The sequence below is a fragment of the Platalea leucorodia genome, assembly GCF_965183815.1.
Source record: "Platalea leucorodia genome assembly, chromosome: 2".
NCBI lineage: Eukaryota > Metazoa > Chordata > Aves > Pelecaniformes > Threskiornithidae > Platalea > Platalea leucorodia.
Genome location: NC_138824.1, coordinates 119,108,249 through 119,250,870, shown reverse-complemented (window position 1 = coordinate 119,250,870; position 142,622 = coordinate 119,108,249). Strand labels below are relative to the sequence as shown.

Sequence of the window (142,622 nt, the reverse complement as noted above, 5' to 3'; positions counted from 1 at the left end):
TCAGATTTCTGTAATACTAATGTTATCGCTGTTCATGCTGCCTCTGTTTTGACTCCAAGCACCACCCACGTTCTCAGAGCATGGAGATGGTTTGCGAGGCTTTCTCCGCACCGGCTGGCTGTGCCCACGTACCGAGGTACGCTGGGACAAGGCTGGGATTCATGCCTGAAATGCCTGGTGCATACCGACAAACCCACTCCCACTGCCCGTCTGCTTGGAGGAGGCACCGGCAGACCAAAGGGCCCTCACAGCCTCTGATAAGTTAATTACTGGTGGCTTAAGTGTTTATGAGGTGGAATGTGCCTCCCATTCAGCATCTGACCTGTGCTGAGAAGCTGCCTTTGATGCGTTGTTTTCATGGGTGAATGATTTAAACTGTCTGTGCAAAGTCAAGAGTTGTTTGAATGATGGTCAGTGCTCCTTTGTAACACTGAGGCTTCTTTACTGTCTGTTTTAAAATATTAATAAGCACAGTGCATCGGAGGTGGGCTTATCAAGCATAAGGGTTCCTATGAGGCAGCCATGTAGCCCCCTCAAAATGAGTATTCTGTGTGTGTAATTGTAGGGCTGCTAATTACAAGGTAGTCATTGTTTATAACCTCATCTACCCTTCCAGCTTCGTCTTGGAAGGATGGGCACGGCTCCATCTCCCCGAGGCAACCGGAGGCAACGTGCCGTGGCTGATGATGGTTGGCTGCACCAGCCAAAACAGGATACTTGAGAGGGGAATATCTGAGTTGGGACCCAACACTTGCCCTTCAGATAGTCCTAACTGAGAGTAGGACAGGGGAGGAACAGCCCTTCATGTGGGAGGGGAGCCTTGCAGGGTGAGAAGGAGACTGCGGGAATGGGATCTTGCCCAACATACCAAAAAACAAATATTATTCTGTAGTAGAACATGAACTCTAAGTAGAATAGTTAATTTGAAACAACTCCACGGATAAATGAGTGTTAGATTCTTGAATCAGGGAATAGGTTTTTTTTTTCCAGGAAATGAGAAGAAAGAAGGGAAGCATGCTTTTCCTTTGGAAACAATAATGCAGGATTTGGATTATCGGATAGCAGCTGTATTGATGCAGACACAATAGCTGTCTGCCAAGAGCATGCAGACAGCTTAAGGACAAAATTGCAATGCTCCCAGCTCCCAGCAAACACTGGTATCCACTGTGGGAGGCATCGCTGATGGCCCTTCCCAAGAGGAAGGTTTCTCCAGCATTACAGCTCGACATGCTTGGGAAAGTTTTGATGAAAAGGTTTTCTGTAGGACAGAGAATGCAGTTTTATCAAAATTAGAACAATTCCTATGAAATTGTGGAGCTTGAAAAAAAAAATTATTTGGCAAAAATCGGAGTAATTAGTTTCCTCTATTTGACTTCAGCTGAATAAAATCAGAATATCTCATTTTGAAATTAAATGTCTACACCAAATCAATCATGTTTTGGGAAAGTGGTATGTTTCATTTGGTTTGTCAGAGACTATACTTAACCCGAACTGTATTTGATATTTTAAGATGCATTTGAAAGTGAAGAAAGAATGTTTGACACGATGTTTCCCTTGACTAAAATCAGAAATTTGCATCTAAAAGATTTTTATTGGTCTAACTTAAAATTGGGACTTTTTCAAGCCTTTCATTCTTGTTAAGACTGAATTATTCTTAAACATCGTGATGTTTTTCGAGAACAGAAACTGATTCTTGACTAGCTTATCTACAATAAAGTATTTAATTCAAATGTCTACCTAACTGCTAAAGAGCCTTCAGGACACTAGTCTCTTAATTATTTCATTTAGGCTGCTAACCTCCTAAACTTTGAACAGTATCCCCCTCTCCAGTCACAGCATTTCGCCAGGAGCTTATCGTACCATGTGGGAAGAAGGAACAGGCAGAGGAGACGTAACCAGCCCAGCGTCACCCAGCACATCTGAGCTTGACTTGGTTTAGACTCCCAGGAAGGAAAAAAAAAAAAAACCCAACTGGTGCAGCACTGGTAAGCTGTGCAGGATCAAAACCCACACCCGTGTTCGTGATGGCAGACAGCGGACAGGGGTAGCTTTTTGTCAGTGTGACTGTACCAGTGCTCGGGTGTCCTGGGCCCCTCGTCTGCCGTTGCTCGCTGGTGGATCCCCCCCTGCTCTGCAGTGTCTCTTAGGGCTGATCGATATGGTAGGCACAAAAGAGGGGAAGAGGGAAGGAGGTGGCTGTAAGCACTGAACCACCACCCGCGGGAGACCCTGCGGGTCCGTGACCTGCCTTCTCCGCTATTCTGAGAAAAATGACATTTGGAATGGTTGGTAGTTATATTGTTACTGTGGGGCACCTGTGTACAGACCTGATGGTGCAGCTCATGCTGGGTGGAGCTGTTACTTTGGGCTTTGTGCACACCTTGCTGCTGAGAGCAGAGGGAGCACCAGCCTTAATGGAGAGCAGAGCTGAACCTTGGGGGAGCCATGCAAGCATCTGCTAGAGGTGTTGCTGGGGAAGAGGGAGGAGCATGAATAGGACTCTCCTTACTAGCTTCCTGCAACATAAGGGAACATACTTAAAAATTATCACATTTGTGGACACCTCTTTGTCTACTTGGTATGCTCATTGTCCTCAGAAATATAGGAAGGACAATGAGGACGCTCGTCTTCTGTTATGCTGTAGTGGTCCAGGAGGATACCACGGTCGGATGGAAAAACCACGAGATTAAAAGATTCAAAGTATGTTTTTGATGGGAAAATGAAGTGTGAGACACAAAGCGAGAGTGGAAATGAGAAATCCCTGACCGGCATACCTTGAGTCAGGAGTCAGCGGAGGCCCCTGTCCCCGGCAGCAGGGCCACTGGCCTCCAGCAGACTGGAAAATGATTATGGACTGAGCGTTAAGCAAAACACAGGGCCTGGGAAAGGGCATGTTCTTCGGTGGGGTTTGAGAGCTATTTCCCTCTGTCTATTCTTGTCTTGCATAAATATGCTAAACTGGCACCAGTCTGTAGCCAGTTGCAGCCAATGTTGCATATTTTACATGTACCAGCTTCTTGTAAATGTGACTTAGAACTGCTTAGATCTGAAATTTAGGTTTAATTTTAAAATGGGAGGGATGGCCTATAAGCCTTCTTGTAAAAAGAAATGGTTTAGTACCTGGTTATTTTTAAACATGTTTTGGCATTGCAAAGTGATGCGAATCAAGCCTTGATTCTCATGCTGTACCTAGAAATAGGAGAGGCTGTATGGAAGAGTCAAATAACACTGAAATTTAAAAGGTTAAACGAGCAGCAAAAAGAGGGTTAATGCAAGTGAAAAATAACATGATTTCTAAGGACGCAGCGCTGTTTGATCAGACCTGCTACTATGTCTGCATGTCTCTCTCTGCCTGAAAACTCTTTGCATCTGTTGTCCAAGTTTGGTTAAGTGCGACAGAGGGAGGAAGGTACTCAACGTAATTAAATTTTGCCAAGCTTTATGAAAGCCAATGAAAGGGTGGAGAAGCCATTGCTGTCCCCCAGAGAGAGCCTGGAGGTGACTGCAGCCTTTCACAGGCACCAGAGAACCCGTGCCGGGGAGCCCTTGTGAACGCCTCCGCTGCAGGGGAAGCCACTTTGGGAGGCTGCTATCCCCCCCTCGGGCTGCATCAGCCCCTGCTGCCTCGGGAACTGCTAAGGGATCCCCGGGTAGTAAGACAGGAGCACAGGCAGTGTTCGAAGATATGTGGAGATGCCATAAGGCTTTGTAAAAAGCAATTAAAAAAAATTAAACAGAAGCAATAAAAAGCAAATAAAAAGAAGCAATTAAAAAGCAAGCAGCTATGTGCGTAGTCAGAGTCTGTGGCTACCCCTGCCTGCCTCCCTTGTGTCCGTGGCTGATGGCTCCGTGCACTTGCCACCACCACTTTTCTGCCCCACCGGCTGGCGGGGAGAGACACAGCCAGTTACTTCCACCTTTGTAGTGGGGGTAGGCTCTACTCCTTTAGCATATTCATGGAAAATATTGTAGTAGGGATGGTCACACAATGATGTGCTGAGCAGAGCCCTGTTTGTTGGAGAATGGAGATGGTAGAGTGTGGCAATGGTGATGGGCACTGTCCCCTCCATGGAAGCCTAAAGGTAACGCATACCCAAACTACTACGAACACAGGGCTAAAATTGCTCAGTTGTCTGAGTCCCTATCAGCAACATGGGGGGGGCGGGGGGGGGGGGATTGTGCCTCTAGCAACAAATGTGAAGTCAAGATGTGCAAATTCCCACCCTGGGGATTGTTTCATTAGGGTACGAAGCGGTTATTAAATTGCAGAGAACCTGCTGGACTCTCCACTGCTTGCTGTCTGCAATTACAGACACGCATTACTAAGTTACTGAATATTATTAATAGTAATTCTACGGCGCACGTTCTGGGGAACAGGATAGATTAAGGCTACCTCTGTCTTTAAAAATTATGTAAATGTATAAAAAAAAAGATTGGAAAGGAGGAGGGAAAAGAGAATGTGCCTTTTACAAGGTTGCGTTTCAGAAATGCAAACTGTAACACGTTTCTGCACGCTTTTCCAAGTACTGCTTCCCCAGTACGAGATGGTGGAGTTGTTCACCAGACCTGCTAATGAGAGGTGCAACTTAGAGGTCCCATGTAACTTGGCTCTCCAGCATCTCGTTGCAGTGCTCTGTTTCGGAGCACTCATTTCTTCTTGCCATGGGGACTGGCCGTGGCTGCTTTCAGGTGGCGTGTGTGACCGCTGATTTTTAGTGGGAGAGGGCAACTCTTTGGGAGGGGTGAAAAATAACTCCTGCACGCTTATGGTGGTTTGTGTGGAGCAGGCTCAGTGTTGGATGATGAGCCTGGTGTTGGTACTTAGTCTTCCTTACGGCTGATCTAAGTCTCATCTTTGTGCTTACAGGGAAGAAACGTGCTCCAAAGTGTCCTGTAGCCTGTGTGAAGGTGGGATGTGACAGTGCTGGGATGATGCCCAACAAGAGTGAACTTAAAGTATCCCACACCATGGTGGCTGAGTTATGAAATGGCGTAAAGCCTGTGCTTTAGCAAGCGGAGCTTGCATATTCCTTATGATGGCCAAAATAGGAATATTTTGCTGTGGTAGGAAATCCTGCTAAAGCAGCAGTATGGTGTAAATGGCAGTTTTTGCTGCTGACGGTTTTTACTGTGAAAAAGCTGTGCTCTCTTAAAAGATTCTCGTAAAGACCAAGTTACTGCTTTATGGTTTGTTTCCTAGACTGTGGAAGTGATGTGCTAGCCATATTATTTTATGGAGTAATACGTAATAGTGTTAAACTTTTGGCTTTAGCAAAACAGTAAGATTTATGAAACACTGAAGTTTATAAGTGAAGGAAAAAATCACAGGGAATTGCAGTGGGCAGTTTTTAAATCTCTCTGAAACTGTAATGTTCTAGAGGTTTTCATTATGACAATATGCCTCTTGATTTCCAGCTTTAAATGCCTTTTGAAGGCAAAGATAACTTTTTCATGCAAATCAAATGACCATGCTCACTTTGGTCTTCAAAGTGAAAGATCCACTGACCAGTGTTAATGAGAAATGGTGCTGTTAGAGTCAACAAGGAATCGTTTCTGCAATGCTGTACTTGACTGAAGAAGAGAATAGTACAACTGTGAGCAGTAAAACAGGATTTTGCTGCAAAAGGTTTTAATTTAGCCATTTTGAAAATCCAGATTTTGAGTTTCTCTAAGATTTAGGTGATGGATTTCTGTGTGTGTGTCAAATAATAATTTTAGATCCAGGCCTCTTAGATCTCTGGTTTCATTGTGCTGTTGTATTCCCCTTGGAAATCAATGGGAAATAACACCGAGCATGTGCAGACCATGTTGATCATTGATGCTATCAGCTGATGTTTTTCAAATTAAGCTGCATTGTATTTTTGGCACTGTTCCTATTCTTTTTATGTTCTTTTTGGATCTTAGCTTTGTTGAAACTGGTTGGACCCTAAGCCTTTACACTTATGGGTGCAATTCTTCTTTCACTCTGCCTTCTGCAGGGCACAGCAAGCAAAAAATATGTTTTTGTTCCATCCAGCACAAACACCAGACATAGCCTGGCCGTGCGTGTGCAAAGGGGAGCGGGATCTGGCATGCAAAGGAGCGGTGGCTGCCTGTGAGGCTGGCTTGCTCCTTGCGAGCACTGCAGGCATGTCCTTGGTCTGCAGTTAGCATGGGCTTTGCTGTCAACCAAAATCCCTTGAACTGGGGAAAAAAGGAGGTTTTTGTTTGATGCAGCAGCAAAACAAACCTTTTTGGTCCTCTTGAAAGATAATGATTATGATGAGGGTGGTGAGACACAGGAACAGGTTGCCCAGAGAAGTTGTGGATGCCTTATCATTGGAAGTGTTCAAGATCAGGTTGGATGGGGCTTTGAGCAACCTGATCTAGCAAAAGTCCCTGCCCGTGGCAGGGGGGTTGACTAGATGACCTCCAAAGGTCCCTTCCAACCCAAATCATTCTGTGATTCTATAAGAACATCTTAGGGCTTGTTCTTCAAGGGCGTGGTGGAAATAGCTGAGCAACAGCTAACCCAATTTGCTTCAGAGGGAGATCAGGGACAGATATTAGGAGATCAGCTTTTGGAAGAGAGGGCAAAAGGTGACTGCATCTTCAGAAAGGGAACATGGGACACTTGTCACTCTCCTTTTTCTGCTAGGTAAATCCGTGCTTGCTGAAGGTGTCTTAATCTGCCTGTTTTCTGCCAGTCCTCTGCTGAGGGAAGCATTTTGACTGTCCCTTTTCAACATCAGGATAGTTTACATCAGTCTTTAAAAGATGATAAAGCCAGTGTGAATGTGTCCTTTATTAATTAAACCTTCTAACTAAACATTGGTATTGTCTTGCTTGATAAGTCTAGGGAAATATATAATAAAACAGTGTATCAGAAAAGTGCTCTTCAAGTAGTAGTTGGGATCATTATCCAAATGAAGGAATGCATCAGAGAGGCCTGAAGTCAGCTGGTGTTTTCCCTGATGACTTGGACGATGGAACAGTGATTCATGATTAAATATATTTGATAATGGAAAATTCAGGCTAGGGGGTGGGGTTCAGGAGTTTTAGGCAACAGGCTTCTAATTCAAAATAACTGAGAGAAGTTGGAAAAATGATTTGAAAATAGATTGTAGTCGAGGGAAGACAAATGTGAATTTCTGCATTGTAACAAGCAATAATCAGTCAGTTGGTTACAAGGTGGGAAACAAATGGGTAGGTTGCAGTTCTGCAGAAAAAGATCCAAAAATGACAGTGAGTGAGACAATATATCATAGCAAAAAAAAGTAATTTATTCCACAAGGTTAGACAGACAGAGGTGACAGGACACGCAAAAGGATCCTACTCCATGGGGAGATAATAGTGATAATTCTTTGGCAAGACCAACTGGAGGGGCTTGAAAGGAATAAGAAGAAAGACCAGGGCCCTACACAGTGAAGAGAAAGACATGGGGTTGTGTAATTTAGGGAAGGTAAGGTTGAAAGAGACCAAAGTTTTCAAATAAATGAATTGTTTGCAAAGACAAAAGCCATAATCTGTTCTCTGGTCCAGCGTGGCCGGAACAGGCATTAAGATGATTTTGCTGAGAGTGACAGTAGTTGGGATAGGCAACCTTCATAATGTCTTTTCAGACCATGTAGATCAGGTGTGTCAGGGATGGCGTGGGTGCAGCTGATCCTGCCTGGGGGCATGGCTATGTGGTGTGAATTCATGAGGTCTCACTCGGTCTTGTGCTTCTGTGGTCAAATGAAGGGGGGGAACCCTTAACCTGTGGTGACGCAACACTTTGGCCAGTGCTTTCTTCTGCCTTTCTTCAACCCCATGCTTCCACTTCCCAAACTCGGACTCCTCGCATTTGCTCTGCCTGCTTGTTGACATAAATCATGCAGCAAGTCCTTTCAGGCAGGGGCTGTGTTTACCTGCCTATTTATCTGACATCAGTGGGGCTCCAGTTTTGACTGGAGCTTCAAGCATAAACAATAACCATTGTCAGAGTAGATTATTCAGAGCAGAGCAATCTGAAGTCATTTGGTTATGAAAGGTTCCCCAGAGCACGAGTGCTTGCTGTGACCCAGAAATGTTGGCATGAAAATCGATTACATGGTAGGATTTATGTGGCAAACTTGCAGCTCTTCCTTGTGCAGACAGCACACGGTGTCATGGAGATGGCGCCTATTGTGTGAAATGTATGTGCAGCCTTCCTAAAGGGAGCACAAACTCGAGCCATGGGAAAGAGGGCTGAAGGAGCCCATTTGTGGGAAAAGGGGCAATGAAGCTGGAGAGAGAGTCTGTAGAGTTTCTGAAGTGAGATGACATGAACAATAATTGCTGGGGAGGGAGGGAGTTATAGGGGCCAAAGATGCAGGGTATGAAGTCGAGTGACTCCCTTCGGACATGTTCTCCGAAGGGATGGCAGCTCTGTTTGAGCGCCGGTTAGACGAAGCACTGAAGAATACACAGCTGCTTTAAATGGGCCAAAAGCCCTCTTCCATTGCTCTGCTCTGCTGCTGTGTGCCTCTGATGAATGTTCCTACAAAATCCTGCTTTCTTTTTGGTTGGCGGGGAGAAACCGGGCATAATTATTCATATCTGCCCTGTTTCAGACAGCTTTGCTGCTGTTACTGCTGCAGCCTGGCAGCAGCTGAAGGTACAGCATCTCCTGAATGGGGATTCAGGCCCTGGACACTGCGGTTATGTTCCCCATCAAAATTTTGGGAATTATTGAGAAGGTCGCCAGCTGTTTTACCTTACCTACCTTAACAGCCTCTCAGAGCTGTTAAGGACAGCCACCTGGGCAGACACACTGTGGGGGCACTATGCAAAAAAATCTTAAAACAAAATTTTGCATTTCTCAAATAGTTTTAAAATGCAAAATTTGTGCTTCAAAAAAAAAAAAAAAGCCAACCAAACCCCCCAAAATGGCTAAAGGTCTTAATGGGGACTGTGTTAAGTCTTAATCTGAAATGATAGATCTGCCCCAAAGACTAAATGCAGGAGAATAGCTCTGAAGATGATCAAAGCCACTCTTCCAGTGCATTTTAACTAGCACAGCAAGGGAATTTCCTAGCAAGTCATTATTAGTATGTGAAAGTGCAATGTGTTAAATATCTACAAAGTACGCTCAGCTCAGAGCAGCAAAACAGTCATCTTGATTTCTGCTCTGGACAAGTTTCAAAAATACGGAGCTAGCGAAATAAAGCAGCAAGCAGAAGATGTGCGTGTCCAGCATCCATGTCTCCAGCTGTGGCAAACACCCAATTCTTGAGACTATGGCAAAGTAACTGCTAAGAGAGCTATGAACTTGTGTGATGGTTTCATATGCAGTGAGACACAGTTTCTTTCCTAATCCATATGGTGATCAGTTTAAACCATGAAGTGTGAAACGTGATTACCCTTGTCCAGTGTTTGAATTGGGAGGCTGTAAGGAAAGGCTCATTGCTCCAGCTTGCATGAGGGAGGGGAAAACAGGCACAAAGACCAAGAGCTGCTGCTGCATGTCTCTGTGAGGCAGGGCAGAAATGGAGTCGTCTTCCATTTACTCACTGAGATTTCAGTATGATGAAATAGAAGCATTAAAATTCTCTCAGGAGGGATTTAATATGGATCTGCCGTATGGACAACAGCTGCTATGGGGACAAATGAATGACATGTTAGTCTTTCCCCCACAAATCGGAAATTAATTCTTGGGAAAAGCAAGACACTTGGAAAGGAACATTTAGCTAGTGCCAGGCTTTGTGCAGATCATAACCGCTTATGCCATAGATGTGGTCACAGTCTTACCTTAGCTTTACCTGAACATCTGTTAGTTGGCACAAAAGCCAGAGTGCAGCTGCCTGTGAATTAACCTGTGTTTGCAGATTATTTTTTTCCCCTAGTAACCTAATCCCTCTTGAGGGGGCCTGCGGGTTATGTTAGGAGAGAAGCTGATGGGAACCTTTGTTTCATTTTTCAACAGTTGACAAGATACTGTGTCTGCTTTGGCATGTTTGTGGTGCTGCTCTATCTGAGTAGGAGCAGTGATGTGGAAAGACTACTGCTTCTTCTGTCTGCTGTAGAACAGAATTGGAGATGCCTTATGGTATTGCTTTGAACTGACAAATAGGTGTCAGTTTTGCCCAAAAAAGCGTTTTACACCACGTCTAAATGAAACAGCTACAGGCGCATCTACAGAAGTACAGGAAACAGTACTGACAGTGGGCTTCGCTTTGCAATGCAGTGACTTGGAGCCCCTTCCCCTACCCTGCCCCGAAATGTTTCTAGTGCTAATTAATAGAAAACCCAGTGTGCTTTGCTGTTGATCTAACACTGGTACTTCTCACACCATCAGGCTGGGAAATTCACTTTGGGGTTGGATAACCTTTCTTTTGAGTCTGTGCTGCCATTTGAGCTGTTAGCTTCATAGAGAAGCTACGGTGTTCACTAAACTGGGTATGTCAGGCTAGGTGGTGTAAATGAGAACAGCTGAAAACTAGTGGGGGTTGTCATTGAAATACCAAGTGAAATTTCCTGTTGCTTCTTCACTTGCTTTGTTTTTCTAGACTGAATTTCCACGGTTATCCTAACCCGTTATGGTAGCTCTTTAGAGTCAGAAGAGTGGCTGCCCTGGTCTGGAAGCAGCTGTGTGAAATGTTTTGATTTTAGCATAGTGGTTTCATCTTAGTGCACTGACATCCTGTGATTGCCTTTAGAGAGACAAATCCCATAAATACCAATATTCATAGCTCTGCTGTAACTGATTGCTTGCAAGCACTTGACTCTGCTTGCAGTTGCTTGGGCTTGGACACGTTATCATATTCATGAGATATCGATGGTCTGTATCAAAGGAAAAAAAATCCATTTTTGCTAGCCAAGCCTGGAAGCTAGACTTAAAGAAATCCACACAGTACAAAAAACCCCCTTAGCTTTAGTTTGGTGGGCTGCTAATTTGTGGTTGGTCTGAGGACAGAATGGTGTCCTCCACCTGCCTATAAAATGCTACGCAACAAATACGTTGGAGAAGTAAAGACTAATAGTCTTATTCTTTTTCAGAGACTTTCCACTGGCCTTTGAAAGCAAACTTATTTTTATCTTTTTAATATTCACTTCACGCAAGCTATTGTGTAGACTATTGGCAAGCTACCTACAAAGAGATTCCATTCTGGTTGCCTGTCGCCCTTTTCTGTCACATTATTGACATATTAATATCTCTTCAAGCATAAGTCTGTGTACTGAGATGTTTCAGGGCTTTTCTTCGCAGTCTGCTGTGTCCTTGAGGAAATTCTGGAGAGCTGTTGTCGTGCTGGGCAAGTCTCACTGCTGAGCGCAGGGATTTTCACTTGTGAGCTGAAGACTTCAACCTGCCTCCTTGACCCAATTCAGTGGCTTTGCTGCTCAAAAAGAAAAGGCAGTGGAAGAAATAGGGTGGCTTCAGGCTGGAAGCCAGGAGAGGTGGAGCGATCCCTGCGTTTGGCCCACTGTGGATTCGGCTGGGGTTCTGGGGTGCCTTTAGCGAACCCCCCTATTCAGCAGCAACAGCTTTTTTCATTCATGCCCTGTCCTAGGCTTGAACTGCCAGCATGTAACTGCAAGGCTGTGGATCCCATGCCAGTTAGGCAGTATTTAAAAGTCCACATTATTTATTATAAAATAAGCAAGTACAGATAGGAATGACATAGCTTGAGCTGTGAATCACGTCTGACTCACATTAAAGGTTACAAGTCCAATTCTACTTTCACCTGTATCAAGTGCCGTTCTGCTCTTGGTGCTAATACATGCAAAAACAGGCGTTAGTACAAAAAGCTTTTAATACGAAGTATTCATCTTATCTTGTTTCAGACTAGGTATTTCAAGTGTGTCATCACTTGTATTTAACAGTTGTCAAAACAGTTGAATATGGTAGAGGGGTTGTTTCTCATCAGCAAACTTTGCAGCCTGCCTGACTTCAGATAATAAATCCCTTCGTAGCACAAAATGTTTTCCTATGGAGAAACCCGTTATTAACTTTTGCCTTCGTCGAAGTTTTAGTAATATGCTGCATACAGGAGATATGTGTGGTTTGGATGGGAGAGAGACAAGGAGAAATGTAGCAATTTATATTTACATATTAGGCAATATGTCTGGATGATGGGGGATGTGATAGAATTAATTATGTAGAGCTGCCGTGACAGCTAAAAAATGGAGCATACAAATATGGACATAACTTTTGACTGTTGCTAGTGCTGGCCACCACAAATAATAGCGACTATAAAGTTGGCCCTGCTTGGTTAGTTCATTATTTCAAATTAACTCTAATTTCCTCCAGATGTATGTGACATTAGTCATTTTTGTATGCTATATATAGTTTGCTTAATATTTTTTGGATTATTGGCTATTATTACTCCAGGCATGGTTTAGTAATCCTGATGATGCTATTTCTATTCCCCCACTACATGACTGAAACACGCTGGAGAGAGCATTAGGGCAAGAAAGGAAATGCATTTGGGCATTCTAAATTTCATAATCTTCTTAATATCAATCAATGTTTTGGGAGCCACAAACACTTTTACAAATACTTGGCAATCTCCAAATACTTGCGAGCAATTAATATTCTAGTCTGGTAAATGAACACAAAGTTATGGGTTTAATTTTTTTTTTAAAGTTGTGCTTTATTTTCAGCTCTTTTCTGCTCCCATGCTACTCTATGTGATGGACTTGCCGCTAGCCACAGGGGCTCGTGTTTGTCGCAGGCTATCATTTTCCACAGGAAGTTAAGAGCCTTTGGGTTCACGAGGCAGGGAGCTCTCTTACTGCATCGCTGTACAGCACTTGGCTCTAGTGGTCTCTGCCATAAGCAAGGCCGTGCTCACAATTGCTTCGCTGGCTTCTTTTTGGGTTTTGTTGCTATTACATGAATTCAACTTAGTGCAAGAAATGCATTTTTTTTGGCATTGGCAGTCGGTCTTGTGGTCCTCGTGCCTACTGGCTGGTGCGCAAAGCATGGGAAGCTCCTGATCAGTGCCTCCTGGCAGCTCTCACGCCTAGTGTCAGCAAGCACCGCCTTCCCACATAAATACTTCATCTTCCTGCTGGAACTCCCTCTGCCCTCCACCATCTCCTAATTCTTCATCGCTGATGCTAGATCATCACTTAGAAGCACGGTTCCCAAAATCAGTTTACACCAGTATTGCCACTGGTAACAGCAGCAGCTGGCAGCAGCTCTGGGCTCTGCGCTTTGTGCGTGAGCAAAAAGAGATGCTTGTCAGTTCAGGCAGTGTTTCGGTAACATGTGAAGTATCTGGCATGCAACTTGTCTGGGAAACCCTAATTAAGACCATTCAGGTCCTGCAGCATTGGTCATCTGTGGCTGGTTGTAGAGAGTTGAGGAGATGTCATGGACCTACCCCTAAAGCCTCAGCTGTGAGCTCTCGCTCTTGGTGCCAGAGCTCAAAATACTCTCTGCTTTTCTTGAATCCTTGACAAAGTTAAGAAACAAGTGACATCTGTCTTGCACATCCCTTCTTGGCATGCAAATAATGGATCTAATGACTACCAAAGGAGACTTTAAGAGTGGAACAGGCAACAGAGAGGCACAGGCTCAAAACTTTGCAAGAATTCTAACTGTGTATCTTCTTAGGATATGTTTCATTTGTGTGGTTTTTAAAATTTAGGGTTAATTATTTGAAATACAAGCTAAGTAGAATATATAATTATATAAGTCCCTTAGTAGTCTTCGGAAATGAAAACTGTTTTGCTGTTAGGTCCTGCTAACCTTGGGAGGAAAATACAGCTATTCTGATCCGAGGAGGAAAATACAGCTTTAGAATATCAGGCAATAAAATGAAACTTTACCCTAGCTGAGACCTCCTTGAATATTTGTACAACTTTGCACGAAGTTTTGGAAATGTCTGAAGCACACGAGCGTAATAAATCTCCTGCTGTGTCTCAGCTGTAGGCAAATGGCTCCATCTCTGAATGGTCCATGCAAATGGTTTGCTATACTTGAGGGGCAAATTGCACGACTAGGCAATTAATAGTAAAAACTTGGTTCTTCCTCACTGGAGTGCAACAATATTCAGCTGAATGTATTGCTCATTTGCTCCTTGAAGTTCTTTTTTGCTTCTTAAACAGTCAGCACTGGTTGAGTAATCTTTTTTTCATATAAGATAAACAGCTCTGATTGCAGAGTCACTGCTTTCTGTAGTCCCGTACTGAATACATCTCTTCTCCTTTTGGGCCTACGTGTAGAGGAGTCATCAACACAAGATACTTTGCAATTACCTCTGCTTATTCAGAGAAGGCAATTAAGCATGTGATTCTTCATCTTGTAAAGTGATGCTTTGCCTTAATGGATCATTTTGCAAACAAATTCTGATGATCCATTGAGCACATGGGTTAAAGTGCTGCAGTCTCATGCTGAACACTGTTGCAGCCACAGATGGTAAATAAGGCAAAGGGATATATAGGCGGCAGCAGTCTTTCCGTGAGGGTATATGATGTATGAGAAAATTATTAGCACAGGGGGGAAAAAAGTAATCTTCCATCCCTCACAGAGTCACTCGAATCCAGAAGTAATTACATCACTGTCTCAATCTTTCCAATGTCATCAGTTTTGATAATTATGTATGTGCCTGTCTCTAAAAGCAGTAGAACTTACCTAAACCAGAGTATGTCTTTTTGGCAAGCCATTACTTGGAAACGACTGTGTGTTTGCGGACTCATTTGGCACAGGTACGTGATTATTTTACGTTGTTAGATAGTATTTGAAGATGGTTTTCTGAGACGATTTGGTTTGTGAGCTTAAACAGCCCTGTGACTGGCACAGGGAGTAAATAGACCAGAGGAGGATGTTTAATCTCTCATCATTCATCATGAATAAAGCAAAATCTAAAGAAAAGAGTGAGGACGGACTCTAGTATGGCTGAATTTGGTCCGGTACTGCGAGGTATTGCCTGTCCACGCTGTCTAGCTTGGGCTTCTCTGGTACCTATCAAAAGTTGAGATCCCCAGTGCGTGCGAGCAGGACCTCTGCCCAGTGCCTCCCAGCCTGTAGGGATGGCTGCTTCTGATCAGTTAAAAAATACATGTATTAGTCGTGATTAAAGAGTCAGTCAGAAAAGCAGTCTTTTCAACTTTATAAGGACTTTAGATACATCTGCATAAAGCCTGTAGCGGATTTAGGGTTTGAATCAATAGGAACATTCCTTAGGCTATTTCTGCTGACAGATGATTTTTGCATAGGAACAGTTCTTAAGCTTATACAAGATCTGTTTTCAATTTTAAATCTCATTCATTATTTTAGCTAGCTTTAAACACTGACACTTCTAATATATTTATCTTCTCCATCCAAATCGTCTCATTCTGCATCCTTACCTTGTCTCCACCTCCAGCAGATAATCCTGATTTTTTTTTTAATGTGTCTGACCATATTACTTGGACTCCTGGTTGATGTCAGTGAACACGGGCAGCCCTGTTATACTGGGGGAAAAGAAAGGGAGGTGGCTGAGTGCCCCCTGCCACCCTGGCTTACAGCAGGGATGGCCTAGGGGCCTGGAACTGGGAGAAGACACCGCCGGCATGCTCACAGCCATGCCCGTGCCTGGCTTCTCTGCATTTTGAAGGATGTGGGCATGCAAGAGATGTCTGCCTCTCTTGGATGGGACAGGAAGGTAGAACAGACATGAGGGGTGGTGGGAGAGGCCGAGACACCCAGTAAATCCTTGCGCACATTGGATGCTGTGAAGGTCAATGACTACATTCCTGAAGGCTAATGTCAGCTGGCCAGAAAATCCAGGTCTCAGGCTGGATGTCTGCAGGGGTTTTATACTGTCCAACTGAGTGCCTAGGGCACTCGGCCCACTTAAATAGTTGGACAAGGCAGGGAAAGCTTTTCCTCAGGCAGGCAGCTTGGAGCAGGAGCATTGCTTTAGTGAAGGAGAGGGCTGTTCCCTTCATCTTAGATGCGATGGGCAGTCAGCAGCTGTTGCAGCAGCTGGTTAGGGGTGAGTACTGTCACGGCAGCCAGCGGTCCCACGGGGCTCACACGTAGGGTTCAGGCCATTGCTGTCCCAGGCAACCTGTGCCATGAATAATCTGCAGAGGAGGCCACCTCATGCTGTTGTTTCCCCCAGGGAATTAAAAGTTCCCTTGGACCAGAGCTGCCCCTGCCCTGTGGCACGGGGCAGTCGGACAGGTAGCTGGCAGCTCACAAAGGAAGCAAAAAAGGATTCTTGTGACATGGCTCCCAGATTCTCTGTTGTCCCTTCTCCCAAGGTTTATTGCTGAATTCAGAGAAAATTCTAGCCTTTGCCTTTGTGTGGTTTGGGTATCAAAATCAGAAGTTTGGTTAAATGGTGACTTTTTGCAATCTTTTTCTGCAAACCTAGATTGTTTCTTGCATATCACAAACCAAAACCTAAGTGCAGCAAGACTTTAAAATATTAGCTTTTCCAGATGTGACACTTGAGCACAAAATGTTCAAAGAAAAGGCTTTTGGCTTTCTACCAAGATGACAAAGACATTCGCGATGAGTTAAAATAAATTTTGTTAATTGCCAAAGACTAAATCATAGAATCATAGAATGTCCCGAGTTGGAAGGAATGGAAAAAGAAAACATTTTATATAGAGATAGAAAATTATTCTGACTCTTTTCCATTATGCTGGTGACAAGGGTTAAGTTCCCCACTCAGACTGATACAGATCCATAATAATTCTTCTGAAATCAATACCTAACCTGTGTATACACCGCTGTTCAGGCAAGTCAGATGAATATTGCTCAGCTACTTTCTGCAATTCTGATAAAACACTGCAGTTCTCTTAGACAAATCACCTTAGATTAAGCTTTTAAAAGGATTACATTAGTCTTAATGTATGCTTATTGGTTCATCATTTCAAATTCCAGGAAAGTACAGACTAGTCTGTGGAAAATAAAGCTATGTTTTAACTGATACTGGCTACATCCTGCTAAATATTTTCTGAAACTTAACAGTAAGTGGAAACCTATGTTTAAAAAAAGCAAAAAGCTGTTTGTTGGAGAAGCATGGATGCATCATATACCATTAATTAAATTTGTTTTAACAGCCTAGTTGCAGGCATGGAGCATTGGAACAAGTAATCAATGAAAAGACTTTAAATAAAAATGGTAATGGCAAAGTCTTACTTTAGATTAATCTCTAAAAGGACAACCTGCTAGTTAAAACCAAATAGAAAAAACTGTTATTCTTTTAATGCCCTGCCCCCCAAAAAACCAAAAAAACCCCAAAACAAAACAAAAAACCTAAACAAACAAAAACAAACAAACAAAATGCCAAACCCAAACAACAACAACAACAAAAATCTGGTAAAATACTGCGTGATTCTCCCATTACAGTCCTTACAATGGTTCCTAGAAAATGCGAGTTATGCTTCAAATAAGTCCCTGATTGCACATATTATCACTTTACCACATTTCCCAGTCCCAGCAGGATACACCTTGAGCTCATGTGCTGAGAAGAAAGATAACATTTAAAATTCACCTAAACCACACGGAACGTCCACTCTTGCAGACTGAAGGTACCCTGTCGATGTTAACACTTCTCTGAGGCCGGTCCGTCATGGCCAAGCCCTGCTTGGTCGTTTGCTCCTTTCTGAGCAGCAGCACAGCTGCTTGGGAGGAGTGCATCAATGCTGCTTGTCTGAATGGCTCCTGCTTAAATATAATAAATATCAGAAAGGTTTGCTGCTGGAGATACTAATATGGAACTGCATCCTTCTGAAATGTGACTCTAATGGACTCTGAATGAGCTAGGCAGTGTTAAAATGTCATTAATTTGCCTTCTGGAAAGTGAGTCTAAAAAAATTCCATGGTTTGCTTTTCTTTCTAATAGCATGCCTTCAGAGTCCATCAAGAGGAGCACACAAAACTAATTTGTTGGTCCTTGTGCTCTTTTGTATTTGGCCTAAAATGGTTTATCAAATTTGATCTGAATTAGTGCTTTTAGTTCCCACAAACCTGTGTATTTCTGCAAATAAATTTGTCACTATATTACATTAATACTCATTTCTATTGCTAATACTGAGTAAGAAAATAATTTTCTTTGTGCATCAAATTTCATGAAGCAGGAGTGCAGAGTATGCTCTGGGGTTAAATTATTAAATACACTGTATAATTCAAATGACAGAAATAACAGGGTAAAGCAATTTATACATAGTATTTGTTGTACGTTAAACAAGAAAAAGAATTCAGTAATGGCTAACACAGGAGAGAGAATAAAATCAAGAATCAGAGGAAAAAAGAACACAAGATTCGATTGTTAAATATTAGCTTAATGTTAAAGGAATATTAAATTCTTGAAACGTAAATGCTGTCTCTTAAATCGCCCCTCTCCCCCCCAAATCAAAGGGACAAATTTAAATTAAAACCTTATATTGCAAGGCAGAAGGTTTAGAGCTCTTCTCACCGGGCCCCCAGTTGTGTTCCTGCAACAACATAGCTATATGTCTACCTTTGCATGGGTGCTTTGAAGGCGGCAGAAAATGCATCGCAGACTACTTCAGCTTCTGAAGAAATAATTTAATCATGCAGAAGAAATGACAGTACTGAGTAAAGAGAGAGAAAAGCGTTTATTGGCCAGTGAAGCTCATTATACTTTCATTTCAAAATCACAGTACTTCTGTGATTTTGTGTTTTTACCTCTTTTTGTGGCACTGGGTATGGGAACGTGCGAAGTGGAGAGCTTCTGTGAGCCTGGTTTGCTATAAGTGTTCCCGCCTTTGGCAGAGGCTCTGGTGCTTGCTGTTTTCTGCAGCAAAAATAATGGGGCATTTGTTAAAACTGTGATCTGAAAGCAAAAAGCTGACAGGACTTGTCCTGGTCACTGGCTGTCATTGGATCTTCAGAAGCCAAAATATGCTGCTTAAAATTGTAAATATGCATGCTGTAAATTAAATTCTACAATTATGATGAAATACTCTGGTATGGGGAAGAAATACATCTTACTCTTCCCCATTAAGGTCCAGGTAACTATTTGCAGCAAGATGAGCAGAGCGCCTGGTATCTTGTAAGGTGAACTGTAAGACATGCTGATGCCATTTTAATTTTGGTATAATTTCACCTGGGTGCAATATATAATATGTTGATAATGTGGTGATTCATAACAACTTTCAGAAGGGGGAATGCACGTTTATTGGCATGTTCACGTTGCATTGTGAATAGATGGCTGGCTTTTTTGAATGACTGAGGTAACAGCACCTTCTTAGGATGTGCTGAGCAAAGGTTGCTCTATTTTTTCATTATTATCACCTCACTGCTATTGTGTTACTGTTGAATCTGATTAGAAGTTTAAAAGAAAAAAAAAAGTTGTCTGTGGAATAGGTCATGGCAGGAGCAGAAACCAAATGACTGACAAATCAGCGGCTGGCGTAGTCTTAAGCCTTCAACCTATGGCTTCTGGTGCCCCAAAACTCATCTTTGGAAGGAACGAGTGAGGTCTTTCAGTGTGGCTGTGCTGGTTTCCCTGGGTCCTACAGACTTGAGAGCTTCTGGAAGGGTTTCTTGCCTTGGTGCTGTTTGGGCGCCTGTTACTGATGATTAGGTTTCCAGACCACTTTGTCATCATTCATGTTTCTGAGAAATCTGAGAATAAAAAACCAAATACCTCATCTTTTGTTTTTTACTTGAAATGTTTTTATAGAAACGAAATGAGCCTGCTTTTCATTTTTAGCTATGGAAGAAGCTGGACTTCTCTGAGGGACAAAACAGGATGGCATGAGAAATGGCATATTTTAGTATTTGCTTGTTTTACATGAGATAACGATGACAGATATCACTTGTTTTCATTTAGAGGCCTCCTTCAGTTAGAGCCACCCTTGTTTCAGTGTGGACTTTACTTTTACACAGCAACTTACTGTGTGAAATTAATTCATTTAAAATACATGGTTTGTATTAAGCCTGCACAGAATTTACAGTTTCAGGTAGATTTTCCTGTCTTAACAGTTTTTAATCTGAATATTCAAGGATTCTTTGACCTGGGCTGTCTATCTCTTTCTTCTCCTGTTCTTTATATTTAGTCCAGTTTTCATTCCATTTACCTCACTGCCTCATGCAGATACTAAAACACATACTATTCTTATTTACCTTGGGCTGTAATTTCTGTATCTCTGTGGTTTGTTTTTTTTTTCCCCACCCCCAGTCAGGAAACAAAAAACAGGGTGTGCTTTTAAAGGCAGGAAAGTAGCTTTAAATATCCTGATGGCAGAGATGTGAGTTGTTTTTTTTTTCTTAAGACTTTTTTCTTGAAGACTCTCCAGATTTGTAGCTTTGTGAAACGTTTATTTTAGAGTCCCTTTCTGAGTCCAGAAGTGAAGCTTCTTCTAACAACACAAGCAGGACTTCCTTTTCTCTTTTCTTCCCCCTGCCTTCCCGGGGCCTTACCCATAGCATTTTTCCTGTAGAATAAATAACTTCACCGAAATAGATATATAAACCCACTGTAAAACTCAGTCTGTTTATAGCTGAAATCCAACTGATATTTTGCAGCTGGTCTCTGTAGTTTATGCTGAACCTCACAGAAGGTTGTTAGCTTCTCCGAGATCTTTGTTTTGCACATTAGTTCCTTTTGAATGAGAACTCAGCCTTGTTCCTGGCCTTTCTTAATGCTCATTTCTGCAAGCAACAGGTACAGGAAGGCTCAATAAAAACAGCTGGGGCTTTGTTAAGCCTTGCAAACCATTCACCACGTACACTTTCCTAACTGGCCGCTGCACCAGAGACAGGAGCTGGTGTCAGGGCTGGATGCAGCTCTGGCAGCCATCAAGGGGAGCAGAGGAAGGTGATGCATCCCTCTGCTGCTTCCCTGCCCTTGGACAGCAAAGGAAGCAATCAAAATTGGGGTGAGCCAGAGGCTGGAAATCAGGTCAGACGAGAGAGATGCGTGTGGCAGTTGTCCATGGTGTGACACCCATGAGGCGCACATGTCCCTAGGCTGCGTCTCAGGCGGTGAAGGTTGTTAATCATGTGCTTGGTAATGGAGTCCATGAAGAGTATGAGTAGCTCAGTACCAGACTTCCTCTGTGGCCTATTACTTAACTCATTGGAGACAGGTAGCTTAAGCCCATACAACGATGCTTGTGTTGCATGGTCTCATTTTGCTATGGAGCATGCAGAAGCGTGCAGCCAAACAGAGCTGGGCCCGTGAAGAGTCCTAACCTGTGAACAGAGCTGGGGCCTTGCAGTGCTCAGATAATACAAACCAAGCAAAAGCTCCACGTAATTATCACTGTTCCTCCTCTACTATGCTATGTTGCTTTGCTTTTTGTGTTTTTGAGGTGAGGGAAGAGAGACAGAGACAAGATTTAATGAAGTAATCTGTGCAGGACCTTTTGTGGGTGAGTTCAGGACAGAGCTAGCATCTTCATTTCATAATAAACTGTAATTTCCAAGCTATAGGTCATGGTCATAAAAGGTTCATGATCCTGGAGGTGATGTTATGTACCTAGAAGCACAAATAAGAAATGTATTTACAAAGCAAAAATTTTGGGAAGCAGCCCTCTCTTTTTGCCAGAGCTACTCTTAGGTTCTGACCACAAGAAAGCAAAGTGTGGAGACAATTGGAAGATTAAGTTGCTGTTCCAGTTCAGGTGGTGTTGTCAGAATATGCAAGACCTAACAAGATTAGAACAGTTTTGCCCTTTAATTTGCACAGATGCAAGTTGGAGTCACTAGCAGATTTGCATCATAACTCTGGTTCAACCCTGAGTCATGGGATTATTTCATTCTGCTATATTCATTTTTAATAAACCACTTTGCTCCTTTTTTTGTGAGGGTGGGTTAAACAAATGCTAATTCCTCAATGAAATACTTCTCCCTTGTTGAAACTTGAATGGGATCTTTTCCAGAATGCAAGATCAGAAACCACCCTTCGCATAATAGCTGTGCCAGAAATGGCTTACCAGGAAAGCAGACTGCCTAGGGGCGGGTAGCATTAATGAAATGGGCAAGGGGGGGCTTTCCAAGGAGGATGTCTATTTTGATGTTTCTTGTCTTGTGACGTTAATCTAATTTCTTTGCACCAAATCAAGTTGGACGTCACACATTTCTTTGATCCAAGTTGTTAAAATTCCCAGCTCTTGCTCAAGCAGACGGTCATTCCTGCTTTTCATTAAGGTTGTTGGACTATTTCATGTCATAGAATAAGTGGTTATTCAGATCATGACTCTCCTAGCTGTGAACAGCAGATGGGATCGTATCTACCTGACTGCTAAGGCACGTCCAGGACCAGGTAGTGACTTTGTGGATTTTTACGGGAGCCCATGTGTTCAGATGCCTACAAGGCGAAAGGGGCAGGAGCGCAGCACCTACCTCACCCCAGCTGAGCAGCAGGCCCGGGGCATTTGCAAAGAATGAGTCATCTGTGCAGTTCCAGATTGCAGCTGTGACAGCATCATAGGGAAGCACTAAACTGCAGCTTAAAAATGAGGGGAAGGGACAAACGCAGTGCACAAAGAAACTAGAAGCTAGCCGAAGGATGCAAAGAGGTTTTTAAGAGAGACCTGTAAGATTTTCATGTAACTCCAAGTCTAAAGACTTGGAAGAGAAGCATTTGTCCTAGGATGGAAAACAAGATACAGCTATATGTATAGTCAAGCTGGCTTGACTGTAGTTGCTAATGTGAATGGAGCATGGATTTTTTTTTTTTTAAAGTCAGTGTATTTAAACCAGAGTTAACATGTCTGAAGAAAAAAGACCATCCTAGCCTAGCACTGGTTTTCCTTTTACATTTTACCTACATTTAAATCTGTTTTTCTTTTTCCCTAGAAATTCGATCCTCCCCAAAGTAGACTCTGTAGCTATAGGAGCAAGACTGCGCTGCTCTTGGAAAAATCTGCATGCCTTTGTGCTTAGATTTCCTTGCTTTCGCCTCTCATCTGAGCCCCTGACAATTGAAAATATTTAAAGAAGGAAAAATAAACCCTAATAAATGTGAAAGGCATTTGTACAAAAACACAAGCCTTCTTCCCTCTCTCTTGATTGAAATACCTTAAAAGGCTTGCAGAGGCTATACAAATAAATACAACTAGTCGTTCCCTCTGTGCTCTCATGCGCCGGTTTTGAATGTCTTTGTTTCTATTTTTGCCTCCTTATTCTTTACCCTAATAAAGATCCATAAGTAAAATTTCTGTCTGTGTCTAAGCTCAGCAGCTACGTGGTCGCATCTCCTCTGTATCATTTTTCCTGTGAACTTTCAGTTCCTTTTCTTTTGCTTGGAATAAAATCAAGCACGCTGTTAATGGCCAGAAGCCTGCAATGGGCGGGCTGTACCACAGCTCATCTGGGCCTGCGGATGCAATAGGTGAAATGCTGTCAGTCTACTGGAACAGTGATGAGTATCTTTAAAGTCACTTTCCTATAATAGCAACTTAGTTTAAGAGCAGAAAAAGTGCTGGTCTGCTTCACGACTTCTCAAGACCTGTTTTCACCATGTAAAGTCAATTGGCTATAAGCTGTGGACCCAGCTTGGCTTCAAAGTCCGCCTGGCTCTTCATTCACAAATGAAATGCTCTAGAGAGCTGCCAAATTGGGGAGATTATTCTGTCTCGTTTTCTGGCAAGCTGCGACTGTGTGTATCACTTCATTTATATGCTAATTGAGGCCAAGCCTCCAAATAGACATACAATATCAGTGTGACTTGGCTCCATCTGTATGGTTATTCTGCCTTCCAGCAGCCTCGGCGTGTGTGCTCTGAGCCGAACAGGGTTTAGTATGTCTTCATCAACGAAGTCCTGCGTCCTGACCCCAGCTTTCAGAAAGTGATGATTAAACTCGAGGAGCACGCGTCACTCGCACCAAGGATTACCACGTCCCTGTGAAGGTGAGCTCGTGCCATTTCTTGACTGGGAGTCTCCGCCTTTCTGCTCTGAGGAGATGCTGGTATTTCTTAGGACAGCTGGCCTAATAAGAGGTTGCAGAGGGCATGGCTAATTATGGGGACAACGTGTTGATGAGCCAGCGAGGTAGAACAGCCGGTTTTGGTACCTCCTCTCTTCTGCCAGCTCGTGCATAACTGACTGGCAAAAGCTCGCTCTCCTCTAGATTGCCCGTTTTTAAAGCGTAGTAAGGATCCATGCTTTGCCAGCCATTCCTTGAGGAGCACCATGTTATAGAAAGAGCAGGTACAAATGTATGCATTCAGGGCTACTTTAAAATATATACATTAAGGGCTCCATTTGATTGTTGAGGATGTTATGAATTTCAAAAGCCAAGGATGAACTATTCAGTAAATGGAGGCATGCCTCACGGTGAATTTTATGGGAGGTTTCACTGAAGGCTACTGAACTCAGGCTGGGAAATGCATATGCTTGTGATACGAATTCTTGGAGTCTTTTCAGAGGGAAATATTAGTACCTCATGCTTTAAAGCAGAGATGTGACATTGGCTCACGAGTGTATTTTACCATTAACCCCAGGGATTAGAGGTCCGTACTAAGTTCTGAAGCTTCTATGTGATATCATTTCCATACTTTTTTAAACTTTCTTTTAGAAACATATCAAGGTGTATTTTTAAAATCTTGTTAAAAGAGAACTAGGCACTTGAAGTTAGGAAATCCCCAGCTGGCAGTCACCTGTGCCAAACCTTTGCGGGTCTGCACTGCAGCGCAAGCTGTTACAGACAACAGCAGCTCAGGCAAGGGAGCGCTGAGTTGCAACATGCCTAACTTAAAAACCCAGGGCTGGTACTGCAATTCCCAGTCCTGGTCCAGGTGCCCAAAAAGAGGCTTCGTAGCCTACTGGAGAGAGCAAATGGCCAAGGAAAGGCTGTTGACAAGAACAAAAATGCGTCAAAAATTCCTGTGCTCTCCCAGGCTGAGTGCATGCTCACAACATCAAAATAAGGCATTATTTGATAATCAGGATTCATGGCTTGGGCTCAGGCACCTGCGCTGTCTCTTTACACATGGGAGATTTGCTGCTCTCTTTTGAGTTGTGGCAGTGCCCCCCTCTCATCTGGGAAGCAAGGAGTATCAGTTCAGCATGAGCTTCTTCCCCTGCCTGAGGCAGCTCAAATTTACACCTGCTGTACAGGAAAATTGGCTTATCCAGTGAACGAACTGGCACAGAGACACTCCCCACCTCACCTGTGGAGTCATGATCTGGCCAGGAAAGGAAGGAAGACTCATCAAGCCACAGAGAAAAAAAGCAAGAGGTAGCAGGGCTGTTTTGCCTAATGATGAGGCAATTTCCTGGGATGGAGCAGTTACGGGATCTGGTACTTCCCAGAAGTACTTAAGCGTTTTTGCAATCTGCTCATCACTCATCAGATAAAACTTCCATGGGATTTCCAAAGCCTGCCCATGCATTCAGTTTTCTTTGTTCCTGTGAACAGCTTGTGTCTGTTCTCAACAGTGTGTTGCCTCTGGGTTATGACCTGTTGGTTGACAAAAATAGGTGCCAGGTGGGGTTCCTGCCAGAGCATGACCGCCGGGCTGAAGGATACCACCGCGCTTGTGCAAGGAAGCGCCTCATTTATTTCCATGACACTGTGCTCCTTTGTGTGCTCCGTGGAGCAGGTCTTGGCAAGCGGCGTTCACGCAAGTCCCTCTGTTTTAAGTGGAAAAGCTCCAAAGCTGATAAATTTCCTGTGTCAAATGGGTCAGAGAAAGGACATCCCTGTTCTAGGCCAGGATGGTGTCGTTAGGTAAACGAGGGTTGTTCCTTGGCCTGGGAACTGGCCCAGTTGAGAGGTGAGCATTGGGAAGCCGTGCTAATGATGATTGCAAAGGGCAGGATGGCGGTGGGGGACCAGCCGTGCCAGAAGGGCATGTGGCCCGGGGAGGAGAGCTTGCTGCCACGCTCAGAGCACCATCCTGCGCTTTGCGAAGCTCTGCAAGGGGCAGCAGTCCTCGTGCCATCACCCGTCAGCCTCTGCTCAGGAAGCAATGGCAGTAAAAAAACCTGAACAAGCCGGGGACCGACAAGTTGGCACAAACCAGTTCCTAGGAGGCTCATATCTGAGGCACCATCCAAAAGTCTGGAAATACCATATGAGCAGCGGAAGCCTAAAGGTTTCTGCCTGAATGCCATTGCTATCAGCGCTGCAGTTCTGTTACTGCTGGAGTACGATGCTCGCTCCTCAGCGGTGCTGGAGGTTTGCAATGTGTTTATTCCGTGCTGGAGTGAAAGGAGAACTGTTTGAAATGTTATTCTTTTTTACATATATATTTTCTTGTTAACTCAGTTGCATTCATGTCTGCTTTTGGATGCTAATGGGATGTTTTAGTTTGTGAACGTTTGTTTTGTAGTATCAGATACTGCCCTGCCACAGGATTCATCCCACTTTAAAGTGGTCACTCTGCCTAACTTGGAGCAGAGGTTTTTAACTCCAGACCTTCTCAGATGAACACAGCCAGAACTTGAACGTGGGTGTCCCATTGTCAAGAGCTCTCCAGAGTACGAAAACAGCTTCTACTCGTCGCCAAAAATACCAGCTTTGACCAAAAGGTAAACATTTCTTCCCCCCCCCCCCCCCCCCCCCCCCAAGATATTCTGGCTATGCTGTGTCTTACCACATTGAGGCTAGCTGACAATACAGGTTAATTTTGAAATGTGTAGAGTTGTGTTTCATAAAGTTATGAATCTACAGTAAGGGAAAATCCAGCTCTTGCAGCAAAGAGAACAGCCCATTGGCAGATTTAATTGGAAAAGGGTATTAGCTGGGGAGAGGAGAGTGATTTAAAGGGCAGGAGGAAGAGTAGAACAGGCCGTTTTCCTGTAGTACTGAGATTCTACCTTTGTCAAGGACAAGGGAGCCGCTGCATTTAAGTACAAGGCTTCTTTACTGTAGGAAGGTAGAAGAAGGTGGTCTGCAGCTCCAGAAGTTTTATGGGAAGAGATTTGTGTGTCTGAGAAAACTGGTCAGTGGTTAGTGTCCTGTTGAGTAGTTCTGAGGGACATAAATGCAATGGCTTGCCTGGGTACTAAAAATGGACATCATCTGATGCTGGCAGTTGCATGAAGTCTTGCTGAAGGTAGTGGGTGTAACAACCACCCTTCATTTGAGTCAACTGTAAAGTGCAATTAAGCTTTACGGAATAGATAGCTGAAACAATAGGAGCCACCACCCCCAAAATGAGGGTACGTACAAAACTGTTCAAGAATGTGTTGTGTAGGTGGAGGGTTTGATAACAGGCTGGGTTAACATGCAGGTGGCTGAATATTGTTCATGTGGAAGAGATACCAGAAAGACATCAGAGCAGCACACAGAGAAGGCATCAAGAAAGTCCCAGCAAAACAAATAATTGCTGCCTGACTGAATAAAAGCTGAGTTTTCCGAAGTCAGGCACCTGGGGCTGCAAGCAAGCAAGGTGTTACCTGCTCTGAAGTTCTTACTGATATGTGAGAACTTGGGTTTAAGGAGTTGCTCTGAAATCAGAAGGCTTTGTATAAGAAAAATGCAGTACCAGGTTCCAACATCTGTCCATCTGCCAGAGAGAAATGATGCAGAAGTATTGACCAGCTCAGAACGTGGTAATGCTCTGATGGATCTCTTCTCCTCATTGCAGTGACAAAGAAGCAGGTATCTCTGCTTCTAGCTGTAGTTAAGCAAGTGAATCTTTTATAGGGAATGCAACTTCAGATTTCAGTGTGGAAAATATAAATGAACATCAATTAGAAGGGAAAGGCCAGGTCAGAAAAAAACACAAACCAGGCCCACCTGGCCTAAGTAGACTCTACTGGAGCTTTCCATACAGGAATATTTACTTGCTACAGAGCTGAATTTGGCAAAGTGAGACTTGCACTTGGTTTTGGAGGTTTGTTTTTTCTCTTTATTGTACGGTCAGCTTGATCACAGTTAACCTTTACTCATCTTTCTGATTAATACAGTGTCCCCCACGGTCTCTCTCTTGAATGAGCTTTATTTCATTATTCACTTATCTCATCGCTTAGAAGAAACCAGATTTTTTGCACAATGTTTGCTTTGTTGACTAGATGTAGCATGTGAATGGGTTGTCTGGCTGTGACAGAAAGGTTGTCCCTTATGTCTTTATTTGAAAAAGACTTTTGACAGTCTATTTATAAGCATGACCTTAAGAGATTTCTAACATTATGAGTTTGGGCTGCAACTGAGACAAAGTTCAAGACCATCTAAACAGTGCCTTCCACAGATAGTTCCTCTGGTTTTAGTGTCTGCAGGCTCCATGTAATTTCCCATACAACTGAGTCTGACTTTTATTAAAGCACTGTCTGCATCTGACTTTCATTAGTCCCATGAATGATCACTAAGTGTAGAGTTAGATTCTTCTTATGCTTACAATGCAGAAAACGCAAAGCAAATGGGCTTAAGGTAAAACAGAAGCAAGGCTGTACATAATTCTGCTGCATTCTTCTGAACCCCAGCTAGCTCTCTGGCGATGCCCTGGCCAGAGTACTGGCTTTTCTGAGCTTTCCAGAGTGCATTACCCAGAGTTCAACCTCTAGACTTTACGCAAAAATCCTTTCATATGTAATAAAGACGTTTTTAGTCAACTTTCAAAGTGAGAATACAACGAAGGCAATTATTTATTTCTCACAAAGTAGTGAGCAGTGTGAGATACCACACACTGTACATGGAATAAGCCACCAGAGTCATCCAACCCAGTGCCTCACAAGCACAGGGGTAATAGCCGGTTAGACCCAAAAGGTCTACAAATCACCCATCCGGCATATACCACAAGCCACAAAACACTCCCCAATGCTCTATAACAGCTTGAAGATATATAGTACAACCCATCCAAAGCCACAGACTGTTGTTTGCCACAGTCAGGCTGTTGGAATCATGGCGATCTAGCATCTCTTATAACCTACCACAAGAGGATAGCAAAGAGATCTAAGGCATTTTCAACATCCTAAGCACCAAACACCCTGAAGACCTCTAAATGAAAATGCACTAAGCCACATATCCTACCACATTCTTTAGCCAGGCTTTTGCACTCTGCTGGTATTACGTATGCTCAGTACAGCATGCACACCTTGTACTTGAACATGCATGTGTATAAACGCATTCCCCGGTGATCTTCCAGAAGTGACTTTTCTGTCTTTATGGCACAATTGTGTTGTGCTTTCTGGCCTCTGCAGAGCCAGAGAAGAGAGGTGGCACCTTGGTCCCTCCCAAGCTCTTCCAAAGCCTGTCAGCAGCTGCCGGGGGGCTCGGCAGCTTTGACCATGATCCAGCCCAGAGGGTAAAGGTTTACTGGTCTCTTTGGGCGCTGGGGAAAGACAAAAGCTCTAATCCGTGTTTGAGGCGAAGCAAGTTCTGGGTCCCGACCATCTGAGCAGACACATCTCCTGGGACTTTTGCTGCTCAGATGCAGAGCTTTTCCTCCTCCCATGTCCTGCTGGTGGCTTTCGTTTCCATGAATAATTAGGTGTGAATTGCCAGGAAGATTTCCCCTGTCATGAAAAAACACCTTCTGTAATTTCAGTAACAGCTGCATATGTTTAATATGACCATACCTGGATGCTGCTGGCAGAGTCGCTGTGCCCTGCTCTCTGTATGTGTTAGAAGAGATACAGGGTATTCCCACTTGCTTTTCTCCCTCTCTCAGACCAAAACGTCAAATACAGTAATCAAAAAGATATGTGCTATGGAGGACCCTATAGAAAGTAAGTATGTTTTCAAAATGTTTGATGTTTGGTTTTAATTTTGAGATTTAGTCCAGTTTAGGTCTTCATTTGCCCGAAACAGTTGCATCCATCTTAATTTAATATATGGAAAAAGCAGCTCTGCTAGGGACCAGAAAGCTGATTATCTAAAGCTAGTTCCAAATAAAATGGGTCAGGAAAAACAAAAAATAATCTGAGGGCAGTACTACTCTGATAGCAGGTAGATGAGAGCTTTGCTTCACACAGAGGATAGACTTGGTCTACTGGCATCCAAACAGATCAGCAGTGTGACATTTGTTTCTCACAGGAAAATCCTTTCCCTAGGGTGCAGGCAGGAAATCCAAAATGAGAGGAGGTAAATACCAAAGGACTGCTGAGGAAAGGGGAGGAGAAAGAGCAGAAAGAACAGGGTTCGCTTCTTGTGTCGGCTAAAGAAAGGCTCAGGAAAGAAAACTGCGTGAGAAATCAGAAATATTTTGACTTTATATGAAGTGCTCTGATTGCAGGATTGAACCACTTCCGTGCTGCGAAACTGTAGTACAGATTGCCGTGCTGCCTGGTGAAGTCTTTATTTACTGTGTCCTTTATTTCCTTAAAAAGCACTGAATTCCTTTAGGGAAAAAATTTCAAAATTCATCTTATCCAACTAATGCATGAGAGAGACCCTTGAGTTTGTTTGCGGCACCTGTTTTTCTGACTATTGACCGCTGTGAGCCAGCAGCTTCTGTGAAGTCCTTGACTCTCATGTTAGAAATTCTGGTGCAAACTCAGTGATCCAGTGGTGGGCCAGGACCTACAGCAGCACACGTGTATTTAACTGGGGGACCTTTGCTGACTGTATGCTGTCTAGGCTAACACAGCCCTCCCAAGCTGCTTCCCTCTGAGTAGGGGACGCCACGTTACAGGTGTAACGAGGAGTGGGAGAGACAGGAGCCGATCCACTGAGCCTTGCAATCGCTCCTTGAACCCACTGATGGGAGCTTCGTTTTGGACCGATGCTGTCGCATCAGCCTCCCCCAGAGCAATGAGAGCTAATTACTTAAGCACGGGGAGCAGAGTAAGGATGATTCACCATGTAAGGAAGGGCCATGCAAGGCTCTTCTGTGTGGCACCATTGCGATGCTCCGTGACAGGGAGACTGTGAAAGGGGGGCTCTGAAAAGGACATTCCTCCCATTGGCTTTGCTGACTTGAGGTTTTTGTCAGCTGGATCTTTGGGCTTCTTGCCAGCCCAGAAAAAACTAACAAAGGCCGTTTCTTCAGTTGCATATGATCAGGGAAGAAGGAGAGGAGGAAGAAAAGAAATGGGGGACTGTAATATTTTTAAAAGAGAAACATTTTTTCCAGAGAAGTAAAAAAGGTCTTATTTATATAGATACTCAGCTTCTGGTTACTGTGAGCCTCAGCATAATTCTTAAATCTCTGCAAAGTGGCACGGATCACATTGCTTTAATGTAGTACAGATGCCATTTGGCACTACATAGAAAGTTAGGACAGTGTTGAAACAGAACCTACAATCCTACTGTGGTCAAAAATTAGAAAAGAAAAGAAAAGATGCAACATTAAGACTGAGAGGGTATTGTTTGAACTGGATTTGTCTATCAAAGGCTTATTTCCACTTCCTCAACATTTTTTCACGCCGTTTCCTAGGTTCTTCGGAGTGTTCGTGCTCTTAAAACAATGTTTATCAGGGTTGGGTGATTTCTGTGCCTTCAGATAAAGAAATAAACAGGGTACTCATATATCCCTATTTTTCAAAACTCCCGTTTCAGTTTTTCAGTCATTCAAAAGCTGTCCAACTGTGCTCAGTGATTTCATGGTGCTCGTAGCCCCTGGCCATGGCATATTTGATGAAAGTTGAGCTGTTAGACAGCCTTTCCCGAACAAATTCCAGTACAGCTACATTTTCACATTCTCTTGCTGAGCTGCGACCAGATACAAGTGGCATCACTTTAAGCATTGTCAAATTCTATCCAAGTTCTCTTAAAAAAAAAAAAAAAAAAGGGAGGGGAAAACAACATTTTTAATAGTGAAGTATAACTAACTATTGCTGTCCTTTCTCTGTATAAGCTGTTATCAAGTCTTTGAAGTTCTGCCAGCTTGTTTCCATTACAAGGAAAACCTGATACCAGCTGGAATTTTTGGAGTGCAGAGGGAGCAATGGCAATGGTCCTGTTGACTTAAAAACTGTGCATAATGTCCTTTTTTTTATGAACACAGAATAAAGAAACTGGAAACCGTTTTCTTTTTAGATGTCTCTGCCTTTTTAGCAGTACTGCACCGCTAAGAAGCTCCATCTCTTTAAACTTCTTTCTAAAGTCATATCCACAGCAACTTTTCTCATTCTCTCACTTGTTTTCAAGGCTTTTATTTTTCGTCTCTCCTGCCCATCAGTACTTCAAGCTATCTAATGTTCCAGCCCTGTGTTTATCTGCCCCGTGAGAAGCCTCCTGGCTCACATAGCGTAGCTTCTACTTCATGTTTTGGGTGTTAGCTTCTGGGGTTTTTCTGCCATCACTACCCCCGAGAGTCTTTGAGTCTTCCAGTTTGCTTAATGCAAGCCCGGGACCGATGAAAATGGTTATTAACACTTTCAGTCTAACAGCTGGCTGCAGCTAGGGACATAAAAACCAGCTGCCATGTTCTGTTGATCGCATGCATCAGTGGGCAGGTAAAGCTTTATAATCAAGATAATCTGCAGTAAGGATCCTTCCTAGCACACACAGCATGCACGATCAAGCTATAGCCCTGCTTTATCTACAAAACAGCATTCAATTTCAGCATGTGTACTGTATTAAGCTTTCTTTGCATCAATGTAAAAAAATCTTCTGCAATATGTCGTGATTCGAGCCATATGGTGTGTGAGAAACAGGTGGAGCAAAGGCTGAGCAAAAAGCGTGAAAGGAGGAAAAAACCCACTTTTTTTAATAGTCAAGGACTACACTTGTGGCCATCACCCTCCCAACAATTACTATCAGAATAAATACTCAAGCCCTTCCTAATAAAGAACTTATCTAGGGAACGGAGGCTGAATAGAAGAAGTTATCCACCGGCATGCTGCATGCTTGAGAGAGGTGCTGCTAACAGTTCTTCGGTGTATGTTATGTATGGCCATGAACTGCTACAGGACTGTTGCCTCTGACTTATATGTTGAGTGTTTGCAATCTGCTCTTTTTGCTATGATTTTTTTCACCTCCGTCGGGGAGTTTTATTTCAATGTCCCGACGGCGTGATTCTCAAACCCGCTAAGACGCTTTTCAAAGTGGTTGCTGGAGCACTTCCCAAGTAAATATTTGTCAAAGTGCTTATTAGCAAGACGATTTCCTTGTGTATTTTCTGTTTCCATGAACATTCTTATTAGAAATGTTAACAGAAATGAGAGGCAATTTGCAAAATGTGTTGGTATTCTAGCATAGTTGAATAGGATGGTTTAATCAGGGTATTTACAATTGCAAGCCGTCTTTTTATTTTGCCATTTGCTTGACGTCTGTTTTCTTTTTATAACAAAAAAAAAGTATGCAGTTGCATGTTCCTATGGCAAGTAAAAGCCAAAGCAGTCATCCAGCTGTTAAAATTAGTGTTAGATCTGAATTTTCTATGGATTTCCCACTGCATGGCAGGAAATCAGCTTTCATTGCTGCTTCCCCCTCCTCCCCATCTAGCCTCCTATTAGATTAATACCAGAAGCATGAAGTAACGTTTAACAGAAAGTTGTTGCTTTTAGCTCTGGGAAAACTTGGCAGCCTCTCCAGAAATGAAGGGGGGAGGGGGAACCTGAAACCTCCGTTAACTAAAGTGGCGGACTGAGGCATACAGAAACATTTTTCTCCTGTTAAACTTCTGAGGTTTAAGACAGCAGGCTAACGACAAACTGTTCCTAAGTCTAATGAGGATCCGCTGTCAGCCCTTCCCTCTCTTTATGCATTAATCGCCTGGCTCCTACGGGCTAGTTTTGTGTCCCCATTTCATATTGCTACCTAATTTATGTCCTGTCAGCACAGCGTATCACTAAAACAGTGCAATTCTCTTCTTGGTTAGAACGGGTTTCTAGTTTACAGGACGGTCCGGGGAGCTTGCAACCAAAACGAAGGTTGCTGCTTACAAACGCTGGGACGCCTCCTCGACTGTTTTAAGGTTTCCGTAGTACAAAGAGGAAAGAAAAAAAAAAATGCAACGTGCAAACAAGGCATTATGAAAAAGAAGCGAGACCACCCCCAGCTTCCTATCTCAGATTTCACAGTGGTCTTTAAACTACAGTACCAAATTATAATTTATTAAAACAATGTGTTAAAGATTGTCATATGTTAATTTCCTGTGATACTCTGGGATCAGCAAGCATATTTTATTGCTTCCTGTGGGCCTAATCCTACATCAGTCAGTGGGAATTTCATTGGAAGCGCGTGGTGTCGTGGCCACAGCAGCGCAAGCCCAGGCTGCAGAGCACGTCTCGGGCTCCTTCGCAAAGGGGCTTCCCAGGCCGCCGGCAGCAGCGCTGCAGGGTGGAGACGGATGCTCTCAGGTGGGCAACGCAGACAAGAATGCGTGCATAAATCCGCAAGCTTTACACAGTCCAGCTACTGTAAAACAGCATTTCCAAACTTCTCTTATTCCCCAAATAGCTGAGTTTGTTTGCTTTTCAGTTTACCAATGTACCATTAGCTGAGGTGTTGCCCTGTAAAGCTTCACCTTCTGGTTAAAACACAGGGGCCCTAGCCACTGCAGGCTGGGCAGGTGGAGAGATGCGGCACATTGAATCTGTAGTATCCAAGTGCTTTACTTTCTTTAGAGTAAGCTCACAGCACCAACAGCTCTTCCAGCAGTTTGCAGCCTCCCTGCAGGTCATCCAGAGGCCTCCCACGGTTTCACCCCCTGCCCTGCATGCCGGAGGCCAATCCCGTTACTGGCGTGCCGACAGACCCCGTGGCGAAGGTGGCATATCCAGCAGCGGGCACAGGGAAACAGCATTACCAGTAGGATGGTCCCCTGTTATTCCCCAGGGTAACCCAAAATGGGCCTGACATAAGGAGGAAGGGGAAGAACACGATACGGATTAATCTGGCATTGGGCATACGCGAGGTTTGTCTGCCATATCGTGCCTTGCACACCAACAAGCTGTCTGGAACAGAACCTGCCCTGGCCTCAGGAGCCAGGTTCCTACAGCACCCATCAGTTAAAAACCTGCGGGGAGATGCTGGTCCATCTCCCCCCTTCCCCTGCACATTCTGACAGGACCCAAAGGTATTCGATTCTGCGACCTTCTCCCCCACCCTGCTGTAGTTTTAGGATTTTGTTGAAGGGGGTGCAAGTGCAGCGGAGAGGTTGTAACTTCACTAGTATTTTGGTTTAGGTTGATTTTGTGCTGGGCATTAGTGCATCTTCAGGATGTTTATCTTTGGGGTTTGTATATTTTGTCTAAGCAAGTAAGGCAGTTTTGAGTAAGGGTTACATAGGAAGAAAATGTTTATAATTTATATTTTTCAGTTGCTTTTTATCCCACCCCAATTTGAGAAAAAACCCAGAAAGCTGAGGCTAAAATATATCTCTGCATCTTATTCTGCCCCTATTAGTGCGGGAAAGTAGTAGCAATACTGTGTCATCCTTTGTGCTGCTAATGGGACTTAATTCCACATTTGGGGGCCATCTGCTGAGAAGAAACCTCTACAACCCTTCTCAATGCACATAAAAAAACTTGTCAGCAAAGGCAGCTTCATGAATCAGTTGTGAGGATATATTTTATCTAAACTTTGTTAGGCAGAGCTTTTTCCTTTATGAAAGCCACTACATCCATTCCAGCCCAAATGACTGAATGAAGTAAGTTTTGGCAACCATCTTTCCTTTTGGTAAAAATGCATTATTTTACCTCTTTTGACTCTGTACTAATTAATTGAGTTTCACCTGCAGGGGAAGCATATTTTTTGCAGGAGGAAGAAACCAAATGAGTATTTATTTCAACAGAGATTTATCTTTACACAGGTTAACTGTGAAATTAAAGTAGTATCTTGGGTTCTTGCATTCAATGCCTTGCTCCTGCTGAGATTTCTTTTAACCTTGGACAAGCAGCCTAAATGCTTTTAGATGTCTTCTAATTTCCTAGTAAACAAGGTACTATGGCACTGACATGACCCACCACATTGTTAGATATATAAAAGACTTCTGCATCCAAATTTGATAGAGACCAAAGGAGAATAGAAAACTTCCCCGGCTTGGCATCAGTGGCAAATCACAAGGCCCCAAACTAAGGTGCATATAGGAACTTATGAATCAGCTTATTGCTCGCTGGGAAAAAGATAAGTCTAGAAGGGGCAACTGTAGGGTGAAGATACCTTTGTATCCAACCACTGAGTACAAAATGAGTTGCTGCCCTACTCTGTGACTATAATGGTAAACCAGTGTAGCTATGGCATTTGCACCATGTCTTCTGCCAACCATTTGCCTACTGCTCCATCTATGAGGAGCATGGACCAAGGTTTTGCCTGTAGAGAGTACTTGGAGCTTTCAACATGTTTTCTCACAGATCATATATCAAAAACGTACTTGGGTACAGAAAAACTTTAGTAACACTGTAGTGAGCTTAGCTGCAGTATCAGAGTTGGCTAATTAAGCCCTAAGCCACCGCCATTCACAGAAGCATGCTGATTCTGGCAAAGGGAAGCAATTAATCAGCTGCAAAGACAGATAGCCACACGCAAGCTAATAGGGTAGTGCTCTCGTGACTTGAAGCAGAGTAATGTCTGGCCTGTGTTAGCAAAAATCCTTTTGATTACTAAAATGTTCTATTTAAAGAAGAAATAGCATGATCTTTTATTGCACTAAATGGTCTAGTTGCTTTAATAAAAATGGTTGCCTTTCTAGCAAATCTTGTCCTGTTTATATCTTTAGGCCATTAGGGCTACAGCATTGCTACTACTTAAATGAGTCACTATGAGTTGTGCAGTTTATTGATAGAGACATTTTTAAGGTAGCTACTTATTATTAACAGAAAACTGACTGCCTAAATCAGTCGAGCCCTCACTTTAATGGTAGCTCTGCAACGCAGCCGTGCTCTGAGCTCAGCAGCCAGCATGGAAGGAAGAGCAGGCCTCACAACGGCACTGCACATCTGGGCAAGGCCTGACAGAAGCACAGCAAACCCCACCGTGCCGGGCCCGTCCCTTAAGCTCCGAATTCGGCTGCAAGAGCAGCCAGCACTTGATGATTCAGAGGAATGCAAAAGCTAACCGCTTTCTTGCCTTGCAACTACAACCCAGTTAATTGTGTACAACTGTGCAAAGGAAGAGGGTGAGGAAATTCCTTTCTTGACCCTTTCAGCAATTGACTTGTGCCCTGGAGCATGAGATTTGATTACTCATGTAACTTATTTTCCCCAGGCAGTTTCTTCTTGATAGCTCTTGTGTGATAATTTAAGAACGTAAGTTTCAGGCCGAGTCACAAGAACACTCCACTGGTTGAACCTCAGCTTACCTTTTTTTTTTTTTTTTTTTTTATTGTTTGATATATCTCTCTACTGTGTGCTGCATTAACAGATTTTTAGATTTTAACTTGGACGACCAGTGTAACTATTGTGTGTGATTTTTTCACCAGAACGGTACTGATGAATGCAGTCATGCTCCAGGTTGCTTTTTTATTTTGCGGAGATTCCCAGTGAGCCTTAAAACCCAAGTTTCTTTCAGTACCTAGAATCCAGCCTCAAAATGTCTTTGATGAAGTTACAACAGAAGTATCACCACTTGCTTTGAAGTTTCACTAGAAGTTCTGGTTGTGACCATTGTTATTATTTTCAGGCTATAAACAATTGTGTAGTTTTATTCTGCAACAGCAGGCAACAGCTGGGTTCCTTTACTGAGGCAGTGGTTCAAAATGCTCTGGTTGCATGCTGCAAAGCACTGAATCCTTACAGCCCCATTTGTTGCCACATGTCTGTTCAAGAAGGGTGCCATTTAATAATCCATTGGTGTATCGGTGATGCCGGCTCAAGAAACAGAGGCTTGGTCTCAAGCACAGCTGCTCAGATCTGTGGTGTTCCTCTTCTCATCAACCACTGAACTACTTGTTGGACCTTTTTCAGAAGGGGGAGAGGTGCAGGGAAGGAAGAGGTTTCATCTGGATAATTTTCTTGATCTGGTTTTCACAAATAACTGCGTCAGCCCACCAAAGAAGGTCACAAACTATAGATTGGGAACCCAAATGAATAGTTAAGGCAGGAAAGGGAAGAAACCAGACCAGTTTTGCCACCAGAGAAAAGACTGGGTGTAACTAGACCCAGTCATCAACCGATAGCTTTATCTCAACCGACTGTCAGGCTGGGTATTGTCTCTCCTCCTGCAGGCAACATAAAGCCTGAACCAACTCCCAGCTGTGGGCTCTGGCTCATTTGCCAGAAATGCAGTCATGTCCACACCTGATGTGGATAAAATCTGTAAAGCTGAGGGAGCAGGTAATGCAGAGGTTGTGGTTGCGGGTGCCTGCTCAGAGGAGATTTCGGTTCTGAAGTGGCTGAGGAGACCTCTCCTTCCCTCTTACAGATGCATGGCACTGAAGTGTTTCATTACCATTTTCAATGCTCCTGATTAAAGCATACTTTTTGCAAACATTCCAACATTTGATGTCTACTTATATGAATTACCATGGAAACTAAACTTTTATCGGGCATGCTTGCATACTCAGGGGCGGAGAATTTTAAAAGCCACTGTGATATGCAGTACAGTTGGTGTAGCCGTGCAACTGCCGTGAAAACAGTTAAAGCTAGCTAGGTGGACTGGTGAACCCATCTAAGGCTTGTAGCTCTCATGCAAGTTTCCATACCGTTTTTCATGACTTTCTTTAATAGCAGTATTGTTGCTTTTGTTCCAACAACAGTTTTCAGCTCTTTAGTTTTTGGAGTTTCACTTGTTTGCTATTTTTTAAGTATTTCCTGCTCATAAAATGTCCAAGAGAGTATTTTTTTTTGTTTTTAAATTGCCAGACTCTTGCCTGTTAGACATTCCAACTTATCAAGTTATTTTAGGGCCTCAGCTACGGCTGGTTTTGAGTACCTCTTGTTATTTTAGAAATACGCTTTATTCCTTATTTTTCTCTCCTTTGCTGCCAAGAAACAGATGACACTGACTCGGATAAAATTTTCCCAGCCTACATGTATGAGGGGAAACACATGTTCTGCCTGATCCAGCTTTGCTGCCACCTCACCTACTGCGTAGGAACTAACTAAAGGAACATTTCAGCCGGCGTATCAAAAGTCCTTCAGAGCAACAGTTTAACCGCAAGTGCAAAGTTACTCCTTTCCATACTATTAGGCATCATTTTCCCTAGGGAGATTTTTGCAGACTATTACTTACAGTTTTCCCACTTAAAAGGAAAAGGAAGATCACGTGAGACGAAGGGAAGGCTGGCTGCTTTTGGCTCTGGCTGTGGCAGGGTTAAAAGTTATCCTCGCCTCTTCCCGCTGTGAGCATGTCCTTAGCTCTGCATTCATTACACCTATGTGCCTTGGTATTTTTAACTGTGTGTACACCTTCTTGCTTGGTCAGTGAACAAAACAGAAGAGACAGGTTCAACACTAGTAGTAAATGAAACACTCGGACGTTTGTGGAGGCATCACATAAGAAGAGCTCATCTTGGTTCTGGCCTATTAGAGTAACTAGTCTCAAAAGCTTATCTTTTTATACATAAACTAGGACACCAGGACAGCCAAAGCCATTTCTTTTTTTTTAATATTCTCTGGTACTGTGGGTGTTACTATATAGATTCCAGATTTTAATGAGTTATTACAAAGTTTAGTTTATATTGTGGCAAAGTAACAGTTTTAGCCAAGTAAAATATCCCCTGGAATACGCAAGGCAGGAACCGGATCACAGCGAACCCCGTTTCCCCACGGCGGATGGGAACAGCCAGCGATCGCGGCAGTGGTTTACATGTGCCGAGTGCCGTGCCAGCTTCGATTCATCCCGCGGGAGCCCAGCGCAGCAGGTACCTGCCGCGATCCCCGGATTTCCTCTTTGGGAAACAAACGGGGAAAGGTCGAGCAACGAGGCCACGCAGCACGAAACCAGATCGCTGTGCAGGATACCCTGGCTCGCCGCCCTGAGCACAGTCCTCCAGGCTGGCTCGCATCTCTCATCGCTGGACTTCTCCTTACCAAGCTGATGCTATACGTGGGCTCGGAAAGCGAAGGTTCGTTACACGCCCCGGGCTCCCAGCACCCACCGATCCCGGGGGTGGAACGACACCTTCCCGGAGGCTCTTTGCCCTTTCTGTTTTACTCGGTAACAGCTGGAACCCAGCGGTTAGCCTCGCTGCCTCTCTCACCAAGCAGCCTCCTCGGCCAGGACCTCTGACGGGGGTCTGGGTCGGTGCCCCCCGCCGCTCGCCAAGCAGAGGCCGGGCGAGGCGCGCTGCGGCCGGCGCTGGTCCGTGCGCTCGCTGTGGTTTGAAAGCCCCGCCGGCGAGGCCCGGCCGTGCTCACCGGCCCGCTCCCCGCTTTGGGACAGCGAAATGATGGCGGTGGCGGCTGCCACCTGCGTGCACCCTTCCCTGATGCGTGGGGCCTGGATGGGGGTCTTTTGGGGGCCCTGTGTGTGTATACACGTGTATATATGTATACACATATAGCCGTGTATACACGCATACGTGCACGTGTGGTTTTTTTCAGGTAAGACTAAACTGCAGGCAGGCTTCTGGCAGGCGGCAGCGGGGTGTGACCCCGGGCCGGGGTGAGCGGCAGGGGCACGGAGGGGAGCCGGCTCCCCCCGGAGCTGGGAGGGCGGAGGGCCGCCCCCTCGCCAACATGGCTCCCCCGGGGATGAGGAGGAGGAGGGCGGGCGCAGGTAAACGCACCCCCAGCCTCAGGCGAGGGAAACCGGGCCCGCGCCCTCCCAGAGCCGCCCTGTTTGCTTAGCTAATCTCTCGGGCAGGAAATTGCCTGGCGATTCATATTTATGGATCGTCAAGGGCCCGCGGCAGCCCCTCCGCCGCCCGTCCCCCGGGGCGGCCCCGGCAGCGCCTCGCCGGCCGACCCCCCCGCGCTGTGGGTATCTCCGCGTGTCGCCCGTCCGCCCTCCGCCCCCCCATTCCGGCTCCCCTTCGGCCGCCCCGCTCCCGCGACCCCGGCCTGAGGGGAGCGAACCATTCCGCCCGCGGGGGTGCCCCACGCCCCAGCCCCGCCGGGGGGCGGCGCTGGCTGCCGAGCGGGGGGCGGCTCCCGGCGGCGGGGGCAGGCGGCGGCGGCGGCGGCGGGGCTGGGGCTGGGGCTGGCAGCGGCAGCGGCCCGGCGGGCAGCGGGATGCGCGGGGGGCAGCGGCGGCAGGAGGCGGCGGTGAGTGCGGGGCCGGGGGAGGCGCCGTCCCGCGGGCTGGGTGTAGCGCTCCCGGGCGGCGGCTCCGCTCTCGGCGGCGGAGCCCGGAGGGGCTGCCCGCGGGGATGGGGATGGGGATGGGGAGAGGGACCCTCCCGGGCGCGCAGAGCCCGGGCTGACGCCGGCTCAGCCGCTCGCAGCTGTCCCCGGTTTGTGGCTACTTTTAGGGGAGTTTGTGCCAAGCCCTTCCACCCCCTCCCGTTTCCGAGGGGTGGGGGTGGCGGGGTCCCCCCCTCGCCGCACGGCTCGGCGGAGCCCTTGCAGCTGAGAGGGACGGGGCTCTCCCCGTGTCCCTGTCGGCGCCGGTCGCCTCTCCCTCTTTGTCCGGGTGTTTCCCCCCGGTGCTGGCGGCCGCTGCCGCGTCCCCGCCGGCGAACAAAGCCTCTGCCCCGGCCGGCGGCGGGGGGCGGCGGGGGCGCCCGTCCCCGGGCCGAGGAGGCACGGGAGGAACGGCGGGGCCGGGCCGGGCCGGGCGGGGCCGGGCTGGGCTTCCCGTCGTTGGCAGCCTACCTGGTGGAGGGAAGGACGCAGGACGGGGCTCTTTGTCCGCGCTTCTTTGTTAGGCTGGTGGCTTTTGAAGGCTCCTGCGGCTGTGCGGAGGCTGCCGTGCCCAGCGGAGGTGGGTTTCTGCCAGGGCCGGGCGATGGATGCCGTCTCGGCATCGCTGGGGTTTAGCACCGGGAACCCGGCATCATGCCTGATCGGCTTGTGGCCATCAGGGGGTTTGGGCTCGGTCTGCCCCGGCAGACTGGGAGCTCCTAGGGCCCCCCCGTGCAGCCCTGTCAGCAGCCGGGGCCGGGGGCTGCTGCTGCCGTGACACCCGGAGCCGCAGGCTCGGTGGTGAATTCAGCGTGGAGATGAGAGCTTTTTTGGCAAGCCTGCCTGCTGCCCACCAGCAAAAGGAGGAACGGGCTGGAAACGAACAGTCCCCGCTCCTTCTCCTCCTGCCCCGAAGCTGCCTGAGGAATTTCCCCATGTGCAGAAGTGTAAATAGACTGGCTGTGCTTACATAAAGGCTCAAGAGATGGGCTTTCTGCTGCTGCCACTGAGTGCTTGTGTGATCTTAAACACATGGCTTTTGTCACCAGTTCCTTTTCCCCCAAATGCTCATCTTGTCAGCATGTCATCTTGTCTGCGCGCCTCGACTCCGCACGTGCCCGAATCCTCCGTGTCTGCGTCTGCAGGGCAGCTGGGTGGACATGTTGCCAGTCAGAACGCGGTGAATATTTCGTCTTTGTGCCGCACAGGCCCTCTCTTTTGGGGGAAGAGGGAGACGAGAGAGGCGGGTTTGCACGTTCTTACATTTGGTGAACTTCTCAATTTTTCCTTTATGTTCTCATAGATAAGGTCCCCAAGGATAAGGTATTAACATGGGAAAGGAAGAGAGATGGGAGGGGGTAAGGCATGGTAGTGCCAAACGGGATCGCAGAGGAGGAGGATGGGCTTGCTTCCCCACAGCAGAAGGAAGCAATGTAGGAGAGAAAGGAGATGAAGTAATCAGAAGGTGGAAGAGTGCCTACTGTTGCTGTCAAGGGGAGGGCTAGGCTGAACCAAGAGGGTAACGGAGATGCTCTTAGGGCAGTCAAATAGTAACACCATGTCATTTCTAGAGCCAATAGTAGCATTTTTGTTCATTTTATTTCCTTTCCACACCAGAAATTTATTTCCCTTCCATTTTGACAAATGCTAAATTGACTATTCTGTGTGTCTGTGTTTTTACTGAGGGAGTGGAAATCTTTGGCAGCAACCAGGACAGGAAGAGTAGTCATTTTTTCCTTTTTTTCCATATCAGTTACTGTCTATGCTTATCAGCTACAATTAGCAACCAGCTTCTCGAAAGTATGCAAAGACACCAGTTGACCATTGTTGGGAAGGAACAAAGTCCATCATGAACAATTTGGAGTATTTTGTTTTTAGACAGGAAGCAGAGGATGGGTGAGGTAAAGATTGCAGGTCTACCTTGAGGCTGGAGTTGGGTCAGAAGGAATAAAGGGGTTTGGATGGGAAGATCTTGTCTGTCTTTTCCACTTGAAGGTCCAGAGAAAAGCTGAAATAATTGAAGTGCGTGGGGGGAAGTGCTTGTGCTTTTTTATGAAGGAATTAATGCTGTGTTCTCTGCCCGTGGAGTGTATTCTCTCCATTTTCATTTGTTAAAAGAAACAGTTAATTCTGATGTGTAGTAACTGCCAGTATAGCAAACAGTGCTTCCCATTGGATTAACTAAACAGCTATAAGATGATGCTCTGTTTCGGGTGTTCAGAACAGATGCTGTTCATTTAGGTTTTGTCTTAGACTGGCGGGGCGCATCCAAGATGCTACAGAAATCCAAGGGGAGTTTTCCCCTGTAGAAGATCCTCCAAGGACTGCAATATAGGAATGAACTCCATAAATGTGACCAGGCTTGTTTTTTCTTCCTCAAATCTCATTCAGGTGGGATCAGTTTTTAAGTGAACCATTTTATTTAACTTCCATAATTATATTAAATGGTGTAACTACAGGTATATACCTTTATTCCTCCCTCGAGGGAACGCAGTCCTGGGACTCGCTGGTAAATGCTGCCCCGTATTTGTGCAGACAGGCCCATGGCTTGGTAGCAGAACAGTCACGGCGGATGCCGCTTGAGCTGTTGCTGTCACGATGTGGTTTGCCAAGCAAGTGTGATGAGAAGCATTTCGTCTGGGGGCATGCTCGCTGCCCTGAGAGTGCTGGAAAATGAAGAAGCATTAAAGAGCTAGAGGGGACGTTTGGAAATATGGGGCAAGCATCTCGGGGAGGAGACAAATTGAGGAGAAAGGGACAAATGAAACGAGAGAGACAGAAACTGTCAGAATAAGTGGGCACTGGAGGGCACTGATTAACGAAAGGAAGTGACAGGCACAAAGTGGCAGTGAAAGAAATCAGCACAGAGGAAAGCAGATCGTGGGCAAAGGTTGCCTGAGAGAGTGGGAAAATGCAACGGACAGGGAAAAATGGTAGGGACATCCAAGAAGGCAAAAAAAAAAAAAAAAAAAGAAAAAGGGAGTAGATGATGTTTGAAGCTGTTCTGGTTAGTTTTCCCAGCTGCTTAGATTTTCTGGGACTTACCTACCTGCTGTGTATGGCAGGTTCTCATTGAATTTGTTAGGGGCATCCTAGAGGCAAGTTTGTCGTGTCAGGTAGGATGGGAAAGGAGAAACTTTTCTTTAGAGTCTTTCTGCTCTTGTACGGTGACAATTTCTATTCCTGTAGAGTATGAATTTGGATTCATAATTGTTATTCACTCAACCCCCTTCCTGAAAGAAGATGAAGAAAATCTGTATTTCCTGGGCTTCAGCAGTGAGAATTACATTGGTCTAGAGCATTTATGTACATCTATTACTATACCAGCTATGTAGTTTATTTGGGTTTTGTTAGCCTGCACAGTGAGATACAAGCAATCACAATCCACTAGCCAGCAGCAGAGCTTTCTATTTGCCATGTCTGTGAATTTTTTAGGTCTCGATTTGCAAATCTTCTAAGCACGCTCAAATTCTCAGTAGGAAAGGAGTTAATGAAATAGCATCAGAATAATACCAGGGAGCTCGTCGTTACTGGCATGAAATGAATCAGTCATTGGATAACTGACTTTTAAGCTGGTCTACCAGAAGGGTACCAGTATAGGAAAGAGGAGTATGACTTGCGGTTGGCTTGTCCTCTGCCAGCCCTGTTTTTGTGTGTGAAGAAAGGAGTTCATTGTTTTAACAGAAATCTCTTCTAATACATTTCTACCTGTTGGTGGCTTTTGTTTGGGCAGAAAAGAATATTAACTCTCCTTCTCACCTCAACTTATCTCGGTGAACTAGTCCAGATGAAACAGTGGTTTGTGTGACTGCAAAATAAGGAGGAGGCAGTGATGTCTACTAAAATAATGCAGTTTGAGTAGGTGGTCTAATCTCTTGTCCTACCAAACACACAGGAATGAGATTAGATTCATTGAAACGTGTACTTTAACACTTTCAGTTTCAGGTACAAGTAGTTATTATGGCACAAAAGTTATAAATCTTCAACATTTTCACTTTTTATTTTTATTTGGTCACACTCAACAGTTGGTGTCTCTTATGTCAATGGTTTAAATCTCAATTCGTAGTCATCAAACTATAGTATTTACATGATAATGAATGTTTTCACTTTTGATGTGCATTTAAAATTGTCAGTTGTCATGACCTGATTAAAATGATTACGTGGTTTCCGTCTACTGGAAAGAGCAATTGATTTGACAATGCCTACAACATCAATCCTTATCAAGTAGGAGAGAATCGGGCTTATACAGTGGGACAGAACAATTAAAAACGTCGTATTTGGGTGCAATTTTTGGAGTAGTTGGGGTAGCTATTCCAGTAAAATAGATGTGGTTTATGAGGAAAATAAAGTTATTTAGGGTGTTTTCTGTTGTTGTTGCATTGCCCTTTTTGTGCTCCTTCTCCAATATCCGACCTGACAATTTCTCAGAGGAAGAGATAAGCCGTAAGAGCGACTTCCTCTGCCGCTCCCTTTTCCACATCGGAAACCTGCAGGATTACGAGGGAGTGACTTAGTCAAATCTGATTCACAGATATTTGATTTTTAATTTATTTAGTGTTGGTGAAGGTGCCAAGCTGTGAGCTTTGGGAACTAAAACACCCTCCGCCTGTAACCAGACCTTGTGCTCACTTGCAGCGCGGGGACCAACGTATTGCGGGACCTATATCGTGAAAAGCCAGGGACGGAGCAGACTTCAGGGCTATGCTGGCAGGAAATTAGCTGTAGCTTAGGGTCTAGTATATTGTGTTGTAGGGGAGAGGAAATGAGGAAGGACATTTAAGGCGACCTTTAGATAACAGCCTTGCTGAGTTGCCTGTTTTTTGGCAGAAATGGCTCTGCTCTCTCTTAAGGATGTGTCCATTCACTAGTTTATGGGTACAGAATCTCCACCAAATTATGCAGGTGCCTTTCTGTGAATATATTGTTTCAGTTTGACAGTAGGCTTTAAGGGATTGGGGAAAGATGGATTTACACTTAAGCGTTTTTGGAGGTAAGCTATAGATCCGGGTGAGTTTTACTTTCCCATCAGTTGGACCCTATCAAGACTTTTGTTTGTAAATAAGCAAAGTAAGTCAGGGGAAAAAAAAAAAAAAAACAGGCTTGATTTAATCAGGAGCAAGTGCATTGTCCTCAGATTGCGCAGGAAAAAGGTAAATCAACTTGGTAATGGAGCAGTCCGTTTATGCACGTAGGTGCGCTATACCGTGGGAAAGTTAAATCTCCAGGCACCGAAGCCATCAGCACTCATTCACCAAACTTTGTTCAGGGTGTAAAAATTTAAGAGGCTTTCTTGCTTCCAAAACAGTGTGTGTTTTACTGGAACAGTTGAAACAGACCCTAATAATTTGAAAACCTTGTTTCGGAACAAATAAAACTCTAGTGATGTTGGGCGGACTGTGGCGATGGTGGGTTTTTATCCTCACTCTCCATCACTCGGGGTTTCATCTGTTTTCCATGGGTGGCTGTACACTGCTGTAGAAGTTTCTGAAGAGAAGCGTCAGAGACGGGAGAGGGGACAGGAGCTGCCGGGAAGCACTGGTAATGTTTTGCGAGAAAATGAAGAAACAATGAAGAGCAGAAAAGCCTTAAAGGGGAGATGGCCAAATTTGAGAGCTTTGTTTAAAATTGACTATTTTCAGTCAGAGGAGCACTTGAGCAACGCCTGAGGCATTGCAGCCCACTGGCTTGGTAACGTAAGAGCAAAGCGGGTGCCACAGCAGACTCTGCTAAAGGGAGGTGGGTATCAGCCCAGGCAGAAGTAAAGGGAGGGGTGAGAAACCGTGCTGAGAAAACGGTGCCTGAAATCTATGGACTGGGTAGAGCGGTACCTGCGGCTTGGTTGAGCTGCAGCTCTAGGCTCCTACGCCAAGGGAAAGGCGTTTTTACTGTAAAGCCACCCTGTGTTATAATCTCTTAAAATTGGAATCCTTTGTTTGACTCGCTGCCTGTTTGAGTCGTGAATCACTGTTTCTTCTGGTCGTTAGTGAAACAAAACTTAATTTGGCCTGGGCACTGTAGAGATGAAACATGATTGGTAATGCTGTATACATTCACTTCAGATGACTTTATAAATCCCAGATGAAATCATTTTGCTTTGTTCCAGCCAAGGCAAGAGTGCGGCATGTGCTCTGTAACGAGAGTCAGCCTTGCTGGTTGTTGGATGAGGCCCTGCATAACCCTCATCTGAAAGAATATGATTTCATGAGAGCAGATAAACTGAATTGTGAGCTGTTCATTTGCTTAGCTCATTAATTTATTAATTGTTTCTTGTTTATGCTCACAGTGGAGAGTTTTAGAAAGTTCTTCCCCCCCCGCCCCCAATCCAATTATTGCTAGTTGACGACTTCTCTAATCTCACATCCTCTAAGAAGAGAGATGTGTAATGAGTTCTCAAACTTGAACTGAAACCATATAAATATTTAACCTTACAAAAGACATTTTTCCTTTCAGCTACTAGCAAACCCAGGTATTCACCAAACTGAATTGAAGATTGAATTTTCAATTACATAGAAACCCTTCCCTCTCAGCTGTTCCCTCCTTAACATTTGTCACATTGATTAAGTGGTAGCCATCATCTTATGAGATAGAAAGGATGTTTTTTTTGGTGATCTTAGCAATGATTTTAACCATAAAGCAGCAATGGGAATCCAATTATACCTTTTCCTTTCTTTTAAAGCAACCCTTTCTTCTGTCTTTTAATTCCAAGTTGTCCATATTTTAGTTTTCTGTTTGATAATGTAATTATACTTTTGTTACAAAACAGCGTGAAATGTTGAGAGTCACTAGTTTTCTGTGTTGAGTTGAACATGTCCTGAAAAGTTAAATTTTTGATTCTTTTCTGGGGCGGTCTGGGCTTGAAGTGCAGTATTTTTAATAGAGGTTACACGAGCGATATGCCAAGATGGCAACGTAGCAGCGGTTTTAACAGGATTTCTGTCCTAGTCCTTCACGTTTTGTAGGCAGGCAAAAGGCAGAGAGTCGGTTCGACGCGGGGAGAACCGCTGTCGCTCCCGCCGGGGTCAGCCGGCTGGAAGGAATTAGGGAAGGAGTCTTTCCGTGGGGTGGAAGACTCAGTGGGGTGAAAAGGATGGTAAACGCTTCACGTCAACAAAATAACCTGTTGAGCATGAAACTTGGGTTGAAAAGCTATCTGCTGTCCCCGCTGTTTCCCACTATCTGCTCTGGGGAACTTCGGTCCTGCGGTGCTGGAGAGGGCAGATGTGGTGGGTGAGTTCCCCCGGGAGGCTGGGTGCTCTGAGGGTCTCCTTCCTCACCCTGGCTCAAAGGAGAGCAGCGCCATTTTGGGGGAATGGTAGACGGCGTGCTCTTGGAGGAGGCCATCAGGGTGAAGCCCACTTCTCGCTGTGAGGCGGGGAGAGGTGCCCGATGGGGTGGAAAGTCTTTCCTCGGGAGTGAGAAATGACCTCTGCAGAGAAAGAAAAAGCACTGCGGAGCGAGACCAGCGCGGGGGGATTCCTGGGGGAGCAGAGGGGAGGGACAGGGCCTGGCCTCCGTGGGGGGAGCACCGTGGGGGGAGCAGGTGAGGGAGAAGCCAGAGGTCGCGGCGACGGAGCCTCGCTCTGCAGGGATTAGCAGCCAGCTCCCTTCTCCCAGGGCTGTCCTCCCGGGAGAATAACGTGAAAAAGCATGGCACGAAACGTCTGTGCAATGGAGACCTGAAAACATTGTGGCTATGACAATTGCGGTTAATTAAATAGGTGGCTTGTCTCTAGACAGCCCCAGACATCTGTCTCCATTCTTCACTTGTTTTTCTGCCGCGTTTCTATTTGCTTGTCCAGAGTTAAAGCCCAGAGGACCTACAGATGTTCACCATTAATTTTGTCACTTGATGCCATTTTTTTTAAAGCTTTTTTGTTGACCTTTTAAAAAAAGATATGTGTATAAAAAAATAAACAAATCTTTTAATAGAGCAACTCACTAGAGATCTTCTATTTGAATTTAGATTTAATTTTAGTCTTTAGTGGCTGGGATTTAATTTTGGCATTCTTTTAAGCCAAGTGTCTCTTGTAGCTGTATCAATCTTTTTGTATTTTTTTTTTTTTAATAAACTTTAAAGAATCTCTTTGCATTCCTGGTCTGGCTTCTTTGGAACCTCAGAAATCATTGCATGCCAAAACATTTTCTGTGTTTTGGATCGCATACCTGTTTTTGCTTAGGTTTCTTCGTGATTGCAGGATGCTGGTGTTGTGTGGGCTGAGATTGGGCTATGGGCTTTCAAAAATAAAATCTTCAGCAGAAAATTCCAACCTTGTTAATGATTTCTTAAGGAAGCCACAGGATCGCAGACAAAACTCAGGAGTCTATGATCATAGATAATAGCTGATTATCAAATCAAATTATGTGCACTTTTAAACTGACGAAACAACAGCAGACAGTTTTTTTCACAGTCTCCACATTAAACACAGAGTACCCTTTGCAAATATATTTTAACATATTTCTTTTTGAGTTGTCTCTAGGAATTTTACCATAAGAAAAGCCAATTTTGGTGTATATTATACACTTGAAAAATGTTCTTGGAATACAATTCTTAACACAATTTTTTTTTTTTGTTACTTTATTTGCAGGTCAAAATTTATCTGGTTCACTCAAATTAGCGTTTTAATCATCCTGTAGAAGATGAATATGATGCCAAACAGAAGTAACCTCTCCTCCTTTCAGAATGTTGGATCAGGTAATCAATTAATATAAATGAAGGTTTTTTTGTACGTGTACTGAGATCTTTCAGAATTTGTTATTGATTTTGGTCCTCTAATTCTCCTGACACATGGATAAGATCAGCGCTCTGTTCTTATTCCATGTCTAACTCCATTTACCAGCCAAAATAAGGCCACAGATGGATACGCTGCAGACAGCCAACCCTCCCCCATCAGTTTAATGCCTGGCTGGAATAGATATCAGTGACCCCCAGCTAAACAACTCGGGAAAGGAAGAAAAGGAAAGAGGAGGAAAAAAAGAAAATAAAAAAAAAATGGAAGAATTTCCTTCTGTATAGCTCCAGGCAGCAAATACTTTGCTAAACAGAGGAGCCTTGTGCTGTGCGCTGAAGGTTACCAAGCGAAAGCGGGTGCTGACCTGGATGCAGGGTGGGTTCGGGGCATGCCACGAGCTGGAGCTCCCGGCCTCGGTCCCTACAGTTGCATGCGAGGGCAGCATCAGCCAGGATGTGTAACGCATCCTGTCATGTTCATAAAGTCTCATCCCAAACATTACCCTAAAAATAAACAAAACAAACAAGATCTGGTTTGTGGGAAGCAGCTATGGTTCAGCTAAACATGTGCTGTCATCCAGTTGGGATTTAACCGTATGTTTGCGGGCACTGTGGTGCTGGAACCAAAAACGCAGAAGAACTGGAGTAAGGTATAGTAGAGAAAAGTTGAATCCGAGTGGCTACATGAAGGTATCATGACCTTTTCTTACTGTACTTGTTTGGATTTCAAGTACAATGAACCCTTCATTGCTGTGGTGAACAGGCCTGAAAGTTTCCATGAGCTAACTTGTTTTTTGGCAAAAGCATCCAGTCTTTGTAGGATTAAATGCGCCCTACTGGTGTTGCAAGGGAGTAATAAACAATCATTAATGTCCCATTAATGTGTCTGCTAAGCTATTTATATAGGAGCCAGTGGAATTTATGCAAAAACATTTGAACCTCAGCTGTGTTCAAGTGATGATTTACACAGTACAATTTTGATATGAGATTAGTTTTCAATTTTAAGAGAGATTTGGAAGAGGGAAGGAGATAGAGAGACGAGGATGGAAATTAGGTTCTGTTCCACAATGGAAGGCTAAGTATACAAGGCATATACATTGTGTTTTATATTTGTGCTCTTAAATAACTTTTACATCTTGTTGTTCTTCCTTATAACACCACTAATATGATGAATGCTTGGTCTTTTCCAGATGATTTTGTCTTGTCCCTACAAGTTCTGTTGAGCATGGATCACGTTCCTCCTTCTGTTCATTTGAACTTCATCATTGCTGTTGATCAAAAGTTGTGAAAATAGCTTAAAAATGTCAAGTAAAATGTCACATTATAAGAAACTGCAGTTTCGCTGCTCACAGCAGTGATGGTCTGATGGAGAGCTCTGTGAACTTACTGGTTCAAAGGCAACTTAGGTAGTTGTATCATCATAACAAATGTGTTGAAATTACAGTGAATAAAATCACAGTCAGCATAAAAATATTAAACTCTGTGTAGCAGTAAACCTGAGGCTTGGTTTTGAAGCTGCAAGTTTATGTTTTTGGCCACTACCAGAGTTTGTAATGAACGCATGCTTAGCCAGGTCCACTATGCTCAAGAAGGTGTTCGATTTCTTTTTTCTCCTTGTTGTTCCCTTCCCCCCCGGCCCACACTGACTCCTTTTATCTTCTGCCTATTCAATTACGTTATTAATGAGGGTTACCTTTGTTCTTAAACTTATGGGTTTGTTCCTTAAGAATTGAGGAGAATGTGTTGTTACACACTTCGACTTACTGCAGTTTGCGTAGAGGAGGCCGGTGCAACAGGGGTCTATTGAATGATGCCCTGGACAGTAATGAATTCCAGGGTTTTTTGCCTCGTTAGCAAGGAAGGTCTCAGAAATTAGGACCCACTCAAAGAATGCGTTGCCACCTTCCATCAGATATCTGAACCTAGTGAGCCTCAATGAAACTGGTTCATAGCAGCTCTGGTGGGGGGGCGGGAATCCAAGTTTTGTGTCTAGGTTCGTGTAATTTTCTGAAGTGGTACTTGGAAGAGGATTAAAGTATTGCCTCCAAGGATTTTAAAGGCACTTTACACATTTGGATGTTAGGTTTTCCTGCTGAGTGACAAGCTGAGATTAGGTTTCTCACGAGGTGGCTGAATTCACAGGTGAAATGTGACTGAGCCAAGACTAAATCCCAGATTTGACCCTTATTTTCAGAAGCAACGCTCACTGGCACTGCAGGAACTGACACTGAAGAGTGCTTTATTAGTTCGAAGCACAGCCTAGCACATCCAAACTGTATGTTAATGGTGCCATTTTTACATCAGCTGAGGTCTAAGTGCAAGCCTCCTGGGGGTCCTATTTATCTCCAGCAGTGACTGACGCTGCCAGGAGCTGAATTTCTTTCTTTGCTTTTGGTTAAGTGGGGCTCAGAACTGTGGGCTGGAGCTTGACACATCGTTGGAACAATAACATCCTCCACAGCAAAGGCTTTTTTGGTCAGTGTCCCCTTCCAGAACATAAATTATCATTCTCAACAAGCATTAGGACCTGGAATCTTAAACCCCATCAGTGTTTTTAATGATCATATGATTTTGTTGTTGTTTTGAATGAAGTCATGGAGCCTAGCATTATACTTCCTTAAGGTTATCTTTTAACTAAAGTGCTCTTTGCAGATGTAGTTATAGCTTTGTATTATTTCACCAAGCTGAAACACCTTGACAAATGGGCCTTGGTTTTGTACTTTTCCATGAAGCTTTGCATGACAGTCTACAGAGTAAGCAGAGTGAGCTTTGAATTGAGCTCCTTTCGTGTATTGAGTCTCGGGTGCACTAGCTGCACAGGTTAAAAGAAGAGGTGGTCCAGAGTAGTATCTTATGTTCTGTATCCTCAGCCCTGGGAGACCTGTGTTCAGTTATTTACTCTGCTGTCTGCTTTGCATATTCTCCCTGCACCTCAGCTCCTCATCTGTAAAACACCAGAACAGTAATGCTTCGTTACTTCATGGACATCTTGGGAGGGTCAGAATTGTAAAGGCTGAGCCACAGACTCCTGCAACGGATAGGACACCAAAGAAAGAGTCTAGCCTCTTTCTAACTGTGTTGCTGGTTCGTAGTGTGAATTTGGTTATGTCCCTCTACCCCTTCTTTTTCAGTCTCCACCTTTTGCAAAAACAGAGATGGGAAAGTTGTGCATCCCCTGCTTTGCTTAATGATCTGAGACACATTTATTACAAGCACAGTAATTATTACAAAAAATGTTATTTTCAAGTTAATGTGCAGGCATGCACATATGAGAGGCTACTTACTTGCTAAAAACTTTTTTTTCTTGTTTTCTCTTCCTTACAGATTCCAGCAAGATTATGGCAGAGTATAGCCACACACAAAACCAGATGGAATTACAAAATACTAGTTTGGGAAAGGGTTCTGTGGCAAATTCCCTTGAAAATGGTCTCCAGGACATTATGGAAAACCTCAACCCGAAGAAATATTCATCAAGTCTCAAATTTAAAACCAACGGGGACTATGCTGGCTCGTACTTAACCCTTTCACAACCTATGCCAGTTAAACCTAATCCTTCCTCCAGTGTTAAAAATACACACTCTATTACCAAAATTCAAGGAGGCAAGCAGTTCCCCTGTGAAAGTCCATATCTTCCGGATAAAAGCATCTCTGTAAAGCATTTGGGTTCCGTATCGGGCACGCCTCCATCCCTCAGTGGGTATGGTTTAGGAAGGACAGACTTTGATATTCATGCCAGCAGAGAAAATGAAAAATCCCTTGGACACATGGATAAGTTTCACTACTCAAAGTACAGTCAGAAAAACAAATCGTACGACAATGTCTACTTCCCGGGAATGCTGGAGACAAAGAAGATCTCGGGCTCTCTTCTGACCATGTGGAATGGAAGCTCGGGGAACGAGCTGATGCTTTCGCCTGCTAGCAATTCAGGGGCAGCCAGCATGCCTTCTAGTCCCAAGCAAGGCAGGAGGATGAATATTGAAGACAGCCTGGCCATTCACATAAAACCAGTTAAGCACAAGGATGTGATGATGGAGGCTCTGGGTTCACGGCCTAGGAAATACTCTGGTGGATCTCTAAGTCATATGGGAATGTACAGTCGTTCCCTACCCAGACTTTATAAATCAACAGAAAGCCAGCTGGTGCCATTAAGTTTGCCCCCCAGAAGCTCTCTGGGTAATACTAAAAGGAAAAAACTTGGAGAAAAAGATCTACCTCAGAATGCTTTAGATGCTGATAATTACCTGAATTTTTCTTCTTGCAGCTCAGGGGTTTCACCACATGCAAACTCTGTCTCTGGGAATAATCCCTACGTCAATTCAACTCTCAGTGTTCCTGCAAGCCCTCGAATTGCTAAAAAAATGCTTTTAGCACCTTCTTTCCCATATCTTTCCGATGATTTCGATAGACTTGGACTCTCAGGAACAAGTCCCAGTAGTTCTTTCTCCCCACTGGATTTTGACAGGTCGTTCTCTGTCCGAAGAAACCTTTCCACCAGTTCCGTGGAACTTGATGACCCAGATTTGGAAAGTTACAGGCAGACGCCAAACTCACTGCAAACGTCCATGCGAGAACGGAAGAACAGCATTAGCTCCATTTCGGGAAGAGAAGACCTCATGGACTATCACAGGAGGCAGAGGGAGGAGCGGCTTCGGGAGCAGGAGATGGAACGGCTGGTAATTTTTTCTCTTCCTCTTAGTTTTTTGTGGCAGTTAGCATTTGCAAAATGTCCAGCCCAGATCTAGCCATCAGGAGGGTACAGCAAAGCATAAGCTGCCATGTTTTGAAATTCAAATGTTGCCTGCTTCAGATGCCTTGTTTACTATCGCAGTCCATGAAGCTACCGCTTAAATAGCGTGCTGCTGTAACAGCTCGGATAGGCAGTACCATTCAGCCATCTTAAAAAAATGTTGGAACCCATGTAAATTGCATTCAGTCATCCTGCGGGCTCTGTTAAAATGTCTACGTACATAAAACCCACAAATTGCACTGCAGGGATCCAGGACTTTTTGTTTTAGATGATGGCACTGTTTTGTGGTAAGTGGGTAAAAAAAAAAAATGAGACTCTGCTATAAGCTGCTCAGCCATGTGTGCTGCAGAGTCAGGTATACATTGGTGTGGGTTCAACATCCATCATCAGAGCTTTCTCTGTTTGGTTGTGCTTATTCCTTCTGAGTATTTTCATTACAATGTAGGCCTCCTTGCTTTTCCCCCTCTCAAAATGGAGAATAGCAGAAGGGGACAGAGTTTCTCTCTTTGCCTCTAGTTAATGTAAAGCAGTGTGTGCTGCTTCAGCTTGGGATTAAACTTGGTAGTAAAATGTAATTTATGTATTATTGAAATAACTTTTGGGTAGGAAAGAAGGTGGTCTTCAGAACACACAGGTGGTTGAAACAGTTTCTTATTGAAACTGTCTCTGAAAGGATGCTTAGTATTTCTTTGAAAAGAGTTTTCTCAGTTGCTACAAGAGTCTCTGACCCTATTAACATGCATTCATATTGTACGGATTTTATCATCCACTTAGAAACTGAGGTCGTTAGATGGGCCAATTTGGATTACTGAGTCTTAGATTTGAGACATTAACTTCACATTTGTGTGCTTGAATGCAAATCTCTATGGATTTGAGCATAATGGGGATAGGATACTCTTAAACCGGTCTGGTTTGCATACAGACGGTGAGCCCGCAGGGGAGTTCGCTTCCTGGGCAGGCCGGGGTAAAAAGGAGGGATGGGGAGGCGGGATGCGGGAGCAGTGGGATGCGGGAGCAGGGGCTGTCCATCAGGGACCACCGCTCCCATTTTGAGCCGCACCTGCGAGCAGGTTCAGCTGAAGGACTGTCACCCGTTCAGACGCCTCCCTCCCATCTCACCGATGTCCTTGACGCAAGTTGGTGAGGAACCGGTTACGTGCGCGGGAGCCTGCCTTTTCATCCCTAATCCGCTCAGCACTGTAGTCTACAAGATACACGCTGTTGGTTTGCAAGATGTGAATCTTTGCCTGCTTAGGGCCAGGGCTGTAGAGTCACGTTAGTTAGTTAGGCATGGGTTAGTTAGGCGCGGGTGTGAGGGGGCAGCAGGCACTGCCCCTCTCCCCCTCGGCGAGCGGCAGGGCATGCGTGCCCCTGCCCTGCCTGGCCCCTTTTGCCCCCCAAAACCTCTGCCGGGTCCCCTTGGAGCTGCGCCTTCTCGGGAGCAGGGGCCGGGCTCCGTGGGGTGAGGAGGGCCAGCCGTAAGTGGAAACGACTGGGCAGCTTAGGAAAGGTTGTTAACGCTTGTGCATGCAGAAGTGGGAAGCATCAGCAGAAATGCTGGCGGGTTGTATCTCTCTCTTCTTGCTGCCTTCTCCCTACCGTTCCTCTGCTCCTTTCAGAAATCTCTGCCCTTCTCCCTAGTCCTGGTGTTTCGTGTGTGCAAAGTGGTGTTTGCTTCTTATCAGAGGGTTTTCCAGACAGTCATGCTGTAAAACCTGAGATAATCAGTCATAAAAGACAACGTAGTAGAGCGTATTTGTAGTTCAAAGAGAACAGTGGTGTGGTGTTTTTTTTTTTTTTTTGTGGCAAAGGATTGTTTCAGTATTCAGTAATGCTGAAAATTGTTCTGGTTTTATATTTGGATGTAATGACTACGTCCCCCCCTGCCCCTCATTTCTTTTGTTGCTGGACAGCACTTCCTTCAAGTCCTGATTCTTTAAAAAGAGAATTTGCCTACTGTTTTTCCAAGCATCTTAAAGTTTTTGAAAAAAGATGGTGTTTTGTGTGTTACATATAATTTGAACGTGAAGGAACTTCCTCCTGCTTGAGTTCATCTTCTGTTCAGGATCCTGCTCAATTTTTTTTTCCCCTTGTTGGAGCTATCTATCTGGTAGAAGAGTTCAATATCAGGAGAGTGCCTCCTTCCAGTGGTTTGAGAGTCTGAAAAATGCCATAAATAGGTTTTTAGATCTCTGAGAAAAAGGAATATATTTAAAAAAAAAAAAAATCTGCACATCGGGTCTTTGTACATTAGGGCCTGTCCTGTTTCGTTTTTGTTTTATTTTTGTCCTTCTGTGTGGATCTAGTCATGGTTCTATCCAAACAGGGTCTTTATATATCCCACCTGAGCTTCCAAAGAGCAGTTTTGTCTGTACCGTGAGGTGGACAAAGGTCCATCCAGGTCTGCTCAGGTCTCCCTTTTTTGCGGGGTGGGGGAAGGCGTGAATAAAAAACCGCAAGTAAACAAGCGCCCATGGATAGCAAACTGTGTGCTTTGGGTTTTCAGGGCTGAGTGAAAGTTGAGATTGAGTAGCTGGTAGGTGAATGGCAGGGGAAACGTAGTCCATCTATGCACGAGTGTCAGACTCTTCCATGCTGTGGTTTTGAAGCAAGGTAGGCAGAAGAAAACTGTAGGACTACTCAGAGGACTTCATCAGAAACATAAGCCTCCTTTTTAGAGGATTAGACTGTTCTATGGCCCAGATACAAAGTGGAGAGCATCGCTCTCTTACCAGCACTGCCCCTGTAGCTATCCTGCTAGCACAGAGTGGCTTTGGGGTGTTGTGTTTGATAGCTGCTATTCACTTCTGGATTTTGGTTTTAGTAAAATCTGTGCACACATTGTAATCTGACCTAGTAGTCTGCCCTTGGTCTCTTCTATTTACTTTCACTTTTTAGTTTTTCTTTTCTGTACAAATTATTCTATGAGTTTTACTTGTGCTTAGTTTGCTTTTTAAGTGACAGAGGCTCCTCTGGAAGTTTGCATTTTGAGGTGCTGCTAAGGACTGCATATGAAACTGAATGATCTGCTGTCATTGCCCAAAGAAATAAACAGAGAATTAAAAAAAAAAAAAAAAGGTACAAATAGTGAAAATACGCATTGCAGGGTTTTTTTTTTGGAATGATTTAAATGTCTGAGTTTTAATTTGTTCCCGCGCACCCAACAGAAAAGACATGTATGTACTTGTGTAGGATTTGGTGTTTCTCCCTCTCTTCTGATTTTCCTTTCATGGCTGGGTTCACCCAAACTAGCTGATGACTGGTGCCACTTCTGTTTTGCCAGCCTGTTCCTCTGTGACTTGAGGAGCGGGAGGAACCGGGGCTCCCGTTGCCGCCATCCCCGGGGACCCGTGGACTCGTCCATCGGGGTCCCTGGGGTCCCTGGGGACCGGTGGGCTGTGGGAGCAGGGGGGACGGCACGAGGCTGCTCCTGCAGCTTGCACAGGCGCGGGCTGGTGGGTCACAACCTGCTTCTCCTTCCTCTCCAGCCCAGCTGACCGGACATTGCATCTTGGCGCAGGGATGTTTATACAAGCTTTACCCAAGTAGAAGTCAGAGTTAGCTGTTGCTGAAGCTAGCCTAGGAGCCTTATAAACAAGGAAAAAAAATTTCGCTGTCATGTAAGAATATCCAATGAGATTCAGTTAGCTATTGAATTTTGTAATTTTTTTTTTTTTTAAGAGGAAATCTCTCTTTTTTTTTTTCCTATCTGAGATAAAAGTCCGACTGTGGTAGCTGCTGGAACTGAGAGGCAGTCTTTCTCTTCAGCCCGTTGGGAGGCTGGGGGTGGAACAGCACAGGCAACATAGATAGATATTAAAGCCATTGGTTTTGTTTGATACCCGCTCATTTGAATAGCACTGAACTTGATTTTTCTGCTGCTGGTTTTTAGGCAGTACAATGTACTTCCTCTAGATGGTGGTAGGTACTTAAAAATTACACGCGCAGTAGCTGCGTGTTACCTTCCTTAGTCCAGCTGTCTGTATGGGTCTGTAAACATATGCTTGAAGTTTTACTAGATGCAGAAATTGTGCTGGGAGAGATTTGAGCTTATATGACTGATGCCCAAACAAGCAATAATAAAATTCAAGGAGCTTATTCCATAGTCCACTTCTTCACAGTCAGAAGAGCACTGAATTTCATTAAGTTTATTCAGCAAGTGGGAAATAATGCAGAATATCTCTGCCTGGTTTGCATTGATGCACTTCAATTTAGTAAGATGTGCTCATGTGAGGGGAAAACGAAATGAAATTAAAATATTTTGGAATTTTCAAGGTGGTACTGCTTTAAAATTATGGTTAATAGAGCGTATGTAAATCTCCCATACAGCTTGGAAAAACCTTGTATACATGTTTTATAGATTTATATTGGCACTGTGTCTTTTTATAGACCCTTTAAACACAAAATACCCAAGCTGTATGTAAAAGTCTAAGTGACTTACCTCTTATAGGAACCCCAGCCAAGCAGACGAAGGTTAGATGAAGGTAATTTTTCCCACCACTAGTATTTGACAGTCTCTGTAGTGTTACAGAATAGCTACTTAACATCAACTTAGTTTAGTAAATGAACAAGTGTCATATAATAGGATGAAAAAAACAGTGTAGAATATAACTAATACTGACGACTCAGTATAATTTTCAGGAGCACTCAGTTTTAATTATGTTCCAAAATACTTCTGTGGGATCTTTAATAATCCAAAGTGCGGATTCCATTTACTTAATTTTTGCAGCTATATGTTTTATGCAAATGAACAGTATGGGCCAGGAAGAAATCAATTTCAGGAGACCTGTTCTCATTTACAGAACTTAAGTACTGCACTGGAGCTCCAGTCTTCGGGCTTCTGCCCTCAGCCTGCTTTGAAAAGGAGCATCTGCATAGGTACTCTAGGGGCGAAAGGGCACTGGTCTGAACAGCGCTGTTATTTTGGAAGCCGATGGCATGTCCTCAGGAGCCGAATACGTGCCTGCAGATACAGGAGCTAAATCTGCAGAAAGTTGTCTGCTCGGTTCTTGCCTGGAGGTGGGCTCTACTCCATGCCACTGATCTCTTCTGCTTTTACCGGTCCAGTTCTTCTGTGGCTGTACTGGGAAGGTAAGGGCGAGGCGTGCCAGCCTGGTCCCTGCACCCGCTGCTCTGAGCTGAGCTGGTCTCTCTGCAGGGCTGCCTCTGCTGTGAAGGGCTGCCTGCACATCGCCGGTGAGAGACGGACGTGACATACGGGCGCTTTTGCTCAATTCTGTGCTGCTAGTGGTAACCTCAGAGCCAAAAGACTAACTATAGCAAAATAAGGAATGAAAACTAGAAAATAAATGAGGCTGGAGTGAGAAACTGGTGCAAACTGGAGGGAAGGGGAAGAACAGTTGGCGAGCTGTTCTCAGACCCAGTTACAGTTTAACTTTGAAATAAGCTTCTCGGTATCTGACAGGGGTGAAATCACCAGTTGCTTAGAAATGGAGGAAGGAAAGAGAAACCTTTCTCCCGCCTCTTGTCCGTGGGATACTGAATGTATTTGTAAGAAAGAAAGTTTGGGGAGTTTCTGCTGCTCCCTTCCCTGATCTCTCTGCCTCTTTCCCCCCCATCCTTTTTGACTAGCTGCTGCTCCAAGCTTTTGCTGTGAAGCTGGTTGTTTGCCTGCCTGTAAAGTTTTTAAAGAGCAACAGTGGAAAAGTGCTGTTCTTTGGTAGCTGAAAAGAGCAACAGCCTCTTCTTCGGGCAAAGGGAGCCCTGGCTGCACGGACTAGCCATAGTTCTCGTTAGCGTCGGTGACAAAGGATAGACTGCACATGTATTTTTCATGAAATCTGGGGTTATCCATTTGCTAATGGCACTTATCTAAAAAGCTTCCTCCTTGCAACAGCTGGTTAACCAAGTCTTGCCTTGATATCTAGATATAGTATCAGCTCTACGCATTTGTAAAATTCATATACGTGACATACAGCAGATGAACAAATCCAGGAATCAGTGACATGGCTGCTGTTAAAAAAGGGGGAGGTATTTATCTCTGCTATTTTGGAATATTTTTCTTTGCAGTGTGCCAGGGATGTCTCTTAATGTCATTGTTAATCAATAACAGAGGAGGATTATTATCCCCTTATCCCACCCATCTCCTTCAGCACCTCGATTTGCAGCCATCCATAGGTGGTGTGTAGCTTTGTCAAAGCCAGGAGTGGTGAAACTCCTCAGGCAGAAAACGCACAAGACCTGCATACCTCTTTCCGTAGCAGGTAAGAGATCCACTGAAAATACATGGAGATGTTTTAGTCCGTTAGAAAGGACATTTTATGGGGAAATACACTGAAAGGCTTAGAAGGCTTACAAGGCTTACACCCCTCCCTCCCGCCAGAGCCAATTTTAAACCAATTTCCTTCTTTTGACATACCTTTTTTTTCCCCTCTGCTGTGTTCAGTGTCACAAATAACTTGTGTGGTATTTCTTGCAAAATTATTGACTGGATTTTCCATGTGCTACTGCTTTTGCACTTTTCATTGCAGGGGTGCTTTCCTAGCTCGCTGCTTGACTCAGAAGTTTATGCTGGAAACGGTTAAATGCAGGTGTGCTGGAGCTGGAATGAGTTGGCTGATATGAAATGATGAGAATAGAGCGTATAAAATAACCACAGAGCTTCCTGTCCGTAAGCCTCTCGGCACATGTCAAAATAGAAGTGAGAGATATCGGTATTTCTGTAATGTGTCTGAAAGTTCATCAGGAATTTTTTGAAGACTGGCAGAGGTTTTCCTGCAATTTTTAAGCTTTCCTGAGCATCTGAGACTTGGGGGAAAAAAAAAATCCCTTTATTTTTTTTTTGACTGCTCAGCAAAGGGCAGGTTTGCAGTGAGAGCCCCTTACCTGAGCGCTTAGGCTAGGATGAGCAGCAGCTGCGCTTTGAAATTCGCCATTTCCTATTATTATTGAAGGGATGGAGGCTTGGCACGGGGTAACCTGATCTACCCTGCTGTTGCCGGGAGGGATGAGACTTCATGCCCTGATGCCATGTTTCCCATCTATAACCATTACGACGACTGTATGGAAGGGCCAGGCCCGGTGCCGTCACAACAGGGAGAGCTGCATAATTACCGGCGATCCCAGCCAGCACTTGCACAGCGCTTTAGGAATTGGGTTGCGTGGCCAAAAGACTTAGTAAGAGGGAGGATAGCGGCGTTGGAGGGGTAAGGGAAGAGGCTTAGGGTCTGGCAGTGGTTGCCTGGAGGGAACAAGGCTTTGGGGAGTTATAATTATGTCGATCATTTGGGGTTGAAGGATGTCTGCAGAATCTGCTGGACCCATTTCATGGAAAATACAAGCTAGCAATTACTGCCCCGCAGCTGCCCAGGGCTCCGTTATTTCAGCGGCTCATCTCTGCCGGTGCCGTTACAGGAGGCTTCAGAGGAAACCTGCAGTGGGAACCTGGGAATAAGCTACCTGAAGGCAAAACTTCTGTCTCGCGGCGCTCTCTCGGTTGGGTAGTGCTTGGAAATGGATGGGTTCAGATGGGTTCTCCAGCTCAGAAATGCAGCTCTTAACTGTGGGTGATACGGGGTGATGTGAACATGTAGTGCATACAACCGGGTAATCTCTTGGTATCTCTGTAAAAAGCCCGGTGCTTGTAAACCGGTGTTAAATTTTCATAAAGCTCCAGTGGCTTGCTGCAGGGAAAGGGCAGGCAATGCAATGCCTGAACTGCTTTGCTCGATCCTTGTTATCACTTGCTGTTGGGCATAGGGAGTGTTAGGACTGTCAGAAATAGCTGCTTTGCAAATCCTGTTTGCAAATGTAATGCCAGGTAGAGCGTGGAGAGCGAATATGTCTGCAGTGGTTCTGGGGAGGGAGGCTGAGGATTTTGGGGTTTTGGCTTTCTTTTTAAATACTACTAAAAATAAGAAGGATTTCCTAGAAATCAGAAATGAGATCGTTAGTGCAGGTGTTAATGCCAAGCATGGAAGTCTCACAATGGTCTTTTTTCCAGCAGAATTTTCAATAGGCTTATGGTAAGCAATTTTTAATTTACATTACTTTTCTTCATTAGCAAAAGAAACATGACATTACATAAAAGCATTAGCTCTTAAAAATTAAAAGGTAAAAAAAATTTCATCTGAAATAGAAGTTACAGAAACCTATGCACACAGTAAAATAAAACAAATACAGCCTTCTGATACTTTTTATTAAGTATCATAGGGATCTAGAAATCCTTTGGGAATTAAATGTTTATAGCAACTTGAAGCACGTTGGGTCAAACTGGAACAGCTATTCAGGTTCTTAAGTTTGAAATGTTAGTATGAATCCTTAGGGAAGCTGAGTTAACTGGCAAATAAAGTTTTCCCCCGCTTCTGTGCATTTGACATCTGTTGTATTTTAGATGTTATGCCTCATTTTTCTGTTAATGCTCCTAAAACTGTGTGTTTCAAAATGCGGACTAATTCTCTCCCAAAAAAGGGAATCAAAGTTGGCAAAACAGAAAATCCAAAGAAGTCAGGAATGAGTGAGTTCATGGAAAATCTGTGCGATATTTTGCAGCTTGGTAGGAGTATAGCGTAAGCGTGAAGTGGAACAATTAGTGATTTATACAGTGAGCTCACTGCACATGCGTACATACAAATGGGGTGTGGTTACAACAACCTGAATAAGCAATGTTAATATTAAAATTTTCTACGTTGGAAAGATAAATGTTAGGGCACCTTATTTAAGTAGCTATTCATTTCTGTGAAATGTACTTTTAATTTTTTAAGTTCTTCTTCCACGTTAACTTTGATTCTTCATCTTTCACTGTAATTTATTTATGCATATCTGTTTATTATCTCTAAGTGCTAGAGACATACATGGAACTGGAGGACTTTAATCCTTCACTCTAAAAAAACCAACCAACCAACCAACCAAACCCCAAAAAACCCACCAAAAATCCCACCAGCAAACTTTTTTGAACTTCAACTTTACTTGAGCTCACATGTGACGCTTAAGTGCTATTCTCTTTCTTTAAACTAGGAACGACAGCGGCTGGAGACAATCCTCAATCTGTGTGCAGAATACTCCAAATCTGACAGCGACCCCGCCGCAGCTACAACAGTTGCTGACGTTCAAAAAATTAACAAAGAACTCGAAAAACTTCAGCTCTCTGACGAGGATTCAGTGTTCGAAGACTCCCAGATGAATCTGGAAACGAGGTTCAGAAGCCACTTGAAATCATCTGCCAGCGATTCGGATTTCTCAGAGCTGAGCAACCACAGCCGCGGCACTGCTGCTTTCCTCCCCTCTCGAGGGCTGAGAGCTGACGAGCACTTCAACGAAAGCGCGAAGCCTCCAGCTTTCGCTGCTCCTGGCTTCCTGAAGGATGCCACCGAATCGTCCTACCTAAGCATCACACCAAAGGTAACGCTGAAAGAGTACAATCCAAGTTCGACTGCTCGAAATCCTCCTCTAGGAGTTGGCTGTCCTGGCAGGGGCCACAGTTAGGATGGCTTAGGTGTGAGAATTAATCTCAGAGCTCATACAACTTCGCAGCCAGCAAATGATTATTTAATTTTCTGTGGAAGCTATTGGTACTGGAAGTTTTTTTTTCAGAGGGATGTACAGTTCAGGAGGAGTTTTAAGGTGTTCTGAGGGAGAAGAATTTGCTTGAACTTAATAGCTTAATAGCTACTTAAATAAGGAAAGTTTCAGAAACCCTGCTTAGCGCTGTGCTGGGATGTAGGAGGGAAGGGAAGCTCTGCCATCTTCTCCCAGCCTGAGGCTCCTGTCTGCTGTAAGAGGAGGATGTTTTCTCATGGGCAAACCAGAACAGTCGCATGGGAGGTGAAGAGGAGTTGCCTGCGCTGAATTTACTGTCCTGTCTCCTTTCCCAGGGTTGGACCCGAGCCACTTCTCAAATCAGCTGTTGCCTCTCCTGGGGCGTGCGGCAGCAGCCAGCCTCCTGCCACTCTAACGCAACTCCTGCGTTTAATAAGCTGCAGCTCCTTTCCTCTGTATTTCACACTGTTGTTTCGTTACTGAAGGGAAATTGTCCTTTAGGAATGCTATTAACTTGTTTTTTAACCATTTCCTTCAGCTAGGGCAGCAGCGGCAGCAGCAGCCTCCTCCAAGGGGCAGGGGCCTTTTGTCGTCTTGGGTCAGTGCCTAGGCGCTGGTGTGCCAGACCAGCAGTGCAGCAAATCCTGGTGACAGGCAGTGTGTTAAAAAACTATATTCGAGTTAGAATCAGGAGTATAGTAAGACCAAGCAAAGCCATAAAAGCAGGTTTCTGTTTAACAAATTCACACCTTCAAAATACTTTGTCTCTCTCCTTTTTACTGCCATTTACACACAGTATAAGCTTCAGCACGTTTATATGCCTAACATGAGTTGTATTTAACCTCTGCTTAACTTTTCTATGTCTTCATAGTCAACAGAAGCATGTACATGTAAAAGAAGAGAGAGGTATGACAGAAAAGCATTTTATCTTATAAAGGACTGTTTCTCTGGAAATCTGTCTGCTGAGTCTTTCAGTGTGAAATTACGTTGAACTCAAACGTGCTATTATGGCTTTACTAGGTCTTACCAGGTCTTTCTGTGTTGAAAAGGTAGTAAGACATTTCATTTACAAGTTACTGTGGTCTTGCATTTCTTTCCCATTTGTTGCTTTCTTCCTGCAAGTCAGAGATCCTATTTTAAATCCTTATTAGGAAGTTGAAATCGAAGATGTTATGTCAGCATTATCCAAACAGGATACCGGACAAAAAGAGGCTTTCCTGCTAGGATTACTAATGCTAATCAAGGAATACCATTCATTCATTCATTGTAAAGGGTGTTCTGCTAAGCCCTGAGAAAAGCAATAACAAGCAACTGTGTTAATGAAACACAGCTCATTGTTTTAAAATATCGAGATCAGATTTGTCCAGGATAAAATGCCTGCTCTCAGAATAGCCTTTCAGTAGCTGAGCTGAGCCTCTTCTGAGCAAGGCTGTGCGGTCCAGTGGTTAACGCGAAGCCCTGCGCGCAGCCCGCTTCTAATTCTCCTTGGGGACAATGAGCGAGCGGCCTTACCACAGTAATTGGATCGCAAGCCCCTGGGGTCAGATGAACATGAAGAATACATTTGAAACTCAATACTCTTTGATCTAGCCTTTGCTTGTGTAAGATCACAGGTATTTTCTTAATAATGTCGTTTAATTCTTGGCACAGTTATCTAGTAAGTAAATGGCAATGAAAAGAGCAACATGAAGGGTACTACTTCCTCAGTGCTAACTGGGGACACAGAACCAACTTTTGTCCTTATTTTACAGAAGCTGCCCATCTTAATGGCTCGTTACAAAATGTCCTATCCTACCTCCTGGCTTTTATTATATGAACAGCTGAAATTTACATAAAAAGCATCTTCATCTATTTGTGTTATTTTTATAAGGGAAAAATTGGAATTTTACAACCTAAATAACACAGCATGTGAAGTATTCTCAAAGGTTAGGTTTTAATAATTCCTGTAGAATGAATAGTATTTACTGTTAAGTATAGTATTTACTTCCAATGCCTGGAAGTAAAGTATCATGTTTGTTTCTCTTGTACACCTTCTAAATATAGAAATGGCAATATAGTAGATAAGAAATATGTAACAGGTTCAAAACCAGCAGTACCATACTTGTCTAAAATGAACACAATATGAAGGGGGGAAGGAAAGACAGTGCTTAACTCTCTTTCTAATGAACCTCTTGTAACGTGCAACTGCAGATACCAGAGTGCACGAGTGATGAGCAAAGAGGGCAGGAGCTTGGTCAACTGGAGGAGGAGCGCATAGTAATACTAAATAACTTGGAAGAACTTGAGCAGAAGATCAAAGATCTAAATGACCAGATGGATGAATCCTCGAGAGAGGTATGAAATATGTTTTGGTTTTAAATGTCTTGCTCGTTAGGTATGTCTACCCCTAGCATAAGTCTGATGGGTTCAGCAAGTACATAGGGAACTCATGGATGTACGTAGCCTTCATATTCCGTGCTTTTTCACCAGGACTAGGAACAGAATCCCAGACCTGACAGTCTCCTAGTATGAAGGTTATTTTTCCCCAGCTGGGAGATGGATGGGATGCTCGGATTAGCCTTTCCCAGCTGTAACCATTATACTCCGAAGAGGAATTAGAACAATCTTGCTCGTTTAATGGCCACTCAATTGATCTACATACCTTGCGTCACTTGGGAGTTTTATGGTGGTATCTCCTGTGACGGTTTAAAAAGAGAGGAAGTGAGACAACTTCCTTTCAAACCTCCTTGGCTTGACGGTGGCAAGGGTATGTTGGCACCCTCTTGACTTCTGGAATCTCACAGTTGCAGACTAAGCTGGCCAGGCATTTGGGTTGTGCTTGCTCCAATTATCAGCAACAGGAAAGAAACAGCTGTTCCAGAAGGGTTTCCTACAGAGCCTGGGCACAGAGAGTCGGTACAATATCATAACAGGAGGAACCACAGAGAAGAGATAGAAAAGAAGTAGTTTTGGAAAAAGAATCTCCAAACTAAAGTTGGTTTGGACTGTATTTTGCATTTTGCAGTATTTTATGTTGCAGTTTTACTTTTTCTCAGATTTGTGATCTCTTTTTAACTTACTTTTGTGGCAATAAAACTTACTTTTTTTTTTTTTCCCCTCTTTTTAAAATGTTTCTGTCTTGTGAATAATCACCAATTCACTCCCCTTCCCCAGAAAATAATGTGTATCAAGATTTCTTCTGAAATCTGGCTTCTGAAAAATGTTTTGTGTTCCTAGTTGGATATGGAATGTGCCCTTTTGGATGGGGAACAGAAATCTGAAACAACAGAGCTGCTGAAAGAGAAGGAAATATTGGATCATCTAAACAGAAAAATAGCTGAGCTGGAGAGAAACGTTATTGGTGAAAAGACAAAGGTAATTGAGTTATCTTAGCTAGTTGTGTGCTCTGCTCCCCTTGATCTTCAAAATACATTTATATGATTAACATATTGATGGAGGTTATTTTGTGAAGTACTGTCTATAAGTAAATTTACTTGATAAATATGGAAGAATAGTTGTCTCACCATCATCTCCCTGTAACAGTCTTGTTTCCTAAGGTATGATTAGCAAGCAAAATATAGTGCGCTTAAGTAAAAAGACCTGACCCACTGTGAAGATATTTTTGATTAATAAAAAAATAGAGGGCTTGGATTTGGGTTATCTGTTATTTAAAAGAACAGTATTAATCGAACTGTTCCAGTGCCCTCCAGTGTAGGTTATATATTTTGAATTAAAAAAAAAAAAAAAAAAAAAAATTAATCCTTTCTCAGCAAAGGAATAGAATGAAAGAAGGTTGTGGTTTCAGAAGGTGGATTTATCTATTATTGTATAGAATGATACATAAGACATCTGTCAAGTACATAGTTTTAAAGCAATTAAGTTGTTTTATTTTGTTTGCTGACTGATAATTTTCGTACTGCAGAACATCCTCTCTGGGATTAAGTCAAAGGAATTAATTAGTTCTCTTCTACCGTCAGATACTTACTTAGTTTCTGTCAAATATGCAGCAAATATATATAAGCATATATCTGCAAAATAAGATAGCACTATAATAAGATTTTAAGTACAGAAATGGAAAGGGCCTGCAAGGTGGAGCTGTCTCACTGGAACCAGGGAGGGCTCGTTCCCTCCAGCAGGCTCTCTGCTGGCCTCTCCAGCCGGGCAGTTCCCTTCTCCACGGGGGATGTGCCACGGCCAACAATATCTCAAGGTCAGGAAGTTTTTCCAGGGCTTTCAGCCAGTAATCTTTCCTTTTTAAATTTCATCGTCTACCTCATAATTTAAACTTGTCACTTGTGGAAATACTCTAGCTAGTCTCTCCCCCTCTATTTTTTAAGCTTTCCAGAAATATCTGGAAGTCGTCTGCATTATTTGCTTTTGCTTAGAGAAGGTGTGCATTTTTAGCTCTTTCACAGTTCCCATTTAATTCACACTTTACAGCTTGCATTGTTTTATTCTGAGCTTTTTGTCTTCGATTTCTGCCTACACTGTCGTGAGCCTGAATGCAGTTTTGCGGCTGTACTCATAGAGCCTGTGTCTGAGGAGGAGAATGGTGTTCCCACCTCTCTGCCCTGTGGAGTGACAGCGCACATCCAGTTTAAGCTTGAACTTTTGTGGACTTTCCTGCCTGCGCTTTTCCTTGTTCTTGTGTACCCCTCAGTGATCCTTCAGCTTTCGGTGTTGCCTGTGGTCACATTTTAAGTTGTCCATGGAACATGTTTCATACTTGTTTTTTAGTATAAAGACGAGTTTAAAGTTGTTAACAGCAGATAGGGTGGTGCAAGCAGATACCCTCCAAAAGGATGCTGCTGGAAGTTTTGTTTGGTAGGTGGTAACAAATAACATATCTAGAAATCCAAGGGATCTTTTGCCTTTTATATTTGTTCTCTAGTAGCCTCAAAGTTCAATGAAACTAATGGAAATTATTCTAAAACCTGTAGGTTGTTTAAATTTCCTTGCAATCATATGATGGAACATTAGTGTGTAGCAGTCAGAAAATTAAAATGCCAAGCGTAGTTTAAATTTTCAGTTGAACCGAAACATGGAAAGCAGCCTAGAAAATACACTTTTATTATTTAAAAGGCAAGTTCACTCAAAACATTTTTTTCAGTATGAAGCATGCCACTAGTCAGATCAGTTACAATATTTTAGTTGTCTTTTCTTTTGTGTTCTTTTTCTTTTTTTAAACAAACAAACAAAAAACCCAGCTGTGAGTACGTGCTCTAGACTTAAGCTCAGTTAATACTGAAATTATCTTTGTAGAAATAAACTCTAAGAGAGCCCACAGGTTCTGTTCTGGAAGATGTCTGAAAGCGTTGCATAAAAGTGAAAGTTTAAAAAAGAAATGGGAGACAAGTTTCTGCAAACAAGCAAAATATAAAGTGACAGCTGAAGTGTTCTGGAGAAAGTAGTGTCAGCCAACAAAACAGATGGTGCTCATTGTGTCAACAGACAAAACTTCTGGCTGACTTGGAACAACAGTGTTTTTTGAAGCTTGATTTGTGTGTCTGTATGTTTAAGGTTGCAGCCTTGCAGATCTGAGCCAAGATAGGCAACATCTTGGCTCTGCAGTAGTACGGGACCAGAAAAAGGGTGCTTGGAGGGCAGTACTAAGTGGTCCTTGTTGCTGAAATAATTTGAAACTTATGACCTCCTCAACAGAATTAAGGCTCAGGTTTCGGCTGGTAGTTGCTACCCTGCTGATGGTACTTTTTGTGTTGTTTCTTGCAAGAACAAGTGTCCCAGGGTCCCCACAGCGGTCACAGTTTCTTCTAGGTGCCTGAATATTTCACCCCTAATAATACCGGTGGTCTCAGTTTTGGTGGTGCTTCCTGGCAAGAAGCTGTTGGGTCCCATCGCTCAGTCAGCGGTTACATTTCTGTCAGGGTAAGAGAGTGATATCTGAATATGCTGCATGGTGTCGTCTTGAGGTGAGAGGGAGAGTTAATTTCACTCACGGAACGATGCTGGGGCATTAGTGCCGTACATGATGGCACTTGTCTGTGGAGCGACTTCAGCGTCTCCTGGAATTTGCCACTGATCTCGGCACCTGTTTGACAGGAAACCCCTGCCTGGTTGTATTTCATCCCTACCCATGCACCTGTTTGAAAAACTTGTGAAATTCTTAAAAAGAGAGATCATAAACTACAACCTAATTATTGTGCCATCCTAAGTACTTTAAATAGACTGTAGGTGGAACTTTTTGTGCTACTTTCTACCTGATTCTTTTTTTTTTTTTATGCCCTGCGCACAATTCATTTAGATGAGGACACAAAGTTTTGCCAACTTTTGCACAGTTTTAAAGCCACAGTTTAAAAAGAAGTTTCTAGCCCTTGCAAGGCAAGAGAATCGACTGGCAAATGTACTTGAAGGCAGAAGGCAAATAGAGTTGTGAGTTCGGTTTCAGGCTGTGCCAGTGTGCTCTTTGCTGTGGTACAAAGTCTCTGTGTCCCAACACCTTACTTGTAAATCAGGAACGGATTTTGCAAGTAGGTTTGTGCATTATATGGTACACTGCATTCTGATCTCGTTCGAGTCCTGTGCTCAGCCCTACCTGAACGCGTGGCAGGACTAATGGTGAAGAAGGACGAATGAATCGGTGGGGGAGATAATGCAGTGCACACCCTGTGGTGAGCTGAAAGTGTTCCCTTTGCTTTTGTGAGTACGCCACTACACACATTGTAAGGAATGAAGCAATTAGTGTTGATTTACTTAGGTTTTGGAAATAAGAGCTATGAGCGGTTGCTGTTTTGAAAAGCAGATGACAAAGCCTTTCAGCACCGTTGCAGAACTCGGCGTGATTCTGGCTGCGGTGCATCTCTGCCAGGTACAAGTGCTGACAGGACTCTGTTGTCCTGGCTGGGGTAGCTACTTCCAGAGCTGGGGAATGGGAATGCTGTTTGGCATGGCCTGTGCTTTCAGCTATGCTAGAAATCGTGTTAGTGTATGGAAGAAGGTCTAGCTTTGCCTCCATGGTTGTGCTTCTTGAGCACAGCTTACAATCGTCTCTTTGTTGTTTTTTTTTTTTGTTTTTTTTTTTTTTTTTTTTTTAACTACCATGCACTGCATATTGGGTTTTATCCACAGAAAAAGACGAGCAACTATGTATTTGAATAGCAGATTTAAGCTATTAATTGCAAGTTCCAGTTATGCAGGGACAGCCCTGATAACTCACAGGTAACACAATTTAACAGATGTAGCTTGAAGCTCTCCAGGAAAGAGCTTTGCTACAGATATTGACAAAACTACTTCGAGCGCAGCCTGCTCTGGAGAGAGCCGAGCTGGGCAGTACCCAGAAACAAGCAAGCAGGTGAGCCATCTCCCTTTTTCCCTGCCACCCGACCCAGCTTCCTGCAATTACCGCGGCAGTCACTCATGGCACGGTACCGGAGGTGTACGATAATGACGCTATTGTGTCAAGTGGAACGGCACCTCAGGTCCATGGTGCTGTTTACAATTATGACTTCCTCCCAATGACTCTTTGCTCATGAGACTTAGTTCAGGATTGACATTTGTGTATAAGGAAGCTGGAGAAAATTGTATTTACTCGATTGGATGTAATCCAGATTTGCAAAGTACTTTCTTTTCATACAGCGCTTCCTTAGCTTGTGTGGTTTTAAAACATGCAGTCCAGCATATGTGGAGAAGGATGCCTAACGATTCGCCATGCCTGATGTCTCCAAGTTAAAGCATGAGGCTGAAAGTAACAACATAGCCAGGGAAAGAAAGAATAGATCAGCGAGCATGAATAAACAGGAATAACTGAAAATGAGTAATGAATTCAGCAGAAGTGCTGTGGGAGGTAATCATAGCTAAATGGGAGTTTTGGCAGAGAGTTTCAAAACAATTATTTCTGTAAAGGTTTAGACTGCATTTGAGGAGAGGGAGGTTAGTCCTTTTTTTTCTGGAGGACCTTTGACTTATGTCATGGTGGAAATACGTACTCTGGGACTCCCTTATCAAACTGGATTTCCTGTCCCTTTTTGAGAGCAGAAACCAGGAGCAGCTGGCAGCGAATAACTCATCTTTTTTTTGGAATACATTTAAGTTTGTCCGCATTCTTTTGTGGAAATATTTTTCAGTTATTAACAGAATATCCCAGACGTGCCAAAACGTTTGAAGCTCAGCCTCTTTGCTGAATTAGTGCTGCAAGGACTTGCATGAATTGAGCCAAGGGAAGAGCAGCTGTCTGATGAGCCATATGAAGGGGGACACCAGCAATCAAAGTTAAATATGCTGGTGGTCTCTCTGCAGTCCTTTCTCTTCTGGGTTCAAAATTTCTGCTGCTGTTTTTTATCCTGATGAATCTGACAAATGTATGCCTCATAGCATAGCCTTTTAAATCTTTCCTGGTCAGATTCCAGTTCAGCAAGATGTAAGCAAGTGTTTTAAATGGATGAGTTATCATGTCTATAACATCATTAACCTCCTTAAGACAAGATACACAAGATTAAGTATTCTGAGGAATGCTTGCATCCACTGCATATATCCACATAAGGATATCCTGTAGTGAGAACACTAATGGGGAAAAAGATGATTATGAAGACTCAAGGAGAAAAATCTGAATTCACAAGCTTTCTTTTAAAACTGTTGTGAGGGAAATAGCAGAATGGGTTGTACCACTAAGGGAAATCCTTTTATTGTCATCTAGATGTTGAAGACTATACAGAATTTTAATTTTCTCACTTGAAATTTTTTCTTCTGGTTTGGATGATTATTTCCTTTTCTTCTACATTCATGAAGGAGCAGTGCTCTAGAACCAGGGGTTTTCTTTTGCCACCCCATCTGTTCACTAGGACAACACATTGCACTGGTCAGAGAATGAGCTTAGAAATTCCAAAAAACTTGAGTTGTCTTAGGAGCAAGTTAACGTGTCCAATTATTGTGATTTCTTTTTTTTTTTTTTAGTTACAGCAAAGGGATTGCTTACTCTGATTTAAAATGTTTTTTAACATTGTCTTTATACATGCCTGTGAAACAAAACCATTGAGAGATCTCATACAGATGCCATCACTGTATACAGTCTGTTATGATGCATATAATGAATTACCACTCGTACGGTAAAAAGAACTATTGTGAAATACCTTCTTCTATCATATTACACTCCTTTTCTTATGCCTGGCATACTTTTTTTCCCCCTCTTCATGGCTTCTTTCATGAAACCCACAGGGATTTAGTGACCAATAACTAAATCGTGACAAGTTTTATGCTTCTGTCCTGAAAGAGATCAAGGAGTGCAGGAAAGAGTAGTCTGAAAAATATAGAAGAGGAACATGTACAGTTTGTGCACAGGAGGATCTGTTTCATTTCAACAGTATTTTTTTAATCAGAGTTGTAAGCGGTCTGATTTGTATCAGCTATAGCATTGGAAATGCTTTCAGTTTGCAGGAGTGCTGGAAGAGTTGGCTGACCTCAGGTTTAACACTTTCCCCATGTGTACCGTTTGCCTCTTTCAGCGAGTAACCACTGAAGAGCAGATAACATTTCCTAGCCTGCTTTCTGTTAGGGACTAGACTATCTTCTTAGAAATTCATGGCAAGGGTTAGGCCAATTTCATCAGTGAGTTGTTAAAGTCAAGTATTCTTGCTCTTCCACTTGCTCTCCAAAATGTTTTATTGAATGGACATGCTCTGTAGCATCACACCACTTCCAAGTGGAAAGGAATAATTTCTGTAGTCTGCTCTTTCTCCTCCACTTCTAGCTTTTGCAGTCCTTCTGTTTGCTGTAGTTTATTTTGGAGAAGGGGAGGGATGTTCTTTTGGATTGTAAAAGAATAAAGTTTGGCTAAAGGTGAAAGCGTGAAGATGAGATGGAGAAGCTTTTCAGAACAAAGAACTGCATGTGCTTCTCCTTACTTCTCAGAAACCTGTGAGCGCTGAGACCAACCGATTCCTTTCTGAGAGACAGAGTGTGCATGTGTGAAGCTTGGTGTGGGTAATGAGATGTTGCTACCTGAAAACATGATGACTTGCAAGTGAGTTGGACCGTGGAAGATCCTGGAGTACTTCAGACTGGCACACTTAAAGCATAAGAGCCTGTTGGATGGGAAGGCATTCAGTATTTTTTTCTCTTTGTTTATGGCTTGTAGGTTTCTTTGCAGATTCTCTTTCTTTCTGAAGATAACACATACCTCGGGGTTTTTTGTTGTTTTTTTGGGGGAAGGGTGGGGTGGGGTTGGAAGGTTCCAATTCACCTAGCCCAATTCACCTAGCCACACAATCCATTTCACAGTGACCTGGTAAAAATGATAGGTTTCTTGCTTTGTTTTTTTTCCAATTTTTATCTGGATTTTTGAGAAGCTTTCTCTGTTTCATCCACATTTACCCTGATTCGTTTGTGCAGAGCGTACCAGTTCATGTAGGAAGGCTGGCTCAGAAGACACATACACATGCAGACACAGGCTGCTCTACAATTTTAGCCTGCCTGCCTGCAGTAGCAGAATGTGATGAATGACAAATTGAAAAGCAGGATGACTTCTCTGCAGAAGGGGTGTGGGGACCTGCTGGGGGTTTTAAGTAGCAGTATTGATCAGGCATAGGGCATCCTTAACCACAGGAGACAACACTGAAGCAATTGGTCTCTCTCTTTCTTTCTGTTGTTCCCATTCTTCTAGGGGCTATGATTGGCTTTAATGCTGTCCTTTTATCTCCTCCGTGTCTTCATCATCTATGAGATGGATGTGTTGGATATATGTTCTGTTTTTTCTCTCTCTTCGCCCTAAAATCAGTTCTACCAGATCTAAAGGTTGATTTCCTTTTGTGACCCATGTTGATCACTTATGGTCTGTGTTCATACCATGGGTGCTCTGCTGGCATCCTGTGCCTGTGCTCTTGGGGGACAGTGTCACACAGCAATTCTTTCTACTGCCATCCTTCATGATATTCAAATATCCTCTAAAACTGATCCAAGCTGTGCCCCAGCATCATCAAAACCCAAGTCAGTCCTGCTCCGTATCCTGGCTGACCCTAAGTTCATTTAACATGTATCTAGAGGCAGACCATACGACAAGCTGGACAGTAGGCTAAGACCAGATGTTAGGCTTTACTGAGCTGTACTTCTTTTCTCTGGAAACAGGATGTTAAGAATTCAGCCAGACTACAGTTAATGCGACTCCAGAGTCAACGCTGGGGCTGGGAAGCAGTTGTCTGCAGAGAAATATTTAACACGTACAAGCTCATGTGGTTAAGCGGAGGATGAGCAGCTGGAGCACATGGGTTCTGTTCACACCTCTGCCACTGGCTGCTCTTGAAGAAACACCTCATGGAGTCAGCCGCAAGCCTGCCTCAGATGCATCTTGCACTTAGCTTGCAAAGTTATTAATCTTTTGTCTTCTAAAAGAGCTTGCCTCAATCCATTTATGGAAGAGACTGTCTGAAAAAATTCTGATTATTCACTTATTTATCAATCAAATTACTTTTGTGAATTAAATCGACTTTACCAATGCACAGTCAGAGATGTCAGCGAACTTAACTCCACAGCTGCAAAACATATAATGCCTCTCATTGCTGAAAGTGATATTTCCTGTTAGGACTGCGCATTTCGAAGGGAGCCAGTTTGGTGGGATGTTAGCACTTCCTATGCTATAAATAGACCAGATGAGTATCACTTTCAGTCTCAAAGGAATACATTTCTAGTTTCTTGAGGGAAGTAACAGTATCTCTGGCAGGATTCTCAGGGAGTTTTATACTTGCTGATGATGTCTCCTCACACTTGAGATTCAACTTGCTTGTTAATGAATGAGTGTGCTTGTTGCAGCGCGCTGACATTTAGAGAGCTATTAATAGCTTCAGAGGCACGACGCTGCAGCTAATGTCAGAGAAGTCCTTACTGCTTTAGATTGCTAGGTGGGCAGAAAAGGAAAGCGAGAAACACTGTGGCAGACCATAGGTTGAACGTTAAATGGACAGCAAGGTTTGTGAGGAGGGGAACTACCACTTTATTCATAGATTTCCTTCCATGTTGGAAGTAAGGATTACTCAGCAAACAGGGTTCCTTGGGGACAGAGTCCTAGAGCTAACCTCTCAAGAGTTGCATGCTTCTCACTAAAAGAAAGACATTGAGGTGCTGGAGCATGTCCAGAGAAGGGCAACGAAGGAAGGGCCTGGAGCACGAGTCCTATGAGGAGTGGCTGTTGTTTATCCTGGAGAAGAGGAGGCTGAGGGGAGACCTTATTGCTCTCTACAACTACCTGAAAGGAGGCTGTAGCGAGGTGGGGGTCGGTCTCTTCTCCCTAGTTAACAAGCAATAGGACAAGAGGAAATGGCCTCAGGTTGGGCCAGGGGAGGTTTAGGTTGGATATTCAGAAAAATGTCTTCACCGAAAGGGCAGTCAGGCACTGGCACAGGCTGCCCAGGGAAGTGGTTGAGTCCCCATCCCTGGAGGTATTTAAAAGTTGGATAGATGTGGTGCTTAGGGACAGGGTTTAGTGGTGGACTTGGCAGTGGTAGGTTAACGGTTGGACTCGATGGTCTTGAAGGTCTTTTCCAACCTAAACGATTCTATGATTCTGTCATTCTCCCTCATTGTGCAGCTTGCACATGCTACGTCCTCAGTATTTCTGAGCCCTGCTGCTGCTGTTGTAAGACAGAGGCTAGTACAGGAAGTCCAAGTAATTGAATATGCTGGCTCAGTTGCTCATTTTTACAGGCTTAAAAAAAATAAAATCATCTTTTGTGTTCAGCATTTTGTTCATCTGATTATATGAGCTGAGAAGCTGCACGTGTCAATGGAAATAACAGAGCTGGGAATTTGGTTGACGTTGGGCTTGAATGAGAATACTTCTTGTTGTTGTTTTTAAATACTGGGAAAATGAAATCCCAGCCCCTTAATCCCACTCAGGTTTAGAGATAAAACTATAAAGAAATATACGTGTTTGTTATTGTGCCTCTAGCACGTGTGGGGGTTTGAGAACCTTGTCAGGAACAACAAAGAGAAGGTTTTGGGGAAAGACCATCCCACAGTTTGAAATGGCAAGTACTGTATACTAAAAGAAGTTTCTTCTCTATGGCACGTGCCATCAAGGTGCTGCCGAGTGTCTGATCATACAGCACCTGCCGAGCCATGCATTTGATTTTAAAATTAAATAATATTTGGGACTGGAAAGAGGACCAATGAGGGGATGCCATGACAGAATTCAGATGTTCTTGGAGCATCCAAAAGAAGCTGAAATTTTGGGGCTGATACGGTTAATTTTTGAGTATTAAGGAGAGTTAGAGACCATCTGAGAGGAGATGCATAATTACAGAACAAGAAGTAGGAAAAGGGAACTATACCGGTGTGACTCTAGAAGGTAGCAGAGCACTGGGCTTCGGGGACTCACTTGATTATTTATGCCTGTCATATCAGGCATATTGGTTTTTTTCCAGTTACTAACTGCTCAGTTGAAGAAAATGCATCTGCTGTGTTGGCCAGTGTAGATGCAAGTAAAAGGCATTGAAAAATTCTTCGTACTCTGATTTATTTGTTTCCAAACCTTGGTCCATAGATAAATAATAGTCTACAAAGTAGTTTTAAGTGATCTACAGCCAGTCTTCAGAGCAGTGCTGCGCAGTGAATCATGTAGTATTTTATTACAAAGGTTTAAAGGTTAAAGGCTTTCGAGGGTGAGAAGCAGTGTGTCGAGTACTGCTGCTCGAGTGGAACGAGGAAAGCCGAACTACTTGGAGGAGACCCCTTTGATCCCTGAGAACAGGTTACAGTTCCTGTACCCTGAAGCAAATTAATTAATTTGCTAAATCACTTGGTGTTTCTGCTGCAACAGGATTTCCTGAGTTACTTCTTTATAATAAAGTTCTGTCTTGTTCTGGTTTTTCACTGCTTGATAAATGTACTTATCTGTACAGAGGCACATAGGCATGTCATTCATTCTCCTGGGAAGATCCATTTTCCCCTCACTGCCAGGCTACAGTCATTTTCCATCCATTTTGCTTTCTAAAAGCTACTCTTTTCTTTCTCCTTCATCAGTTACCTCCCTAACATGGCTACTGTTTCCTCTTTTTTTTTTTTTTTTTCATTAGGTGAGACAAATGTTTGGGCAGTGAGCTTTAACGGCATCATCCAGGCACGGGTACAAAACACAGTGAGGAGAGAGAGAATTAATCACCTCACTAAAATGATTAATGTTTTGTTTTGATCATTTTGCATCCCACCATTGCATTTAAACTAACAAGAGGTTTCTGTCTTTGACCTACGTGATTCAACTGTTCGTTAAGGTTTTGCCACACGCTGTCATAATCACTAACAACTGCTTGGGTTTGAAGGTAATTGTGTTTATTTTCTGGTTCATGCTTCAGGAAAAATTAAAACTTGATGCTGAGAGGGAAAAACTAGAGAGGCTTCAGGAGCTTTACTCCGAGCAGAAGACGCAGCTTGATAATTGCCCTGAGTCCATGAGGGAACAATTACAGCAGCAGCTGAAGAGGGTCAGTAGCAAGTTTCAAGATTGCACTAACTTCTTTTTTTGTTGATTTTTTTTTTTTTTTTAAGAGTTAAGTGTAACATATTCTGTTTCAAGTACCCAACAAAGTGTCTGAACATGTTTGCAACTTGTTAATAGTACCGAGGGTTATGGGTTTTTGTGGAATGCTTGTAATAGATAATGTGCATGGTGGCAAATGAGTGCAAATGGGAGGATTGGAAATCATTTTGTGTGAATGTTTTTAAAGTGTTTGGCTACTTGCCTGTAATTAGCACCTTAGGCCTGCTGGGTGGTGTGGAAGCTGTTGTGATGTTTGGATGGTGGAGCATTGCTCTTTACCTGTGTGAGCAAAGACAGGAGTTGAACTTTGGTCAGTGGGATCAGCCGTTTTAGCAGCGCTTTCCTGCCGCTATTGTTTGATTCTGTTGCGCACTCCTCCTTTGCAATGCTGTAAATGGCTGTCTCATTGAAGCCATGGATAACTTCTTTTTTTCAGTATGAACTTAGCTGTTCGTCTGAACTGTGCTTTGAAAAATTCAGTTTGAAGATTATACCACTTATTTTAATAGCTTTATTATTTCCTACATTTTCAACAGTTGCACAATGGTATAATAACCTATGCATAAAGTCTAATTGCAACTTGATTTTATTTTGTATTATTTGTAAGTGAAAAAGCTACAATATTGTCTGTGAAGGTACAGTTATTTTCTGTGGAAAGATTTTAGTATTCATTAATGTTAGGTGGGTTCTACAGCACGTATAGCTAGCTTTAGTGGGGGGAGAAATCATTTTCAAACCATCAGTTCAGCAAGTTCAAGAGACCATCTGAAAATCAAACTAGGTTGCAGGGTTTTGGTGGGTTTTTTTTCTGGATGGAGTGTTTATATCAGGAATAAGGTCTGTAACAGCAGTGACCAAAAAAAGGGCTTTTTTGCTTTATAGGAAATATTCTTTAGATTTTGGTTTATTTGCAGGATTCTGTTTTGTTTATTCAAGGAGTAAAAAGTAAAGAAGTCCAGCTTTGGAAATAACAATGTTAAATTCTTCTGTAGTAACTGAGAAGTTTGCTGGTTTTGAGACATTTAAGGGGTTTTGTAAGTTACCTTGAAAAAAAAAATTAAAAAAATTAGTATTATATAATCTCTCATATATATTAAAAGGAAAGGAAGTCTTTCCTGTGCAGTCACATACTTGAAGGTATAAATTCCTGAGAAGTTGCAGTATTGTTGCTATGGGATGGTAGTAAATCCTTTTTCACTATTGACCACCAAGAGGCTTCTAGAAATCTGTTTGGTTAATTTTTTATTTTTTTTTTCCCTTTCCAGTTGGCTTAACAATTTTGGTTTTGAAAGTGGGACGAAACTTGAAATGTGGGGGTGCGGTTAATGCAATAGGACCAACTGTACATTTATTCCAGGCCAATTGTAGTGAAAGTTAGCTGTGCCTGCTGTGGTCGAAGCAGTAGGAGTTATCACTGAAGTAGTGCACAGTATCTCTCAAACAGGTATCAAGTGTGAGAGCAGTTATGAAATTACTGTAAGTATCATACCCAAAATATAGAAAAGCTCTTCTTTCCCCCCAAATCAGCCCAGCCCAGGCTTAAATACCTGTGTTTGCAGCAGGTTATGTTGTGCTACTTTACTGCTGATGTGGTAGGTGTGAAGGCGATGAATTTCCTTACTGCTTCGTCTCTGGGGCTTCAGTAACTTCGTAATTTGTGCGCAGGGGAGCAGGCAGCCAACTTGGCTGTAGCAGCTGGCTGCAGGGTGGGTCTGGGGTTTGGGTTGGGGTTGGCAGTGGGAAGCTGGCACACTCTGTCTGCTTCCCACTGTCCGTAATGAATATATGCTCTCCCTGTTGGGCAGGGAGGACACTTCATCAGAGACTGGTGAAACCTGTGGGCTTGTGGAAGGCACTGAGGGAAAGCATTGATCTTCCTGATGGCTTATTTAAAGTTAATTAACACGCTTCATCCTTCACTGTTAGTATGAAAGCACCAAAGCTTGTTTGTTCTCATGTGCCTGGGTTTATAGAGATACACACAAAAGGAGAATGAGAATAGATGCCTGGATTCCTGCAGAGACCTGAAAAGACACTGTTCAGTGCTAGGAATTGCCTTACTCTTCAGATAAAATTCTCCGAATTTTTGCAGATGTTGTGGACCTATGGACCCCCCACCACATCCTGAAGTAAGGGCCAGGTTCTTTCGCATCAAATTTTCTCCAGTGCCATTACAGAAGTAATGGGGATGCCAGAAAATTTATGGTTTGGAAATCCAATATGGAAACATTGTGTCTGTTGTTTGTTAATAGATTATAAGGTACAACATTTTGATGTCAATTGTTTTAATAAAAGGGAGGGAGCATACTTGCTACTTGGTTCAGGAAGCCATTAACTACAGCGACAACAATTATCCTCCTACAAATCCTACACTGCTGAGTAAGATCCTTGTGAAGGTTATGGCAAGGACTCTGTGGACACATCTGAGAGCCAGACCTCGTGCCCCTGCCACTGTGCACTGCTCCCGCAGGCTGCCCGGGGTCTCGGTCCCCGGGGGTCTGCCTGGCTGGTGATCTCGCTGCAACGCCCTTGCAGCCACGGGTAGAGCTAAGGTACTGCCACTTACCCTTTGGAAGGTTTTCAAATTGAAAATGGACTTGATTTCGAATTAGGTATGTTTATTTTTCCCCAGTGGACACAGTGGTACAGAATGTGGTGAAATTCTTGTTCCATAGTGCATCTCACAAAGAATATAGCATTTTGTGAGCTCAGCTGGCTACCAGTTGCCTTTCTGGCTATTGGTTGCCTTCTCTGAAGTCTGTTCTTCTGCCTCAGTAGCAATTAATGGGGTATGAAATAGGCTGAATGTGCTGACTTTCATGGCTCAGGCAAAGCCCTTCTGTTTGTTTTGAATGCTGAAGATGGCTGACTGGTTTGAGTGAAGCATTTCTGTATAGTAGGTAACTGCTTTCTTGTAGTTTTTAGCCCACGTCTTTGCTTTTGATCTCTTCACTACCTCCTACAAGTGAAAGGCACATCTTTGAAGAATAATGGGAAGATGTTGGTATTTCATATAGTAACTTGGATTCTTCAGCTTCTGCACCCCATGTCTTTCCCTGATATACTGGAAGCTGGTTTTGAATGCCTTTACAGAAACCCATCTGCCTACCTCAGTCACTAACTTTTAGGTCAAAATAAGAAAAGGACTAAGTTTTCATTTCTCTAAAATGATAAATTGCTTACAGGATATAGGTTTTATTGCATAACAAGTTATGTACAATGTGCCTATTTTGGAGAGCTTTAGCATTTAATAATACTGTGATTATTTTAAATCCCTTTTTCTTCAGAAGCCTGGAACTTGTAAGTAGGGATTCTTGTCATGAATACATAGATGTTGCAGGAGAAAGATGATTAACATTCAGTTCTTGTGCTGAAAAGCACTGTAAGTTTTATCTCGTCATCCCTAAGTGGAAGGCAGGTGTTTTCTTATTTCTTGGGTCTTTTCTGCAGCATTCAACCTCTTCTCCTGACAAAACCTGGCGTTGGTCCAGGGGAATGCATAAAAGTGGGCTGATGCCCTTTCTGAAGTAATGCACCTATGGGCTAGGGTGGATGACTGGAGTCCTTAATTGTGTGTTTGCACAGGGAACAATTGTCAGCTCCAATTTGGTGGTCCATGAGCAGCCTCTGGCTGAGCAACTGGCAGGGTTTGACATCACTGCTGAGGTGATGGCAGTGTGCTGATGTCACACAGCTCCACATACCTTTTATCTTATCCGACTGTACGTCTGTTATTAAAAGCAGTGCTGGTACTTGGGCTAGACCTGAAGAAATTCTAGCTGCAGTCCAGACTCCTTCATTTGAGTGTGTATTCCCATAGTTAGTTAATTCAGTGTGCAGTTCTCCACTGTTACTGGGATGATACTTTCTGTCCTTTTTGGTTGCTAAGCAGATGCTCTCCCAGTTTGGCATGGGACAGCCTCACCAAATGGGTTCAGGCTTTGGTGGTGCGGCAGCTAGGCTGCAGCAGAGTGATCTACCCAGCCAGGGTGCGCTCACTGCTAAAGAGGCTCCAGCTTGCTCTGAACCCTGCAAAACAGCTGCCTCACCAGGCAGGTACTTCGTCTGTCTCAGTGGGGGCGGAGCAGGAGTGATGGAGAAAGCAACATCAAAATAATGATTAGCCCTATTTGCTCTCTCATTATGACAGTAGGTCATTAAGAGTGTTGAGCTCCTGTTTCAACATGTTGTACGAGATAATTAAATACCATCTTAGACTGTAATTTTTGTGTTTGTTTGTAAGAATATCTACTGTGGTGTAAGTGAAAGCATGATTACGATTTCTCTCTCTCTCTCTCTCTCTCTCTTCCCCCCCCCCTTAAGGATGCTGATCTATTGGACATAGAAAGCAAGCACTTTGAAGACCTGGAATTTCAGCAGCTTGAACATGAAAGCAGGTTAGATGAAGAGAAAGAAAATCTGACACAACAGCTTCTGCGTGAAGTAGCTGAATATCAGCGTAGCATTGTCAGCAGAAAGGTAAAAGCACTAACACTCCATTCCTTTATTCTTTGTTGTTGAGCATAAAGGAGATGAAATGGATCTACAACCTGCCTATCTGTAAGAATTAATGCAAAACTTCCCTCTTTGAAAAAGCTTTTGCAGCAAAGCAAAGGTGATGGCCCAGTAACATCCCACACATATCAAATCATGCACATCTCCAAAAGGAAATAAATCAATAAAATTCCATGCCCTGTTTATATATTTGCGTATGAAAACCAAACCCTTAAATTTGTTACAAAAAGTACCAAAGTGTTGTTTTTTCTTCATTAAGAAAGGAGAATCGTACGCCCTGGACAAAACTACAGTTATTTCATGCTCATGATAGGTGTTGTTTTTAAATGACATTAAAATAAGAATAGAACACCAAATTAAGAAAATATCTTAATTTTTAAAATAAGTTGTAAAGGTCCTGTCTCAACCAATTAAATGCCGTTTTTTCAGAGATCAGAAGTTGCATCTCTAAACCAGTTCTGTGCAGTATATGTAAGCTAGTCACCGTATTATCAAAGAACGTGTGCAATTGTTCTTTTGTTTTGTCTCTTGAATAAATTGTCCCTTTACTGCCTAAATCTTATTTAATGATCTCCTTCAGAGCAGTGAGCTGTCTTGTAAAAACTTTTTTTCCTACCGCTTCACTCATATGAATGAGTGAACTCTCATGAATAGGACCCTTGCTGCAGGGTGTCTTGTGCTTTGAAAATAAAACATGGAAATCGTGATTATTTTCTTTTTCTATTAGGAAAAGATATCTGCTCTCAAAAAACAAGCCAATCATATTGTCCAACAAGCACAAAGAGAACAAGATCATTTTGTAAAAGAGAAAAACAACTTAATAATGATGCTGCAAAGGGTAAGTATTTATTGTCTTTCAAATATTTTTAGCATGTAACAAAAGAGCGTTTCATAGAATGAAAGAACGCAGAGCATGAGAAAAGCATCAGTTGTGCAGAAGCTAGCAAGAAGGTATTAATGTGATAGACATCTTCTGTATCCATTAACCTTTAAAAAAAAAAAAAGAAAGCTGTTGTAATTCATCAGCAGATTTCCTAAGAGAGGACACTAGTGGCATTTGATAATCGAGAGGGTTTTAGAAGTGTCCCCCTTCCGAGGACTCAACCAGAGGCACCTGGTAGAAGCCTGTGCTCCCTGTGTGGCTGCTGGCAATGTGCTCAGACAGCTCAGATTTTTGACTTGTAATAGCCCATACTAGGCCACAAGATGAGCTACTTAACATCAGCTAACATCTGCTTAATAAGAAGGTGGCATGAACCCTTCGTGTCCATTTTATGTTTTGCTTTTAATCATCAGAGAGACCATGTATAGTTCATTAAGCAGAACCAACATTTTCAAAATGCTGAAGTAAAAACCTTTTGGTTTGGCTGTGGTTATTACATAAAATCTTTCACTAGCTTTTTGTTCTGTACCTCCATTTTTTGTTCAGTTCTGCTGTAAGTGGATGAAGCCAAAGTTCTGCTGTGCAGTTTCTAGCCTTCTATCCCAGCATGATTCTTTACACACTTAAGAAAACGGCTAGCATTTATTTTCACTACATGGCTGTTGGTATTTAATATAAAATGTCTGGTTTTTAACAGGAAAAAGAGAATCTCTGTAATCTGGAAAAGAAATATTCCACGCTTTCTGGAGGAAAGGGATTTCCTGTCAGTCCCAATAGTCTAAAAGAGGTAAAGAGATTCACTGCTTTTTACTTTACCATAAGTAACTTTTAATAACACTTCGTACAAAAGCTCTATAGTATTTAGTGAAGTCCTATTCATACAAATTTTTTTGAGATGTGATGAAAATACTTTCTAAAGCTATTCATGGAAGTCCAAATGCATGGGTGAGCAAAAATAGCTTCTCTTGACATTTTCCCAAATGTGACTGGTATCGCCTTCATCTCTTGCCCTGGAAAAATGATCATTTTTATGTGGGGGAAAGGGTGTGTGGAGGAGGGTGTGTAATTTTCTCGGAATGGGCAATTAAACCTCATTGAAGTGAAGAAGAATGAGGTGCAGGAATAACTGTTCAAGTACGAATATAGTTCAGTCTTATTTTTGCACTGTAGATTTTACCATTGCCTCCCCTTCTTTATTCTAAGGCTCTGCAGTAAAGCATGACAACTGTACATTTTGATCCTTTTAAAAATCACCGAATTGAAGACTTCAAGCTATTTTGGTTGTAAGATACCTATTGAGCTATTTAGTTAACTATTTTGAATAGAGTAAAGATGTCAAAATTTTTTGCTGAAAAAAAATGAGTTAGTTTGGGTAGTGCATGATGAGACCCAGAGCTTACCTGCAGCTGTCAAGACTTTGTAGCTTTGAGGGTACCGCTTGAAGCCTCAAGGTCTGCGAGCAAGGTCAGTGTAAGGTAAGCCACAGCCCGTTACAAAGATTCAGTCAGCATGTACGATATTAGCATTAACTCCCCATATTTATCTTCTTGACTTGACTTGATGAATCTGCAAATTGCAGATAAACATGAAGTTATAAATGGAGAAGCGGAAAATCTAGCATTTAAAATACACTGATGGGTATCTATGGCTGCTTCATTAACTTCTGCTTAAGAGGTCTGACTGGACTTGCCGGACCTGCTTGTATTGAAGCCCTGAACAAGGTCTGCCCCATCTAACGGTGTAGGTGTCACTGTGGGAAGTTGGGCTCTTGAAATCTAAAGCAACCACGGGTCCTCTCAGCACCTGGGAAAAGTGATCTTGCGTATTTGGGCTTGAAGTTCCTGGTGAACCCGGGTGGCCTCCAGCACATGCCAGTGGGGTTGAGCACCCTTCCTCACTGCAAGCCATGTTGCAGATGCTTAGACTTCCAGTGTCCTAGGTTGTGCTCTGACCTGGACATCTGACCTCCCACCAGGACATCTGGCAAGTCTAAGCTTCATTGTTGTTCTTTTGAGATGGATCTGTTCATTTTCTCACTAGAGAGTGGGTGCTATCTCTGAATTTTGTCTTTGTATCCACATAATGGTTTGTTTAATCACAGATACTTCAAAATGCAACTACATTAAGTGAGCCTGACACTCTTTTTATTGAAATGGATTATTCAGCAGCGTTGTGCTGTTCACTGTAATGAAGTCAGTTAAGACTTACTCTTAGGTAAATGAGAGAAGGAACAGCATGGGTTATCTTTTTTAAGCTCAGTGTCCCCATAGGTGCTCTCCTATAAAAGAAATGCCTTTCCTTGCCAGATGTTATGTTTGTCTTGGTTCAGTTTTATTTTTCTCTGACTGTTCAGGCACCTTTAAAAAGCAGGCACCAAATGGTACATAAGCTTAAACAGACTCCCTGCACAGAGAAGCCAATTTCACCACGCAGTTGCTCATGTATCAGTTGAGTCTGTGGTCCGACGTTTCCCAGCCCCGCCTCACCAAAGCACACATTTGCCACTCTCCCATCCATCGTGAAGCTTACTCCCTGCATGCACAGCAATAGAGAGTAACACGGCCTTACGTAAAGAGGCAGGATGCTTACCCTAGTACTTCAATAACTGAGGAAAATCAATGCTGTTTAAAAGTTTAGCATTGACAAAGATGCTTAATCTGACTTGAAACCATTTGTTTAATCTCATGTAATAGGGGCCTGAGCTAATGCACAGTGAAGTCATTCATTGTTTGCTTTTTTTAACCCCATGGTGAATCCCCATGGGAGTTGTGAGTCTGAACTGAATGTTTTTCATTTAATGGTGAAGGTGTTTTTATCATTTATAAAAATGAATGCAGTATTGCATTCATAGACTTGCCAAGATTTGGTTACTGATATACTGCTACTACAAGATCGTTAAGCAAGTTTTATGTTTAATCACACTGGACTCTATTTTACTGTAACATAGCCACATGTTTTGAGAGGGAACCTTTAGTATCTTACCCAGTTTCCTTCTCATTTAATAGTTAATCACATGGTATCTGAGTCATGATTTGCCTCCTATTTCTAGAGTGCTGTGTTCACAGTATGATACTTAATTTTCCAGAATTGTGTATCTGCTTGAAATAGATGATAAAATACATTGAAAATTATGCTAATAGATAACAGGGTGGTATTTTTTTCAACCTGCCTTCTATGATCATTGCTAAATTTATGCATTTTTTAAAAGAGGAAATACTATAGCAGTCTGTGGCTTCTCTTACTGAATTGCCTAAGTATACATACTGGCTTGTCAGTGTGCTGGAACAGTAATAGAAACATAGCCCCTTCAACACCTTTTCAATTTAAAAGCAGCTTACCATCTTGATTTAAAAAATAAGCATATTTCTATCTCATTTTTATGACATCATTGCTTCAACAGTGATTTATTCTTCCTTTTGCGTAGCTTGGTTTTCTATGGTTAAGAATTTAAGACATTCAACTTTTTGCAGTTTGGCATCCTATACGCTATGGATTAGAATCCATATGTTATTTTTTAAATAACATTTATTCAGTTAACACCAGAACACATGCAATAATTGTATTCTGACATTATATCTCAAATCTGCCTGCATAAATCTCTGCAGGCAGAAGCATACTCTGATGTCCATGCCTTTCCTCAGTCTGTCACCTCCTGTATGATTTAAAAAAAAAAAAAAAAAAAGGCAAATTGTAACAACTATGGGGCTAACACTAACAGCATCTTACCTGAGTCTCCTGGTAACACCTAAAAGTTAGAAGCAACTTCCAGACAATGCAAATGGAAGCTGTTGTGGCAGCGTAATTTATAGAGTAGCAGTGGCTTGTCCTTATGTAAGTTCTTCCCAGTTCTGTTAGTCATTTGGTTTACTCAAACTGGCTTAATAGTTAGGCAAAAAACAAATCAGGCTAAGTTATGTTATTTAAACATGGATTAAAAAAATTAAGAAATAAAAAGATGGTTGAATAAGATTTGTTCTTCCTTTTCCCCTAATCTGCTTTCCCAAGAAAGAGCTACGTAATTTCTAAAGAGTATTTACATTTTAATAAAGTCTTTTGGTCACTTAATGTACATTTGCTTTTTGATCACACAAATGTATTTGCTTAAATGAAGAACAATTTTCGGAATCCAAGTATTCAACAGTTCGTAAGCTTGAGGATAATTTTATTTTATTGATGAAGAAGTATTTCAATGATAACAAATATTTGGCTGTATCACTCTAAACTAACTTTCATCGTACTGGATACATTAATACTCTTGCACGTCTGTTGGCTTTTGCTCCTTTTAACTTCTGAATTCCTCCTTTTAGGGCTATATCAGTGTAAGTGAAATTAGTGAGCTGTATGGCAATTCCACGAATATATCCCCTTCCACACAGCCCCCCACAGATGCTGAAGCAGTTGCCACTGAGCCTTCCACGGCTGTGCTGACCAGCCAGCCACAAAATAAAGAGGTTTGTTTGAGAGACATTTCCCTTTGTTTGCATTGTTCTTTCATGGCTGCCTTTTTATTTTCTTTTTTTTTATTATTTTTTAGTAATTCAACATGTAACAAATTGACCCTAAGGCAGACTCCCGTCTGCCAGTTACCGAGTCAGATAACAATTTAATAATAAAGCTGAAGGGCTGCTCCAGTTGTAAACTGTCTTTGATGATGTAGATGGGCCTTCGAAGGCCAAAAAACCTGAATGCTTATGACCCAAGCAGCAATAAGTGACAATCTTTGCCTGTCAAACACTATAATGTAATGCACCTTTGGAGAAACGGTCTGTGGACACATGTAATGATTACTCGTTCAATGGTGCTTAGGTATTAATTTTGTATGTTTTGTAGCTTTTTTTTTCTTTCCTGTGAGGTGGTAGAAGAAGTAGATCTTGAATATTTGGGGGAGATGGGTAGCTTCTCCTTATCTTAGCTATGTCATGGAGTCTGTCCAATCTGTGTCTTCTAGCTTACTCTCTCTTTTCCTCATTCTTTGTGATGTTTTTGCCTTTGTAATGACCATAGCAAATTTTGAATAAATCCCCTTTTAAAGGAATGGAATAAACTTATGAATGTAAAGCCCCCTATCTTTGTGTTGCAATAAGGCAGCAGCAGGTTTAGAATTTGGCATTTCTGTGCTGCTTCTCGTAGTTAAATACGCCTCGAGAGTTGCAATACAACACCTCTCTTTCCTGCTAAACGCTCCAACAAACACAGTGCTAAAACTGCAGCTTGTATGTGCCGTATCTTTTGAGCAATTCCAAAAAGAAAACTCTGTGTGTAATTTCTCTTTTTTCTATAAAGCTAAGATCACCTCTCTGTTCTGGATTTGTGTTTCCTCACTCTCTTTCTCCTCGCTCTATTGCTCAACTTCCATCAGTCCATTGGCCTGAGGTCATGGCTACTCATGTAGATCCTATTCCTTTATCTGATACACCTCCACCTCTGCCAGCTAAGAAACACCGCAGGCAACAACAGGTAACAGATTCAAAGCTGATAACTTGGGATTATTATTTTTTTGTTTTTGTTATGGTGGCCATGAAGTTGATTTACATGTGAAGTTCTTAGAGTGATATGATAGATCATTAGCTGATTGTGCTTGCAGCGTGTTGTACTTAAAGGCTTTGCTCATTTAAAAAACAACACAATGCATTATAGAATGTTACTGAACAAAAATTCTCCTTACATAAACAATCCGGAGGCAAATACTAATGTTTAGGAGCCATTGTAACTGTCAGAAGACTTGCAGAAATGAAGTACAGATGGCTGCGTTTGGAATCCTAAATTAATTTTTCATATACATTTGAACAATGCCTCTCAAAAGCTGTATCAGTTTTAAGCCACCAATTCATTACAATAACTTGTAAATAAATGTTTTTCTGTGTAATTGGATTCCACTTGTACACTAGACTTGGGTTTTTTTAAAAAAAATTGGTACAGGGACAAAATGTGCACATGAATTTAATGTATTTTCTTAATCAGCATGATTTTAATGTGATATTTCTAGAAATCCTGGAAAGCATTTTGAAGCAGGACGTACTCTGTATTTTAGATTTTGTTCTTTCCAGTGAAGTTCCGAGACTATCGCCTTAAGTATATTCCATATAGAGCATAACTGAGCAAGTAGGTCAATTCATTTTGTCAAAACTGTGTAACAAATTACATTTGAAGCATTTCAGAAATCTGGAAGAGCGAAAGAAGCAGCACAGGGAATGCACGTACATGAGTGATACTTTACCTCGCAAGAAAACAACTCCGTCTGTATCACCGCACTTCAATAGCGCTACGCTTGGACGAAGTGTTGGATCTAAAGTACGTAGTTGCATGCTATTAATAGCCTTCTAATGTCTATATAAAAACCTTTATTATGTTAGAGGTAAGGTTGGGTAGCACTGTAAGCATCACGTAACACCCTAAATTCACATCTGAAATTGACTTTGAAAGAAATTCGGGTTTATTAACACATGGGAATACCCATGAAGCCTTCCATACTCCCAGCCTTTGTTCTGACCTCTGGAAATGCTGTGCTGTAATAGTAATCTTGCATTTTGATTAATGTATCGCAAGGATTGTATTTCCAGGCTAGTTTAGCTTAAATTCATTGTAAAGACTCAACAGGTTGTTTTCCTTCCTATCTATGGCCTCTAAATGGTAAAGATAAAGTTGTGTGTAAAGTGAAAATACTCTTTATTTGTGACATGGTAAATCAACAAACAGCAGGAAGGTGGAGGTGTTACTTTGAAAACATTTTGGTCTAATAGAGACCGTACACAACTAAAATATCCATGGCTGATTGATATGACTTGACACTGATACCCATGACAAAGCATGTTATTTTACCATTAGTTGCTGACGCAAAAAAAGTCTTGACGTGTAGTTCTAAGTACATATTTACAAAATTTCCTGCAGGGACATTTACCATTAGGACAGAGTAACAGCTGTGGCAGCGTACTTCCTCACTGCCTGGCAACCATGACCAAAGAGTCAGAGTCAAGAAGGATGCACAAAGGTAAGGCCTTTTTATTTGATTCATCGCTGTTAAAAGTCAGTGTTCAATTTTTCAGAAAATAAGTCTGAAACTGGTGTTGCTATAATCTACAGGGCTGTAAAATAAAAGTTTCCTTCTTGGTGAAAAAAGCAAGCTCTAAATGTAATTTGCAGGTATCAGATGTTAAGATGATGACATAGGCGCCCGTGTAGTTTTGAAGTACGTCGTCACCAAATATAATCAAGTAAACAAGAAAAGTGTATTGAAAAATACACATTGGGTCAACTGGGTAATTTCTGTGAGTTATTTTGAGGCAATATAATAAAGACATGTTGCTTTCTTTTTTCTTCCTTTTTATTTTTTTAAATAGTTCTTTTCATGTTGTGATCTTAAAAATTGATTTTCACAGGCGTATATTTTTGCCTGGACAAAGTAATTCCCCAGACAGAGATTCAGTACCATGACTTCTGAGAATCTGTAACTATGCCATTGTCATTGGTCTTAAATATTTGGGCTACAAAACAGGAAAGGAGAGAGATGTTTTATCATGGATAGCTAGCTGCATTTTTTGTCATAGGGACACGACAGTTCTGGATCCAAAAGAAGTTACGTCTTTGAAACATGAGCTTTCTGTGTCGTTTGCTGACTTGAGTCGATACACTTAATTTCTGCTTTAACGAGATGCATTATTCATAAGTGTCCCATCTTCAAATGGAGTTGCTTCAGTGCCATCTGTCAGTTTCTTTTCTTTCCAGCATCTGCAGCATTGTTATCAATATAAGCGCCAGAGGTCCTTATGTAGAACAGCACTGACTAAGCCCGAGCTGAGATAGGATCCATCCTGTTGTTGTAGGACTTGTCAGAGCTAGCAGCTGGTAAAGGTCAAAGAGCCCAACGGAGGTCAGCCATACACACCAAGGTGACGCAATACAGGGATGGAACAAGCTTGCTGAGAAGGGATCATGACTTACTACATTTACTTTATAGAGCTGATCCAGTTGTGATTTGGTTTTTTTGAGCTTTAGTTACGCAGCAGGCCTTCCGCAAACCTACCATGTTGTGGCTAACTTAAAGTATTTCGGATGCGATACGAAAGAAGCTTCGTGCTCAGCTTGGAAAGTTTCTTTGATGTAATGCATTTGCAAGGTTAGAATTGCTTGCAAGTACATTCATGCTCATCATTATGCCATTATGCAGAAAACACTGGTTCAGTTTGAAACTCAGTGAGGATGGTTTGGCTAAACTTTGATGGCAGGTAATCACATGTTTAAAATTGAAAATATTTCTGTAAAACGGTTGCAAAAGAGCATTAGTGTGTGACCTAAAACACAACTACAAAGTGTTACCAAACCTAATATAGGCAAAGATAAGAGTTTTAAAAATAAATTGATCAGTTTTAACGTTCCTTCTTTTTGTCAGCCTGTAAGTAAGAAAATCCTAGGAGTATAGGCAGATTTCTTGACTTAAGAGTGAGAAAGGGAAAAAACCCACAAACCTGAATTATGGCCTGACAAAGAAGAGAGACAGGGGAGAATGAGAGATGTATTTGTTAAGGCACTTGGCACAATACTTGTTGTATGCCATGAAGAATCATGGGTGCTATACTGCCTGTCATACTAGAAGATGACCATTATCCTTTGAAAGATCCAACAGTTTGAACGGAAATACTAAGTTATGAAGAGAGCCTTACAGGATTAATTCATACTAGGAAAGAGGACAGTTCTAGATGGCCTATTCTGAAACGTCAGCTTTGTCAGAGGGAAGTGATGCTGCTGACAGGTGCTTTACTTGAGCTCCCACAGGATTTGCAAAGTAAGAGAGAGTCAAAACATGAAGGATATAGGAATGCAAGGATTATTTGTGGCTTGACTACCTCTCTTAGTAATTAGTGAAGGGTATATTCCCTTTGCATTCAACATGGACCTCCATGAATTTCTTGCTGTTGGAGGAGCTTGAAGAGTAGAACTGCCTTCTCTTGCTCTTAAGTGCCATTCTTTCTAGGTTTCTAGGTTTCTTTGTCGCAGTAACACACCACAAAAGTTTTTGCATGGCTCTTTCTGCTGGTCTGTACGTATCGCACTGCAGTGCAGAACTTGGCAAGAAAAGAGATGTCCGAGTCAGGTGGCTAGAATCAGATCCTAGAGCATTGCTATCCAGCTACACAAAAGGGCGAGGGTGTGCTGGACGCACATGGCCATCCACCTGTGTAACTGTCTGTCAGCATCCCTCCCCCAGACTGCTCTGGGCTGCTCCGGCTAGCTTGCTCCATGACAAATGTGATTTTGAAGGGGGACAGCCCTACACCGTGAGATAGCCGCCAGACCAGGCTGCGTCAGCTCAGGCTGGAGGAACAATCTTCGGGCATCTTTCATTCAGCCTTATAGGCGTAGCCTTAATGGATGTCATGGTACGAGCAGGGAGGGGTTTGCGTTCAACTCGGTGTGATTTCTGGTTTCCCCTAGCACCTCAGACCCACGCTCAGTGCCTGGAGGAAAAACAAGCTTTTCTTCCAAGTCATGAGTAAAGGACGTGCATTTCTGTGGGACAGTGAGATTTGGGAAGTGTTTTGAATGTAGTGTAGTATTTAAACATACCACACAGCATAACTGAAACGGAATACTGTTGTCAATTAAAATTCTGAAATCTTATGTGGCTTCCACTAAAATTGGCAAGACTTGAGTCTGTATAACTAAGATTAATTTCAGCAGACATCCTTAAATACATCATTGAAAACTACGCCAAATCTCATGTCAGTGGACATCCTTGGCAATGTTCTTTTGTTCCATCACTCTGTGATAAATACACTGTATTTCTTACAAAAACATTCTTGAAGTAGATCAGATTTGCCTTTTCGGAGTAAGTGAATATTTTGGAGGAGTAAGATTTTCTACCAAATCAGTGGAACTGTGCAAATGTATAGATACTGCTTATACTGATAAATATGCACTCACTTCTCTTCCCGCTCCAAAAATCAGTTTTTCACCTGAAATAGGTGATGAAAAGATAAAAAGTGTTCTTCGCTTGTCAAGTGTGTTGAGCCACTGCTTGCTTTCCTTGCGTTTCTTTTCCCGTTTGGCAGGTTTTTCCACTCCATCAGTTTTCTGTGTTCAAGGTGATGTATTGTAAGCGACACAGGGGCTCGAGTTACTGATACCTTGAGCACAGAGCTGCACCGAGTGCAGCGGAGCTGGCTGTGCTCAGCTCTGTGGAGGACCAGGGTCTCATGATAAATGCCATTTCATCCACTCTGGAGCACTGGCTATCGTGCAGTGTCCCACAAACTCCTATACAAAGAGGATGATGCGGTCCTGCAGCAGTATTAGTAGCTTACCACGTTCCTTAGAGCTTAAAAGCACTGAACAAACTTCTAGGCCAGATGTTTTGGCGTGTTCATATAGATCTGAAAAAAAGTACATTCAGCGGTGCCTGGAGGAAGAAGTGGCAGCTCAGCTAGTTTCAAGATTTTATCTGAGAATCATCACTAAATTAGTCATGGTATGAAATGAGTTTTCTCTAATTTGCTTTCTCCAGTTTTTCTAATTTCAGTCCAAGAAGGTAAATGTGAAAGTCTGAGATGAAAAAATTCAAAGTAAAAAATGAAGTCAGGAAATGAAGAACAGCCACTTGAGTTTGAACATGGATTTCAATCGCTTGTCTTTGCACAGGAACAAGTAATGTCTATGAAGAAATTTTAGGTCAGATCCAGTAGGAAATATTTTAGGAAAGATTTTTAAGTACTAAATAGTCTTTATTGTAGGATTACCAAAACTGTGTTTAGTCACTCCTGTGAGTTGAAGAATTGTTCTTGAAAGAAACAGCCATTGTCAGTAATCATAGCCTGAGTTAAGAGCAACTTACAAAATGTTTAAGAGGATGAATCTTTGATGTAAATAATTAGTGGAAAGAGCTATTTCTTAGCAGCCATTCATGAGGTATTTTTGAAGGACTGTATTTATAAATTCACCTCCCATGAACATGCCTTTGTAAGCAAACCATGTGCAAAAAAAAAAAGAACGAAGAAGCTGCTATTTGGTACAATCTAGAGACCTCACGCTGCACAGGTCGAAGCCTGGCCCCAGGAAGCTCCCCTGGGGTGCTGAGTGCCAGGAGCCTGCACAAGGACAGGTGGGAGCGAGGAGGGAGGGACAGACAATTCGGTCCCGTTGACTGCAGGATGGAAGAGGGAATGGGTAGCTGGGAGTTAAGATGTAAGACCAGGCGCAGCACTGGGAACAAAACTGTTGGGACAGAGAAGTTATGTACCAGCAAGATGATTATTTCTATTCTTTCTAAGCTCGATAGAAGAATAGCATACCGAGGGCAAGGTATATATGTACAAACAAATTATAAGCTTTTCAAAGCAGTTTGCCTTTTTTTTTTTTCTTCTTCGCTCTTTCTCTTATCGAACTCAGGAAAAGCCAGAAAAGGTATGAAAACATCCCTTTACCTGGCTGTATCAATCAGTGTCATGTTTTGGCAAAAGTACCAATTGCATCAGCACTGTCAAGTTGTTCCCAAAATCTTGGAAAACTTTTAAATAATTGTTAAATAATGATAGCATTTCAAAAAGTCTTTTTTTCCTGCTGTCAAATAACCTGTCACAACAAAACTTCTGCTTAATGCTAATATCTGCAGAGCTGCAGCTTTGTGCAGGCCTAATTTTTTGCTTCTTTGCTCATAGCCACACAAATAGAGCAGAAAATTTAGAAATCTTTGCAGATCTGTGGGTGACAATGACAAGGTAGACAGACTGGGGCTTCCTACTTTGGCATGTTTCCATACAAAAAATGTATCTTGACATGTTAATGTCAATCTTTAAAATAAGAAGAAAGAATGGAAATAACAGAAAATATTGTACCATTATCTTTTTTATGAAGTACTATTTTTTTAACATACTTGACAGTGCCACTTTTAATAACAGCTTTCACCTATAGTTCTGACCTCACCATAATTTTGTGGTGGTATGTCTGTTTTTTGTGATTCCGCAATAACTCTTCTGGATTTTTTTTTTTTAATGATATGGCTTTATGGATATTTGCAATATTTTGCTCAACAGTATGGCTGTTAACACTTAAGTTTGCTGTTTTACTACAAAGAATACAAGCCAATGCAACAAGAAACATTTTAGCTCTTGTAGCAGCTTAGACTTGGCTGATACAAGTCTTGGCTTGTAAGGAACTTTTAGTGAAATGCTGGATCTTAGGAGGAGTCTAATATTTTTTAAGTGCATGTTCTGTGAATAGGCACCTGAGCAGTTAAAAATTCCTTAAGCAACAGATCGTGCCTGCGTGATGTGTAAGTGGGGCTGTAATGGAGGCAGGTTGGTTATGAGGCTTCTCGGTGTCGGTACACAGCCGATCCTGAGCTTTGAACCGCCTGTTGCTTACGGCATGAGGAGAAAATGAGAACATCACGTTATGCTTTGTTTCTGTGAATGCGTCTCTTTTTGCGACTTAACGACTGTATATTTCTTGCAGTTTTTAGTTACGTTTGCATGATTATGAAAATTTAACTGATAAATGTTTTACTTAAAAATGGGTTCTTTATTTTCATGGAAAGTTGACTTTCCTTTAGGAGAGTGTTTGTAAAACTGCCATGTTTCTCTATGCCTTTTAGATGGGTTTAATTTTCAGTAAAATATAAGAGATGGAATTAAGATTTCTGAGTAGTCAAGGTTTTGCAAAGGGCTCGATAGAAAAACATGCATTTGAATAAAGTTCTTTCAGTAATTTATTTTTTTCTCTCTTTCTGTAATGAATAATTGATAACCATTTCACAGGAGCAATTAGTCATTCCAAAGGTTCGAGTATGAAAGGTAATTGCTTATCTGCCATAACAGCAGCATTTGCCATAATAATGGGGAAAAAACCAAACCGCACATGTGAATCAGTAACACCTGTGTTGTGTGATGCTGTTATCTGTGACTGCTGAGGTGTATTGTGTCCCTTTTGTCTCTTTTACTAATCAGTGCAATTGAACTTTTATTGAAATTTAGTGTTCTTTCAAATGGCAAGTAAGGTCCTATTAGTTCCTTAGAAACCAGCTTTAATTGTCTGTGAGAAACCTTTGTATGGTTTAGAGGGAAGCGAGGAGAAAAGAGGAAACTATCTGCCTTGGAAATGCTTGTAGGGCATGATTTCCTTAATAATATGCTTGCATTATTCAGCTTCAGTCATGCTTTTCAGATACCTTTTGGAGAATATTATAGCCTTTCCAAGGTAGAGTTGCAGTTGTTGGCTCCCTGAACTGGGACCCTCCCCACTCTGGCGTGGCAAAAAATACCAGACAGTAACCTTGTATGTGCAGATAGAGAATGAGAATAAGGCAGGAAAATATTTCCACTTCAAGCATATTTTCCTAACATCAGTGTCTTAACAGTGTCCAGTAAAAATTTTTATCTGGACTTTGCTGCATTTGTACATTTGTCTGCATTTTTCCCGTGCCTGTTTATCATCTTAAATATGTGGAATGTCAGTGGCTGCCTTCCTGTACGAATGGGAGGTTTTCACGTAGTCTGACAGTCCTTCCTAATCTCCAGCTCTGCCACCAGCTCAGATTTTGGGTCTGGAATGTGCAGAGAGTATTATAAACTGCGCTGAGTATCAGAACTGTGAGAAAGTCCCACTTCTGTCACTGATTGAAGGAAAAAAGATGAGCAGTGCCGTTGCATTTGTAATCACACAGATTAAACAAACCTTAAAAGGGCACCGTAAAATAACTTCAGCAGTTAAAACGACAGCTGTCGGTATACTCTCCTCTTCATCAGGCAAGCTCAGCAACCTCTCTGTAAGTCTGTATAAAGACTGCTGCATTATTTATAAAGAACAATGGAGACATGAGATAAAAATAGTTCTGAACAAATATTTTTTTAAAGGACATGTAGCCAGACCAAGTTCCCTGTGTTCAAGAAGGATGGCTTTTCAGAAAGGATGATTTTGTGGAAAAATAGCAGCGCAAAGAACTTAAATGTTGCAAAAACCTTATTATTCTTCACAGTCATTGAACTATAGGGATCTGCTTCAGTCACGTAGGGTAAACTGCAGTTTCAAAACTCCAGGAATGTATCTCTACACTAGTAACTATGATGATATGACAAGTAGCCTATATTATTTCAGCTGAAACTAAAAGCCCAACTTGCAGTTACCAGAAGACAAAGTTCCCCAAACAGACAAAAAATAATCCACATTCAGTAAAATCAACCAAACAAGTACTCAAGACCATTGAATATCAGGATTTTTTTTTTCTTTAATTTAATCAGTGTCAATTCTTCTAGGTCCCTGCATTTAGCTTCATTACTTTCCAGATTAGGCCTAATTTTCATTTTAAAATGAAAATTCCATTCATTCAAATTAAATTTTCATAATACACATACAAGAATACATAGTGAAAAGTCAGCCATACTAATCTGCATATATTTGTGTTCATCATAGATAAAACAGGTATTTAAAGGTTTTATTTCAGTTATGATTAACTTGTGAAATTAACCGTAACATTGTAGTACCTTAGTCACAGTGCAGTTAAGACTGAGGTGATGTTCAGAATGCTTGCGCTGCTAACACGTTATGTTCGGTTCACAAAATTTCTGTGTAAAATAAATGTTTCCTCTGTACTCTGTAGGGTATAACCATCAGCGTATCTGTGAAAACCAAAGGCAGAAGTCTCCCGAATTCTACAGCAGAACCGCATCCGAGTCGAACGTGTATTTGAATAGTTTCCATTACCCAGATCGTAGTTACAAGGACCATGCCTTTGATACACTAAGCTTAGACAGTTCTGACAGTATGGAGACAAGCATATCAGCATGCTCACCAGATAACATTTCCAGGTAAGTCATCTTTCTTTCTGATGTTGTAATGGTCACGGGGTTATAACAAAAAAAGAGAATGTCTACATGTTGATGCTATGATAGCGTGAATGCTGCTAACTAGTTAGGAAAATATAAGACCATTAGACAGGCATAATATCTAGTATTTGTGTAGCCCTTCATAATCAGGTTTAACTATCAGCTCACCTGTTTGTTTAAAGATGGAAAATAAAAATATGGAGAGGCTAAGTGATAATGTTGAAGGCCACAGAGAAATCAGTGTCAGTCCTGAACTGAAACTATGAAGTTGTCGATGCTCTTTCAGAGCGGGTAATTCCTGAGCTTCCTTCCCTGGTCACTACAGGGAAGGAATTTCCTGTGATAGGAAATTTCTCGAAGACATCTGTTGGCGATAGAGTACACTTGTTCTGCCTGTCCAGCATGTTAACTTACTAGAGCCTTACGCTGAAGCACTTAGGGCTCCTCTGGCGATCTAATTTTGCCCTTTCCCCTCCCTTTTCTGGGTCAGTAAAAACAAAGAGATGACACTGAAAGGCTTAGAGCCCTCGGCTGCTTTTCTCATCCTCAGAGGCTGTCGGCTCAGACACCGGTCCTCAGATAAAAGGAACATCAACGATCTGTGTTAGAAGTCCAGCTGAGTCTCAAAATTGTGTGCAAACGATTTTCTTCTGACTGTCTGGTTTTAATGATAGTGCTTTCATTTCTGCTCACAGTCCTGTCCCAGCAGTTTTACAAGCGTAAGTGGAGGCTGATAATTAAGTACAACGTTGTCACGGGATTAAGAATCCCTTGTGAACACAAGGACAGCTTTTTTGGCTAGCGTGTTCTGTTTTATTCAGCATCTGTTTCCTGTAACAGGGTATCAGCCCACTGATTTCCTCTTGTAGTCTTTATCACTGCCATGTTAAGGGCTTCCGAAAATACCAGCGGCACTGATTCTGCTGGCTGGGTTTTTTGTTTTGTTTGGTTTGTGTTTTGCTTTTTTTTTTTTAAAGTAAAAACATTAGGACTCAGGTTTTGAGGATTTTTGTTTTAAATAGATACACAGTTGGAAAGTTTCTGATAGCTGGAGACAGGCTGGGAATTAACTCTTATCTCTGCAGTAATCTAACATGGCACTGGTATGAAATCCGTCTCTCTTTGACTTGCTGCACTGGCCATTTTGGAGGAAGAGGCATGTGTCTGAGCTACCTTGAGGCCATCTCATGGATTCTCCGGCCCAGGACTGGGGAGCCCCAACAGCTGTGGAATTTCACTGGTGCTGTTTGCCTGTCCGTCTCCCTCTGGCTCTTCTGCAGCTTCCAGCCAATGCTGGAAGGGAAAAACAAAACAAAACAAAACAACCCACAAAACCCAACCAAACAAACAAACAAAAAACCAATAAACCTATCCAAAACCCAGAAAAGGATCCATTACAACAGATAGTTCAGTTTCTCATAAGGCAAAGATTGGTGAGGGAAGAAGAGCAAGGCCTGATTTTGTTGATAAGCCTTGGAAGACAGGCAGTTAATTCTCCTTGACAAAATTTCCCTTAAGCGATACGAACTCAGATTGTTTTAGATGGTGTTTGAGAATCTTTTCTAGACCTATCAGACTTTAAAGGAAAATAATTTATCTTGCTTTGTTCTGACACATTTAAAATATATAAGATATATATTACCTTGTATAAGATGAGAGACTTTTTTTTTTTTTTTTTTTTTTTTGCTGGAAATGCATGAAATCTGACTGTTCTCAAACTACAGAAGAAAGAAAACCACTGTAGTCATTCATCAACTCACCAAAAAGTAGTTGTTTCAAGATTCGTTAGCAACTTATTTTTTCATGATTGAGGTTTCAGAGATTATGATCTTCTACTATGCATTAATTTCTGTGAGCAGGATAAGCAAATCAAGGATGAAAGAATTGAACTAAGCTGATGTACTGACAAGTTTATATGGGAAAACCTAATGCAATTGACTATCTATCGAGTTGCTCAAATGACTTAATTTATGTCCCCATTGCTTTCACTGAAGTTATTTGACCCAGATTCTCTAGGCCCATCAGCTAAACATAGTGTGGCCAAACTAGGCTTAGGCATTTACGTCAGTGGCCCCCTTTTTTTCAGAGACAGTAAGCTTTTAGAGCTCAGCTAGATTTCAGATGGATTATACCTTTTCTGCAAGCTTGGGTTAAATAAGGTGTGTTATTTTTGTATTGTATTGTATCCTCTCATGAAACATATCCCCAGTATCAGACAGAGAAATGTCTTCTGAAGACTGTGACACTTCTGACAAAAATCCTGGTCTTACAGACATAACCGTCAGAGGCATGCTCAGAAAACAAAGGATGTTGTTCTTACTTTTTTCTTTTCCTTGCGCAGGACACATATTTGGACTATTTCCATTCTACCTGTGTCCCTCCGCTGTTACGCGGTCTGTATGCTGTTAAGTAGCATGAATAAACCTGCCATCTGACACCCGCTTCCACTTGGGTGGTCAGATAGCGTTTTCAGGACAATCCCAGGTCAAATTTCTCTCTGCCCTAAACATTTGAATCCATTCTATTTCCTCACATTGTGCTTTAGTCTAATGGCATTACGAATGGTAATATAGTAATATTTAACATCAGCTGTTTTTCTTGAACATAGTAAGATGAAAAATAAAATAGAGAGCACGCCGTGGAAATGCCACAGTTGCAATGGCTGTTAAATTGAGATGAAACAAAGAAATTGTATTGGAGAAAAGAAACAAAAGAAAAAAGAACAGGCAAAGGTGATAGCTGTGTTGTGCTGGGCCAGGATCTAGCACTCTTTGTGACTACCCTTGTTTCTTTGGCTTGCCCATTAGTTTAACTAGTAGATCCTTCCCGACACTGCTCTGTCACTGAATGGCCTTTACGCATACCTCTTAATCCTTCTTATTTTTATTGAGCATTTCTTGATGATGAGCTCAGTGAGACACAAAACAGAGACAGTCTACAGCCAGAAAGACTTCAGTGGTATATTCAGGTGGCTACTAATGCCACCTCTGAGGATTGGTAGTGTGTTCTGCTAGGACATGGTAACCACCTCCATCCATATTCTGTTATCTGAGAAGATGACAGGTCACAGGGGACTGGCAAGATGCATTTTTAGGCACTTGAGTCTGCTTTTTTCACAAGTCTGCATGGGGAATGTATACATTGAGAGTGTACTTCATAATTTATATAATTTTTTTGTTAGTGCCTACTGCACTGAATTGGATGAGAACAGTATCAACTCCATTCTTAAACTGTCTAATGTTGGACTGTAAAATACATCTTTAAACACCAAATATTTTTTTAAATAACTCTGATTTTTTTTTTTTGTGCAGTGCTAGCACTTCAAACGTTGCAAGACTAGAAGAGATGGAGAGACTTCTGAAACAAGCGCATGCTGAAAAGACTAGGCTGCTTGAGACCAGGGTAAGCATAATTTTATAAGTAGATCTGAGAGGGGGCGTGTTAGTTAGGTAACATCCTCCTAAATGCAATGTTGGACCCTAAATAGTTTACACCTAATAGACACTTAAGAAATTACCTCTCCCCTGTTTGTTTGGTCTGGTTTCACCCTCATACTACATCTTTGAGCCCATATGCAATAGCTGCTATCTCAATGGGTGAGTTGATGGCAAAGTCTCACCAGAAGCTAGGTCAGCATTGCTCCTACGCCTGCTAGGAGAGCTGCTTAAGAAGAACCATAATTTCTACAGTGGTAATATTTGCAATTCTGATTCCAATTCTCAGTACACTTTGCTGGATATATATTTCTGCCTACTTAAGAGGCGAAAAGGGATTTAGTCCTAGCTAGAAATTACATTATCAGGTATAGTTTCATGTATAATTGAAGTTCTGCATGTGCTGTGGTATTTAGGAACGGGAGATGGAAGCTAAAAAACGAGCTCTGGAAGAAGAGAAGCGCCGCAGAGAGCAACTGGAGAAAAGACTGGAAGAAGAAACTAGCCAGAGGCAAAAATTAATTGAAAAGGAAGTCAAAATACGTGAGAAACAAAGAGCACAGGTGAGATATGTTGACATGAAATGGTTTTTAAGTGCAAGACCACCTCCCCTTGATATACAGAAGGGACTAAGTGTATTTCTGCCTATGGTAAATAGAACTGCTTTCAGTTGAATAGATGGATTTAGTATTTCTGAGGTGTAACTGTGCCACTAAAAGTACGTTTGGGCTCTTGGAGCCTTAGATAGATGTCTGGGTATTCATTTAAAGTTAAGTGATAGCACAGATATCTATTTAGCATCTTATATCTAAAGTATAAATACTAATCCTATAAGGTTTGTTACTGCTTATGGGCAGAGCAGAATTTTTTAGCTTGAACAACAGAAATTTGTGAGTGTGTTAATTTTATAAACCATTGGTGGTTTCTTTCTTTTAATACATAAAATATCTTGGAACGTGAATTGTCATTTCCAACTATTTGACTGAAAAAAACTGAAAAAAGAAGCTTTTCCAGCTCCACATCTACTCCAGAGAGGAAACAGTATTTTTCGTAATGTTGCTGGGACTATACAACATGGGAAACATTATTTAACTAAAACAGTGTTTACCTCCTACATCATCTTGCTTCTTGTTAGGATTTAGAGATATCTTGAGCTTTCTTTAGGCTCAGAGGTCTTACCTATTTGTTTATTCCACCACAGGATCTACATGGTATAGCAAATAGACTAGGCAGTCATTTTGTCGTTAGTGTAGTATAGCAAGACAATGTCTCCATCTTAATATATATATCTGAGTGCAGAAGATTCCAGATCATATTTTAATATCTTTCTGCTTTTATCTGTGCTACCTTTTCTAAATCTTTGTTTCATGAGTTACTATTATATTTTTTACGAACATTCCTACATAACTTGCCTTTCTAATTGATAACACTAAATCAGAACAGTGGGACAACCCCAGAGGAACTCTAAGCTGTTTCTCGTTAAATATTTCCATTCCTTTGTTTTTATATAAAAGGTAATTACCAAATGTTAAATTTTATGCATACTTCACCTGAATGCCTTCTTTTTTCCTAAGAAATTTAATGATAACTCAAGTATGGCGTAAACAATGATGCTATGCATATATCTTTATCCCAAACTGGAGCATGCATGTGTTGTAATAGAATGCCCTATCAGTTACTGCTAATTGGCAGACTTGGCAGAGAGGCTGAAGACTGAATTGGCGGGAAGACAAAACATATCTGTCAAAAATAACTATGATTTGTTTTGTTAACTTTTTTCTTTTCTTTGTACAGTGAGACCCAGGTTTGTGGTTTTTTTTTTAATTCAGCACTTTCTGACACTTAGAAACACGAACGAGGGGAAGGAACTCCACCTTTGCACTTGTCAAAGCTGGTGCCAGCTTGTATCGTATAGGACTGCATAATTTTAGAAGGGTGCTAAGAGTTCTTGCGGGCAGCACAGCTCCCATTGCACCAAGAGGTTCTTGAGAATGCAATGAGGGAAAGTCCCTTCAATTTGTGACTCTCAGCGGGATTTAACAGGCTAACTTTAGGCACGGAGCAGGGGCAGATTAGATTCCCCAGGTCACTGACTTCTCTGGAGTCGGGGGAGGGAGAGAGAGGGAGATGCTCCTTTCACAGGTCATGCAAAGCACCTAAATTCAGCTTCTCTTCTGAACTGCCATGCGATGTAGCCTCTGTCTGCCTTGACTGCAGCAGGACCCTTGGGAGACTTGTCTCCTGTGTTTAAAATGGTGGTGGGGGGGAGGTGTGCAGAGACCCTTCAGGCACAGAAAACAAGCATATTCCCTCAGCTGGCAGAGGTCCCAAATCACTCCTTCCTCCCGCGTGCTCTCCCAGCTGATACTATCCAGGCTGGATGCAGAGTCTTGAACTGCAGTCAAGACCGAGGCACCGTTCCCTCTGCTGCTGTGCTGCCTCTTGCAGAGGGGTGCGCTTCAGCTCTCCATACCGCATTCCTGACTGTGAACTAGATGTCACATTTTGTTCGTTCAGAAGAAAATAATTCTATTTTGTACACAGCAATCTCTGTGAAATTAACTAGCGATTACATTTACTCTCATTATTGTATTTTTCCTGTAATAGCATGTTCTTATTATTTGTATTACACTTTGCATGAAAATACCTGTAGCAGTATAATATTAATGAGTGAGATGTGTAGTGAGTATCTAGCCCAGAGAAATAAAGGGTTTGCTTAACATCATGCAAATGAAGTTCTTATACTTCATCTAAAGCAGCAACACACCTTTACATTTAATTAATGTTTTAATTCTAAAACAACCTTTCTATGCTGTGGCCCCTGTTTTACCAGCTTATCAACTGATAATTCAAGAAACTCCTATGCTCTGATCTCGCTTTTATAAGTTATCCAACACTTTGTAAAGTTACAAATTTAAGGATTTTTCTTTTAAAGAAAATTAGGGCTGCAGCAAAAGCTCTTTATTTTTCTTACATTCATTCTTAAAATCTATGGGCAGTTTGCAGTTATGACCTTGCAGCAGAAAGAGTGAAGGAGAACTTAAAACTTCTATTAAGAATAATATGGTTTTCTTTTCTTTACTGTAGGCCCGTCCCTTGACTCGCTATTTGCCCATTAGAAAGGAAGACTTTGACCTGAGAAGTCACATCGAAACAGCCGGTCACAACATAGAGACCTGTTACCATGTCTCCCTCACAGAGAAGACCTGCCGAGGCTTTCTGATTAAAATGGGAGGAAAAATTAAAACGTGGAAAAAACGGTGGTTTGTTTTTGACAGAAACAAGAGAACTTTTACTTATTATGCAGGTAGGTTGCAGGATCACTACTAGGGTACACTTATCCCTCTGTTTTCCTATCAACTTCAGCTGAGTTATGAACATGCGGGGAGTCCTGAGTAAAACTTAACACTTCCATTTCGTGGGGTGTTTTACACGTACCTCAGAGCTCGTGCAGTCCCTTCCCTACAGTGTTCAATCCTAATGCCAGGTAAGACAGGAATGAGCATAACAGACAAAGGGAGAGATGTGGATAGGCAAGAGGAAAAAATGGAAGATCATCAGGTTTCTAGTACGCAGAATAATGGCTCCACATAATTTATTTTTAAATATTATATACTTCCCCCAATGACAGAACGATTTCTTGTATCCCTCATACAAGAATATAATTTATTATACTTACAATGAAAATTAAATGGAATGCTTCTGCAGTCTCATTGCTTGTTGTGCTGAAAAGTCTTTCAGGAAATTAAATATACAGGAGCAGACTTTTTGAGTTTGCCGTATTTTGAGAGTCTAAGGAATTTCAAATTAACAATATGCAATACTCTAAAGAGGTTTCTGTACACTAAGTTGTGTTATACAATATCTGGAGCCATTATAAGCATTACGTTAATTTTTTATCTTGGGGTAAACCCAGAAATTTGCAATTTAAGAACATACATGTCTCTGCTGTGCAAATCGACACATGGTTTGACACTGAAGTTTCAGAGGAAGCCAGAAAAATGACTTTGTGTTCTGAATATTTATTGTTAGGAGAGGCCAGACAGGGGGCATATGTAGGATTGTCATTGCTAAGAAGCCAAAGAAAACATGGAGTACAAAAAACACCCAAACTGTTCCATTTCCTTTTATGACATTACTGCTTTTCAGCAACTCATAAGGAACTTAAAATCGATGGTAGCGTTATGCATTGCTTAGTCCATCTTTTTTAAAACACATATTTGAATTCATTACATTCATTCTTTACATACCCACTGAATATTTTGTACTAGTTTGCAGTAATACTATGAAGAATGTCACCACCATTTTTTTGTATTTTGTTCTTAGCATCTGGTTTATTGGTTAGCAAGGCCTGTAACATACAGTAGTGCTCCCATCTGGTACTGATTTTTTTTTTTTTTTTTTTTAGTAGTTATGTTAATAGTTAACAGTTTCAGTTTTGAGTGCAGTACAGTTGCCATAATGCAGTTTGAATTACCACAGAAAACTTTTCATAATGTCTCAAGGACTCTGGCCAACAAACATAGTTTCATGAGAATTCTGTACCAGCTGCGTGAAAAATGCAGCTGCTTGCATCAGTGAGGATCCATCTAGATCTTTAAATATGTAGTAGACTTCCAAAATAAATATCGATGCTGTAAATTGAGTAATTGAACTCTAAGTGAATATACTGGTATGTTGGTTTAGTTCTGCAAGTGTACTGCAGAAAGAACTTACCCTAAAGTCTGACAATTTAGTGCAGTGACTGAAGCATCTGCACTTTCTGACCTGAAGCATACAGGGAGCTCTACAAAGACGGTAGCGATGGGAGCCTGTGGGTACCTGAAATGCTCTTGTAACCAAGACCCTGGGTGGGCTTGAAAGGAGAGTAGATCGCTGTTTGCTTGTACTGCATAGACAGTATACTTTGCATAACATAATGTGTACTGTAATGTTGTAATCTTATACCTCAGTAGTTCTACTGGTCCCCCCCACACTGTATCATTTGGTCTCTGGGATTTCTTTTTGCCATCATATGAAGCTTTGGAAACAGCCTGCAGCTACCGATAGGATGTAAGCTTAGTTCTGCGAGCGTCCAAAATGACAGCAGAATATCTCACGGGACTGAAAAAGATGTTCTGCGTGACTGTTCAGTGTTAAGGTGATACTAACTAGGGGTCAGAGGGCATTATATTCCCCAATAATATAAAACTACTCGGAGCGGCAGGCAGTTTGCTCTTCAGAATCACATGCAGTTTGCTCTTCAGTATCCCATGCAGTTGTGATGCTTCGTAACACCCTCCAGGATTATTTAACAACTTCTCTTCCATTGCAGGGAAATGGAGGGTACTGTAGATGCTTATCTGCCCTGTTCCCTGTAGGGAAACGTTATAGTTGTGACTGTTAAGATGTTACGTTCACAGTCTGTATCCTCCTTGCCCTAGGGATTCACTAGCTAACACTGGGACAGAAGGCAATAGCAGAAGATGTCTAAAATAGTTGAGAATTGACCCCCCGCAAGTGTCTGCTTCTTTCCATTGCCTTTAAAGGGAGATTGTCAGCTGTGTCTCCGTTGTAGGTATCAAAACTTAAGTGAGAAGACTCCCACCCTGTATTTCAGCTTTGCTGCAGTGGGATATTGGTACCAGAAACACAGTACCACTGGATAACGACCTGCTCCTTGTTAGCAGCCTCCCTGGAGGGACTATCCATTCAGCCGTTCTTACCTCCGGCGCTCTGACGCAAACGGGGAGGTCCTGTTCGCAACAGGGGCAAACTGCATCCAATTAATTTGGCTTTTTTCTTGGGTGTCAGAGTAGGAGAGTGCAAACAGACCATTATGATGCTGTAGCTGGTTTCCAGGAACTTTTAACCTCCTGTAAACTTTTCCATGTGTCAGAGCTCATAGAAACTTGCCTACAATCTGCTAACCTCACATTCAAATAATAAATATTAGCTTGAGACTGAGGGAGATGATTATGAACAGGGAAGAAGCATTTTTTAATAAGTAAAAGCATAAATGATGTTCTAAGGTAAAGCTTTTTGCTATCAAATTGTATTTCAAATTTGCTTATCATAACAGTTTTCCTTTGAAGGCAAACTGTAGGTCTTAGCCTGCAAGCTAGGTGAAGTCTGGCTGGCTTTCATGGAGTTGGAAGACTGGATGTACCTCGGAGACATCTGTCCTCCTGTTGGCTAATACTGGCCATAATGTTTAGACACTTCAGTGAAGAGAGTGACTTGCAAATAGACGAGGAAATTGCGAAAGCTTTATTTCCTTGGAAACCAGGTGTAAAAGAAAACACATTAAAGTAGGAAATGCATCTCTTAACAAAACCAACCAACTTGTAAGAAAGGTTGAAGATTTCTGTGGGATTTCACCAAGCAGAAGTGTTAATCCAGTTACTTATTAGCTGAACATATATGGAAATGCAGATTAAGCTTGTGGTTCTTGAAGTGCTGTTCATTTCAGTTCTCAAAGTCATTTTCTCTTTTCCATTTTAGACAAACACGAAACTAAATTAAAAGGTGTAATATATTTTCAAGCTATTGAAGAAGTCTATTACGACCATCTAAAGAATGCATATAAGGTAAACTTTGTTGTTTTAACTGAGTATCGTGTGGCAGTACCCAAAGTATGGTAGCTGCTGTAAAGTCCAAGGGAGAGCTGACATTATTAAAAAACAAACAAACAAAAAACCCCAAAGCGGAGGAAAAGGAAGATGAAGCCAGATCAGTGATTAGCACTGGGGTTTCTTTATACTGATGAAGGCAGAGAGAAGAGAACGTCTACCTGCCAAGTGATGGTCCCACATGGGATTTGCTGTAAGGAATTCATTAGTGGTGAGACCACTGAAATGGGTGGCTTTGGCAAATCAAGGGATGGCTGTATGCATCTATCACAGGGAGGGAGTTAACTGGTGCCTGCAGCTCGTGGCACTCCCTGCCTCTCATGTGTAATTTAAACGATCTGTGAACAAGCTGAATAGATCCTTGGCAGGTGGATTTGTGAAAGCCAAGGTGGTATTGACCACTGGACAGAGTGGGGAAGTTAGTTGTTTGGGGAAGGAAACCACAATTTGGAGCCTGGTGCTACTGTGTAATAGTCTAGTGGAAATATGTCGTAGAAAGTGTTGATGCTGGATGCACACACTTTAAACACACCTCTGCTTCCAGTGCTGCGGTGCAGGATGCAGTGCTACAGCATTTTGCATTTTATCTTTCTCCTTAACCCTCTCGTAAATCTCCCTGTAAGTTATTTTCCTTCTGGTGCCAATAAATGGCTTTTGATTTCATTCTGTTGCTGTCCTTCTTTCTGTTTTATTTTAGAGTCCCAACCCGTTGCTCACTTTCAGTGTTAAGACACACGACCGGATATACTACATGGTTGCTCCGTCGCCAGAAGCCATGAGGATATGGATGGATGTTATTGTTACGGGCGCAGAAGGCTACACCCACTTCATGTTATAATAAAAGGGGGCAATAGGGCATACTGCAATAACGTAACATGAAGTTAGCCATAAGTAGTGAAATCTGAAAAGCCAGTGAATACTCTGAAATGTCCTCCTTATGATGTGCACCCGAAACCTCAGAATGAGACGGTTTTACAAATGCATTGAAAAGGGGGTTTGTTACTTGTTTTAGTTGATCTTTATAGGAATGAAAGAGCTAAAGCTGTTGAGAGAACCGTAGTGCTCCAAAATGGATAATCGGGCAATTTAAATTACAGCATCTTGATTCAATGATAATTTTCTACAAATTCTTACACGGAGAATGTCTTCATAAACTCATACTAAACAGTTTACAAATGTGTGTGTTCTAATCAGTATGCAAAAATTCTAGTAATGGAACAAAAAGGTGTAATAAGCATATATTTTAATATGCAGCATTTGACATTTATAGATGATTAGGTGAGTTTTTGAAACTTTTGGTCAAGTATTTTATAAAAATATAAACAAAAAAGCAACCCTAAGGTACACACAGTTCTTGCCTTAGTAGTTAAGTATTACAACAGAGCCAAAGAGTTATACGCTTCCCTTATCATAATGTTTTCAAACTGTTAATTGTACCTAACTTTCTGTAAGGGGACAGTGCCAAAACTCTTCATGACTTTTGAAAGAATTAAATTGTTATGATATTCTGTGTGTTCAAACACTCAGAGGCACCAACTGTATGTTTAAAGTTTGCATCTATGGAGCTCAAAAAAGAGAAGGATAGCTTTATAAAGATCTGCTTTTCCACAAGGATGTGAAATGGAAACATATGCATTAACTTCCTCGTAAGGAAGGTTGCTTTTTTTTAATCTGCCCCGTTGAATAGAATGAGCTGATTCTAGACTCTACAGCAATTGTCTTTTATGTAGTAAGGTCCCAGTACGGTTCTAACCTTACTCTGTGCCAAGTGAATGCTCCACGGAAACCTCTCAAACATTGGTCCCCTTGAAGCCAGCATCAAAATCTCTACCTATCTAAATTCTTTGGAGACAAGTTTTCAGCCCTGGAGAGTTTTGTTTTTTTAAAATACATATCTGCACAGAATAATGCTGTCAGATAAAAAGAGAGAGGCAAGTTCTAAGAGTTTATGCTAAGCAGTGTATGAACAAAAAAACATTAAAATTTTAAGTAGCAGAGATTGAGACGCCTAAAACAAGAAAAAAATACTGAGGGTGCAATGGTCTCCCATTTTAAAATCACTTCCAAGTCCTTGAGTAATATTGCAAAAACATAAATTATTTAATTGAACTGAACTTCAAGAAAGTCTCTTATAATATGGTTCTATTTCAGTAATCAAACTTATGTGCTATGTGGTTTGTGTAATAGAAGAAAGCACATTAGCCTTTTTTTTCCTTGATGAAAAGTTAATGGCTTTGATGGAACAAATAAAAAACTGAAAGCAGAATAGAAGTATGCTGGCAGAATATTTTTGTTATGCTTTTTAAACCCTGTATCTGTAACGAACAGGGTGAATTTTTTGTGGTATACACAGGTGATATGGTTGCTCTAGCATGACGAACATCAGTTTCGACTTGCATCATGAAAGAAGGGACTGTTATCGCAAGATAACTATCATCTGTGCAGATCACAGCTTGTAATCTAATGATTTAAAACACTATCAGAAATAAATTGCTTTGGTTTATATAATTATTATTTTTCCCTGATGTATCTTGATTTTACTCCTAAGTATGGTTATAAAGGTTTTCTAATAATGATTTTTGTATCCTGCATGAGGCAATGAAGGCATTTCAATAAACATTTTTAAAAATACACATTTTAAGTATTTACTTGCTGCTTCATCTTGAGACATTTCTGCTTATCTTTTAAATAGTCGTATACAGTTGTGCAAGCAATTTTGTATTTCTTAGTATTGCTTAATCTAACCATTCCATGTGTTTCCCCATAAAAGAGCTATGGAAAATAATCTTTCAGATGGCAGTGAAATTAGGAGTGTAGTCTGTTTACTGTGTGTACACAATATAATACCTTTCTCATTTTTTATGACCCTGTTTGGAAAATTTATCACCAGCCTTGGATATAGACAATTTTTTTAACTGCAAAACAAGTTGCTGAAGTTGAAGGGTTTCCCAGTTTTCCCAATACTTGACTTCGACATGACTCAAATTGCAGGAAGCGTTAGCTCATTGTAGAAGCCCATGCAGTTTTATGACTTTTCCACTAAGTTTGCCGTCATCATCACAAAGCGTGGACGGTTTTGTAGTAGTGGATGTCAAGACCAGGTAAGCGCAGCATGGCGGTAGGCACCATGTTTTGTGATCAGTCTGCAACCCCTCCAAGCTTACCCCCATGGGAGCCAAGTACCCGCTTACCCCGAAGGACCTCGGGCAATGGCCAGCCACCTAGGCTGTGTGTTAAAACCCTCAGCCGCTGCGTCCCTCAACCTGCAGCTGCTGGCAGGGGCCGGGCTGGCACTTGCCTGGGAAAATGCCTTTGCAGGCACTGACCTCTCTGCGCGTTGTTTCCTTCCTTCCCGCGGGGCCTGTGTGGTAAGAGGTACGGTGCATGAAGATCTTCGGGAAGGAAAGCCGTGGTTCGGCTACCGGGTCTGTGGAAACGAGGCCCAGCGGAGATGGGTAAGGAGGCGCGGGCTGGTTCCAAGGCCCTGCAGGCCCAGGCGCGTCCGAGCCCCGACGCTGCGGGAGAGGCGATGGGCTTTGAAATGTCCCTTCTGGCCACCCATAGGGGCCAGGTAACTGCGTTACATTGTATCTACGTTATAGAATGCGCACCTTATTAGCAGTTTATGCAGTTTGTACACGTATATACATGCAGCTTGAAGCACGCGGGTTTCCCCACTGGGTCTTGCCAGCCTTGCCTGGTACGGAGAGGCCTTCAAGCAGCGTCCCCCCCAGCATACACACACGCGCACCTGGGGAAATGCTCATTACGCGCTTTTATTGACAAACCTCTGCTTCCCACGTCACAAATACGCACACGCCGTTAATTGCACGGCGCCGCGCCCCCCAGGGCGCCTGCGCGCCGCCCGCCCGGCCCGGGCAGGCGGGAGGCCCCGCGGGCGGCGCCTGCGCAGTGGGGGCCGCCGGCCGTGCGCGGCCATGGCGCTGCGGGGCTTGGTGCCGGGCGGCGGCCGCCCGTCGGCCCTGGTGCTGTCGCCGTTGAGGGCGGCCCTGGGGCTCCCGGGTAAGGGAAGGGCCCCGGGGCACCTCTGCTGGCGCCCCGGCGCTGCTCTTCCGCCGCCGGCCCGGGAGGCCGGGGGAGCAGGGGGTGCCAGCCAGCCAGCGGGGAGAGGACGCGGGCCGGTGGCGGGTGTGCAGGCCGCGCGTACCGGCCGCGGGGCGGTCTGTGCTCTCGGCAGAGCGCGGGGCGGGCCGCGGGAGGTGGCGCCCCCCCCCCCCAGCGCCGCGTCTCCGTGGGGGCGTCCCCCGGGTGGGGCGGGGAGGCGACGCCCCGCTCCTGCCCGAGCCTGCGGGGGCCGCTGGGGGTGGGCGCGCAGGGGAGGCGGGTGCTGCCCACAGCAGCTGCTTCCCACCCATGTTCAGCTGCTGTAAGCTCCCCCCCCACTTCCTCCTCCTCCTCCTCCTCCTCCTCCTCCCGTGCTGCTTCCTGAGGCACTGGAAATAGGAGGCAGTGGGCCAGTTGGCTTGCTGGGGTGCGTGGGGCTTCACCGGGCACCTGAACAGCTTTGCTGGCGTCCACTTCTGAGTGAGGTGATCCTCTGCCCAGACACATGGTGCCCCTTCTTGCTCTTCTAGACGCGGTGCTTGTCTGACTTGTTGAGTTTATTCATTGCCTTAAATTTGACGGACAGCTGCTCTTGATGAGGTAACGAACCTCGCTCAGCGTAGACCTGAGTCAAACTTACTTGCCACTAAGGGTGCGCATTTTGTATCTGCATAAAAACGTGACTACAGTGGCCTTTTGTTGATTTTTTTTTTTTCTTTCTGTGTGTTTAGAGTGATAGTGTGATCAGAATAGCTGGTTACTCAGTGTGCCATTAGGTGCTCTGAGACTGGGCTGAGCAGCAGTTCCTGCTGGTGGAACTGGTGGCCGCCTTGCTCCTGTAGCATAGGCGATTGCATGAAACGAAGCGCAGGCAGTGTGGAGCCCATTTTCTGCCAGAGCTGTGTTCATCTGCTGCCGCTGTTGGCAGTGGGTAGGTTACAGTGCTGGAGCGTTCCCAAGGTCGTTTTGAGGATTGCTTTCGCTTTGACATGTGGGGCTGGTCTCAATCACAGTTTCTGTTGGTCATAACACAGTTAAAACTGCAGTGTTTCTCATATGAAGAGAGTTCCATAGCACCAGGCAAGGGACCTGTGGTCTTCCTGTAGTCCTGCTGTCCATAACTTGCTTTTATAAATGCTGAATACCACCTTGCACCCTTCAGAAGTGCTTCCCTGCCCGAACCAGGGTCTTACAGAAATCACGAGAAGTTACTGGGTAGCTGCTCAGTTACTGGTGTTTTTCTCTGTCTAAAGGGAAGTCTGAGAGTGTAACTCCAGGGAGCCTTGCTTCGGGATTGGCTGGGGCGGTTGCTTAGGGTTTTGCATTATTCAGGTTAGGATTGCTGCTGGTGCACTTACAATAACTTGTTAAATGCGGAATACTAGTCTGTGGAATAGCTTAGACAGTGGTTGTGTCTTGTAGCTGCAGTTTAAAGCCTGCCCTGTGTCAAAGCAGTTTGAGGGCACCTCCAGAGTGCTGCAGGATGGAAAACCAGTGACTGCAGAGATGGTTATCAGGGCTTAAGGGGGAGAAAAATACTCCTGATTCTTTTTCTGTCAAGTTTAGCACTTCTTGCTGTATCTGCTCTGTTACTGGCAGGTGAAGAAGTAACTGGCTTACTGATAGACATACACACAAACCAAAAGCCACAGCGTGGATGCATCTGAATAAACCTACCTTTACTGTGGGATTTATTCCCCTTTATAATAATTGATGCATCAGTAGGATAAAGAACTGTCCCATTGTTTCAGGAAAGATTTAATGGTTTTAATCTATAGTTCAAATGGTATAATTTCTGTTAGACTGTAGGAAAGCGCTGAACACGAGCTGCATCCTGCATCTTTTATGCATCCACGTTTACTCGTGCACATGCAAGTTTAAAATCAAACAAACAAAACCCCTTGAATGTAATCTCCCCGATAGTGAGAAAACAGAACTCCCAGCTGTGGAACGGTTAAGTGGTGTGATATTGTCACGGCCTGTTTTTGCAGTATTTATCCAGTTATTGTACCACTAGGAAGCCCTGATGTATTATTTTGGGGTTGCATAGTTTTTGTACCCCGCTATTGATTTACAGTATTGAAGAACCAGTCTTCTAATCTAAGAATTAAGAGTATCAGAGTCTTAGAAGTCTTGACCAAGATTTCAGTTTAACAAATGATCTTGCTGAGTGGAATAATAGAGCGGATTAAGTCTCTGTAACACCTCTCTACGAATCACTTACCCTCACCCACAGCAGAGGTACAATTGACTGCTAAACTTGCATTAAATACTGTAGCAGCTGTTGAGATTCAGCATAGTTATTTGTTAGTTAGCATTTCCTTTGTTAATCTTTTTTCCTTGTTTGAAACCAACTCAATTTTTTTGATGGTTATTAATGTGAATAACAAAGTCCAACTTAGTGTTTGCTTTCCAGATGAGTCTGGTTTGTTGTCCTGAACTAAAAAAAAATTGTCACCTCATGTACTTGTAAACTTACCATTGCACACAGTACTTTAGTCCCAAAATTATATTTTTGAAATTTAGTCTGGAAAAACAAAAAGGAAAAATAAAAAGTTAAACTAAGCCGATGAAAAATCTTATTTCATGTAAAATGAGTAAATATATTCAAGATGGTATAAAACATGGGGACAAATGAAGTATAAGAAATCTTAGCATTTGGCTTCAGTCGGCTACTTCGCTAATTGCTGAGTGAACTCCTTATATGGTTGGCATTTAATGATTTGAGAATGAATTCCAGCTTTCCCTACCAGGCTGATCAATACTAGTTAGTTATTGAAGAGTACAGGAGATGATAGATATTTTTTCTTTTCTCTTGAGCTAAAGTATCTTATTTTCACATAACATGCCCATATTTCCTGAATCCTAATTTTATAAAATATTAGTATGTCTGCAAAGGTTATCATGATGATTGTACTAAATAGCTCTTTTCATTAGTTTGCAGGCTGAAATCGTCAGTCAGCTTTCTTACTCGACCAGATCAACCAAAGCTTGCTTATCATAAACTAAAAGGCAGGAATCCAGGTGTGGTTTTCCTTCCAGGCTTTAATTCAAATATGAATGGTCAGAAAGCAACTGCCCTTGAAGATTTCTGCAACTCTCTAGGTCATGCCTTCATCAGGTACATTCAGAGCGTTGTTATTGAGAAAATGAAACAAGTGTTATGGGTTGGGGGAAGGGGTTTTAATAAAAATATGTAAACCTTGGCATTTGGTTTGGAATGCATGCTGTGCTGTACACAAGCAAAGAAGTGTCTTTCTTCCATTTCAAATGTAGGCTTTCTGTCTGTAGAGAGACTGAGGTAAATCAGGAGAATGTATTCTGAAAGTAATTCAGAAAATTCTCTGATAAATTTCTGTAGTCTAGCCAATTCTGTGTGTTACATTAAGGCTATAGGCACAAAATTGAAAAAGAAAGAAAAGAAAACCTTAGAAATTTTAGTTTTAGGACCTGGAGTTCTAATTTCTGTGAATTGTCACTATAAGTGTGCTTCATAGCTGCCAAAGTTTATGAAGCTATCCAGTGCCTTCTGTGGACTTAGAGGAACGTGCACGTGCTTGGAGATCCTCTCCTTTGATAGACTAGGTTGCATGCTGAGTTTCATAAGTCTTTGTAGTTGGGAATAGCGTTTGAAAGAGAGTACATTTTAAAAATACCATTAAAATTGAAGTATGTTGTGTTTTGGCTGTAAGGGAAATGCTTTGTGTGGGAAATATCCTGGTAAATTTGGGTACTGTTATATCAAATGGCAAGAGAACACTGCATCACTTAATTGTACCTGTTGTATTTAAACCTCTTTTCATATGATTTTTGGTGCTAGTGATATGCAGGACCAAGTAAGAAAATATCCAATGCGATATCTTGTCCCCTGCTTAATTTGATTAAATGGTACTGTTTAGTTAGCTTCTGTGTTGCGGTAGACAGTACTATGCGTTTGACTTTGGTTACTTTTTCAGATTTGATTATACAGGATGTGGAAGTTCAGAAGGTAACTTTGAGGAGTGTACAATTGGGAAGTGGAGAAAAGATGTTCTATCTGTACTGGATGAACTTACAGATGGACCACAGGTTATATTTCATTCTTAAATATAGAATGCTTTTTATCCTCAAGGTAGAACATTAATCAAAAATCAAAAATAGGCCATAATGGCTCTGTCTATGTAACAGCTTACACCTGCTCACTGTCAAGCTGAATCATTTGAGAGATCATATTTGTAGGACCTCTTTTGCAAGCAGGTAGATCACAAAATCATGGAAACATGGTTTGGCAGGACCTCTTGGACGTTGTTTATTAGAGCCTCCTGCTCAGAGCAGGGCTGTGGTCCTGGGGAGTCTGAGAAAGCCTCATGGTGGAGGTCCCTCCTGACAGGGAACAGGGAGCTGTTCCAGTGCGGTGCAGCCCTCTACATGAAAAAGCGTGTCACTGTCCCAGTGCTGATGCATTAATTAAAGGATTTGCAGGAATGTTACAATTTAATATACTCTATATGATAAAATAGCTTAAAAAAATCAGCAGAAGCAGTGTTTGACTTGTTCAGTTACTTTAGAAATGACTGTGAGAAACTTTAAATCTCCTGCAACCTGGAAATACCTAGTATAGTGTTTAAAACAATTTTGTATTATGAATTGTTTTTGTTGACCTCTTGCTGCACTGAGCCTTTACCATGTGCATTTATTTTAAGAAGGAAACATAAAGTATGCGTGTGATACTGAATTATTTCAACTCTCATTTTGTTTACAGTGTTTCAGTCTCAGACAGCAATAACCAGCCATGCCAAACAAAAAGAATAATAAAATACCAGATCCTGTGGTGCTTACTCAGGCAAAATTTCCACTGGAGGTGACAGCAGTTCTGCCTGGGTAAGGACAGCAGGATTATGCCCAAGGTTGAAGTAGTTGAACAAAATGAAAACTGATGCTTTGTAAAAGAAAAAGAAAGTTAGCCGTTTCCTGTAAAATAATCTCTTATTTTCTCTTTTTTAAGATTCTGGTGGGCTCCAGCTTGGGTGGATGGCTGATGCTTCATGCTGCAATAGCACGCCCAGATAAAGTAGCTGCTCTAGTTGGAGTAGCTGTAGCAGCAGACCATCTTGTAACAACTTTTAAGAAGCTTTCCATTGAGGTAAATGCTGATGGTTGGCTTTTGTGCAATCTAAAAAAAAAAAAAAAAAATCTGTCAAGTATTTAAGACATTCTCTTGTTCAAACGGTATTTTTCCTGCAAGTTTTCCAGTAATTTTTCTGTGTTTGTGGTGAAGGTAAGCTGAAAATTTACATTAATCTAAAAGTCTGCAAAATACTGTGCTTCTAGTATGAAGCTAGTATGAACGCTGCCTAGAATGTGTTGATATTATTACTGTGGCATATAGGACATGAAGTCGGATGCCTGCAGTTCAGCAGTCCATTAGATTTCAGTGTTGAATATCTTACATTTGCATTCAAATTGGATCCTTGGCTTTCAAGGATGGAGAAGTAGCTGCTAAAGCAATTGAGATGACACTGGACGAGATGAAACTGACACCGGTTGTCTGTGTAGAAGGGGGGTTCTTCAGATTAGTGTGTTTGTGAAGACTACAAGATTTAGGTGAGGGGAAGTCTCTTTCTGATCATAATAAATTTCCAATGATAATGTCCAGTCTTCAGGAAAGAAAATCAGGTGTTATAACGTGACAAATAAGCATGACACTAAATAGCTCATACTTCAGAATAATTAAAATATTTTCCTGAATTCTTTTTTTTGTTAGATACTGTGTAGTGTCAGTATTGCTACTTAAGACTAAGGTAAGATTCTGGAAATACAGTTTTTAGACACAGCTATTGTGGCAAAGACTGAAAAGAATGATCACTGGAAAATTCCTTTTTCCTAGGATTCTCCTTGTTTGAGGTTCAGGGAACTGATTGAAGCCAGAGAGGCTTACTGTTTATTGTGGCTATACATCTTTTTCTTTCTGATAGATACTGGCTGAGAAACTTAATTTCATTGGTGAATCCTAACTAGATTAATTTGCAGGAGAGACGTGCAGAGTAGCTTTTGTGACATGGTAAGGCTTTTGTCTTCTCAGATGCTGGAAGGCAAACGGGAATATACCTTCTCTGCTAATAAAAATGGACAAAGTGAAATTTTATGCCTGGGGAAGTTTTACTGCATTTAGAACAGAAATAGGTTGAGGCACTCTAAAGAACTCGTAACATCTGTCTTGTCTATTCTTTGCTCTCTTTTTTTATAGGCACAAAAAGAAATAGAAGAAAAAGGTATATGGAAGTTTCCAACAAAGCATAATGAGGAAGGGTATTACTCCGTGACGTATGACTTTATCAGAGAAGCAGAAAATCACTGTGTGCTAAATAGTCCTATTCCTGTAACATGTCCCATACGACTCATTCATGGCATGAAGGATGGTGATGTCCCTTGGCAGATCTCTATGCAAGTTGCTGATCGTGTTTTGAGCAAAGATGTGGATGTTATCCTCCGCAAAATTGGCCAACATCGGATGAGTGAGAAGGAGGATACAAAACTTCTTGTGAATACCGTTGATGATTTAATTGACAAGCTGGCAACACTAGCATAAGCTGCAGAGTAGCATACGTGCATGAACTATACACCTGACTCTTTTCCATGAGTAGCAGAAACCCTGTTCTTAACAAAATGATGCCAGGCCTGTGACTATCGTAGTAGGAACTGAGCTTTATCTGCTGTTTATTTACCTCTGTTTCGTAAATACAGGTATTTTGTTAATGCTGCATTTGCACAGGCAGTCCAAAATGTGAAGGAGTGCTGCTGTTGTGTTCAGAACCTCTCCTTCACCACTTAAACCTTTTTTCGCAAGCTTCCTACACTTTTGTACTGAAATGTTGATTCATTTTTATTACTATTGGCCTGTACAGAAAACTTTTATTTTCCCATGTCTTTGATACCTTTTTGGTATTGTCCTTTTGCTGTAGCATTCTTTTATCTTATGTCTGAAACCATCTGTACACGGCAAAATACAACTTAATTATTTACTAAAATTATTGTTGTTAGAAATAGTGAATAACATGAAGCATAATGCTCTCTACAACTACCTGAAAGGAGGTTGTAGCAAGGTGGGGGTCGGTCTCTTCTCCCTAGTAACAAGGGATAGGACGAGAGGAAACGGCCTAAAGCTGCGCCAGGGGAGGTTTAGGTTAGACATTAGGAAAAACGTCTTCACCGAAAGGGTGGTCAGGCATTGGAACAGGCTGCCCAGGGAAGTGGTTGAGTCTCCATCCCTGGAGGTATTTAAAGAACGGAGAGATGTGGTGCTCGAGGACATGGTATAGATGGACTTGGCAGTGATAGGTTAACAGTTGGACTCGATGGTCTTAAGGGTCTTTTACAACCTTGACGATTCTATGATTCTATTCTATGATAATAAAACAAACTTCAGATAAATTATTATTGTTCTTAAGTACTGTTAAAATTGAAAAGTGGAAGGCACACCCTGATGGTGTGCTTGGGGTACTACATTAGGAGGAACGAAGGGCCTCCAAGTGCAGATGGAGCTCTCTTATCTATGCTTATCAGTAGGGTTTATGTCCTCTTCTCCAGGCCGTCTTTTTGTAATAGTTAATTTGTGGGTCTGCTATTAAGGGAAAAATACATACTCTTGGTGTAAACTGAAACTGGATCAATACAGTGACTCTTTTATAGTAGCCTCTTTAAAGTGGGGAGTACAGGACCATAGGGCATCACTGCCTTTTGTAATATGACTTGAGAACTGTAGATTATTAGGAATAGCGTCTTCCAGAGTTAGGAATTGGAGGTACACAATTGCAAGCCTGAAAACTTGTAACTGAAATTTGATAGTTGGATAATTCTTGTAATGTAAATCCCTGGAATTCAATAGTAAATGGATTTAATTCGAAATGTGACTATTACCTGTTTTTTGTCCAAAAATATGGTGCCATTCATACATGAGAGAGAGAGGAACTTATTTAGGTGAGAGGCTGGAATTAGTTCAGGCTAGCCTTAATATGAAGCGTCAGTCAAAAGTATATAGTTTTTTCTGGCTTTACTGTTTTAAGTGTAAATGGCATCTCTATTGCTACCTTAAAAGACTAAAGCTCCTGGGGGTAAGCTATTTCTAGAAGGTTCGTTGTTTTCAGCGTTAGCATTGTCAGTAGAAGTACATTGTCAGTAGAAGTGCGTTGTATGGAGCTTTGCTGAGGTAGTGGTTTTTAATTTAAAAAACAAACAAACAACTGAAACAAAAAACCCAAACCAACAACAAAACAAAAAACCCCTAAATTTCAGATGAGTTCCTGTGAAGTACAGTTTTATTTAGGCCTCAATACTGCAAAGCCCAAGAAGCTGTGATGTAAAAAATTTGAATTCTGGTATGAGAGTAAAAAAAGATGGCTGTGGTGTAGATGCACACCTTCTAATTCAAGTGTACCGATTCCCTAATTCAATCAGTCTAGCTCAGGATACATGTTTGAGGAATTATAACATTCAGTGAAAACTTGTTTCCAAGTATTTCTCCTTCTGAAAGAAGCAGACTTTTTCCTGTCTGTATGAATATGCAATTCGCTACTTTCTTAAGCTTTAAAAACCTCTTGAATATGTGTTTTACTTTTGAGAAAAATTAGTTCGGATAACTTATGCAAGTTGCTCAACCACTTCCATTCCTGAAGGTTGAGCTGTGTTCATATTTATGTACTGTTAAACAGTTGTCCTCTTTATATGTATTCATGTGACTTGCATCTAATAAAACCTGAAAAATAGATTTTGTGAGTTTTAACGACACAGTCAAATCCAAATTAGGTTACTTCAAAACTTTCTGCTCTTAGCCTACCTATGACAATTTTTTTAATCCACTTTTGACTCATTTCTTAGATTGCTTTGTCTCTTAATGGGAAAAAAAGTTGGAAAAAAGTAATTAACTGTAGTACTTCAGACAGGGAAAAGTCTATATGTCTGCTTAAACTGTAGCTGTGTATTTCTCTTGGAAGAATTGCATTGTATTCATTCAAAGCTTCACCTTAGCTTTTATTAAATAATTGGTATTTCATGGGCAAGGTCTTTTTGTTACAATGCCTTAGAGCAAGACAGCTGAAAACAAATGTGAAGGGGAGCGGTTGTGTGAGTAGTTTTCAGGTTGGTTGGTTTGGTTGTCTGGTGGTGTTCTTTTATTGTTTTTTTTCCCCCATTATTCTGCTGTAATAACATTAGGTGGGAGAAGGCAGCATAACAGGGTGGACACAGTTCTTGAGGATACAAAACTGCAGCATCGGATGCTCAAACCACAGCATTACTGAAACTTAATCCTAGGGAGGTGGTTTTGTGTGGTTTTTTTTTTTTTTTGTGTGTGCCACTTGTAGTTCTCTGTTTTCCTTCTCTGCTTGCTAAATGGAGATTAGTGGTAGCGTTTACATTACAGGTACACCCAAAATTTGCTATATAAAGCATAAACGCAAAGGCAGAGATGATACTTTCTTCATAGAGACAGTATTCCAGATAGTATTTTGAGATTCAGTGAATGCTAGTGCCCTTCTCTCTGTGTTCACTTACCATTCTTTTTGTGTTCACTTACCATTTTGTAAATTCAGTCTATATTCCTTAAATATGAAGAGGTGGCTCTGAAGTAGACCTTATGCAGACAGACTTTTTCCTCTAAATTTGCCATGTAGTTCCATTGGTATTTCTCTTTGAAAGCATAGCATTTTCCTTGTGTTCATGCTAGAAATTACTAGCATTTTGATTACTATCAACTTGGCAGGTTCAAACACCTGAAAGAAGGGATGGATGATAACCAGGGAGATTGACGTCCTACCCATGACCAGGTTGTGACCTATCAGAAAGTTTTGACAATCTTGAATAATGTAATAGTGACATATTATGGTGTCATTCCGATTCGGTACTATGTTTTGTCCCCTGAGTTAATGCCTGTGGCATCTCTTTCGTCTTTGCAAGTAGATGCCTAGATGGTGAATTATTTTCAATATTAGCCATGTTTAAAAACAAGTATTTCTTTCCTCTGTAGAAATACTGTATTAAATTAGGGTATTGCACATTTGGAAAGCTCTGCATGGTGCAAATTTTTAAAATCCTTTGTAATGAATTCGTATGTTCTGTTTTTTTCTTCTTTTACGGACTTCTAATGTGCTGCCAAATACAAAGTATGTTTTGTGATTATACTATAGTGATTATATACTATATATACACACACTATAGTGATTGTATACTATTCTATATATATTATACATGTATGTATAACATACATTTCCTCAACAATAAGCTTGATTTGCACAAAATGTTCAGTGTCTTATGCTTTCAAATTTACCTACTCTGTCTTGTGTTGCCTGAGTGGGTTGGTTTTCTCTGAATACCTTAATCTACACTTAATTATTTTTGGTAGCCCTCAGCTTAAGTTGTTAGCATTCTCACTGTCTTTCACTCTTGGCAGGTCTGAAAGTGACTTCTGGGCTCGCCGGTCACTGAGTGTAGTACGGAGACGTTGGGGCTGACACTGCTGTCACGGCACAAGGGAGCTCTGGACACTTAACCGAGCAACTCGGCTGCTTGTGTTGTTGATTTTGATCAAACAATACAAGTTGAATAAGCACCTCGAGGTTTTTGTCTTACATGTAATGCTTAAACTACATTAACATCAACTCCTGCTGAGGAGTTAGCTGTAGTCATTCAAGTGTCAGGGGTAAATAACAAGCTTTTCTAGCGAGGCAGGAAGCTTGATTAGCATGTAATACCAAAGAAGCAGGTAATAGTTTTCATTAAAAAGACACAAAAGCATTACCAGCTGCCCTCAACTGTCCCTAGTCCTTACCAATATTTTAATTTCAGATCTGTCGCAAAATCAAACTACTTGAGACTTAACTTGTGAAACAAACTATTCTGCCTCCTAGAAAGGAAGAAAATGGTGAGGCGTGCTTTCCTGTGTTTGGGATTAAACTCTGCAATAGACCAATATGTGTTGAAAGAGTCTCTAAAGCTTATTCAACTTGTTTCCTAATAAACAAGTGCTCTTATTCAGTGTATATTGAGCTGTACTAATGCAGTTTTCTATACACGTATTTTTGTCTTCTCAAGTATTCTACTTGCTCTGTCTCTTCTGTTATTTGGCTTTCTATTACACACCAGCTGTTGTTTTTTTGGTTTTTGGGTTTTTTTGAGTTAAATGGTATTAAGTGTTTCATGTAGTTTCAGTTTAGCTAACTTATTTTCTCTTGCATCAACACTAAGTGCAAACAAAGCAGTGTTCACAAAAAAACCTAGCTGGATAGGCCTTAGAAGAGCTGCCTCCTGCGGTTTCATTTTTATGTTAATTTTGGCTGCGTGCTCTCTTGGACACTCTGTTATTCAATGGGGCTAAGAGATTTATGGTACCATACTTTTCATATCGAATTAAAATGTGCTTAGAGAGAAACTTTCAACCAGCTGTGTGTCTGCAGCTGCTCAAATGTTTTCAGTGCTCTAGTCGTACTGCAATACAGAGTTACAACACTTTCTGAACGGGTGCCTTGGTCAGTCGCTGCATTAGGTCTGTGCTTGTCGTTTCTCCTTGGCCCCTGTCCCTTCCTCTGGGGGGGAGAGGGGAAAAAACAAGTTGGAGGGAAAATCGTGTCCTGGGGAATAATGAGATTTGAACGTCCTTGGGTTTTAAGTTCCTCAGTTGTGCCTCTATAGAGAGGCCGACCTTACCCTTTCAGATTTTTTTTAACAACTGCTAAAAATTATGTTAAAGGCTTCCGTGGAAATAGAAGAGGGTTACGTGTTTCACCTGTCTCCAGGATCAGCGATCTCTGCTTTGAGCTGATCTACAAACTCAGTTAGATGTGTGAGAATGTAGAATTTCACTAAAGCTTGGTGAAAATTCAACAACTGTGTAAGGAGGGCATACAGAAATACCAAAAATCGGTGCACGCTCTCGCTCTTCTGCCCTTGTTCTCAAGCCCAGCAGGGTCAGGAGGGGCAGAGGGAACTCAGCTATTCTGTTTGATAGCAGGCAGCTTGCTACATAGATGGTTTGGATGCCACTGTGTGTGTTGCTTTTCTCCTGGCAGGTGTTTTCTAGGGGAAGAGATTACTCTAACGGCTGGGAAGAAGAGACAGAGATGAAGGACAAAAATACACTGCTCACAGATTTACTGCTCGTAGCTCAGTTTTTATAGCTCAGATTTACTTTGTGACTGTAGGACCTCATCTCTCTTCAATACGTGTTTGCCTAGAACAGAAGAATGTTAGTTACAGCCTTGGCGATGTTACGCGTAAGTCTAAATTACAGGACCTATTGCAGTCTAGTTGCAGGCTTGACCTTGTATTTCTCTTTCAAGTCCTGCATATGTATGTTATATGGTCCAATGCTTCTATGCCATTAAAGAGAAATGGGCGTCCTCCATGTGACGCCGTAATTGTAGCTTGTGATCTGCTCACGGCTGAGGAATAGACATGTTCTCAGCCTGCTACAGTGTCTTGATTTACGTCTGGCAACGAGCTTCGACTAGCTCTGCATTTATATTTGGAACGAAAAGTGAATGACAGCTGCTAAAACTTCCAGTCGCTTGGTTCTGAAACTAAAATACCAATTTAAAATGTTTTTAGGATAGCATGTGAAAGGTTGTGTTCTTTTGGGCCCCCCTGACCTGCACCATGTTGTCCACTTGCCTCCCACGTGGCAACGTGAGAAGGTCACTGCTGCCTGTCGGTGGAAGCAGGTGCTCCTGTCTGCGGCAAAGGTATGCCGAACGGTAGCACGCTTCAAAGGTTGGAGTGATGTAAATGGCCTGCCCAGACTTTGGTCCTAGAAAAGCAATCCCCGACGGACACAGGCTGCCTGGGATCAGGTCTGGGCCTTATGAGAATCCTCTCCTTTCCTTCTGTATTGAATATGGTTTGCTGGCAGAAAGTGTGCCAGAGCGTGCTAGTCCTTAGGACAGTAACTCTTGAAAAAGTCCCTGACAGCAAAGCTAAATCCCTAATCATAAGAAGCAGCGTTTATTTAGTTGGGGATTTGATCTTGTTTGTTTGCTTATTTGTAAATCTTGCTGTCTGTTTTGACCTATGTTTCAGTGAAATAAAGATGTTCCTTCTTTTCTGTTCTTCTGGTAAATGTGTATTGCAATGCATAATTTTCAAACCAAGGTGGTTCTCAGAAGGTACTGTTTTTGTTGGGGACAGATAAAAAATTGATGTGATGAAATGTGTTGGCTTTCTTTCAAGGAGCCTGTCAATCCAGCACAAGACTTAAAAGATCCGGAGAATTAAAATGCACAATTTACCTCCAAGGTCATCTTCAATATGGGGAGTGCTGTCAATTATATCCACAGGAGTTGGTTTCCAGTGGTAAGTGGTAACTGTTTCTGCTGGCAAGCTGCCTGGAAGGTGGTCAATGACTTATGAATCCCAGAAACACTTCTGGGCATGGCAGCCCGAGGAGCTGCCACGTTCTGCAGACTGGAGTGGCAGTGCATTCTGTTCTGTCCCACAGATAGGAACGTCCTTCCTTCCTTCCTTCCGGAATTACTTTGCTTTTAATCCCAAATTTGAAGTGTTCAAAGTACGCACTTGCTTGGGGCTTCACGTCTTCAGAGCTGGCAAAGAAACCCTTTTGCAGGTGAAAGAGAAGATACTTGCTTAAGCTAGCACCTTCTGTTTTCAAGGCTCTAGATTTTAGAATTCACATTAATGGGGAAGTTAGAATTTTTAAACTTAATGTTGTCCCCCGGTTCCGATATCTCTGCCGCCCAGTTTGCACAGTTAAAAAGATGGCAATATTCCAATTGCTTCTTTTTTACCCTAGTCTGACTAGTTCTCTTGTGTGGAACGTCTCCAGGTATCTTATGACAAAGCAAGGCCATGAATAACACCAAGGGTCTGCAGAGCACTTACCTGGCCTTGCAGCTCCCTGAAAAAGGCGCTGTACTTGTACTGAGCTTGTATTGAACCTTAGCATCCTCTCTGCAACTCTAGAAAACGTGGCATCACGGCGTAGGCATATATGCAGGGAGCATCCTCCAGCAGCCCTTCAGAAGTTTCCTTGTGAAGGGAGGTGCTGTGAACTGTTCTACAGCTTTGGAAAATTTCCTGATTTTTCTTTTTTTTTTTTAAGCTTAGTTATTAAAGGTCCATTATTGCACAGTGGCAGACCTGGGAAATGGAGCCTGGACTTCCCAGTTATTCTAATTGCTGGATAGCTTTGTCTGATGGGAATTGACCCAGCATACTTTGAAAGATAGTGCTTTGGGATGGCTGAAATACCAGGCTTTTTCTAAGGAATGAATTGCCAAACAGCAAATCTAACAAAGGTTAAGGGTTGCTCTGTAGCAGGGTAAGTTTTACTTTTCCATCTGTGTTCCAGTTGGAAGACGTGGAAAGCTATTGAGTTACCCTGGATCTAAACGTGGGTAGTGAGCTGATTAATGTCGGGTTTGTTGCTGTTGGCAGCATTTGTCTATAGATTTACAAAGACTTTTAAATTTATAGGGTAATATTGTGATTATCTGAAAGCATAAGATGAGCCATAGCGATTACAGGCATGAAATCCTACTTCAAGGATCCAAGCTTCATCTCTCTTTTTAATCAGAAGTTCCAATCTTGTGTTCCCAAGAAAAATAAGAGGACAAAATCCATTGGAAGCAGTGAGTGAAGTGTTCTAATGGTAGTACCTTTACTGCCCCTTTCTTCCACATCACATTTCTAGCCATCAGGCTTTCATATGCCTATGTCCAACAGAAGGAACTCGAGTTCCTTCAGTTCTTCTTTACTTTGTAGCCACATGTGCTTGCCATTTCTTAACTTCTCAGCTAAACAGATAATGCTTCTGAAGTGGTTACTGTAAAGGCTCTAATTTTCAATCCTCTGGTTACTGGACTGACTATTTGAATTTAGTTCGTTCTTTCACCACTTTTTCTGGAGAGTGATTGCCAGAAGTGGGTATGACATTCCCATTGCCGTTGCACCTCCCACGTTTTATGCAGCCAAGCCCTTCGGGCGCAGTGTCTTACCCAGCGTCTGTGCCCACCTGCTTGTCTTCCATCACCCTCTGCGTTTTTTTTAACGTCTGCTTTTTCACAGGACAGAGTGCTACAGTCTGAAAAGCACTTCTCTGAGCACGGCTAGACTTTGGATGCAGTGAGACACGTTTTTGCCTGCTTCCAGGTAGACTGCTTTCAAGGAATTTTCTTTGTCTTTGTTGTTTACTCACCACAGCTTGCGTGAGCTGGGATCTTCTTCAGAGTCTGGGCTTTTTTTGTGACTTCTAATAACATATTAAATAGTTCAGGCCTGGGAACACATTCTTGTATAAACTGAATGCAAATGTACACAATCATTAATGATTTTTCAGTTACAGTCATAGGACCTACTAGTTAGTCAGCTTTACTCTCTTTAATGTGTCATGTTGTTTCGGAATCAGTTTAGTTCCCTAATCAAGGTGTCATGCAGTAGCCAACTCTAATGTATTACAGAGCTTTTAGTAAATTGCATCAACACTATCGCTTTAAAAACAAAATTCATTCCGTTGTTTTTCCCAGGATTGGTGGCACAGAAGCAGGCTTATGATTTGATTACTCGTACTTTGGAAATATTGAGGGGGGAGGGGGGCTGGCATTTTTCCAATCATCTGCAGCTTTCCTGGTTTTCAAAGCCTTATTAAAAATTGATATTGATGGGCAAGCTTGCTTTTCAGCTTTCACAGTATGGAACAGTCCCTCGAGAACAGGTTGCATAGCCAACATCTGTGAAGGGGGAGACCTCTGCCCTGCAGCTTAGGAGGGTTAAATTACCCAACCCTGCCCCCAAGTTAGGAAACGGAGTCAGAGGCTGATGCAAAGATAGGTGCCTTTCATGAAATCTCATTGCCAGCGAGCACTGAACACCCTGGTGTGACCAGAAACAGCCAAGCAGCCTCGGTAGCTCCCTTCTAAACAGAAGAACGCAAAAAGATCTGAAAGTGCAAAATAAAGCTTCTTATTCTTTGTGGGACTGGCCAAAGAGCGTAAGGCTCAGCCCTTAACAGTTGCCTGAATGGAAAGGACGTCAAATTCATGTGCTGCCTTTCGCTGTTGCGGCTGCAGTTCACTCCTCCTCTGATCTCTAGGCTTGGTTTGCAGTCTCGGTTCCTGCGCGTTTGCTGTGCCTTCAACAGCGTGTTCGCTGGGATGGAAAGTGCTCGAGTGGTGGCCCTGTCACGTAGCGTGCTCCAAGTTGTGTAATCAAGTATTTCATAGGGTTTTAAAACTACCAGTGCAGAGAAGAGAAAGCACTAAATCAAATGCCTGTGGAGGACAGCAATGAATTAGGTCATCTATTAAATTTTTCATCTCTTGAGTCTGCTCAAGCCCAGCAGCATCCAAAGCAGTATAAATCTGAGGATTCATGGTCTTAAAATGGGAAAGTAATGGATGAGAGAGAGATACAAGGAGCTGTATTCCTGTCCCCCTTTTTTTCTTTTTAAATACAGCAGAAGGACTTTTGTTGGCCAAGCTGATCGTGAATCCACCTCAGGTTTATCAGCCTCCTTTCATATCAAGCTGAACATGAATAATTTGCCAAAAGGGAACTATTTCGTAGCAGGGTGGTTAATACAGCATGGATAAAAGACATTTGCAAAGTCTGGTGCAACTCAGAGAGGAGCAAAATTATTTTATTTAATAAAGGATAAATCTATACAAATCAGACCAGAAGAAAAGTCTCTTGTCTTAACTTTCCTCCTCTCCCCTCCCACCACTGCAGTGGTATAACCAAAATTTAAACTACCGTACATGGGCGTAGCTCCCTTGCTGTCACTGGAGGTATGCTGACTCATGCCAGCAGAAAATACGATCCTTGTGCCCTATAGTAGGTTTGCTAGTTTTTGGTGATTTCCCCTTGTTTTTACTGGTTCAAGTTGTTTTCTCAGGGCACTATTGCACCATTTGATAGCCTAATATATACTAACGATAGAGTGATGATAATAATATTCTACGACTTGCCTTCTCTTCCTTGACTTTTCATCCTATTGCCGCCTCTTTGAAACTTTTTGTCAGCACTTGAACAGGGAAGAGGAGAAATTATTTTTCATCCTCTGAGCCTGTTAGCATCATGATGCAGAACAGGGAGAAAAAGGTTTTGCTTCTCCTTTGTGGTTAAAAATAAGCGAGATGTGTAGTAATTTCTGTTACCTTCGCTTAGCAGAGTGAAGTCTGGCGAAGTCCCTCTGTATTTCTAACTATCTGGCGCGGGGATGCTTCGTGCAGTTCGGGTTGATGCAGACTAGGTGGAGTAAAAGGAGCCTGCAGGGTGAGCAGCGCAAGGCTGAGGAAACATGCCTGAAAACAGACTGCAGATGGGCGAGATAAACAGGATCCCCAGGCTGTGACTGAGTAGGCAGGCCTCTTTAATGGCTCTTAGCAACGCCCCTGCTTTGACCCTCCTCATATGTGAGGAAAATCAAATCAATACACTGTTCTTCAAACCACGATGCTGCAGCAGCAGCAGGGCATTGTGGCAGCCTTCGTCTCTTAAATTCATCAACGCTTTTCAGTTTGCTGCTCTCTGGATATCTGTCCCTGCATCTCTGCTGAGGAAGACCCTGACTGCATCTTTAATCGGATTGCTTGAGCTCCCATGCACAACCTCCTTCTTATTAGCAAGTATTAGGTAGGCAATTTTAAAGTGCTTTTGGATTTGCAGGCAGCTTTAACATTGATCTGAGAATTCTATTGTATTCTCTGTAAACATAGCAGAAGCCTCTCTTTAAAGCCTATTCTTTTTAAAATCTTGCTTTTCTTCTGTTTTTGTGGTTGGGCAGGGGGGATTTCTGTTTTTTCCTTCTTTTTAAAAAAAAGATGATGTAGCCGGTTTGTGCTTTTGGAAAAGGATATTCCCTCGTTGATCCCTCCCCTGTTCTGCAGAACAGCTATACCCGCTGCCGTACAGCTACTTTCAGTGTTGATGAACATCTGTTCAACCGTCTAACGTATAGGGCAGGCTGCTCACTCTTTTATTCTTTAATTTTCCGGTGCGTACTTCAAGGCGGCAGATCAGGACTCGACCCACTAAGTAAGTTCTGCTTTGGTTCCAGAGATGGCTAACAGAGGACCAAGCTATGGCTTAAGCCGAGAAGTTCAGGAAAAGATTGAACAGAAATATGACCCGGAATTAGAGTCTAGGCTGGTGAACTGGATTATTGTACAGTGTGGAGAACAGATAGAGCACCCTCCTCCTGGAAGGCAACATTTTCAGACCTGGCTGATGGATGGAACGGTAAGTGTTTTGTCCAGTTGCATACTGGCATGGGTTTGTATGCACAGTGTCCTTATTTTCTGTCTTCATCTAGCTAAATTGGTCAGAGCTCATGGCCAGTGCATAAATAGATATCTTAGCGTCTGATTTATTTCCTTTTGACCAGGAATCTTAATATCAGAAAATAATTATTCTACTAGCCCACTGGGATTAGCACAGTACTTATGATTCTTATGAGTCATGCATGTTATATATGAGTATGACTCATTTCTTCAGCACCTGTTCTCATACAGTTAAATGAGATCTGTTTTCAAATCAGATGTATACTTTTGTTTTTAAGAAATAATCAGTGTTGACAAGGAAAGGTGAAGAGATGCAGAAAATTTGAAGGATTGGATTATGTCATAACTGTTTTCTTCTTGGGAATAATTCTGTAGCTAAAACATTGTATTCCATTGGTTTATTGAACAACAGGCAGATGCTGCTGTTTGCAGTGGGCTGTAAGAATACGCTAATCATTGAATCTCCGCCAAAGTGACTTTAACAATATTTCAATTGACATTGCTTATTTTTTTGGCTCGGGCATGTGGTTTCTTCTCTGTCAGTTGTTACATAACCTTTACCAGTGATTGCTTTGTTGTTTCTAGCAGATTAGGATTTATGTGGTCAGGCTATTGCCATCAGTTAATGAAAGCTTTAATGCATTTCTGATATACTTTGAATATTATCGATTCGCTTTTTTCTGTTTTTTTAATTGAAGAAATTATGTCCCTGACAGAAACTGGCCAGGTCAAAAGCATTTTGCAGCATCATTTCATGTGCAGAAATTGCCTCCTGGTTTGGTGACTGCTTTCTAATTTTATTTCTGTATTTCTCTCTCAGCTGTTATGCAAGTTAATAAACAGTTTACATCCAAAGGGAAATGAGCCCATTGCAAAGATCTCTGAATCAAAAATGGCTTTCAAGCAGATGGAACAAATTTCGCAGTTCTTAAAAGCTGCTGAAATCTACGGAGTAAGAACAACAGATATTTTCCAGACAGTGGATTTATGGGAAGGTAAAAATAATAAACTGGAAGTCAGCTTGCAGTCTTCATTTTACTTTGCTTTGATGTGTTGTAATGGTGCATTTTGTCTAAGGCATATTCTCTAATGTAATTATCTTTTGTTTCTGTTTGCCTTACCTCATTACCATGTTCCTCCCCTGGTGCATTATCTCCTCTGAGGGATTTACATTGCCCTGAGGGCATAACGGAGCCTTTCCAAGCTCATATGTTATCCAAAAGCCATCATTCTGATAGAAATCCACAGACCTAGTAAAACAAATGTTTTCTATGCTAATTATTTCCAAGTAAATAGCTTCTAATAGCAAACATAGAAAACCCTTATTTTCTGATGACAAAATTTTATTGCCGTTCTCAAATTATAAGCAAAGCTTAAATTAGAGCTGTAAAATGCATTCCCAGGAGCATATATGCCTCTGTGGAGCTTATGAGGGCTCATTTATGACTAGCGAGAAGCAAAACTCACTGCTAACACCATGCTAGCTGAGCATCTCTCTCTAAGGATACAGTCTTTTTAGAGAGGTCACTATGGCAACAGCAAAAAAATTCAGCGTGCCCCTGTGGTTTTGCAGTAACCCAGGTGAAGGCTATCTCCATCCCATGCTCGAAGTGGAAACTGAAGAGCTGAGTCATTTGTGCGTTCCTGTGGCTGGTTTTGCCCGCTTCGGTGGTGGTGCATCTCTTCCCCGTGCTCTTGCCAAATACACTGTGTATCCTGCATCTCTCTGGACAAGGTGATGCAAAACGCTTTGTGTGAAGGCTCAAAACAAGGACAGCTGCAGGGTAGCGAAAGCATCAAAAACCTGCCATGAGAATCACGCAGTGGAAAGAGGAAAGCAATCCCTTGAGGAAGCTGGTTTGTGTAGGAACACAGAAGGAGCAAAAAAGTGGGGTCTGTTTTCACAGGCTGTCGGGATATGTGAAAGAGATCGCTCCTCTGAAGGACAGTGCGAGGAATGAATGACTAGGTAGCTCTTTGTGGACAGGTTGGAAGGGAAGGACATTCTGACAGCTGGAGTTCCTGCGATCTGTAATGTTCTCAGGGTGCCAGATTTGCCTGACAAATCCTGTCTTTGGGCACAAGGGCAGGACAGTTTCTGCCAGTTCAGTCTTCAGTGTTTCATCCAGTCTACCTTTAACTGTCTTAAAGGAAGGGATTTTCACTTCCCTGAGTAACACCCTCCCCCCTCTCAGCCTAGCAGGCTGTTGAAAGAGAAGCTCCATCTATCTTGTGAGGGATGATAATAGCTTATTTCAGATGCTGTTCTTTGCAGTCTTTTGCATCTCGTAATGGCTTCACACCATGCAAATGAAAGTATGGTACATTGATCCTTGGGATGAAAAGGACTTGCTTTGAAGACAAAAAGCTCCTAATGATGGTGGCTCTCTCCTCATTTCTCTTCCTTTCACACATCACCTTTTCTCAACAGATGTAAGGAAAAAAGCTGGTAACTTCCAGAGGACAGGAAGCCAAAACACAGCTCTCAGCCTAGGAGGGAGACATACAAGACTTTTCTTCACTGTTATTTTAGGACTTCCCGAAACTAATCTGTGTCTCCTCACTTTCCCACTCCCTTTTCATCCCTCCTGCTGCTCATTTCGGTGCTGAGATGAAGCAGTGTGTCTCGCCAGCAGTGAGTCACTGCGAGCTTTTTGTGTCTAACCGTAACTCTGACCTCTAGCATCTGTGCTGCTTCAGGGCTGAATCATCTGAACCTGCGTGCATTAGCTGGACAGAAAGGACAGTCTCTTTTTCACTGTTTCATAATTGCAGCGCTCCTATACTTCAGGCCATAACCTCTTCAGAAAGAGAGGAGATGTCAATGTATGTTTATAGGGAAAGAAAAGTATGTGTGACTGAAAAACAGCTTTTCTCTGGCACTAATTGTTTTCCGAGGGCTTTTGCTTTGAAATTCTTAGTAATGATTAATGAAAATGTTTTAGGACGCAATCTGCTGTTGGCTGTTTCAAACTCACTCAGTCCATCTGGTGCATTTTTCTTCACCTCTGCGACTTCTTGGTCCAGGAGAAGTATTGCCTCTCTTTTGGTCCTTTCTTACATAAATGTACTGTGCTAGCAGCTTTCCCTAATCCATGCCCCAGATATTACGTTCACTGTTTTTTGCAGGTGCCTCCCCAGTATATTTTCCAGGCAGGCAAGAAGCAACTGTACCTCTGGGTACTTGTTCAGCCTTACAAAACAGCATTTCAGGAATACTGTGCAGAGCAGTTCTGTCTCTTTGTGTCCAAACCTTCCCCTTTCTGGACCTGGAGAAGGCGGCTTCCAGCCAGGTTTCCCCCAAAGAGAGAGGCTTAGCCTCAGTGACCAGAGGGCCCTTCCTCCGTGCACAGCCAGTGCCAAGGTCCTCTGCGGGGCTCTGCTGTTCCAAGCGCGCTGCAGCGGGCGCTGAAGATGCAGAAGAACCGCCATCAGCGTGGGTCCCGGCGGCCTGATCCAGGGAGGCCGGGGCTGGAGCCGGGCCGGCGGCCCACATGGCTGTCAATGAGCAAGGACCAGAGCTGAGGCAAGGCGCTGACCACAATTTTCTGCAATGCCAGAGTCAAGCCTGGCTTCTGAGAATGCGTGTGATCCCTTCTGTCAGGTGGCTGCAGTAACACTGGCTTCCTCAGTGGAGATTTAAAATTTTTCACAGCCCTTTTTATGCTGACCACCAAGCCCCTTGTATCCTTTGCTGGAAGAGGGCAAATGTCACAAGACCGCACGGATTTGGGGTCTCCCTCGCCCGCAGCATCCTCCATACGCAGCGAGGAGGCTCCGCGAAGCGGGGCCCTGGCCGCGGCTTTGTTTTGTCACGTGGCCCTCGGCTCCCACTCGGTCTGTTTTTCCCTGCAGCGTCTCCCACTCGCCGCTGACAAATAAAGCAGAGCTGAGTGCAGCGTGGGGGGGGCTGCCAGATGGCTGCGTGAGGCTGGGCATCATATTTTGCTACCCGTCTTTTGTTTCTTTTTCTTTTTTTTTCTGCGCTTGCCGTCATTATTCAGCTCATTCACTTTTAAATCCTTCTTCGCATCCCTCTTCATCCCAGTCAGTCACCCGCACTCCTTGTTATATAGGAGGCATCCCAAGGACGTTGCATCAGGCATCTGTTACAGCATATGGTCCATCTGCTGCTTCGGGGAGCTCCGACTCTTTCTGCCTCGCGCTCTTCCATGTGTGCCTGTGTACGTGCGCCTGTGGGATGCCGGCTCTTCAGCTGCCCTCTCTTAAGCAAGGACCCCGTCTGATGCAGTTTGCATTAAAAAATACAGTAAAACGAGGATTCTGGATAGCTGACAGTTTATTTGCTGAGCAAATGGTCCCCTGCAGACAGGATTGCTATAAACTCTAATAGGCTGTATGACAGCCACAGTTGGAAGCTGCTAGACATTTTCAGCTTTCGGGTGTCTTCGTCACCTCGGCCAGCATGTTACGCATTTAGGTTTGTATGGACCGGAGCCCTGAACTTCATCTACCTATAGTCAGGGTGATGCATAGCATAAACACAGAATGTGCAATGCTCGCGTCCCTCTACGCTCCAGCTGGTCTACAGCGATTTCCATTAATATTGGTCCACTGGAGGTATTTCTGAAATCTGTTACCGTCATCATGTCTCTAGTATCTCACGTTTTTATGAATTACTTATTTTCCCATGTGAAGAACTTACTTACAGTCAAAATCAGATCTGTTAACTAGATAAATTATTTTAGGAAAGAGAACAGAAGGAAAGGGAGGGGAATCATAGAAACAGTTATGGAAGGATTTCAGAAGAAGGGAGAGGCAAAAGACAGATTTTCAACAACTTACCACCTCACACAATTGGAAATACATGCTGCAAATCATATTTGCTAGAAAGTTTTCCAAAAGTTACCACGTCTGGATTGGATAATGAGTTAGAGTCTGACTGATATTTTATGATCCCTGCCCTTTTTACATGAAGCGACAAAGTGCAGAGGAAGAACTAAGAAAAAAGGAGTGATCTTAATTTTTTAAAAATTTCTGTGTTGTTTTTTTTTTTTTTAACTCACTGGAGGAATCAACAAAAGATGCTGGCCAAAAAGGAAAATTTATTTATTATCCTAATTTTGCAAGGAGAGACAGGAGGAGGGGATACCATTTTTAAAATGTAAACCTCTATTGAAAATGAGCCTTATACTTCAAAGGTGTAAGGTACCCTCCTGGAAGCCTGGTGAATTTTCAGCTAGGTGGAAGGTGTACCTCTAAGCAAGTGATAGGCAAGTTCACCCCTCTCAATACAGATGGGATAAATTGTCCCCTGAGAAGCTTTTCTCTCACTGTTGTTTATGGAGGGAACCTAAAGAAGTAGTGATGACCAGATACGTAACTATTACTTGGCTAAAGATGAGATGAGCCCTGACTTTTTGAAATGAGGAATGAACATAGGGAGTGAGAAAGTGGAAGAACAGAGGACTGGATGGCAGGAACTGAAGGTATGAAACTGCAGAGCGTTGATTTTTGGCAGCCTGAGAAAGGAAGCCTGTAGGAAGGATCTGGAAGGTGATTTGATGGGTAAACTGGGAAGGGCTGATGCGAGTTAACCGCACAGGACCTCTCCAGGACTGCCGTGAGCTCTGTTAGCACAGGGGCTGTCTGGAATGGCCAGGGGTTTAATGGTGGGATCAGCCTTACCAGTTTACAGGTGAAGAAACTCAGACACAGCACAGTTACTTACCACATTGTTCTTCTTCAGCCACGTTTTACTGAGTATATTCCTGTTCTTTGTACACCAAAGTGATCTCTTCTTAGGAGAACATTTTGCCAAAAGGACTATCTAGAAGGGCTTAAAATAGTATGGGGGAAGGCATTCAAATAGCCAGAGGCCTGGAAACCTGGAAATGTCTGAATTGTTAAGTTTTGCTTTAATGCTGTCCCTTTGATGACTTTTAATAAGCTCTTGCATGTCAGTACCTCCATTTCAGCAAACGTAAAGTAGCATTTATAATGCTATTAATGCACTTTTTCAGGGGAGCTGAGGGAATTAGTTAATACATTGGATAAAAGTGTTTATCAGTGTGCCAAGCTCTTTGCTGTGCAAGGATTTCTTATATTAATTTCACCGTCTGGCTTTCTAGGGAAGGACATGGCAGCAGTGCAGAGAACCTTAATGGCTCTAGGCAGTTTGGCAGTCACCAAGGATGACGGATGCTACAAAGGGGATCCATCCTGGTTTCACAGGTAAAGTCCAAAGCGCAGCTGCTCAGAGCTGTCTTCTCCAGGAAGCTGGTAATATCGTCTGCCTTTAGGCTTTAAGGAAATTTATTGGGAAAGGAAGGGAAAAATCTTTCCAAAGTTTCCTTGTAATGGAGAGATTTTTCTCTCTGGAGTCTAGAGGAGGGAAGCAAAGACCCAACCAGGCAGCAACATTTTCTACCCTTCACTGATTCCCATCTTTGTCAGCATCACTGCTAGGCCCACGTCTTACCAAGATATGGTAAAGCCTAAAGTTACACCAGGGCAGCTGGGGAGGAGCCCTGTGGGAGCTGTGTTGCGCAGCCACGCTGCTGCCTGTTCTTACGTAGCCCCCGTCACCACCCCTTACGTGTCCCTCCCGCCCCGGCGCTGGGACAGCACTGCTGGTACCGCGGCTAAGGAGCGCGTCGCCCATGGCTCCAGCTCTGGTTTCCTCCTTTTGAACGAGGCTGTTAGAGGTGTGTTGGTGTGGACGTGTGCGTGCACGCGTGGGGACCCTGCTGGATGGTTGGCTTTCGGTAGCGCATGCGGGGAGCGGCGCAGCATCCTGCTCCAGGCGCCTTCGTAGCGTATCCATCTTGCTGCGTGAGGGGCCCACGCTGACCGCTGAAGACGAGACATAATTTTCTCGTCCGCGGACGTTATCCCTGACTCTTATTCCCTAGAAGGAGTGCAACGATACTTAGGAAATTCAGCCACCAGTTTTGATGACACTCGTCTATGTAGCAGCTTCAGCTAATCCTCTATAGCCACTTATGAAGAAAAGGGAACGAAAATGGCTGCAGCCACGCAGGTGTGTGTGTCCTAAGAGCAGCTGGCAGGAAAAGCGTACTTTTGCCTACATCAGATAACAGACCAAAAGGCTAACGAAGGCATGGCTCTCATGGGTGTCTGCAAACCCCGCTTTAGTGACCCCTTTACCGAGCAAAGAGAAGGCATGAAGCCTCTTTCCATTTTTCATCAAACCAAAACCGATTTCCTTTCCTAGTCATCTTTTTTCTTGAGGAGTACCACTTAGCTGTGAAGAATTCTCTGTCTTGGCAAAGCTGTTTATTTGCTCTAACACTCCATTTGTTTTGGCTGGGGAGGCTGAGAAGCGGGGACAGGAAGAAAAGGAAATCCTCCCGCCCGCCGTTAGCCCTCCTGCCCCACAGGCACACTGTTGACAGGAGACTCTGCCATCCAGGAGTGTTTCTTGTGCCGAAATGTCTGAGGCGTGTTAGCAAAAAGAGCGTTGGCTGCTTGTCTTAGGTTTCCTTGAATTTTCTGATGCCCAGGTGAGGCTCAGCAAAAGCAAAGCAACCTTCATTTGGTTTGTCTTAAACCTTGAGCTGGTTTAACTGAGGCTAAGGGAGATGTGAATTTTAGGTGAATAAGTGCAAACTTCTATGCATTCTTCATATAAAATTAGTTTAAATTAACTTAATGCAGTCCACAAAGAGATTTGTATTTATTGAATATAATTGGGTTTAAAATTCAAATCCAATTACAAGCTTTAATATAAACCAGACATGAAATCACTATGACCCAGACAGGCTTGTTTTATGTAACTAAAACAAAGTCCTAAATGGAAAAATTAATTTTCATCTGGACTCTCAGTTGTGGGTGGGAACAGTTTTCATTGGCATAAAGGAAAATGTGATCACCTCCCTTCTCCCCTAGCTGTCTGTCCTGCCCATACTGCTTGGACAGCCAATCCATGTCTATTGCAGCCCCTGAAATACCATTTTTAAAGCCACCGCCTTAAGGAAAACTGGTGTTATTTCTATAAGGAATTAACATATGGCAGATCAGGAGCTGTTTTCTGAGTAGCTTGCCCATCCATTCAGGCGGATCAAGCCCCCTCGCTGCCAGCCAGTGTTAGTTGTAAGTCAGGGCTTTCGGGCTGATTCTTAATCACCTTAAGTTAAATTGAAAGAAGTCAAGATTAAATGGAATAGAAGTATCCATGCAGGGATCTACAGTGATTAAGATAACCCCACACTTGAGCTAAGCCGTTTAACTTTCCATTGCCAGTGTCTCGCACACCCAGTCCCACCAGGCCTGATTCCCCCTTCCTTGCGTGCCCTAGCGAGGTCCACGGGTCCACGGCTCTTTGGTGTCTCGCAGCGTGGCTGCCACAAGCACTGGTGCAAAGCTGGCATAAAAAGTTAACAGATCTGCATGGTGGGCTCAGTTTGCGGTAAGGGTGATGCCGGCTGCTGGCAGACAGGCCAAACAGGACTTGACGTGGTGTGAGATGCTGAGGGGAATAGACTTGCCCTCACCTCTTTTTCTACAGTCTCAGTTAAGGCTATTTCCACCAACCTAAAGGAAATCGCAAGTATGTGTTGTTATCTGTACAACCATCATATACTAAATGCACTGCTTATGATGGTAAAAATAACACTATATGATCCAAACTGTACATGTAAACAACTTTTATTAGCATATTCAGATTTCCCTTTGGTCTCTTTTTTATTTCTTCTTTACAGTTCTAATTTTTTTCCTGTTGGTAGTTACATTTCAACTTCCTGTGGAATTAATCCACAACACAGCTGAAAACTCTAGGAGGAAAAAGAAAAAAAATAATAGAATGTGTTCCTGGGATTGTAATTAAAATAAAGGCGGACACAGTGAACCTGAGATTCAATCAGGTAATAGGAGTAGTTCTAAAAACATCCTCTCGTGGCTATCCTGGCAGTAGTTCGGTGCCCGGGTAAGGATTCTGGAAAAGAAATTAAGCACAGAGAGAGGGGGCTGCTTTCTGAGGCGCCCGCAGTTCTGCGCGCCTCCCTCCAAAACAGCAGGCTGTCTGGCAAGAGCTGTGGGATCTGAGAGCCGGCGATGGGCCTCTGTAAGCCCTCTTAATAGTCTGTGCAGTGACACTGGAGACCCGTTCCAATAAAGGACAGGTCAGCACTGGTTTTCTGTGGGTCTTTCTCACCTTTCTGCTTTGCTGGGCTTTGGCGCAGATGTGGGTTCTTCTCCTGCCACGTCCTGAACACCCTGAGCCTAGCAAAGACTTTAAGTGCTTTTTTGGACTTGAGCCAGGGTGCTCAGCACGGTACAGGATCAGACCCTCACGGAGAGGATCACGTTGATGGTTTTCAATCACAGCAGGCACCTAATCTAGCATTTTCATCTAGTGGTGGGGTGGGGAGAAAAGGGGAATTGTAACGCGATGCCATGTTGCGGGGGAACCTGATCCCAGGACAAACAGACACGGCAGGGAGAAAGATTGTACCTGGGTGGGAGTGGAGCCTGGCTGATTGAAAGCCTCCCTCAGTCTGGGGCTCTGCTGATTCATACGGCTTATTTGGCAGCAACAGGCTGATCCGTCTCCCTTGTAAATGACTTGTTTTCCCCACTTTGTGTAAATGAAAGATTAATCCAAGATGAACAGTTTCTCGCAAGGCAGCAGGGTACAAACTTTTGTGCTTCTTCTTAGCAGCCACTTTTGCCCTCAGTGCTATTTTCAGGGAAAAGAGGCTCCTTTTAAAAGCCAACAAAGGTTCATTGATCCAAAGGGCTTTTGAGACCAGGGACACCGAACAAAAGTGGTCAGTATGTTTTGACAGAAGATAAAGGACTGTCATACAGTTAAGACACAGGTGCAAAGGGCAAAGTCTATTGCTTAGAGGAGAGAGATCTGGAAATGGCAACAGCGCAATTGTTTTGTCCTGCGGGCAGCCATCGTCCGCGCTGCGGAAATGAGCAAGTCACTTCTCTGTCCCGTTGTTCCTCCGGGTACATTCAGCTCTTATTTACTCCACTGAGTTAAATGATACCAATTTGTGCTCTTGCTCCAGATGGGTATCAACTTGTATGAGGGCACAGGTAAGTGTCTCATTGATCAGAGCCCATGGACTGCAGCTTTTAAGGGCTATAGGGCTTAACACAAATTAATCCTATCATGAATGTTATGTACAGTACTACATAAATATTTTACCTGTCATAGCTGCTGGGGAAGTCCCTTGGGGTTCTTGAATAAGTGCTACAGTGAAGGTCTGAAGTGTTGTAGGTTTGACTAGAGCATTACTTCTAACTGCAGGAAAGCCATTAGCCCAGCCAGCGGTGTCCAGCCCATGGGATCGTGCAAATGAAATATTGCATTACAGGGGGAACGTCTGTTAACATGACCCAATTTCAGATTGCTTTTCATGATCCTCTCTCTGGGCATACACGGAATGACGGCATGTCTGTATGTTGCTTTTTTGTGTCTATCTGGACAGGAAAGCACAGCAGAATCGGCGAGGATTTTCAGAAGAGCAGCTTCGTCAGGGACAGAACGTAATAGGCCTTCAGATGGGCAGCAACAAAGGAGCATCGCAGTCGGGTATGACAGGCTATGGGATGCCAAGGCAGATTATCTAACAGCATCTCTGTCTGCAGAGAAAACACTCCTTCTGCCGCATGGTCTGTTAAAAAAAAAAAAAAAAAAGAAAAAGAAAAAAAAAAGCTCATTAGTTCCCTTTCTGCCTGGTTTTTAATAGTTAGTGCTCTCTGAGATTTGGGGTACTTTTGGTTTGGTTTGTTTTATTTGCAGCTGCAAGAATTCATCTAGGCACTTGGGTTTTCGTGGTGATGTGTGTCAGTTTACAGCACGTGCGCGCTGCTGCCTCCTACTTTTCACTTCTGAACTATGCAAAGACAATTATTCTGTATTAATTTATTTGCAAAGTGTTATCTTCCATATTTGTCTCACACAGCACTTGTATCTCAACCAGTAACCTCGTTCTTCAATTCAGTGATGATATTGTTTGACCTAAGAATAAAGACAGATTAAACATACCTGTTAGACTCATTATTTAAAGGACGTAAAAGCAATTAAAACCAACAAACGTATGGTACAGCGCTGAGGAGTTAAGTGTTTTGAATGGTTGATCTGCCTCATCTCTAACCCAGAGTGACTAACTCTGAGTGACTCCTTGCTATAGTGTTTACATGTTGAATTTAGTGTTTGTTTAAAGGCACACCCAATGTATTTTCCTAAAAAGAAGAAACAATATATTATCCATCGAGTCTGATTCATGTAGTCCCACCCAATTTAGCTCAGATTTCGCTTGACCTAGTGTGCTGGGTTGACTGCAGCTGGCAAACTTGAGATAAAATCCATTTCACAGGGAAAGCAAAAGCTGTGTGTGAAAACAAAGCAAAATAAGGAATTAATGCACTGCTTCCCCTTGGCAGGCAGACCTTCAGCCACCTCCTGGAAAGCAGGGCCTCAGCGTGCATCATGGTTACTTGTTACCACAGTCATCCCCCTGCCTCCTCCTTTCCCCTGAGCTTTTCTTGCTGACCACGACACCATCTGTATGGGATAGCCCTTTGGTCAGCTGGGGTCAGCCGTCCCAGCTGTGTCCCCTCCCAGCTTCTTGCCCACCCCAGCTGTGGGGGCAGAATGAGAAAGGGAGAAGACCTTGACACTGTGCGGGCACTGTCTAGCAATGCCACCACACTAGTGGGTTATTAGCACTGCTTTAATCACGAATCCAAAGCAC

At 42.6% G+C, this 142,622-nt stretch overlaps 3 protein-coding genes across 6 annotated transcripts; all 3 read left to right on the top strand.

Moving 5' to 3' along the window:
* Positions 1-40,774: 40,774 nt before the first annotated feature.
* On the top strand, positions 40,775-111,235 carry PHLDB2 (pleckstrin homology like domain family B member 2). Of its 2 annotated transcripts, XM_082337635.1 has the most exons (18): positions 40,775-40,845; positions 49,509-49,615; positions 52,976-54,324; positions 63,375-63,758; positions 66,087-66,230; positions 67,113-67,250; positions 78,167-78,295; positions 82,675-82,830; positions 83,594-83,704; positions 84,447-84,536; positions 89,900-90,040; positions 90,638-90,737; positions 98,334-98,541; positions 101,871-101,961; positions 102,410-102,556; positions 105,081-105,300; positions 108,477-108,562; positions 109,302-111,235. In XM_082337635.1, exons 2-18 carry the CDS (start codon positions 49,561-49,563, stop codon positions 109,440-109,442), a joined length of 3,690 nt encoding a protein of 1,229 aa, XP_082193761.1. In that variant the 5' UTR covers positions 40,775-40,845; positions 49,509-49,560; the 3' UTR covers positions 109,443-111,235. The 2 variants fall into 2 exon arrangements, with proteins under 2 accessions (XP_082193761.1, XP_082193762.1); XM_082337636.1 differs by lacking the exon at positions 78,167-78,295.
* Positions 111,236-112,528: 1,293 nt separating this feature from the next.
* Positions 112,529-121,926, top strand: ABHD10 (abhydrolase domain containing 10, depalmitoylase). 2 transcript variants are annotated; one of them, XM_082303885.1, is made up of 5 exons: positions 112,529-112,627; positions 115,607-115,790; positions 116,626-116,737; positions 117,654-117,791; positions 118,896-121,926. In XM_082303885.1, the coding sequence occupies exons 1-5, from the start codon at positions 112,543-112,545 to the stop codon at positions 119,235-119,237; spliced, it is 861 nt and encodes a 286-aa protein (XP_082160011.1). In that variant the 5' UTR covers positions 112,529-112,542; the 3' UTR covers positions 119,238-121,926. The 2 variants fall into 2 exon arrangements, with proteins under 2 accessions (XP_082160011.1, XP_082160012.1); XM_082303886.1 differs by lacking the exon at positions 112,529-112,627 and adding an exon at positions 113,317-113,600.
* A 2,810-nt stretch (positions 121,927-124,736) lies between these two features.
* TAGLN3 (transgelin 3) lies at positions 124,737-141,589 on the top strand. 2 transcript variants are annotated; one of them, XM_082303888.1, is made up of 6 exons: positions 124,737-124,911; positions 125,864-125,986; positions 130,707-130,888; positions 131,750-131,924; positions 137,022-137,124; positions 141,354-141,589. In XM_082303888.1, the coding sequence occupies exons 3-6, from the start codon at positions 130,709-130,711 to the stop codon at positions 141,493-141,495; spliced, it is 600 nt and encodes a 199-aa protein (XP_082160014.1). In that variant the 5' UTR covers positions 124,737-124,911; positions 125,864-125,986; positions 130,707-130,708; the 3' UTR covers positions 141,496-141,589. The 2 variants fall into 2 exon arrangements, with proteins under 2 accessions (XP_082160014.1, XP_082160013.1); XM_082303887.1 differs by lacking the exons at positions 124,737-124,911; positions 125,864-125,986 and adding an exon at positions 130,211-130,282.
* The last annotated feature ends 1,033 nt before the right edge of the window (positions 141,590-142,622 follow it).

What these genes read in the sequence shown, in the direction of transcription:
- PHLDB2 (XM_082337635.1), top strand. Translation starts at nt 49,561, where the DNA reads ATGAATATGATGCCAAACAGAAGTAACCTCTCCTCCTTTCAGAATGTT. An exon ending in TGGATGAATCCTCGAGAGAG is followed by an intron (nt 66,231 to 67,112) that starts GTATGAAATATG and finishes TTGTGTTCCTAG; the next exon opens with TTGGATATGGAATGTGCCCT. An exon ending in TCACCAGATAACATTTCCAG is followed by an intron (nt 98,542 to 101,870) that starts GTAAGTCATCTT and finishes TTTTTTGTGCAG; the next exon opens with TGCTAGCACTTCAAACGTTG.
- ABHD10 (XM_082303885.1), top strand. Translation starts at nt 112,543, where the DNA reads ATGGCGCTGCGGGGCTTGGTGCCGGGCGGCGGCCGCCCGTCGGCCCTG. An exon ending in AACTTACAGATGGACCACAG is followed by an intron (nt 116,738 to 117,653) that starts GTTATATTTCAT and finishes CTCTTTTTTAAG; the next exon opens with ATTCTGGTGGGCTCCAGCTT. An exon ending in TTAAGAAGCTTTCCATTGAG is followed by an intron (nt 117,792 to 118,895) that starts GTAAATGCTGAT and finishes CTTTTTTTATAG; the next exon opens with GCACAAAAAGAAATAGAAGA.
- TAGLN3 (XM_082303888.1), top strand. Translation starts at nt 130,709, where the DNA reads ATGGCTAACAGAGGACCAAGCTATGGCTTAAGCCGAGAAGTTCAGGAA. An exon ending in GACAGTGGATTTATGGGAAG is followed by an intron (nt 131,925 to 137,021) that starts GTAAAAATAATA and finishes CTGGCTTTCTAG; the next exon opens with GGAAGGACATGGCAGCAGTG. An exon ending in GATCCATCCTGGTTTCACAG is followed by an intron (nt 137,125 to 141,353) that starts GTAAAGTCCAAA and finishes CTATCTGGACAG; the next exon opens with GAAAGCACAGCAGAATCGGC.